This window comes from Bombina bombina, chromosome 3 (assembly GCF_027579735.1).
Source record: "Bombina bombina isolate aBomBom1 chromosome 3, aBomBom1.pri, whole genome shotgun sequence".
Taxonomy (NCBI): domain Eukaryota; kingdom Metazoa; phylum Chordata; class Amphibia; order Anura; family Bombinatoridae; genus Bombina; species Bombina bombina.
This window is the reverse complement of record NC_069501.1, coordinates 247,934,712-248,078,890: the sequence shown is the minus strand read 5'-3', so window position 1 is coordinate 248,078,890 and position 144,179 is coordinate 247,934,712. Positions and strand designations below refer to the sequence as shown.

The 144,179-nt window shown below is 38.1% G+C and overlaps 1 protein-coding gene across 3 annotated transcripts; it reads right to left on the bottom strand.

The window, feature by feature from the left end:
- Positions 1 to 36,844: 36,844 nt before the first annotated feature.
- Positions 36,845 to 133,002, bottom strand: INPP5K (inositol polyphosphate-5-phosphatase K). Of its 3 annotated transcripts, XM_053706242.1 has the most exons (14): positions 132,907 to 133,002; positions 94,752 to 94,821; positions 83,809 to 83,916; positions 78,890 to 78,998; positions 77,875 to 77,991; positions 63,877 to 64,052; positions 62,306 to 62,417; positions 57,243 to 57,352; positions 57,124 to 57,150; positions 54,066 to 54,258; positions 53,240 to 53,377; positions 47,313 to 47,396; positions 43,735 to 43,839; positions 36,845 to 39,377 (listed from the first exon to the last, which is right to left on the bottom strand). In XM_053706242.1, exons 2-14 carry the CDS (start codon positions 94,817 to 94,819, stop codon positions 39,282 to 39,284), a joined length of 1,443 nt encoding a protein of 480 aa, XP_053562217.1. In that variant the 5' UTR covers positions 94,820 to 94,821; positions 132,907 to 133,002; the 3' UTR covers positions 36,845 to 39,281. The 3 variants fall into 3 exon arrangements, with proteins under 3 accessions (XP_053562217.1, XP_053562218.1, XP_053562219.1); XM_053706243.1 differs by lacking the exon at positions 57,124 to 57,150; XM_053706244.1 differs by lacking the exons at positions 94,752 to 94,821; positions 132,907 to 133,002 and adding an exon at positions 85,479 to 85,680.
- Between the last annotated feature and the right edge of the window lie 11,177 nt (positions 133,003 to 144,179).

Sequence of the window (144,179 nt, the reverse complement as noted above, 5' to 3'; positions counted from 1 at the left end):
ATAATATGCCTTCTGAGGTTCTCCACTCAGAAATGGCACAAGGAGGCTTGCCCATTCAGATGCAGGCCACTCTTCTCTTTCGGCTGTCCTTTCAAAAGCCATCAGGTAAGCCTCCACATTATCTGTAGCCACCATCTTTTGCAAATAATTACTCACTCTCAGAGTCTTAGAACTGTGTGGTATTTCTGCAGAACACCTGCCCAGTCTTTCAGATAGGCCTCGAATCTCCTGCTGCATGGTACGTGTGATATTCTGCTGTTCCTCTCTTTGTGTTAACACCAGTTGTTGTAGTACTGCAATATTTTCTTGCTGGCTGGCAGTAGCTTGCTGCTGTGTGGCAGTGGCCTGTTGCTGTAAGGCCGTAGCCTGTAGTAAAGCCTTTACAACTTCCTCTATTTTAAGTGTGGTATTGTTCCCTTAACAGACTATCAGTGTGTTTGCCCGCATTCTCCACCATATGTGACCTGGGATCTTGGAAACACACAGTCCTCAAAGCTGGAAACACCACACAAGGCTGTGGCTTTATAAAATACAGTCTGTTTATTATCAGGTTTGGCAAATACAGGCAAAATAAACATAAACAAAACAAAAGAGGCTTGCTCTACTGAGCACTTACTAACAAGTACAACTGTGTGCACTAAGTAGATGTTCACAAAAGTAATAATGCACAGACCTTTCAAACTTTGACTGGGGATTTTATTAGCACCTGCTGTCAATTACCACATGCAGGTGAGTAGCTAGCTGAGTCACACAGAATTCCTGGAGTGGACTTTATGACATGATGTGCTACCCGCAAACTGCGGTTGGAGCACTGGCCAGCCCTACTCTCCAAATGCTCCACCCCAGGGACCCAGAAATAAATAACATATTTTCTCTATGTGGTAAACAAACATAACAATTCTCCCTGGGGTTGTCAGACCATACCCAGCACTGCAGCACTTTTGAGGGAATATAGACACCTTGCATTACTATGCATTGGGCTCTGTCACAATATATATGTGTGTATATATATATATATATATATATGTGTATATATACATATATATATGTGTGTGTAAATATATATATATGTATATATATATATATATATATATAAATATATATATGTATATACAGGGAGTGCAGAATTATTAGGCAAATTAGTATTTTGACCACATCATCCTCTTTATGCATGTTGTCTTACTCGAAGCTGTATAGGCTCGAAAGCCTACTACCAATTAAGCATATTAGGTGATGTGCATCTCTGTAATGAGAAGGGGTGTGGTCTAATGACATCAACACCCTATATCAGGTGTGCATAATTATTAGGCAACTTCCTTTCCTTTGGCAAAATGGGTCAAAAGAAGAACTTGACAGGCTCAGAAAAGTAAAAAATAGTGAGATATCTTGCAGAGGGATGCAGCACTCTTAAATTTGCAAAGCTTCTGAAGCGTGAACATCGAACAATCAAGCGTTTCATTCAAAATAGTCAACAGGGTCGCAAGAAGCGTGTGGAAAAACCAAGGCGCAAAATAACTGCCCATGAACTGAGAAAAGTCAAGCGTGCAGCTGCCAAGATGCCACTTGACACCAGTTTGGCCATATTTCAGAGCTGCAACATCACTGGAGTGCCCAAAAGCACAAGGTGTGCAATACTCAGAGACATGGCCAAGGTAAGAAAGGCTGAAAGACGACCACCACTGAACAAGACACACAAGCTGAAACGTCAAGACTGGGCCAAGAAATATCTCAAGACTGATTTTTCTAAGGTTTTATGGACTGATGAAATGAGAGTGAGTCTTGATGGGCCAGATGGATGGGCCCGTGGCTGGATTGGTAAAGGGCAGAGAGCTCCAGTCCGACTCAGACGCCAGCAAGGTGCAGGTGGAGTACTGGTTTGGGCTGGTATCATCAAAGATGAGCTTGTGGGGCCTTTTCGGGTTGAGGATGGAGTCAAGCTCAGCTCCCAGTCCTACTGCCAGTTTCTGGAAGACACCTTCTTCAAGCAGTGGTACAGGAAGAAGTCTGCATCCTTCAAGAAAAACATGATTTTCATGCAGGACAATGCTCCATCACACGCGTCCAAGTACTCCACAGCGTGGCTGGCAAGAAAGGGTATAAAAGAAGAAAATCTAATGACATGGCCTCCTTGTTCACCTGATCTGAACCCCATTGAGAACCTGTGGTCCATCATCAAATGTGAGATTTACAAGGAGGGAAAACAGTACACCTCTCTGAACAGTGTCTGGGAGGCTGTGGTTGCTGCTGCACGCAATGTTGATGGTGAACAGATCAAAACACTGACAGAATCCATGGATGGCAGGCTTTTGAGTGTCCTTGCAAAGAAAGGTGGCTATATTGGTCACTGATTTGTTTTTGTTTTGTTTTTGAATGTCAGAAATGTATATTTGTGAATGTTGAGATGTTATATTGGTTTCACTGGTAAAAATAAATAATTGAAATGGGTATATATTTGTTTTTTATTAAGTTGCCTAATAATTATGCAAAGTAATAGTCACCTGCACACACAGATATCCCCCTAAAATAGTTATAACTAAAAACAAACTAAAAACTACTTTCAAAACTATTCAGCTTTGATATTAATAAGTTTTTTGGGTTCATTGAGAACATGGTTGTTGTTCAATAATAAAATTAATCCTCAAAAATACAACTTGCCTAATAATTCTGCACTCCCTGTATATATATGTGTGTATATATATATATATATATATATATATATATATATATATATAGTATAACCAGGGAACAGTATAGCACTCCAAGGGTCTTATCACCAAATGGTCACTTTACGCCGAGGCATATCTGGGGATAATTTCCACTACTATAGCTCCATTATATTTGTACACAATATTTTTTATGTTGGAGGCCGTGACCTCTTATTTATAGTGCAGTCCCACAGAACGGTGCTTACCTTTGCTCAAGCATTGCATTTGTTAGCATAATTTGTGGCGAGGTCAATCCTCCTTTTTCAGTTTATTTAATATGCAATACGTGAGCGTTCGTTTGGTTTGCACTGAGCTGTGTGCTTTACTCAAATATTTAGTGTGTACCACACATCAAGTGAATATTATTACCCTATGTACATATATTTAATCTAAGTTTTAATAGATCTACACTCATATATATCATTATTTTTTAATACATTTATATTAAATGTTAAGTTTTATTAGATCCCTGGTTTCAGGTGATCTCCCTTGTCACAATAACAGTACACATTTTTTAGTGCTTTCTGAGTGCTGTCAAACTGTCAACTCTTTCTCTTTGTTTTGCTTACAATTATTATTGACAGTCAGCACCCCCCTTTACTCAAGCAATATTGAACCTTATTTTGATAACACATATTATATAATGTATGTGTGTTTGCACACAATATAATACAAGTGATTAGCTTTATAATAGCAGACATTATAAATAAGGGGTCCCTTTTCACTTATTCTGAATTTCCCTCACCATTAACTTGACATACAACATTAGCTAGTAAGAAGCACAAATGTACTCACAAGGGTAACCTCAATTTATATGAGGTATCAATGATGTTGAATCTCCTTGTAATAGTTTGCCTCTAGGATAACACTGGTTATGTGTCTGCTCCAACTCTGTAGGATTTCAATACACCGTCAGATGCACATGTGGAAAGAATTAGAGCAAAGTGGACATAGCGTGACTCTGTATCAACTAAATGTCGCTTTATTTTGTAAACAAAGGTACTCACAAAGGGAACCTCAATATGTATGAGGTATCATTAGTACATGGTATGAATACTTAACTGTATCTACACATAGTTAATGCTGTTATCATATATGGTATAATGAATCATGTATACAAAAATAATGTTGTTGTTAAAATCTAAATAAAAAGTACTGATCAGTAGATTGAATTAAAAAGCAGCGGAAACAACACCACAAGATTACCTGATGCGTTTCAAAGCTAAAAAAGCTTTTTCATCAGAGGCGGATGGTATATATCGCAATACACACTTCTTATGTATGTAGACACTCTGAGCAAACTACTTTCATCCAATTTAGATACAATTTAACTACCTGGAAAATAAGCAGCATAGTAGTGTATATCACTCCAAGTAATATAATACAATAGATTAATGCCCAGTTTTTGCGATATTTAAAAACAAACAGATGAACCTTCTCTAGCAAACCGCTTTGAATATAGGATACATCTGTGATTGTCTCCCTCATTCTCCTAATGCTTGTGTGGTCACCTATGTATATATAGAAATGATTGTAACTGCAACGAAAATATCACAAATTACCATTAGGTAAATCTTACTGTACTATATCAATGTAATATTACGTGAGGACCATAAAAAAGAATATTGTATACTAGGCGCTGAACAATATTATGTCAATAAAACCTATATAGGTATTGTTCAACACATATACTACATATACATATATCTCCCTACAACATCAACAAAAATACAATAGCCAAACTATGAATAATCAAATATTCTGTTAAGCTCCACTTAAGAATATTCAAGTGCGTTCTTACAGTTCCCAAACTGATCCAATTATTTCAGTCTAGGAGAGTACAGGGAGATAGTCCAATAGTGTAGATAATATATCCTTGTGGCTGTTCCTTTAAAAGAGTCCCATCACAAACTCTGCATAAAAAGCTGAAAAACAGGAGAAAAAACAAGAGCGCACAACCGCATCTAAGTGCAGATAAAAATGACACCTTTAATAGTATGTAACCCTTTAAAAGAATCACACTCACACTTTAAAACAATATATAAGTAGTGTAACAATTATATTGACTGCAAACCGGCTCCGGCGTCTTCACTCAAACACAGGGAGCTCCAAGAAGGCGTATTGACTGCAAACCGGCTCTGAGGTCTTCACTAAAAAAAAGGAACCTCCAAGACGCCATCTTGGAGCTCCCTGTGTTTGAGTGAAGACGCTGGAGCCGGTTTGCAGTCAATATAATTCTTACACTGCTTATATATTGTTTTAAAGTGTGAGTGTGATTATTTTAAAGGGTTACATACTATTAAAGGTGTCATTTTTATCTGCACTTAGATGTGGTTGTGCGCTCTTGTTTTTTCTCCTGTTTTTCAATATTACGTGAGGCCCCGCTGTATTTTACGTATAAATATATATACTCATATCTTTTTACTAGTATGGGGAGTGTGCCATTGACTTTATTACCATCTATTTGAAGCAGTATTATAGATGTGTTTAATCCTGTTGATTTGAAGATGGCACTATATATTTTAGGTACAACAATATATTTATACATATTTTAGATATTTATATCGACCAATCGTATCAGGGATTGACTCTTTAACAGCGAGACTCTCTGAATTTGTAGATTTTCATATAAAACCGTTAGTACCTAAATTACAATCCTATCTAAAAGATACTATTGATACAGTTAAAAAAAAAATAACAAGTAAAATGGAATGAAGAATACAAATGGGTCACCATAGATGTGGCAGCACTAAATACAAACATTCCTCATAACAAAGGTATTGAAGTACTAAAAACTGTGTTAAAAGATAACACCAATCTACCAGAAGATCTCAGACAGTTTATAGAACAAAGTGCTAGGTTTGTTCTAGAAAAAAAATACTTTCAATTTGAAGGACATTTTTATTTACAAACTAGTGGCACAGCTATGGGTACTATTATGGCCCCTAGCTATGGCAATATTTATATGGGGTTCTGGGAAAAACTTTACATTTACAACAACGTTTTCAGAGACAATATAGTGTGGTGGGGGAGATTCATTGACAATATTGTATTAATATGGAAGGGGAATGAAGATTCCCTAAACAAACTCACGCAATACGTCAATTCCAATGAAATGAACCTCTCCTTCACACATAAAATGGATAACAACGAAATTGAGTTCTTAGATCTCATATTGTACCATGATAAAGAACAAATTCTAACAAAATTATTTAGAAAATCTACTGATAGCAACGGATACCTCCCCGCTAAAAGTGGACACCATAAATCATCGATAAATAACATTCCCTTTGGACAATTCCAGAGGATTAGAAGGAATTGTTCAAAATTAGAGGACTATGATAGGGAAGCTAACGTTCTTAAGAATCAACTTCTAAGTAAAAAATATAACAAAAAAATAGTTGAGTCAGCTTACACTAAAGCAAGAAATGCAGATAGGGATATACTGCTAGGAAGAAACAAACAAACAGATGTTTTCAAGGAAGCTCAAAGCAAGAAGGATATAACATTGAAGCCAAATAAACAAAATAGAAATGCAGGATTCATTACAACATATAATGAAGCAGCATCTGAGATCAAGTCTATACTACACAAATATTGTCCCATTCTTAAACAAGACAAATTTCTAAAAGACAAGATAGGAGATGGTCCTGTCATAACATTCATTTTAAAGTGAATGTCCTTAAAAAATATGTTAGCGCCCAGTAAATTAACCCCTTAATGACCGGACCATTTTTCAATTTTCTTACCCTTAATGACAATGGCTATTTTTACATTTCTGCAGTGTTTGTGTTTAGCTGTAATTTCCCTCTTACTCATTTACTGTACCCACACATATTATATACCGTTTTTCTCGCCATTAAATGGACTTTCTAAAGATACCATTATTTTCATCATATCTTATAATTTACTAAAAAAAAAAATAATAAAATATGAGGAAAAAATGGAAAAAAACACACTTTTTCTAACTTTGACCCCCAAAATCTGTTACACATTTACAACCACCAAAAAACACCCATGCTAAATAGTTTCTAAATTTTGTCCTGAGTTTAGAAATACCCAATGTTTACACGTTCTTTGCTTTTTTTGCAAGTTATGGGGCAATAAATACAAGTAGCACTTCGCTATTTCCAAACCACTTTTTTTCAAAATTAGCGCTAGTTACATTGGAACCCTGATATCTGTCAGGAATACCTGAATATCCCTTGACATGTATATATTTTTTTTTAGAAGACATCCCAAAGTATTGATCTAGGCCCATTTTGGTATATTTCATGCCACCATTTCACCGACAAATGCGATCAAAAAAAAAAAAGTTCACTTTTTCACAAAATTTGTCACAAACTTTAGGTTTCCCACTGAAATTATTTACAAACAGCTTCTGCAATTATGGCACAAATGGTTGTAAATGCTTTTCTGGGATCCCCTTTTTTCAGAAATAGCAGACTTATATGGCTTTGGGGTTGCTTTTTGGTAATTAGAAGGCCGCTAAATGCCGCTGCGCACCACACGTGTTTTATGCCCAGGAGTGAAGGGGTTAATTAGGGAGCTTGTAGGGAGCTTGTAGGGTTAATTTTAGCTTTAGTGTAGTGTAGTAGACAACCCCAAGTATTGATCTAGGCCCATTTTGGTATATTTTATGCCACCATTTCACCGCCAAATGCGAGCAAATAAAAAAAAAACCTTAACATTTTTCACAATTTTAGGTTTCTCACTGAAATTATTTACAAACAGCTTGTGCAATTATGGCAGAAATTGTTGTAAAAGCTTCTCTGGGATCCCCTTTGTTCAGAAATAGCAGACTTATATGGCTTTGGTGTTGCTTTTTGGTAATTAGAAGGCCGCTAAATGCTGCTGCGCACCACACGTTAATTATGCCCAGCGGTGAAGGGGTTAAATTAGGTAGCTTGTAGGGAGCTTGCAGGGTTAATTTTAGAGATCAGCCTCCCACCTGACACATCCCACCCCCTGATCCCTCCCAAACAGCTCTCTTCCCTCCCCCACCCCACAATTGTTCCCGCCATCTTAAGTACTGGCAGAAAGTCTGCCAGTACTAAATAAAAGAGGTTTTGTTTTTTTTAAATAAAAATAATAAAGTATTTTAGCTGTGATGGACCCCTGCCTTAGCCCCAACCTCCCTGATCCCCCCTCCAGCTCTCTAACCCTCTCCCCTACCTAATTACAGCCATCTTGGGTACTGGCAGCTGTCTGCCAGTACCCAGTTTGGCCCCAAAAACCCCCCAAAAAGTATTTTTATTTTATTTTTTACTTAAAAAACTATTTCTGTAGTGTAGCAGCCCCCCACAATACCCCCACCCCCACCCCCTCCCAGATCCTTTTATATTTTTTTTTTAAAAAATTACCTTTTTTTTCCCCTTTCTGCCCTCATTCATTGGTGTCAGTGTGGCTAATGGGTGCACGTGCATGCGCGCCCCGTGCACACGCACGCGCACGTGCACGCGCATCGTGCACCCGGCGGACACTGGCACTATCGCTACCGGTGCAGAGAGGGCCACAGAGTGGCTCTCTCTGCATCGGAGGCTTGTAAAGTGGTATTGCAGGATGCCTCCATATCGAGGCATCACTGCAATACCCTCAGAGCTGCTGGAAGCATTTGTGATCGCTTCCAGCACTCTGTTTGACAACTGACGTACCAGGTACGTCCATTGTCATTAACTGCTTGTTAATGCATGACGTACCTGGTACGTCAGTTGTCATTAAGGGGTTAAAGAACAGTAATAAAAATCATAAGACTTGGCTTGACAATCAAAGTCAGGGATTTTATAAATGTAATAGGAAAAATTGTGAGGGATGTTCACACACTTACAATAATAATAAACCAACACATATAGTCAAATCAAAATCGAACAATAAGGAATGTAAAATCAATTCATTAGCCAATTGTAAGAGTGACTTCATAGTGTACCTATTAGAATGTAGCTGTGGCCTTCAATATATAGTAGATCTAAAGGGATTTATAAGACAAGGCTTTTAGAACAAATAAAAAAGATTGAAAATGGCCTTAAGGGCCATAACCTGTCTGACCACTGCAGCAGATACCATAACAAGGATCCTAAAAGTCTAAAAGGGATGATCTTGGAACATACAGGTAGCCCTCAGTTTACGCCGGGGTTAGGTTCCAGGAGGAAATTGAAACCCAGTTTATAATGTAAGTCAATGGGAAGTGAGGGAGTTAGGTTTCAGGCCCCTCTCAAAACTGACATAAGTAACACCTAATACATTATTATTATTATTAATAATTATTATTTAATATTATTATTAAAGCTTTGAAATGAAGACTTTAAATACTAAACAGCATTATAAACCTAATAATATAGATTGTATCATCATCAAACTAAGTTTAATGAACAAAAACATTTGCTAACAGCACCTAATAAAATAATCACACAACAGACTGCATCATCATCAAACTAAGTTTAATGAAGAGAAACGTTTTTTTACTTGCATTTTTCTGCAATCAGTTCTCTGCATTGTTAGCATGTTAGATAATATTGGATCTGCACCTATTCTATACATTTCAATCTGCAGTGATTAATAGGCAGTTAGGAACCTTCACCTCAAGCAGCTGGACAGGAAGATAATAGGGAAGTGGCTGCTTGATAGCAAATGTCTGCTCTGTGTACACAGATCAATTTCAGACCTGTTAAGTTGCATAACTTTGCTGCAAAACAAGCGGACAGCTCCACCTACTGGATATTTTAATTGCTGCACATGACTGAAAAAAAAAGTTGTTATTCTGAAACAGCGCAAATTGAACCAGCGTAAACAGAGGGCCACCTGTATTCCCTTAGATAAAAATGGGGGAGATAGAGTAAAAAACTCAAAGAGAGACCTTTTGGATCCACTATTTGAACACTTTAGTTCCGGCTGGCCTTAATAAGGATATTGATATAGTGGCCTTTTTATGAGGATCTTTTTTAAAATTCTTAAATTTTCAAATATTTTAAGTATTCAAACAGTGGATTGTACACAAATCTTAATCTAGGCTTCTGCGTACCTCAATCACATATAGTATAGCATATTGGATTTCCTAGAGATCCATTAGAAACAATAATAAATATCTAAAATATGTATAAATATATTGTTGTACCTAAAATATATAGTGCCGTCTTCAAATCAACAGGATTAAACACATCTATAGTACCGCTTCAAATAGTAATAAAGTCAATGGCACCCTCCCCATACTAGTAAAAAGATATGAGTATATATATTTATATGTAAAATACAGCGGGGCCTCATGTAATATTACATCAATATAGTACAGTAAGATTTACCTAATGGTAATTTGTGATATTTTCGTTGCAGTTACAAAAAGTTCTATATATACATAGGTGACCACACAAGCATTAGGAGAATGAGGGAGAAAATCACAGATGTATCCTATATTCAAAGCGGTTTGCTAGAGAAGCTTCATCTGTTTGTTTTTAAATATCGCAAAAACTGGGCATTAATCTATCGTATTATATTACTTGGAGTGATATACACTACTATGCTGCTTATTTTCCAGGTAGTTAAATTGTATCTGAATTCGATGCAAGTAGTTTGCTCAGAGTGTCTACATACATAAGAAGTGTGCGTTGCGATATATACCAAACGAGACATGTTGCAATCGCTCCTACGAGATCTACCACACCCTCCAATTTTGACCAACCATAGGGCAGACCAGAAACACACACCCTCAACGCAATCGGCGAGAGGTATAATTAAGGAGCCGATAAACTAACACAACATCTGCCTCTGATGAAAAAGCTTTTTTAGCTTTGAAACGCATCAGGCAATCTTGTGGTGTTGTTTCGGCTGCTGATCAGTACTTTTTATTTAGATTTTAACAACAACATTATTTTTCTGTACAGGATTCATTATACCATATATGAATAACAGTATTAACTATGTGTAGATACAGTTAAGCTGATTTTTCCTTTTGAAAACCTTGTACTTCATTATTTATACCATGTACTAATGATACCTCATACATATTAAGGTTCCCTTTGTGAGTACCTTTGTTTACAAAATAAAGCGACATTTAGTTGATACAGAGTCATGCTATGTCCACTTTGCTCTAATTCTTTCTACATGTGCATCTGACGGTGTATTGAAATCCTACGGAGTTGGAGCAGACACATAACCAGTGCTATCCTAGAGGCGAACTATTACAAGGAGATTCAACATTATTGATACCTCATATAAATTGAGGTTACCCTTGTGAGTACATTCATGCTTCTTACTAGCTAATATTGTACCCTAATAGGATTACACTATGTCTACATTTCTCTTATACCATTTTATGTGAATCACATGAGGAGAAAGTCAACGTGGGAGGAACTGACAATCAACCTGACACGCATTCTTCAGCGCTCAGTGTTGTGTCTTGAAAGAGAAATCAGTTGAAACACTCCACCCTTACCTCATACAATTGATGGTTCCAATTGTAACTAGCTAAGATAAGCCGCAAACGAGGAACACCTAATCAACTTAAAAGCGGGACTTTTCGACTTTTTATCTGCGTATCATCATTATATCATTTACTGTTCATTTTTCATGTATACTAGTGCACTGATCAGGTGATGCATTCCATTTCTTTTGCATTGAGATCTCGGTATTATGTTGTCATTAGAATATTAACTGTACTAATTAGATGCTCATTACTGAATTACATATTTTATAAATTACTCGCATCTATAGATTTAAGCCTCTGTAGAGACTTACAGTTTATCAGAAATAGTATTTTTATTCCACACGCTATTATATTGGCTTTCATTTAAGCATAGTAGATCATCTGAAGGTTTAGAGCAATTGAATAGCGAGTTTGAAATCTATGTATTATATATTAGTTTAGCGCTGTGGAAATTGTATATCCTTTTGCATATATATATATATTTTAGGGATGCACCGAAATTTCTGCAGCAGAATCATTTCAGCCGAAAGTGCCATTTTTGGTTATTTCCAGTAACATTATTGTGTAGCATATTTCAAATTTGATGCTAGCCTAGAGCTGCTGTTTAAGTTTATTACTTGACTTACTGTTTTGCATATAATAATAGTTTTCTATGACTATACTTACTTGGATAATTGGTAAAAAAAATACTGTTAAATCTGATTCTGTTACACAGAACTGAATAAAGAATAATATAGTATATTGATATTTAATATTGTTTTAAGTAGGGATGCACCAAAATTTAGTTTGCAGAAACATTTTGGCCGAAAATGGCATTATCTTTTTTTTTTCGGTTTAGTTTTTTTTGCCTATTTTTCCTATTTATTTTTATTTTTATTATTAAAATTATTGTATAGCATATTATTATTTGAAGATATTTTATTTCCAATTTTAGTGTGTTACTTTCAATAAAAGTGTGGTTATTTTATTTTCAGTTCAGATTCATTCATTAAATAGTCTAATTATACAAAGATTTTGGGGTTCGGTTTCAGTCAAGAATTTCCATTTTGGTGCATCACTAATATATATATATTATTGAATGGGTTCACATATTATTTGCCTGCCTAATTTTGATGCTGTGTTGTAACAATACCCATATGCCCAGAATGTGTTCCAAAGACTGGTATTGTATGGGGTAGGTATAAAAGCTTGGTTCTGTAATCTGTATAATAAGCTATGAATACTACTGCTATAAAATGGTTGTCAATACTCCATTAACCTGCTTGCTTGCTCTGCTGCAAAGTGTCCCTGGAAATTTGTATTAAATGTTTACAACTATGCAATAGCTAGATGAATAGAAACGCCGCACCTGCTTCCCCGGCATCAGCGTCCTGGGCCAAGCTCCTGCTACTGCTGACTTCAGCTAGGCACGCATGGCCACACGCTGCCTAGATATAAAGGGGTTGTGCTCTAAGTGCTGCAACTCCCACCTGGAGGTTGCAGGTGTAGGAGTCCCTATAAAAGCTCACTCAGCCCATTTCTCTGGTTGTGTTATTGTGGTACAACCTTGTTCTTGAGTTTGGTGAAGCTCCTTGTTCCTAAAAGCCAAGCATACTTACCCTCAACCTGCGTATGCTCGACTTGTTCCTGAAACCTAGCACTCTTACCTTGTATCCTATGCCCGATGAGTCTCCCCTGTCTGCTATACCAGTGACTGCTTTCCTCAAACCAGCTGTAGCTACCTGGTATCCTATGACAGTCTCACCAACAATACCCACTAGGTCTCCTGTGTCTGATATACCAGTGACTTGCTGTTTCTGTTTATACTACTGATTCTCTTTTCGCTAATCATTTTAGTAAAGTTTTTTTTAAAAGACTTCAGTTTTTAAGTGTATATATTTCTGCATTGTGAGTTCCACTCACCCTAACCTCCTCACAGATAGATAGATAGGACATAGATATGACAGAATGATCCAGAAAGTACAAAAATGCAAGTAATTTTATACCCTATCTTAAACCAGTGTTTGTCAACCACGGTCCCCAAGCACCATTAATAGGCCATGTTTTGATTATAGCTGAACTAGAACACAGGTGATGGGTGAGAGCAGGTAAGTTACCATGGTTACTGATCAGCTGATTATTTCACCTGTGCTCTAGTTCAGCTATAATGAAAACCTGGACTGTTGGGGGTACTTGAGGACCACGGTTGAGAAACACTGTCTTAAACCATCACAGTCTAAATAGACTTTTTACTCAAAAATTGCAATAAAGTAAAGATCCTGAGGGAAATGTAAGGATAATCGAGGAGACAAAATCATTTCAAAACTGACGTATTTAGAGTCATGTATTATACATTTGGCTACAAATCTATACAGAAAAAGTTGTAAAAAGTCACTGAAAGGATTATTAAACAAAAATTTAATTTATTAAATTAAAAAAACCATTGTAAATGATATCCATGATTTATCATCTCATTTTGATGTAAAATACCTCTACTAGGCTTTTCAATAGGTGTATTCTTGGACTGCTTTTTATTTAAAAAACCTTGTAAATGGTGCTAACAAAATGTTGTTCTAAAAGATTTAATTTGCGATGCAGTGTTTATTGCTAATACATGCTATGATTTTAAAGAGCTGGCTAAAACTACAGTGGCATAGTTACTAGTCACCATGCTATATTTTATCTTCTGTACCTACAGCTCTCATCAAAGCTAATCTCATATTTTAGTCTTTAAAAAGTGCTGGTTAAAAAAACTCTTCCTCTTCACACTGGGCACCGCCATCTTGCAATCTACATATTCTTGTATCATGTGACAGAAGTGGTCCACATGCACAGATCAGTGATATTGTTGTCTACTTGACAAGCCATTTTGTGCACTTCACCTTAGCGTGCACAATGAGCTGGAACGGTATATTTTTGTATTGCTGCATTGCTCTATATTATTCCTAAGGGCTTTTTTATACTTATATAACTTTTAAACTGTGTAAAAAACCTGCAATAATGTAACTCTTCTTTCTGTTGCGTGAGCTAATGCAAGGTACAGCTGTCAAAAAGTCAGCAACATCACTGATCTGTGAAAGCGAACTGCTTCTGTTACTGCATAGGCAATAATACGTGTATGCCAAGATGGGTGCGCCCAGTATAAAGAGGCAGAACTTTACCAACTGGGTTTTATAATGGGTTAAATTACGAGCTTGTCTTTAAAAAGAGTTGCAGGAGGAAAAATAATAGCATGGTGAGTACTAATCCACTGTAGTTGTACTCAGCAGTTAAATGTCCCTTTAATGTTATAAGCAAAAAGTTTATTTGCTTGCCAAATGCTGAATTAATTGCAAGTTTGCCATTTTGATTATTGTTAATGGCATTTTACAGTGAAGATTAATATACTGTATAACAAATATATAACAGTGAAAAACATTGTAGAACTGAAAAGTTATTCCTATTTGGACAAAGCCCCTAAATAGCCAGGAAATGTACAGTGTTGCCTCTAAGGCCACATTTTGTGAGCAGCCCAGCAGTGAAACAGTTAATTAGTGACCCGCACCCTGCAGTTAGCAAACAATACACAATGCAGGCTGCAAGGTATGGGCCCCTTATTAACTGTTTCAGTGCTGGTTCACTCACAAAATGTGGCCTTAGAGCACGGAATATGGATAACCATTGCTTATTCTACCTTGATTTATTCATAATAGTGTTACCTTAGTATTTTCCATACATGATGAAATTCTGACGTTATAAGCATTTCTTAAAAAGTGTAAAATCAGCCAATTTGTAGGTAATAAAAGCTTTCATCTTAATCAGCTCCAGTAGTGATTGTTATCTGGCAATATAAGGAATGTTTATTAAAGCTATTTATTGTAACCTGTGACAATTTGTTCTTTTATTTTTGTCTACATTTTGCTTTTCCCTGTTCATCTCTCTATTTTTTCAACTTACTATTTCAACTTTTTATACAGTTATTTTATTTCAGAGGTAACATTCTACAGCAGCTGTCAGAAATGATTCACAAAATGCAGATATGTGTTAGTGTTGCTGAGATGAGTAAGCATTGAGCAATCTGACCCCTGTGTCCACTGCATTCCTCTCAGTGAACAAAGTACAATATAGGTTACCCTGATATTATTACAAATAAGGCACAACATTTAGTTTGTACTATATAAAATGGGAGCAGGCAGAATTTCTATAAAGAGCATTTAATGTTTACTTACATACTGTATATTGCATGGACTTACATTCTGTATATGGAAAGCATAAAATTCAGATACATAATACATCAGTTTTGTATATACAAATGTGAAATATGGTGGAAGCTTTACTTATAAACAATTATGTAAAATGCATTTCTTGTATTACATGATGAAAATATCAGTTGGATGAGAAGACTGTTTTGGATAAAGTGATTTTAAAGGGACACTGTACCCAATTTTTTTCTTTTGTAATTCAGAAAGAGCATGCAATTTTAAGTAACTTTCTAATTTACTCCTATTATCATTTTTTCTTCGTTCTCTTGCTATCATTATTTGAAAAAGAAGGCATCTAAGCTTTTTTTTGGTTTCAGTACTCTGGACAGCACTTTTTTATTGGTGGATGAATTTATCCACCAATCAGCAAGGACAACCCAGGTTGTTCACCAAAAATGGGCCGGCATCTAAACTTACATTCTTGCATTTCAAATAAAGATACCAAGAGAATGAAGAAAATTTGATTCTAAGAGTAAATTAGAAAGTTGCTTAAAATTTCATGCTCAATCTGAATCACAAAAGAAAATTTTTGGGTACAGTGTCCCTTTAAGTTGAATACATTTTTTATACAACATGTAAACTATTCCAATATCTGGAAAAGCCATATAAGTCTTATGGCTATCACCTACTATCTAGATACCCCTTTTTCATATCATGTTTTTTTTTGTAGAGTCTTATGTTGTATTCGTTGTATTTAGAGGATAGGGCCTTTATGTAGATTATGTAAAGGCTATGCCTGCTATGAAACAGACAACTAAAACATTAATTAAAGGGACACTGAACCCATATTTTTTCTTTAATGATTCAGATAGAGCATGCAATTTTAAGAAACTTTCTAATTTACTCCTATTAATTTTTCATCGTTCTCTTGCTATCTTTATTTAAAAAGTATGAATGTGATGCATAGGAGCCGGCCCGTTTTTGGTTGAGAACCTGGGTTATGCTTGCTTATTGGTGGGTAAATGTCAGCCTCCAATAAGAAAGCGCTATCCATGGTGCTGAACCTTAAATGGGCTGGCTGCTAAGATTTACATTCATGATTTTCAAATAAAGATAGCAAGAGAATGAAGAAAAATTGATAATAGGAGTAAATTAGAAAGTTGCTTAAAATTGCATGCTCTATCTGAATCATGAAGGAAAAGATTTGGGTTCAGTGTCCCTTTAAAGGGACATAAAACCCAAAATCTTTAAGGACAGAGGGTTTTCCCAGTTTCCGTTCTTAAATGACACACGCCATTTTGGCATTTTTGTTCAGTATTGGTTTCCCCATGGTTATCTGCTCTCTTGTTAAGTGCACCCTTACATATTATATACCATTTTTTTAACAAACAGGTCTTTTTTGTGATACCCTATATGGGTACATAAAATATCAAGAAATAGGAATTTAACTCTCAAAATGGGAAAAACATAAGACCGTTTTATTATAACCATTTTTACATAACTAGTAAAAAAATTAGGAATACTCTATGAGGCCTAGTTATCAACGTGTCTACTTTATCTGCCTTCGCCGGTCCAATACGCCCGCCTAAGCTTGCCTACCTTCGCCGCCGCGGACCTGCAAAATTTCGCCTAAGTTATCAATAAAGCTGTCAAAAAGCCGCGCACCAAGTACGGGGTACTCATCCGATCTCGCTGCTCTTCGGCTTTTTCACAGCTTTATTGCTAGCTTGTCACTAAGCACCCACACTAAACTACACTGTTCTACCCCCTATACCGGCGCCCCCGGAGCCTCCCGCAACTAAATAAAGTTAGTAACCCCTAAACCGCCGCTCCTAGACCCCGCCGCAACTCTTATAAATGTATTAACCCCTAAACCGCTGCTCCCGGACACCGCCGCAACCTACATTATACCTAGTAACCCCTATCCTGCCCCCCCTATACCGTCGCCCTCTATAATAAAGTTATTAACCCCTATCCTGCTGATCCCGCACCTCGCCGCAACTAAATAGTGTAACCCCTAAACCGCCGCTCCCGGACCCCGCCGCAACCTATATTAAACTTATTAACCCCTAATCTGCCCCCTCTACACCGTCGCCACCTATATTAAACTTATTAACCCCTAATCTGCCCCCCCTACACCGTCGCCACCTATAATACATTTATTAACCCCTATCCTGCCCCCCACTACACCGCCGCCACTGTAATAAATTTATTAACCCCTAAACCTAAGTCTAACACTAACCCTAAAAAACCCCTAACTTAAATATTAATTAAATAAATCTAAATAATATTTCTATTATTAACTAAATTAATCCTATTTAAAACTAAATACTTGCCTTTAAAATAAACCCTAATATAGCTACAATATAAATAATAATTATATTGTAGCTATCTTAGGATTTATTTTTATTTTACAGGCAAATTTCAATTTATTTTAACTAGGTACAATAGCTATTAAATAGTTATTAAATATTTAATAGCTTACCTAGCTAAAATAAAGAGAAATTTACCTGTAAAATAAAAACTAACCTAAGTTACAATTACACCTAACACTACACTATACTTTAATAAATTATTTCTATTTAAAACTAAATAGTTACCGGTAAAATAAACCCTAAGATAGCTACAATGTAATTAATAATTACATTGTAGCTATTTTAGGATTTATATTTATTTTACAGGTAACTTTGTATTTATTTTAGCTAGTTAGAATAGTTATTAAATAGTTATTAACTATTTAATAACTACCTAGCTAAAAGAAATACAAAATTACCTGTAAAATAAATCCTAACCTAAGTTACAATTAAAACTAACACTACACTATCATTAAATTAATTAAATAAATTAACTACAAATAACTACAATTAAATACAATTAAATAAACTAACTAAAGTACAAAAAATAAAAAAAGCTAAGTTACAAAAAATAAAAAAATAAGTTACAAACATTAAAAAAATATTACAACAATTTTAAACTACTTACACCTAATCTAAGCCCCCTAATAAAATAACAAAGCCCCCCAAAATAAAAAAAATTCCCTACCCTATTCTAAATTAAAAAAGTTCAAAGCTCTTTTACCTTACCAGCCCTTAAAAAGGCCTTTTTGCGGGGCATGCCCCAAAGAAAACTGCTCTTTTGCCTGTAAAAGAAAAATACAACCCCCCCAACATTAAAACCCACCACCCACATACCCCTAATCTAACCCAAACCCCCCTTAAATAAACCTAACACTACCCCCCTGAAGATCATCCTACCTTGAGTTGTCTTCAGCCAGCCGACCCACCGATGGAACCGAAGAGGAGATCCGGAGCGGCAGAAGTGATCCTCCACAGGCAGAATAAGTCTTCCATCCGGGCGATGTCATCTTCCAAGCGGCGCTGAAGAAGTCTTCCATCCGGGCGATGTCATCTTCCAAGCAGGGTCTTCAATCTTCTTTCTTCAGGATCCATCTTCATCCCGCCGACGCGGAACATCCTTCTTTCCCGACGGACTACCGACGAATGAAGGCTCCTTTAAGGGACGTCATCCAAGATGGCGTCCCTTCAATTCCGATTGGCTTATAGGATTCTATCAGCCAATCGGAATTAAGGTAGGAAAAATCTGAATGGCTGATTGAATCAGCCAATCAGATTGAAGTTCAATCCGATTGGCTGATCCAATCAGCCAATCAGATTGAGCTCGCATTCTATTGGCTGTTCCTTCATTCGTCGGTAGTCCATCGGGAAAGAAGGATGTTCCGCGTCGGCGGGATGAAGATGGATCCTGAAGAAAGAAGATTGAAGACCCCGCTTGGAAGATGACATCGCCCGGATGGAAGACTTCTTCAGCGCCGCTTGGAAGATGACATCGCCCGGATGGAAGACTTCTTCAGCGCCGCCTGGAGGATCACTTCATCGGATGGAAGACTTCTTCAGCGCCCCTTGGAGGATCACTTCTGCCACTCCGGATCTCCTCTTCGGTTCCATCGGTGGGTCAGCTGGCTGAAGACAACTCAAGGTAGGATGATCTTCAGAGGGGGTAGTGTTAGGTTTATTTAAGGGGGGTTTGGGTTAGATTAGGGGTATGTGGGTGGTGGGTTTTAATGTTGGGGGGGTTGTATTTTTCTTTTACAGGCAAAAGAGCAGTTTTCTTTGGGGCATGCCCTGCAAAAGGCCCTTTTAAGGGCTGGTAAGGTAATAGAGCTTTGAACTTTTTTAATTTAGAATAGGGTAGGGAATTTTTTTATTTTGGGGGGCTTTGTTATTTTATTAGGGGGCTTAGATTAGGTGTAAATAGCTTAAAATTGTTTTAATATTTTTTAATGTTTGTAACTTATTTTTTTTATTTTTTGTAACTTAGCTTTTTTTATTTTTTGTACTTTAGTTAGTTTATGTAATTGTATTTAATTGTAGTTATTTGTAGTTAATTTATTTAATTAATGTAATGATAGTGTAGTGTTAGTTTTAATTGTAACTTAGGTTAGGATTTATTTTACAGGTAATTTTGTATTTCTTTTAACTAGGTAGTTATTAAATAGTTAATAACTATTTAATAACTATTCTAACTAGCTAAAATAAATACAAAGTTACCTGTAAAATAAATATAAATCCTAAAATAGCTACAATGTAATTATTAATTACATTGTAGCTATCTTAGGGTTTATTTTACAGGTAAGTATTTAGTTTTAAATAGGAATAATTTATTAAAGTATAGTGTAGTGTTAGGTGTAATTGTAACTTAGGATAGTTTTTATTTTACAAGTAAATTTCTCTTTATTTTAGCTAGGTAAACTATTAAATAGTTAATAACTATTTAATAGCTATTGTACCTAGTTAAAATAAATTGAAAGTTACCTGTAAAATAAAAATAAATCCTAAGATAGCTACAATATAATTATTATTTATATTGTAGCTATATTAGGGTTTATTTTAAAGGTAAGTATTTAGTTTTAAATAGGATTAATTTAGTTAATAATAGAAATATTATTTAGATTTATTTAATTAATATTTAAGTTAGGGGGGTGTTAGGGTTAGACTTAGGTTTAGGGGTTAATAATTTTATTACAGTGGCGGCGGTGTAGGGGGGGCAGGATAGGGGTTAATAAATGTATTATAGGTGTAGGGGGGGAGGATTAGGGGTTAATAAGTTTAATATAGGTTGCGGCGGGGTCCTGGAGCGGCGGTTTAGGGGTTAAACTATTTATTTAGTTGCGGCGAGGTGCGGGATCAGCAGGATAGGTGTTAATAGGTATCATGTAGGTGGTAGCGGGGTCTGGGAGCGGCGGTTTAGGGGTTAATATGTATAGAGTAGTTTGCGGTGGGCTCCGGGAGCGGCAGTTTAGGGGGTAATAACTTTATTTAGTTGCGGCGGTGTAGGGGGGACAGATTAGGGGTGTTTAGACTCGGGGTACATGTTAGGGTGTTAGGTGCAGACATCTCCCATAGAAATCAATGGGATGTCTGGCAGCAGCGAACTTGTACTTTCGCTATGGTCAGACTCCCATTGATTCCTATGGGATCCGCCGCTTCCAGGGCGGCGGATTGAAAACCAGGTACGCTGGGCCGGAAAAGTGCCGAGCGTACCTGCTAGTTTTTTGATAACTAGCAAAAGTAGTCAAATTGTGCCGCACTTGTGTGCGGAACATCTGGAGTGACGTAAGAATCGATCTGTGTCGGACTGAGTCCGGCGGATCGAAGCTTACGTCACAAAATTCTACTTTTGCCGGTCTCTAGCCTTTGTTTACTAAGGCGAATCAGCTTCGCCACAAATACGCTGCGGAATTCCTGCGTATTTGAGGTTGACGGCTTGATAACTAGGCCCCTATATGTCTAGGTTACCAATAATTTATAGCAAACATAGGCCAAATACTACAAAGATGTGTAGAATTTAGACACCACCCCAGGGTATTTATCTAGAGATATGTTGACACTATGTTTAACTATTTAATTGCCAAGGGCAGGAAATAAAATGTAGGAATTTTTCAAAATTTTATTGGAGGTATTATCAAACAGAATAATACCCGGAAATTGTATAAACAAAATAAATCATATCATGAGTATAAACATGTCAGCTATTCACTTGTTAAAGTAACAACTTTAAAAATAATTATTAAAATGTGTTTCTAAAAGAAAAACAATTTGCTTAAAGGGTGGATTATCAATAAAACCATAGAGTTGGGAGGAGTGTTGTTCTGTAAGTCCAGTGGGCGTAATGCTTGAGGGAGATTCCTCTATCAGAGCAAATTGGCCAGTAGTCTTCTTATCCCGGCCTCAATTGGAATGATAGGAAATATCCCAGAGCAGAGAGAGTTTGTAAAATGAGGTAAGCAGTACTCACAGTAGGCAGGGTAGTCCTTGGCGGCAACAGGAAGACAATCCAGCAGTATAGCAATTCAGGGGTAAACCAATAGAAAGACCAGGAACAGGCAGAAGTCAGCAACAAAAGGAAATCCAGCAGTATAACAGTTCAGGGGTAAACCAATAGAAGGACCAGACAGGCAGAGTTCAGTAACAGTATAGCAATCCAACAGTTCAGGGGTTAAGCAGGCAGAGTGGTCAGACAGGCAGAGTTCAGCAACAGTATATCAATCCAGCAGTTCAGGGGTTAAGCAGGCAGAGTGGTCAGGCAAGCAGAGTTCAGCAACAGTATAGCAATCCAGCAGTTCAGGGGTTAAGCAGGCCGAATGGTCCGTAAAAAACTAGGTTGTGATATCACCATTGTTTTAGATTTGTCCCTCACTATTTTACTAGGGGCCAAAGAAGTCTTGAGCGTGGGTGCTCGTCTATAAACCATTTTCGGTTTGTCCCCAATGATTGTCTTAAAGGGACAGTCTACACCAGAATTTTTATTGTTTTAAAAGATAGATAATCCCTTTATTACCCATTCCCCAGTTTTGCATAACCAACGCAGTTATATTAATATACTTTTAACCTCTGTGATTATCTTGTATCTAAGCCTCTGCAAACTGCCCATTTATTTCAGTTCTTTTGACAGACTTGCAGTTTAGCCAATCAGTGCCTGCTCTTAGATAACTTCACGTGCACAAGCACAGTGTTATCTATATGAAACACATGAACTAACACCCTCTAGTGGTGAAAAACTGTTAAAATGCATTCTGAAAAGAGGTGGCCTTCAAGGTCTAAGAAATTAGCATATGAACCTCCTAGGTTAAGCTTTCAACAAGAATACCAAGAGAACAAAGCAAAATTGGTGATTAAAGTAAATCGGAAAATTGTTTAAAATTACATGCTCTACCTGAATCATAAAAGTTTATTTTGGCCTAGACTGTCCCTTTAAGTGTAGGATCATTGGTCAAAATTGGCCAATGTTTCAGTAGAATTCTATTTATTTCACAATAATTGGAATTATATCTACTAATAAAAAGGGGGGGGGGATTGTTTTCCTTAAATTCTTCCTTGGCTTTATTGGTCCTACAAAAATATTGTGTTCTATCCTCCTCCCTGACCCTAACTAGTTCATTGTTAATCAGTTCCTGAGGATATCCCTTCTCCAAAAAGCGATCCCCAAGCACCCTAGCCTGCTCATCATAATCAGCTAAGGTGGAGCAGTTTCTTCTAATTCTCTTAAATTGGACATACAGCACATTATTTTTCCAACTATGATAGTGGTTACTATCATGCTGAAGGAAACTGTTGCAGTCCACTGTTTTAAAAAAAGTTTTGGAAGAAACTGCACCACCAGGGCCTTTGGCCAAAATCAGATCAAGGAATTCAATATTATCTTTTTGAATATTGTGAGTGAATGAAATTACAAAAGCATTCTTATTAAGATGATCAATGAAGTCCAAAATAAGTGTATGTGACCCTCTGACTATGAATAATAGGTCATCTATGTAACGGCCATAGAACACCAGGTTCGCCGCAAATTGGGATTCGTAAATGTCTGTTTTTTCAAATTGTCCCATAAACATATTCGCGAAACTAGGGGCAAACCTGGTGCCTATGGCCGTCCCTTTAACCTGCAAATAATATGTGCTTTGATATAAAAAATAATTGTGTTGTACAATGAAATTAATCATTTGGATGATGAAGTCAACCTGTGTGTCCCACAAGATGTCCATCATTGTCTTTTATCACTTAATTATACAACTCATACTATTTTATTTATATCTTTTCTATATATATCTCTCATGTGAACATTTTGTAATGTAGAGGATTTTTATTTACATATAAGCTAACAAGATATTTACTTTGTAGGTATATTATCATCAAAAATCAGTTGTTACACTAATTATAATATGTCCTGCAATAGACTAGGACTAGAGTAACATAAATTACTCATTATACCTTTTTCACACCTGGTGACTATTTAAAAAAAAAAAAAAATGTTTTCATATCCTAATATCCCACTAAGGTATATTATATTATAGACCATTGTGGTCTCTCACGTATATATCACTACCTACTAGCAGAAAATTATTTTATTATATAGATTGCGACATTGGTCACTCACTAGAGGGATAATAGGTTGATTTTTTGTTTGTTTGTTTTTTGGTACTGTTTATCTCTCTATATATTTAACATATTGTATAATTTGGCTTAGCAGACATATTTTTGGATTATCACAGATTCACTGTATCTAGTAGGTTTTTATACCTATTGGGAGATATTTATATGAATTGAGAATAGGTGCTTCTTGCAGAAATAGTGGCCTTACAGGGAGTGCAGAATTATTAGGCAAATGAGTATTTTGACCACATCATCCTCTTTATGCATGTTGTCTTACTCCAAGCTGTATAGGCTCGAAAGCCTACTACCAATTAAGCATATTAGGTGATGTGCATCTCTGTAATGAGAAGGGGTGTGGTCTAATGACATCAACACCCTATATCAGGTGTGCATAATTATTAGGCAACTTCCTTTCCTTTGGCAAAATGGGTCAAAAGAAGGACTTGACAGGCTCAGAAAAGTCAAAAATAGTGAGATATCTTGCAGAGGGATGCAGCACTCTTAAAATTGCAAAGCTTCTGAAGCGTGATCATCGAACAATCAAGCGTTTCATTCAAAATAGTCAACAGGGTCGCAAGAAGCGTGTGGAAAAACCAAGGTGCAAAATAACTGCCCATGAACTGAGAAAAGTCAAGCGTGCAGCTGCCAAGATGCCACTTGCCACCAGTTTGGCCATATTTCAGAGCTGCAACATCACTGGAGTGCCCAAAAGCACAAGGTGTGCAATACTCAGAGACATGGCCAAGGTAAGAAAGGCTGAAAGACGACCACCACTGAACAAGACACACAAGCTGAAACGTCAAGACTGGGCCAAGAAATATCTCAAGACTGATTTTTCTAAGGTTTTATGGACTGATGAAATGAGAGTGAGTCTTGATGGGCCAGATGGATGGGCCTGTGGCTGGATTGGTAAAGGGCAGAGAGCTCCAGTCCGACTCAGATGCCAGCAAGGTGGAGGTGGAGTACTGGTTTGGACTGGTATCATCAAAGATGAGCTTGTGGGGCCTTTTCGGGTTGAGGATGGAGTCAAGCTCAACTCTCAGTCCTACTGCCAGTTTCTGGAAGACACCTTCTTCAAGCAGTAGTACAGGAAGAAGTCTGCATCCTTCAAGAAAAACATGATTTTCATGCAGGACAATGCTCCATCACACGCGTCGAAGTACTCCACAGCGTGGCTGGCAAGAAAGGGTATAAAAGAAGAAAATCTAATGACATGGCCTCCTTGTTCACCTGATCTGAACCCCATTGAGAACCTGTGGTCCATCATCAAATGTGAGATTTACAAGGAGGGAAAACAGTACACCTCTCTGAACAGTGTCTGGGAGGCTGTGGTTGCTGCTGCACGCAATGTTGATGGTGAACAGATCAAAACACTGACAGAATCCATGGATGGCAGGCTTTTGAGTGTCCTTGAAAAAAAAGGTGGCTATATTGGTCACTGATTTGTTTTTGTTTTGTTTTTGAATGTCAGAAATGTATATTTGTGAATGTTGAGATGTTATATTGGTTTCACTGGTAAAAATAAATAATTGAAATGGGTATATATTTGTTTTTTGTTAAGTTGCCTAATAATTATGCACAGTAATAGTCACCTGCACACACAGATATCCCCCTAAAATAGCTATAACTGAAAACAAACTAAAAACTACTTCCAAAACTATTCAGCTTTGATATTAATGAGTTTTTTTGGGTTCATTGAGAACATGGGTTGTTGTTCAATAATAAAATTAATCCTCAAAAATACAACTTGCCTGGGGGCGGAGTCTAGCCACGCTAGAAGATGGCTGCTTTTTAGGAAGACTCCTATCTCCTACTCTGTCAAAAAGCTCTTAAAAGCTGGCAAAACCTAATTTTTCCCTTCCCCTTTCCCACCTGAGGGTCTGACCATATACCCGGCACGGAGCGAGACAAAACTTGCTCAGCTTTCACTTACCCCCTGTGATATTGTTTACTGCGGCCTTCTGACACGTAGCCCACTTGGCGGCAAAGGACCCGGACTGTTCAGGGCTGTTGGAGGGCCCAGAAAGGATATTTGGCCTATTGGTCTGATGACCCGGAGGATCATCGTTGCAGCACTTGCGGGGCACAGAGGCTGAATGCGGGTGCTGATCGCATTGTCCCCGAACCATCATCCAGCACGTAAGTCGAGAGCGGCCTAACCACATCATCATATCACTCCGCCTTACCTCACAGATACAAGCGGATCTCCGGTGGCAGCACGGACACCTTAACTGTTATAAGCCACCTCACAATATAATACTGCATAGCCGCTGACACGGAGCTGACCCCACATTTAACTCCACTGGCTGCCTGATAAGATACTCTGAATAATAAAAGCCCCGATTGTTAAAACTTGTGGAACTCTGTCAATCACAGGGCTGGGAGTAACAGCAGGAGACTCCATTAACGCTTAGCATATTTTTGGGGCGCAAAACACAATCTCAGACAGGAATACAATAATTAAAAGATATACACTCCTTTTTCCTTCTATCTATATTATCTCCTTCTTTTCCAAGAAGACAGAGGAGACATTCTAAACACACAATTACATAGTGTGAACTGTTTTTTGCTTCATTCAAAACCCAGGCTGCACAGGTTGTATGTGAGGGGGATGCCTTGCAAAAAAAACATAAAAAGTGATAAAATCTCCACATCCAAATCACTGAGTCATTATCTAAAACCTAAAGACCCAATTCCCTCCTCAGATACAGAGGAAGCCAGAGAGATGCAGTCCCCCATGACACCCCTTCCTCAGACAGCGGATCAAGATCCAAGCTCTTTCATTACAAAAAGAGACATAATAAACCTATCTTCTAAGGATGATATAAAGGTGGTCCTCCATGAAATGAGGACCCTTTTTGGTGATTTGAGGAAAGATCTGGGGGCCATGGAAAAAAGAGTGGTCACCTTGGAAAAACATCAAGAAGCCCTCGCTGAAGAAGCTCGCTCCAATTCCTCCAGCTTACAAGATCATGAAGCCAAACTACACACCCTCTCAGACAAATTGGAAGACCTGGAAAACAGGACACGGCGCAATAACTTGCGCATAAGGGGTGTCTCCGAATCTATCTTTCCTCCTGCGATTGAGGGCTACCTTCAAGCCCTATTCAGAGTTATCAGAGACGACCCATCTGCAGAAGAAATTCATATAGAGCGTGCCCACAGAGCTCTACGTCCTAAACCTCCCCCTAAAGCCCCGCCGAGGGACATAATTGTCAAATTTTTAAAATACAAGGATAAGGAAGATCTGCTCAGAAAAGCGAGAGAAAAACACCCAATTTTTCATGCCGGAGAAGAAATCCAACTATTCACAGACCTCTCTTCTACTACACTTCAGAAGAGAAGAGAACTTTCTCATGTCACCTCTACCTTGAAGAAACACGGTGTCCCCTACAGATGGGGATTTCCTGTCTCCCTAATCTCCACATCCAACAATAAAACCGCCATCTTCAGGCCTGGTTCGGATCCAAATGTCTTTTACAGGGAACTGTCACTACCCACGAACCCGGACGATGAAGAAGGCCATAGACCCCTTGTGTCACACCAGATAGCAGGAAATACAGCAAGCTCTAGTCTTACTCAACGCTGAAAGATGTCACCTACTTTCCTTACAGACCACTGGATTTTAACACCTTAAATCTCAAAAGCCAAGTAAGGTTTTGTCATCAGTGGCTCCTGAGAAACAGACGGTGAGTGCTGTAAGAAAATGTTTGCTCCGTAAAAATATACACAGACTTTCATTAACAAGGCACACCAAAGATCACTTGAACTGTCATCTTTTATACTGTCTCTGTTCCCAGACGACAGGAACTTAGCCTTTTTGGAGAAAGTATATAGCACGAATGTGTGATCATTCTGAGTTTCTCTACTTTATTTTTACATATTTGATATTTTCAAATGACCTAGTATGTTTATAGAGCCTAATCACACTGTTGTTTAAGGTTAATTGAAATCATATACGAGAGTTCTCAAAAAAAAAAAAAAAAACATTTATAACCTTAAGATTTTCAAATATGTGAGACTGGGTAAAATGTTTTTCAATGCTATAGAGATTTAATATCTATTATTAGTTCATTCACTGATATACATATTCTAAGGTTTGTAACTGTGTCCTTGTTTGAATGAATCTTGAAACTCCTGTACGACCTCACATATTTTTGTTTCTTTTTTGTATTTATTTCTCTTTTAATAACTCTAGATTACGGCTTGTATCAGGAGGTCATTTCAGCTCCCAGAACTATAGGACCCTTCCTCACCCCTTCCCAGTATCACCCCTCCCATTACGTCCCACTATATCTTCCCACCTGAACCCCTTACCCCCCCATTACAACTCTTCCCCCCTCCCTCCTCTACCAACCCTTTTGCCAGCTTATATTTCTATTTTCAGATATACATCCCACTTAGTCAGAGATGGAGATACTTCCCCTGTCTAAAGCCTTCAAAGTTTTTCTAATTTTTCTCTTCTTTCTCTACTCCTTGATTCCTTTCCCTCGCTCTCTCTAGCTACTCTTCTCCCTTACTACCTTCTTCTCTTCCCTTCTCCCCCCCCTTTTTTTTTTTTTTTTTTTTTTTTTTTTTTTTTTCTTCTTCTCCTTCACCATGCCAGCTCACCATAGTAGATTTGGAGAGCATTCTTTCCAAATCACGTCCATCAACGCCAAGGGGTTGAATAACCCAGGCAAGCGGTCTATTGCTATTAGGGAACTGAATAAACTTAAAAGCCAAATTATTTTATTACAAGAGACCCATTTTCAAAAAGGTAGAGAACCGCGCTGGAATCTACCCCACTTCCCCATAAAGCATTTTGCTTCTGGCCCAAACAAAAAAGGAGGAGTGGGAATACTCATACACAAGTCCCTTCCCGTACATGTAAACCATATGGTTAAAGATACAGAGGGGAGGTACATTCTACTAACAGGCTCTCTCTATGGCCAACAATTTACTATTCTAAATATATACGCCCCCAATCAAGCCCAAACCAAATTTTTTAAAAAAATCACGAATCTGCTGCTAGACCAAGCTAAGGGAGTGATCTTCCTGGCGGGTGATTTCAACATCATCTTTGACCCAAGCTTAGACTCCTCACGAGGAGTATCTACGGTTCCAAAATCTACCCTAAAAACAGTTAAAAACTCATTAACTAACCTAGACCTTCATGATTTGTGGAGATCCCTACACACAACCGAAAAAGACTACACTTTTTATTCTCCTCCGCATAAATGCTATACAAGAATTGACCATATTATGATAGACTCTCACGGCCTCTCCCTTGCCGCACAGTGCAGCATTGGAAACATTACCTGGTCTGACCATGCCCCTATCTCTTGCTCCATTCTCTGGCCAGATTTACCAATTACCAACAGAACATGGAAATTAGATGACACATTACTGGACAACCCTATATTTTTAAAAGACATAGAGAGATCTCTAATAGAATATTTCTCGCTAAACGAAAACACAGCCACGTCTCCTACAATTGAATGGGAGGCTCATAAATCTGTTATTCGGGGTCTCTTTATCAAACAAAGCTCGAAAATAGCTAGGGAGTCCAGGGTTTATCATTCGTCCCTCTTAGAAAGAATTCATACCCTAGAAAAAGCACACAAACAAAACCCTTCTGTTAATTCGGTACTCCAGGATCTAATCTTAGCTAGATCAGAACTTAAAGAACTCTTAAACAAAACATATCAACGTACTGCTCTTCATCTAAAACAGTATTATTATGAAGGGGGAAATAAACCGGGAAAAATTCTAGCAAGAACCCTCCGCAGGAAACAATTATCCTCTTACATACACTCCATCAAATCAAAAAATGGCACCCTAGTCACTAGTAGTAAACTCATTGCATCAACCTTTAGGGATTATTATAAATCGTTGTATAATTTAACAGACACTTTAGCTGTCCCGCTCGCAGAGTCAGAACTGGAATCTTTTGAGGAACAAGCGAAAGACTATCTTACAGATATTTCCCTCCCCTCTCTGTCTGAGGAGGAAAAACTGGATCTAGCTTCTCCTTTTTCAGCTGACGAATTACAAAGAGCAATAAAAGATATGCCGACAGGTAAAAGTCCGGGCCCAGATGGCTATACCCCTAAATACTACAAATTGCTTAGTAAAACATTATCTCCCCATATGCTTAAACTTTTTAATTCCCTAAGAGACAGACCCACACTCTCTAAATCACTGCTCGAAGCGCATATAACAGTTATTCCTAAACCAGGGAAACCTGCCAACTGCCCAGAGAATTTTAGACCCATTTCACTTATAAATTCGGACATGAAACTTCTTGCTAAGGTTCTTGCAAATAGATTGAATAAATATTTACCAAAATTGATCTCTCCAGACCAATCTGGCTTTATTCCCGGCCGAGAGGCCCGCGACAATACCATTAAGATACTGAATTTAATTAACTATGCTAAAACGTCGCGGACTCCAATGGTCCTTTTTGCAACTGACGCAGAAAAGGCCTTTGATAGAGTGTGCTGGCCTTTCCTGAGCAAATCAATGACTATGATGGGAATTCCTGAACCCTTCCTAAATTCGGCTATGGCTTTATATTCCTCCCCAAACGCAAAAATTAGAATAAACGGCACTCTCTCTGAGTCCTTTGATATAAAAAACGGCACAAGGCAAGGCTGCCCCTTATCCCCCCTTCTCTTTGCCATATCCATTGAAATACTAGCCCAAAAAGTCAGAGAAAATAAGGGGATCACGGGATTGGTGGTAGGCGAGAGGGAACATAAACAAGCACTATATGCTGACGATGCACTATTTACACTAACTAACGCGGAAACATCCATCCCTGCACTACTCACCGAGATAAAAAATTATAGCAAGATTTCCAATTTTCACCTCAATGTGACTAAATCAGAAATTCTTAACATTAACTATAACCCAACTCAGGTACAACACTTAAGCAATTATTACAACATTCCCGTGGCCCAACATAAGTTGAAATACTTAGGGATTAATCTCACCACCTCCAATCAAGACCTATTCAAACTAAACTATGGCACAATAAAGAACGAAATAATTAGAGACCTCTCAGTTTGGAAAAATAAAAAGCTCTCATGGTTAGGGAGAGTAGGAGTTTTAAAAATGAATATTCTCCCCCGCCTTTTATATCTATTCCAAACTCTTCCAATACAACTCCCGACAGGTTACATAAATTTATTACAAAAAGCCTTTGAACAGTTTATCTGGGATGGGGCTAGGCCTAGAATCCCTAGGAGGACCATGTATCTCTCGAGGGACAATGGGGGCCTAGGTGTTCCCTGTTTGCAAGCATATAAAACTGCAGTATCTCTTCAACACATAATAGAGTGGGGGCACAATTTGCAAGATAAAGCATGGATACATATAGACAGACAAATTCTCAAAATTAACAATGTAGCAACACTAGCCTGGACACCTCACCAACAAAGACCTAAATTAATCGAAAATTATAACATCACAGCAGGGGTGTTATCGGACTGGGATAAACTTTTATCTACAAGCACACACGTCTCCTCGAGAGATGGCCCTTTAACACCGATCCTGGAACATACTGAACTTCCATACTATCGACTAGGCTTCACCAAACTACAACCATACAGTCTTAGAGTGGGATCGGTTCACTTTCTCTCAGAGAGCGGTAAAATCAAGACTCATGCCGAAATGGCAGAGTCCCATGGAGGGATATTCTCTTCATGGCTGCATTATCATCAATTGATTCACTACGTCTCCCATCATAGATGCAAAGAGAAGCTCGGCAGGGGACTCACACCCTTTGAGACGCTGTGTATCTCCATAACAACCCCAACACACTTAATTTCTAAACTATATAAGATAATTACCAGCGCGGAGGCAGCAAACCTCCCCTCATACACATACTCTTGGAACAGAGACCTAGATAGTAACATAGATGCTGACACCTGGCATAGAGCTTTTAAAATAATTAAAAAATCCTCAGTCTCGGCAACAATTCAAGAAACTAACCTAAAACTTCTGTGTAGGTGGTACTTTACCCCAGTAAGACTCCACAAGATATTCCCTGGCCTTAGGGACACATGCTGGAGGGGCTGTGGGGAGGTGGGCTCTATCCTTCACATCTGGTGGTCATGCCCTCGGCTACTCAAATACTGGGCAGACACCCTGACAGAAATGTCGGAGATTCTTGGAATCACAATCCCTCTTGACCCAAAAACTATTTTGTTCCTTGACCTTCCCAAGACAGAAGGAGTGGGCAAACGCCCACTTCTTTTAATCATGCTCTCGGCAGCAAAAAAACTCATCCCAAAGTATTGGAAGTCCCAGACAGTCCCCACTGTAGAGGCTTGGAGAACCGCTGTCTCCGAAGTTCTCTTGCTGGAGAGATACCATTACCTAAAAACGCACCAATTGGAAACACATGAACTAATGCTGGCAACGTGGCAAAGGAAAATATAATCTTTTAATTTATTGGATATTTTTTTTTTTTTTTTTTTTTTTTTTTTTTTTTTCTCTCCCCTTCCCCAATTTCCTCCCTATTCCCCCCCTAATTCACCTGTCTCTTCTCCTTTCTTTCTATCGAAATTAACATCTTCTTTTCTTCTTTCTTCTTTAGATTTGTATGAAGTTTGACAAACTGGTGTTGTCAAATATCTAAAAACTATAAAATCTGTTTACGCTATGTGAGAAAAATTTAGACAAGTTTTAATTACTGTATTCATACAATTTGAATTCTCATACCTTTATAATCCAGAATGGACTAGACATTCTTGGTTTGTAGAATCTATAACATGGCCTCGATAACTCCTTTATTTCGTATAAGTTTCAATTCATGTTGTGCATTATATTTATCAAGAAATGTTAACCTGATGTCTTTTTCAATGACTTAATAAAGATTTAAATAAAAAAAAAAAAAAAAAAATACAACTTGCCTAATAATTCTGCACTCCCTGTATTATGAGAGTACTTTTAGTGGTTTTCATTCCAGCTAGGAGGTTTGTGCACCTCTGGGGGCGGGACTTGTAGCAGATCCCTCGTGAGTCATAGTTGATACTATCTTAATAATAGAGAAAGAAACCGCCGCATTTATATGTCACAATAATGATAATTAATGATCATTGTGACATGTACAGATGATGCAATCTCACATCATCTGTTTGCTCAATGCCGACAAGCGGCTGACAGTGGGAGGTGACGTTTTGTCGTCATACCTCTTGCACGCCCATATAGTCACTTTGGATAGAATAGGAACATACACACCCTCGTGACATACCTGTTAAGCTACTCGGAGCCATAAATGCTTGACATACATAACCACTTAAAGTGGATCAAAAAGGTTTTAGACGCTCTATATCCCAAATTGGTATGTTTGCATATCAATTTATATTTTATGGGATTCACTTGTTAATTAAGATATCTGTTATTACACTTATATATATATATATATATACACGAGATAGACCCAGTTGTTCATTGTTCTACTTAAAAAGTTTGTCATTTTTACAGAGGGAGCTCCTCTGATGCATTACATATATATTGCCCCAAGCACATATTTCTTTTTCACCATATTGTAGTGATTTTTACAATGGGATTTAGGAATGGCCTTAGATACACACCGCAGACAGGTTCATGCATTGCCTGTGTTTATATGAGACAGGGTGATCTTATCACTATGGTGATACTATTAGTAAAATTAACTTGCAGCTGAGCAGAGGTCAGGTGCTGTTCTTCTATCAGTGGATATTTGCACACAGACCATAGGAGGATTAGGGGGTGGGTTTGTACCTATTAACCTATTGTAGGACCAGGAAGGTTTTAAATAGCAAGTGTATCCATTTTTTAAATCATTGTATAGCCTGAGGAAACAGCCTTTGAAGGGCTGAGAAACGCGTTGCTGTGTTTTTAATAAAATGATATGTTTTTTGATACACTTGCTGTCGTCTGGGATTTATCTGGACCCTTATATTGTATGGTGCTGAGAGGATCCTGTCAAACGCCTAAGCACAGTCTACTGGGCGACTGAGAGGTCCCAGCTTGTCTTTACTGCACCTGGAGGTGCGCTACATCTTGTAAGTGCAATCACTAAGTGTTATTTTATTGCCTATCCCCACTGTACTAGGCTATGGTAGCTATTTTTTTTATCACTGACCGGTATAAATGCCCTGCCTGCTGACTATTTGATCGAGTGCTTGTATGCTGGCACACAGTGAGCTGGGCCACTGCTATTGATCCAGTCTGTTCCATCTGCACCATTGGGTGCTTCTCTTTTGTGAGTACCATCTTGTACCATACTGAATAACCCTTTATACAGACGTTACTAGGCCATATTGGCGCCTCTTTGTTCTTTCCTTTTTCTGGTGAAAAGTCTAGACACAGTATGCAATGTAGAGGATAGTGGGGGGAGAAGAAGGTAATGTCTCAATAAGGCTACCTAGTAATATTTTAAGATGCCCCATCGACTGATCAGTTTTGGAATACTGCGGGTAGACGAGCATAAGAATAGTGCATAGAAACTATTGGCTGTTTGCCAGAGGCTGTTGCCAATAAAAATGTAACATCTAGGAAGTATAAGTGTTTATTACCCTTCAAGAAGCCATATTCCTATAGGGACAGTCATTTGGTGGTCGTGTCCAGCCACATCTGTTTGGTTGGAATGAATGGGGTTTTCCAGTGACTTTGAAATGTTAATACCAATTTATAATAAATGTGTCGTTAGTTTACAGGATTTTTTGGGGAGGTCGTTTAAAAGGGCAATCTGTGGAGTTAGTGTGAAAGGTTCTTAAAATATAAATTTAAAAATGCCCTTTTACTCCATTACATAAAGGAGAAAATTATCTTACAGTACCACCAAATGTGTGAAAGTGAGCCGTGATCTCCACACCCCCTACAACAGCTCATTGAGGCTAAAAATATTAATTTTATTTAAATAAAATGTATTAAAATATATTTTATTAAAATAACTTTTTTTCAACTATGTGTTCAAAGGGAGAGGTGAAGTCAAGGCATGATTAACAAAAAATGGCACTTGTTTGGGCATCACTGGACTGCCTCACTCCTGAGGCATTAAGTGATTGCCCAGTGAGCCTGATACCAGCATGCTACTATGCAATCTCCATTTTCAGTGTACAATAGCTGACTATATAGACAATAACAGTCATATTTGACTGTTACTGGATAGCCTCCCATGCAGGCATCCAGAAACAGTATGAAATACATGCTGGTTGCAGTGTCCACCTCCTGGAATGGAGTTACCCGTTATCCTGCTCACAGACAAGTATGCGATCAAAGGGACATGTCCCTACGATTACTGGCCTGGGTTGACATCCATTATAGTATTTCTGCACTAGTAAAGTGTGCATAAATAGTGTAGTCTCATCACTGTAGGCAAGACCCACTCTCTGACTACCCAAGATACACAGCCGCAGTACAGGGTACGACGTATGTCCTTAATTCTGACTCTACAATATTCTAAACTGTGGTTGCTTGATCTGAATTAAAGGGACAGTCAACACCAGAATGGTTGTTGCTTAAAAGGATAAATAATCCCTTTATTACCTATTCCCCAGTTTTGCATAACCAACACAGTTATAATAATACACGTTTTACCTCTGTAAACCTCAGCAGTATGCCCCCTTATTTCAGTTGTTTTGACAGACTTGTATTTTAGCCAATCAGTGCTCACTCATTGGTAAATTCACGCACGTGAGCTCAATGTTATCTATATGAAACACATGATCTAACGCCCTCTAGTGGTGAAAAATTGTCAAAATGCATTTAGATTAGAGGCGGCCTTCAAGGTCTAAGAAACTAGCATATGAACCTCCTAGGTTTAGCTTTCAACTAAGAATACTAAGAGAACAAAGCAAAATTGGTGATAAAAGTAAATTGGAATGTTGTTTAAAATTGAATACCCTAATTGAATCATGAAAGTTTTTTTTGGACTTGACTGTCCCTTTAAGGTTCAGTGGTTATTTGGTGCATGAAATGATATGAGACTGTTTTCCACTGCTGCGATTAGATGTGGTACTGCCATAGCCATTCCGCTTAAATTTTCTAGCTCGCCAACGGAAGCAGGGTTCTTAACATCAAGGCAAAGTCCCTTATCTGTATTGTCCATACTTAGGATCTTTTCAGTTAGCTCTCGGTACTGCTCTGTTAGTGATTCAAAAACTCCTCTTTCTAGTATCAATGCTATCTTCTGCTCAAATCTGTTGTATATGTCATCTAGATGGTGCGCCATAGGAAGATTTGTTTTTTTTTTTATAGTCGTCGCTGATGTAATAATGTTGATCTTGTAGTTGCAAGTAACCCGTGTTAACGGGGGGGGGGGGGGATGGGGTTCTAGCCTAATAAGAAGCCACTGCTATAGGCCTTCGGGGTCCAGTCAGCCGATCCAGATTCACAAATACAGCAGAATATTAGAGATAGGGAATCTTCAGTATATCGTGATTCTATAATGCAATTTATCTTGAGTAGATGCTGTAGAAGGTACTTAATAATCAGCAGATTATTGTAGATCATCAGGAGCTCCTGAGAAAGTGACCGCTGCGTGGATACGCCCCATCTATCTTTTTAAACAACAAAAATTCTGGTGTTGACAGTCTCTTTAAATACTGAGTTTCCCATTTAAAGGGACATTATACACTAGATTTTTCTTTGCATAAATGTTTTGTAGTAGATCCATTTATATAGCCTATACAGTTTTTTGTTTTTTTTTTAAATGTAGTTTTGCTTTTTTTTAAATAACATTGCGCTGATTTTCAGACTTCTAACCAAGTCCTGAAGTTTTATGAGAATACTACTCCGGCTTGCTCCTGTTTGTGTAAAGAGTCTTTTCATATGCAGAGGAAGGGGGAGGGGTCTTAATATTTCCCACTTTCAGTGGGTGTTCTAGCTAATCCTTTTAACAGAGCTAAACTGGGAGCTTCTAAGTAAGTTTTTAAACCGTTTTATCTGTGCATATTATTCTTTAAAGTAGTGTCTATTACATGCAGGAAAATTAAAATTGGTGTATACTGTCCCTTTAAGATAAGTATAGATTTTTTTAGTGATAATAATCTAATTTTAAACCCACACATGGGTTTCAAACACCTTTTTTGTGTCATTGAAAAGAAAAAAATTTTTAGGAAATAACACACAAAAAAGAAATCATTCAGAAGTGTAGTTTTATTTCTGAGTATCAATAAATCCAACAACATATTTCTAAATTTGGTAGAATATGTAAATACAGAATCTTTTTTTTCCTAGGTAACAAAATTTCATTATTTTTTTCACAAGTAATGATAGGATCATGTATCAATTAGAATATTTACTGATTATGATTGCACCGTTGATTAAATGACCACCTGTTTGGTTATAGGGTGATACTTGCATGGCGTCTGTAGCCATGTCATAATGTATCTGTGATGGTTGTACACAAGGATTTATTATGTATTTCCTACCAAAAACAAGATGCTATTAAACAATCTTACTTTTTCATGATTAGAATTTTAATTACACAAAGGACCTTTAATGAGTCGCTTTCCCTTGTTTGTATAAAACATCTGATTTTCTTGTAGCTTAACTTCAATTTCTGAGGTTACAGTTCCTTCAGCTTTAGTAACCAAAGTCATTAGTCATAAATATAGATATGATTAGCATAACTTCTTATTCTTTTGTACTCCCCCCATTCTGTTTATACATAATTTATATAAATGTGTAATCTGTTTAGAGAATGATTTCTTAATGTAATTTTAATGCCCCAAATAAAACAAAATATGCAAAAGCATTTAAGGCCTATATTTAGCTCAAGTAAGTTGTATTAATACTTCTATAAACAACAACAAAAACTCACTAACAGGTAAACCAGCAAAGTCAAATTAAAAAAACAATTATAATTGTTCTTATTCAAAAACATATTATGAGTATAACGTCTAAAAATCAATGTTTTACAATGAAAAAGATTAAAAAAAGGAATTTAGCAATAAAGTACAAGGAATGCTCACAATACAAATTATAATTACATACTGCATATTGGATAAATGCAAATTTCTGTTCATTCTATATATTAGACAGACGATACACTACTTTTATTTATTCTTTTAAACACAGCAAAGGTTTGTGCGTCATACCAATGTGTTATTTTGTGATTGCCAAATGCAAGTAGAAACAAGGCACTATCAACCTTTGGTTCTTTTATAGCATGGAAAAAGAATGCAAACACATTCACCTGCCAATTATTAGCTCTGATATGATCTAATAACATTAAAACATGATTTGCGTTAGATATGTCCATTTGGTTCCTTCGTGAGGATCTGAACGTGGAAGTAGGCGGCTGCTCCTGCCATTCGGATTTATTTCTGTATCTATGCAAATCCAGATCTTAATGTGGTGATCTTTCACTAGAATAAATACGGCTCCGAAAAGAGGCGGATGCCTACTTCCGCATTAGGATCCTCAAAAAGATCCGAATCCACATACTCAATCTGTGTATACTCCATTTTTAAATGTATCCACAGAGTAAAAAGAGAAAGCTCCTATCTACAGCATGCGTAAAATAGGAAGTACCCAAATGTTTCCAACTGTAGGATTTTAAAAAATAAATAAACAAAACAAAATCCTTGAAAATCTTTTCCAAATCAATTTAAAAAAATTCAGCAGGTGTTTAAGTCCAGCTGTATAACTGCAGCAATTATTTTCATATGTACCGTATTAATATACCAATATTTCAAAAGGCATAAATCAAAAATATATATTACACAGTAAATTTGTCATTTTTACATGACGTACAAACCTAACACAATATGAATACAGGATAAGAAAAGCACATTAACTGTATTACCTTTTGAGAAGGCATTTTAAGAACGTCCTTTAAAGAAGGCTTTTAAGAACGGTTATTCAGCTATGTAATCTCATAGCAATGATATCATTTAAAAGCAATGTGCTTAACTTTTTAAAATCAGGAATGTAAATAAATGGATGTTTATAAAATATTTTATCAAGTTTGTAAACATATTTTGCACATAATCGGCCTTTCAATGCACTGGAAAAGGTCACTGGACACAATGAAAAACCACAGGGTCAGATGTCATTGAAACTAATGAGCAGCAATATGTAAATATTTCAAAAGCGGTCTGAACCAGACTCGTAGCTCATGGGCCACACAGAACATGCTTTACACGGAACTAAGCAGCAGCTGATACTGGACTGAAATTAACTTGACCAATGTACAATAATGACTAATAAATAAAGGGTTAAGTAAACATGCTAGGTATCCACAAACCTATGGAACTAATCATTTATACACAATGCTCCAATCTACAAAGCTAAGTAACTAAGGTGCATTTTGCTTAGTTCTTTTAACAATACATCTATCACATGGCAGCCATTATAATAAGTTAAAACAATATGATTCATTCAAATAAATATTTCCTATGATGTCCAGTGTAAGAGGAATGCGCACAAAATGGATATAAATTGCCAATTGTGAAGAAGTGCTGTAAAAAGGGTCAGAGCAGTGCTTATGCCCTTTCCTGCATCTGCTCATAACCATCACTAATAAGGAGGAGTTAGCACAAAGAAGGCATCACTTGAAGCACAGCCTAGTTTAAAAGCCAGGGCCCATAAAACTCTCCGTCTTGGTTAAGTCATCTACTATTCCTTGTGCTCCTTCTTTTACTTCCAAAATTCGACCTGGTCGTATCTAGATAAAGAACAGAAATCAAAGTTAAAAAATGTCCACTCAATATGATCTTAAAACTAAATTCAAACTTGATCATTGACCAGAAATAAAAAATACAATGCAAAACAGGAAATGCATTTTTGTGCACAGTTGAGGGGCGACAATTGGACGAGGTACACTTACTGACACTAACCATAAGGTTAATTTCAAGATTGTTTTAATGTTAATGCAACACAAATAAGGAAATTAAATCATACCTACCGTAAACCATATATTGGCTCAGTTTTTTAAGCAACATTCACTAAAGAAACAGACAACTTTTACTGGGTAGCTGCATAAAAAAAACACTTTTAATTAACTTTGCTTTAAAACTCCTCCCTTTCCTGCAACACAACACCTTAGATAAAAAGCAGTATCAAATGGAAGAAAAGCTTGGTTAATGTAGCCATGGTATGCACCTTACAGGAAGTATAATTTAATATCTGTTTATCTTGGCTCACCCTTGTAAAACCTACCAATGACAATTTGTAAAGAAGTAAAATACAAGGACAAACTACCCAGGCTAGACATGGTTGGTAAGTTAAAGGGACATTATACACTAGATTTTTCTTTGCATAAATGTCTTGTAGATGATCCATTTATATAGCCTATACAGCTTTTTTTTAAATAAATGTATTGTTTTGCTTATTTTTAAATAACATTGTTCTGATTTTCAGACTCCTAACCAAGCATACTGATGTATACCTATTCCAGCGTGCTCCTGTTTGTGTAAAGGGTCTTTTCATATGCAGAGGAATGGGGAGGGGGAGTGTTTTTTTTTGCTATACACCCACTTTTAGTGGGTTTTACAGCTAACCTATTCAACAGAGCTAAACTTGGAGCTTCTGAGTAAGTTTTTAAACAGTTTTATACTGGATTTTTATATCAGTATCTGCACATATTTTTTGTAGTAGTGTCTATTACATGCAGTTATATGAAAATGAGTGTATACAGTCCCTTTAAATTAAACAAAGCAATAATTAAATGTTCTTCCTTTGAAGTCTATCAGGATAGTCATTTTACTCACTACACATGCAAACACTCATGCTAAATCTTTCTCCCAGAAGCTCTAGCTGACATCTTGTGTGTAAATTCCAAACCTGAAGAATCATTTGCTTACGTCCACAGAGCAGAACATTCACAAATATATTTGCTTTGACAGATACAGGAAAATAAATATAAAAAAACAAACAAAGTTAATTAACAGCAATTTAGTGTATGCAAATTACAAAACACTTTAGAAATACAATTAGAACACATTCTATTCCCTTTGTTCATCATCAAGCCTGATTTCTATAAATAAACATTTGCTTATTAAATTTGAATTTCTGTTTCACAGAAGGAGGTTATCAGACTCAAAATTAAATTGCTTTTCCATGGATTCATAATCCACGAATATTGTCTCAAATATCTTTCTCTGCTTGCTTGCTGGGAGAACATTGTCACACTCAGAATGCTGTACAGTTAATGGAAGATATGCATTCTTATATCTGTCACCAGAGTGACAAACAACTTAATGAAGATTTATGCCAATATCAGCATACAGGGGACAGATACACTTAAAGGGACATTAAACACTTTGAAGTGGTAATATACAATGATAAATGGTATATATATATATATATATATATATATATATATATATATATATATATATATATATATATATATATATATATATATAAACAATATAAACAATTCTGCCATATACTTTCAGTTTTTCAGTTCCTGTTAGAAATGGAAGTGCAGAACACTGTTATATTCCACACAGCCATTGGCTGCACACTCTAGTGACCTATTAATAACTGTCCCTAATTGCCCACAGCAGCAAAAGTAACTTAAGTTACAACATGGCTGCTCCCATTGTTTTATAGACACTAAAACTTTACACCTATTTTGTCACTATTTAAACTAATGAAACTTAAAAAAAAACAAAAAAAAAAAACATGTTCTTCTCAGACGAATCTTTTCTTTGACTTCATCATTCAATCTAGCATTTATTTAGTGTTTAATGTCTCTTTAAGTATGTGGACACACTAATTATTGAGTCAAAGTGTTTCAGCCACACCCACTGCTAACAAGTGCATATCCAGCTCATAACCATAAAATCTCCTTAGACAAAAATTGGAAGTACAATATGTCATTCTGAAGGGAACAGTGACTTAAAGGGACAGTCTACACCAGCATTTTTATTGTTTAAAAAGATAGATAATCCCTTTATAACCAACACAGTTATATTAATATATGTTTTACCTCTGTGATTACCTTGTATCTAAGACTCTGCAGACTGCCCCTTTATCTCAGTGCTTTTGCCAGACATGCAGTTTAGCTAATCAGTGCAGACTCCTAAATAAGTTCACAGGAGTGAGCACAATGTTATCTATACGACACATATGAACTAGTACTGTCTATCTGTGAAAAACTTTCAAAATGCTCTGAGCTAAGAGGCAGTTTTCAACTGTTTAGAAATCAGTTTGAGTCTAGCTAGGTTTAGCTTTTCAAAAATACCACCAAGGGAACAAAGCAAATTAAATAATAAAAGTTAATTGGAAAGTTGTTTAAAATTGCATGCCCTATCTGAATCATTAAAGTTTAATTTTGACTAGACTGTCCCTTTAACTTTGCACTGTCTTAGGATGCCACAAGTCAATTTGTGAAATTTCTGTCCTACTACATCTGCCCCCGGGAACAGCAAGTCCTATTATTGAGAAGTGGAAGTGTCTAGAATCAACAACTGCCCAGACATGAAGTGGTAGACCAGGCACAACAGTAGGGCTGAAGCATGTAACAATCCCCTATCATCTATTGCAGTGTTTTTCAACCAGTGTGCCGTGGCACACTAGTGTGCCGTGAGAGATCCTCAGGTGTGCCACGGCAGACTGACAACAGTGTGACATATTTTTTAAACTTTGCTTGTTTTTTACTCCCAGTGCAGGGGTAGTTTGTAGGAGGCATGGCATAACAGCACAATACATACAGTATGTGTGTGTTTGTGTGTATGTGTATATATATATATGCTGTATTAGGCTACAATGTGTGATTTTTTTACATTTTGGGATGGTGGTGTGCCACAGGATTTTTTAATGTAAAAAAGTGTGCCACGGCAAAAAAAAGGTTAAAAATCACTGATCTATTGCATCACTGACTACAGAGTTCCAAACTGCCTCTGGAAGCAACATCAGCACAAGAACTGTGTGTCAGGAACTTAAAAAAATGGGCTGTCATGGCAAAGTAGTTGTACACAAGTTTCACATCAACATGCGCAATACCAAGCATTGGCTGGAGTGGTGTAAAGCCTGTCCCCATTAGACTCTGGAGCAGTGTAAAAATGTTCTCTGGAGTGACAAATCACTCTTCAGTATTGGCAGCCTGATGGAATAATCTGGGTGAGGCTCTGGTGTTTGATGGATAATGGTCTTGGGCTTTTTTTTAGGGTTTGAGCTGGGCCCCTTAGTTCCATTGAAAGGTCATCTTAATGCTACAGGATAAAAAGACATTTTATACAATTGTGTGCTTCCAAAGCAAGGTCCATATTGACATGGTTTGACGAGTTTAGTGTGAAGGAAGGTGACATGCACACAGCCCTGACCCCTAACCCCACTGAACACCTTTGGGATGAACTGGAATGATGACTGAGCCACACCTTCTTGTTCAATATCAGAGACTGACCTCACAAATACTCATTGAGGGAATGGTTGCCCATTCAGCCAAAACACACTCCAAAATCTTGTCAAAAACCTGCAAAGAGTTGCAGCTGTTATAGCCTGAAAGGGGGACAACGCCATATGAATGCACATGGGATGCAATAATATGATATGATCTGCATAGCTGACATTATAACTTAACTTCTATCATCACATTATTTTTAAAGCAGAAGCCCCTTGCTGAGCATGACTGGAGCTACAAGTGTCTCCTAGCAACCACTTCAAAGGCAAAGGTACTCATTTGCCCTCTTGTGGACCACAGACCCTTGTAGGGCTGTGACAGGAAGTAATGGATCCTGCACCAATAAAAGTAAAAAAAAAAAAGAAAAATAGATTTAAAATGATTAATAATACATATTGCATAATTTTCTATGATAGCACTTTCTTTTTTTTATTACAACAATAAAACAGCCTGTTTTATCAGGGAACAGTACACTAGCAAAGAAAGGAGTAGAACAACATATTGTAGGCAAGCAGATAAAGCTAGGGGAAGACAGACTGATACAATAATCTAAAAGTTATAATACTAGAAAAGTGAAGACTAGAAGTGAAAGAGAGTGTCAAACCATAGACAAGAAGAAATAAGGTACCAAATAGAGAATTAGAGATGACATTTCCCCACATTCACTACATACCTGGAAAGGTTCACTAATACCAGCCAAGCACTGCAAATTGTGACAGAAATAGCAAAGAAGAAATTCTCCTCCATTGAGTGGAATCTCGTCAGCACTAATATAAACCTAAAATACAATTTAATACACTTATTAATATCATTTGTGAACTGATACATTGGTTTTTAATAGATGCACAACAGAAACAAAATGTAATTTTGACTTTACTGTCCCTTTAATATAAACTGTTTGTGATTAATTTGTTTGTGGATATCTCAAAATCCAGTGTGCATTTCTTTTTGTCAAAAGAATCCTATTATATAAAAGGCCAAGTGTGTGTTGTCCGAAGCTGTCATGCGCAGTAGAGACAGCACGAGGACAAACACACCTGGCCTTACCTGACAATCCATGCTGTTTGCTGCGAAAGTGGGCGTGGCCGGACGGGAGTGTGGGCGTGGCCGGTGGGACTGGGCATGGTCGGGGGCATGGCCGGGTGCGGTCGACGCGATAGAGAGGGGAGAGAAGTAGAAAGAGAGGGGGAAAGACAAAAAGAGATAGGAAGGAGTTAAAGAGAGGGGGAAGAGCAGAAGAGAGGGGGAAGAGCAGAAGAGAGGGGGAAGAGCAGAAGAGAGGGGGAAGAGCAGAAGAGAGGGGGAAGTGCAGAAGAGAGGGGGAAGTGCAGAAGAGAGGGGGAAGTGCAGAAGAGAGGGGGAAGTGCAGAAGAGAGGGGGAAGTGCAGAAGAGAGGGGGAAGAGCAGAAGAGAGGGGGAAGAGCAGAAGAGAGGGGGAAGAGCAGAAGAGAGGGGGAAGAGCAGAAGAGAGGGGGAAGAGCAGAAGAGAGGGGGAAGAGCAGAAGAGAGGGGGAAGTGCAGAAGAGAGGGGGAAGTGCAGAAGAGAGGGGGAAGTGCAGAAGAGAGGGGGAAGTGCAGAAGAAAGGGGGAAGAGCAGAAGAGAGGGGGAAGAGCAGAAGAGAGGGGGAAGAGCAGAAGAGAGGGGGAAGAGCAGAAGAGAGGGGGAAGTGCAGAAGAGAGGGGGAAGTGCAGAAGAGAGGGGGAAGTGCAGAAGAGAGGGGGAAGAGCAGAAGAGAGGGGGAAGAGCAGAAGAGAGGGGGAAGTGCAGAAGAGAGGGGGAAGTGCAGAAGAGAGGGGGAAGAGCAGAAGAGAGGGGGAAGAGCAGAAGAGAGGGGGAAGAGCAGAAGAGAGGGGGAAGTGCAGAAGAGAGGGGGAAGTGCAGAAGAGAGGGGGAAGAGCAGAAGAGAGGGGGAAGTGCAGAAGAGAGGGGGAAGAGCAGAAGAGAGGGGGAAGTGCAGAAGAGAGGGGGAAGTGCAGAAGAGAGGGGGAAGTGCAGAAGAGAGGGGGAGAGAGAGCAAAATAGAGGGGAGAGAGACAGAGCAAAAGAGATGGGGGAGAGAGAGAGCAAAAGAGAGGGGGAGAGAGAGAGCAAAAGAGAGGGGGGAGAGAGAGCAAAAGAGAGGGATGGAGAGAAAGAGCAAAATAGAGGGATGGAGAGAAAGAGCAAAAAAAAGGAGAGAGACAGAGCAAAAAAAAGGAGAGAGACAGAGCAAAATAGAGGGGGGAGAGAGAGAGCGCAAAAGAGAGGGGGAGAGAGAGAGCGCAAAAGAGAGGGATGGAGAGACAGAGCAAAAGAGAGGGGGGAGAGAGAACGCAAAAGAGAGGGGGGAGAGAGAACGCAAAAGAGAGGGGGAGAGAGAGAGCGCAAAAGAGAGGGGGGAGAGAGAGAGCGCAAAAGAGAGGGGGGAGAGAGAGAGCGCAAAAGAGAGGGGGGAGAGAGAGAGCGCAAAAGAGAGGGGGAGAGGGAGCTTAAAAGAGAGGGGGAGAGAGCGCAAAAGAGAAGGGGAGAGAGGGGGAGAGAGCACAAAAGAGAGGGGGAGAGAGAGAGCTAGACGTGGGACCGCTGTACTGCAAAAAATGGCCCGTGTGACCGGGCTTTAGGACTAGTAAAAAATAAAAGAAATAAGAGGGGAATATTCCTGTACAACAGTATCCCTGATACTACACTTCCATACCATATTGTAAAGACCTGTGCAACCGCTCTGCTTACAATCACCCTCTATTCACTTCAACAGAGTCAACATGTATAAAAGGGATGTGAAACACTGACCGTGTATAAAATGTATACAAAACCCCCACAGTTTTGCAATAAACTTTCATTATATATACTGCTCTATTTTTTTGTAATTAGAATTGACAGTTTATCCAAAAGTTTTCTCCCCTTTAAATTGTTCCCAATTATCCATTTTACCTGCTGAAATGTATTACATTTTTACAAGTAGCTCCTTTACCCTTATTTCGGCATTTGAAATAGCCGATTTAGCCTGTGGTATCCCCACCTATACTGAAAGTTTCTATACTGGAGTCTAGGCTATTGACAAGCCTAAATAAACACAGCCAGCAGATGAAATTACACTCCCAGTGGGGTACAGGATATTTCAGTAATAAAATGTTTATTTTCCATTGTTCTCTCTAAGTATTTAGCTTTGGTTTACAGACAGATATAAGATAAGGAAGCAAGTCTGTGTACATAAAGTGATAACATAATGAGATCTGATATCTGTACGCTCAACCAATTTTAATAGGCTGTGGTTTAAAAGCACAAAGCTAGCTAAATATTATACACAAATAAACCTGAAAATGCAATTTCTCATACATTGTATACTCTGCAGGTGGTATAACAAGTCATTGAAAATACATTAAAGGGACACTTCACCCAAAAACTTTCTCCCCTTTAAATGATTCCCAATGATCCTTTTTACCTGCTAGAGTGTATTAAATTGGTTGCAAGTAGCTCCTTTACTCATATTTCAGCATTTGAAATAGCCGATTTAGCTTGTGGTTTCCCAACCTATACTGAAAGTTTTGATACTGGCGTATACCCTATTGACAAGCCTAAGTAAACACAGCCAGCAGAAGAGATTACACCCACAGTGGGGGCATGATAGTTAAGTAATAAAATGATAATTTTCCATTGTTCTCTCTATGTATTGAGCTTTGGTGTTCCAGACATATATAAGATAAGGAAGCAAGTCTGTGTACATGAAAGTGATAACATAATGAGATCTGATATTACCTGAAGCTCAACCCATTGTAATAGGCTGTGGTTTCAAAGCACAAAACCAGCTACTTCAGATACACAAATAAACCCGAAAATGCAATTTCTCAAATATTTTATACTCTGCAGTTGGTATAACAAGTCATTTAAAATACATTTATGGAAAAACAATTTTACAGTGTACTGTCCCTTTAAGAAAAAAACTAATTTTACAGTATACTGTCCCTTTAACTCTGAAAATTGTGTAGCTGGAGCAGCCATGCTAGTCCAATAAAGCAGATAGAAAAAATCTATAGTATTGGAATAATTTTTCTGTGTTGTAATTATTATATGGTACATGCGATTCCTCTGTAGAACCTTTTGTTAAACGTTTCCCTTGTCTAAGGAATTCTTTCTTCACTGAAAAACTAGTCTAGATTTAAAGTACCAATGATTGTTTGTTTGACTTTGTAGGATGTTTTGTTAAAACAAGGTGGTTTTAGATTTTAAAATAATGCAGAAAAAAATATTAAGTTTTTGAAGAAATTGCTGACCTGGCTACAGTCTTTACTAAAAGAAATTTCATCATCTTTAACCCAGGCGTAGGTTACATAATCATTTGTATGTCTGAAGCCAACCTAGAAAACAAGATAAGGACAAAAAAGAAGCACATTTCACATTATTCATTTACATTACTCATTTTAACCAATAATGGCTGAATCATTTGTTAAAATATCATGACATAAAAAACAGTAATATGAGGAGGGTTCCTATAAATGATGGGAAGAGTAATAAATGACACAAACAACTCCCTTTTTGAATTAATGGAAGGATTTAAAATTCAATATCTTTATAAACTCAGTCTTCATTTCTTAAACCCTAAACTTGAGATATATTAAAGGAATAGTTAAAGGGACAGTCTACACCAGAATTTTTATTGTTTTAAAAGATAGATAATCCCTTTATTACCCAGTCCCCAGTTTTGCATAACAAACACAGTTATAATAATGTACTTTTAACCTCTGTGATTATCTTGTATCTAAGCCTCTGCAAACTGCCCCTTTTTTCAGTTCTTTTGACAGACTTGCAGTCTAGCCAATCAGTGATGGCTCCCAGATAACTTCACGTGCACGAGCACAGTGTTATCTATATGAAATACGTGAACTAACACCCTCTAGTGGTGAAAAACTGTTAAAATGCAATCTGAAAGAGGTGGGCTTCAAGGTCTAAGAAATTAGCATATGAACCTCCTAGATTAAGCTTTCAACTAAGAATACCAAAAGAACAAAGCAAAATTGGTGATAAAAATAAATTTGAAAATTCTTTAAAATTACATGCTCTATCTGAATCATGAAAGTTTATTTTGGCCTAGACTGTCCCTTTAAGTCAAAAATTAAACTTTCATGATTCAAACAGAACAATTCAGAAAGAGCTGATTTGCATTGTTCTCTGTTTTTAGGTAGGCTCGTGAGCAGCTCGCTGTTACATGTATAGCTTGTCATTGGTTCCCCCAAAGTGTTCAGCTCCCAGTAGTGCATTGCAGCTCTTTCAATAAAGGATACCAAGAGAATGAATTGGAACGTTTTTTAAAATGAAATGTCTGAATCTTGAAAGAATAATTTTGGGTTTCATGCCCTTTAATATATATTATTTTTTTAAATGTTCTATTAATAAAAACGGTGCGTGTTCTTACTTAAAGGAATATGAAACCCAACATGTATCTTTCATGATTCAAATAGATCAATTTTAAAACATCTTTTTAAGTGACTTGTATTAGCACATTTTCTTCATTCACTTGGCATACTTTGTTGAAAAGCTGGGACATAATCTCAGGAGCGTGCACGTGTCTGGAACACTATATGGCAGCAGTTTTTCATGAAGGTTATCAATTTGCAAGAGCACTAGAGACAGCACTATTCCCTGTCATGTAGTGCTCTAGGTACTTACCTAGGTAGCTCTTCAGCAAAGGAGAACATGGGAACAAAGCACATTTGATAATAGAGGTAAATTGGAAACAAATTAAAAAATGATACGCCCTGTCTGAATCACAAAATCATTTTTTGGGGTTTCATACCCCTTTAAAAAGGGCCATGAAACCCATTTTGTTTCTTTCAGGATTCAAATAGAACAACTTTTCAATTTGCTTCTATTGTCAAATCTGCTTAGTTCTCTTGATATCCTTTGCTGAAGGAGCAGTAATACACTGAGAGCTAGCTTAACAAATCTAGTCAGCCCATAACAAGAGACAAATGTGAGCAGGCACTAAAATCACAAGCTAGCTCCCACTAGTGTAGGATGTGCACATATTCTTTTTCAACAATGGATACCAAGAGAACAAAGTACATAGAAAACAGAAGTAAAATTAAAAGTGTTAAAATAACATGCTATAGCTGAATAATGCAAGTTTATTTTTGCCTTTCCTATCCCTTTAAAGAGACCATATGTTTACAGTGAAAAACATTTATGCTACCAATTCTACAATAAGAATAAATAAAGGATGTACTTTTTTACATATTTAAGAAATTGTAACAGGTAAAGAAATGTCTGTACAGGTACAAATCCCCAAATCCTGAATTCCAAAATCCAAACATTCTGAAATCCAAACTTTTTCATTGATATTTTTTTTTTTATTAAAATGATCCAAAATTACTATTTTTTCCCAGTCTGTAGGTCAAAATCTTCTCTGCCAGTTTCTTTTGTTTCCTAAAATGCAAATAGTAGTCTATATTTATTTAAAACAAATATTACCTTTCTGATTACAGTACTATCTTTCTGAGGGTACTTTGTATACTAAAGGTATAAAAAGGATATAAAACTGCCTTTAGCTTGCACGTATAAGCTGTATAATGTCATGTAAATGTTGCTTAAATGACAGAAGATATTGTTGTTTTCACTTAGTTCCATCCCCTCCCCAAACTGTCCCATTTTACAGATGCAAATATTCCAACATCCAAACTATTCCGAAATCCAAACCTATTCCGGTCACAAGCCGTTTGGACAGTATTTTCTACCTGTATCAGTATCTATTATATTTTTTGCCTCTAAATTACCAACAGCTAGATGGTCTGTTTACTTAAAGGGACATAATACTCATACGCTAAATCACTTGAAACTGATGCAGTATAACTGTAAAAAGCTGACAGGAAAATATCACCTGAACATCTCTATGTAAAAAAGGAAGATATTTTAACTCACAATTTCCTCAGCTCAGCAGTTAGGTCTGTGTAAAAAAATATACTTCAGTTGTTGCTCAGCTGCAGGTAAAAAAAAAAAAAAAAAATGAAGAAATAAACAGCAGCCAATCAGCATCAGCAGTGCTGAGGTCATTAACTCTTTTACTGTGATCTCATGAGATTTCATAGTAAACTTCCTTAAACTGAATAGGGAAATAAGATGAGTGTGCACGTAAGCTTACTCCCTTAGCTGTCCCGGGACAGACATACTGATTTGCTGCTAAGAAGTCCTTTACAATTGGATGTGGCTACTGAGGAACTTTTGAGGTAAAATATCTTTCTTTTTTACATAGAGATGTTCAGGTGATATTTTCTAGTCAGCTTTTTACAGCTATGCTGCATCACTTTCAAGTGTTTCAACATTTGGGTATCATGGCCCTTTAACCCCTTAATGACCAAGGACGTACGCCACACGTCCTCAAAAAAAATACAGTTAATGACCGAGGACGTGTGGCGTACGTCCTTGGTCTGGAAAGCAGCTGGAAGCGATCCTGCTCGCTTCCAGCTGCTTTCCGGTTATTGCAGTGATGCCTCGATATGGAGGCATCCTGCAATAACCCCCCTTGGCCATCCGATGCAGAGAGAGCCACTCTGTGGCCCTCTCTGCACCGGACATCGGTGGCCGGTATTGTTGGTGGGTGGGAGCAAGTCTGGGAGGCGGGTGGGCGGCCATCGATGTGATCGATGAAGAGAAGGGGGCGGGATCGGGGGCGGAAGCATCGGGAGCGCGCACGGGAGCGCACGCGTGCACGGGGGGCGGCGCGTGCACGGGGCGGGAGCGGGAGGGAACCGCTACACTACGGAAAAGTTGTGTGTGAAAAGTTAAAATAAAAAATCTTAAAATGTTACAAATCAACAGCTAAGGGATCTGGAAGGGATGGGGGGATGGTCTTGGGGGGGGGGGGGGGAAGCTACACTACAGAAAGGGATTTTTTTTTTTTTTTAAAAAAAAGGCACATTTGTTACTAAACTGGGTACTGGCAGACAGCTGCCAGTACCCAAGATGGCGCCCATTAAGGCAGAGGGGGAGGGTTAGGGAGCTGTTTGGTGGGGGATCAGTGAGGTTGGGGACTAAGGGGGGATCCTACACAGCAGCATATGTAAATATGCCAAAAAAAACAAAAACAAAAAAAAAGCCCAAGTATAGCTTTTATTTTATTACTAGCAGAGTTTCTGCCAGTACTTAAGATGGCGGGGACAATTGTGGGGTGGGGGAGGGAAGAGAGCTGTTTGGGAGGGATCAGGGGGTCTCATGTTTCAGGTGGGAGGCTGAGCTCTACACTAAAGCTAAAATTAACCCTGCAAGCTACATAATTAACCCCTTCACTGCTAGCCATAATACACGTGTGAAATGCAGCGGCATTTGGCGGCCTTCTAATTACCAAAAAGCAACGCCAAAGCCATATATGTCTGCTATTTCTGAACAAAGGGGATCCCAGAGAAGCATTTACAACCATTTGTGCCATAATTGCACAAGCTGTTTGTAAATGATTTCAGTGAGAAACCTAAAATTGTGAAAAATTTAACGTTTTTTTTAATTTGATCGCATTTGGCGGTGAAATGGTGGCATGAAATATACCAAAATTGGCCTAGATCAATACTTGGGGTTGTCTACTACACTACACTAAAGCTAAAAGTATCCATAAAAGCTCCCTACATGCTCCATAATTAACCCCTTCACTGCTGGGCATGATACACGTGTAGTGCGCAGTGGCATTTAGCAGCCTTCTAATTACTAAAAAGCAACGCCAAAGCCATAAATGTCTGCTATTTCTGAACAAAGGGGATCCCAGAGAAGCATTTACAACCATTTAAGCCATAATTGCACAAGCTGTTTGTAAATAATTTCAGTGAGAAACCAAAAGTTTGTGAAAAAATTAGTAAAAAAGTGAACGATTTTTTGTATTTAATCGCATTTGGCGGTGAAATGGTGGCATGAAATATACCAAAATGGGCCTAGATTAATACTTTGGGATGTCTACTAAAAAAAAATATATACATGTCAATGGATATTCAGAGATTCTTGAAAGATATTAGTGTTCTAATGTAACTAGCGCTAATTTTGAAAAATAATGGTTTGGAAATAGCAAACTTACAAATGGCCCTATAACTTACAAAAAAAGCAAAGAACATGTAAACATTGGGTATTTCTAAACTCAGGACAAAATGTAGAAACTATTTAGCATGGGTGTTTTTTGGTGGTTGTAGATGTGTAACAGATTTTGGGGGTCAAAGTTAGAAAAAGTGTGTTTTTTTCAATTTTTTCCTCATATTTTATAATTTTTTTTATAGTAAATTATAAGATATGATGAAAATAATGGTATCTTTAGAAAGTCCATTTAATGGCGAGAAAAACGGTATATAATATGTGTGGGTACAGTAAATGAGTAAGAGTAAAATTACAGCTAAACACAAACACCGCAGAAATGTAAAAATAGCCTTGGTCCCAAACGGACAGAAAATGGAAAAGTGCTGTGGTCATTAAGGGGTTAAGGTGGAATTATATTTTAGAAACTGAGATTTTAATTACACAGTAAATTTCCATGGGAAGGGAATAATACCAATTATAATAAATAAAGAATAATAATATATAAATATATGCTTTTGTCAACGATATAATAGACAGATTATAAATAAAATATCTATTGCAGATGGCCTCTGCATCTATCTTTGTTCTAATCCGTAGGAGAGAACTTTTTGTTTGGAGATTTGCAAATGACAATTTTTCATTACTTTAGTTACTGTGGGACACCCAGGTTTAGTTTTATTTTATCACACTTGCACCCTAGGAACTTACTAATCAAGTAACATTTTATTAACATAATTATTTCTTTTTAAAGTATGTTACTGCACTTTATCTAAGCACTATTTACTTGGGTTTATTTGATACCTATACCCTTTCCCAGTAAAAAGCTGCTGATAACCTCTATAACAAGTCCCTGTAAATCCATCAATCTCTAAATTAGACAGTCCATTTTCTTCTCTGGTTTTTGACCTACAGGTGTCCCCCTATAACCCTTGCTCTTTGCATCCTGCCATTGTTACCACTGATCAACCTGCAGTTTAGCAATGTGTCCCTATGTTTTAATACATCTTTATCTCAAGGGATAACAGGAAGTGATCCATTTATTTTCTATGAAGAAATAGTTTAAATTATCTGTATGTTTTAGAAAAATGTAAGGGACAAAGATAAGTTAAGGCAATTCTGAGGCGGCATATAAGTGAGTGTCAAAGATAAAAAAACATACCCTATAAAGCCCAATCCAGTCCCAGGTACTGCTGGGAAAATCATCCGATACTGAATAGCTGATCAGAGAATCATGGTCAGCGTTCCACTCGCCTTCGGGCTTTAGTAACACTGAAGGTGTGAGAATTAGAGGTTTCATCTAAAGAGAAAGATACATTATAATTTGCCTTTTAATTCTTGGATAAACCAAATAAAAATGGAAAGACATGCATATTAATACAACAAAATCTGTGGACTTAAACCCTGTATGTTCAGTTATCAAGAAGTACTGCGTTCACACTTGCCATTACATGCTCTCTTACTCAGCAATATGCACTAACATGCACACACCAATGCATAAAGTCTACATATTTTCTCACTAAAGATGAATGTAAGGCAAAGGTTGAGAATCATTCACTTGGAAGACGAAATATTACTGCAGTGTGTCTTTCATGATTCAGATAGTGCATGCAATTTGATAAAACTTTCTAATTTACAAATGTAGCCCCCAATCAGCAAACACTACCCAGGGTCCTGAACCAAAAATGGGCTGGCTCCTAAGCTTACATTCATGCTTTTTCAAATAAAGATACCAAGAGAACGAAGACAAATTGAAAATAGGAGTAAATTAGAAAGTTGCTTAAAATTGCATGCTCTATCTGAATCATGACATAAAAATGCTGGGTTTCATAACCCTTTAATGTATTGAAGTACATGTAAACAATTGCTAATGTATATTATTTTGGGGCTTTCCAAACTATAGCATTTTGTGCAAATTCTTCTAATTTGAAAAACTTGCTAAAACAGAGCATTGCGAATTCTATATGTACAGTATGCAGATACAATACCTGTACAGTGAAGGTGCCTATTACAGGTTTGTGATCACTGATACCATAGCTCATATTACTGGTGTACTTTTCCAGATTCACTTTTAATATTTTCTCAAATTCTGAGCCAACAGAATCTTCCTGCTCACTTTCTGAAGTATTTTTTAATTTCCAAAGAATGCGATCTGTCCAGGCTGGTTTACGCTTCTTTCCACTAAAATGTGTTTGGACAAAACAAAAAAATGAAACACAATAAAGTCAGTTGTAATCAAACACCTTATAAATTGTATACTCTTATCAAATTTATATCTTTTTCTTGGTATCCTTTGTTTGAACAAAGGTCCTTTCATTAGAACTTACTAAGGTAGGCTCTGGAGCATAATTTTGACTTCTGTGTATTTTTTACAGTTTGGGGACGGAGCCAAAATGTAAGAGTTCTTCTTTGGGAATTTACTAATACAACACATTACTATTTACTAGTAAAGCCCACTAGAATAAGAGAGAAACCCTCATGTACCAGCAAGACGGGCTTAACAGACAAATACTCCACTCTCTTTGTAGACCCCCATCCTCCTTTAAAATTATGTATTTTGGAAGTAGTATTATTACTAATTTACACTTAAACTAAATAAAGATAATGCAATATTAGTTACACTACAAAAAAAAAGTTACATTTGCACACATTTTAGTAAATACTTAAATGAAAAAGTCTGGTGTGACTGAAACAATATAAAAAAAATAGCTTTTACATTTTGTATTTCTTATTGTGAGCAGAAAAGAAGTTAAAAAGGACTGAACATGTGTTTCACTGTAGAGTATTCGGTCACACTAGCAGCCAGAATATAGTGTAGTGAGTGACAGTCTTTTAAGAACAGTCATGCAAGGCTTTGTAATGTAGGACTAGATTTAGTACACTAAAACTTTAGAAATTATATCAAAGGAATAAAATGGAATTTAGCAGGAACATTAGTTAAAAACCTACTGATTTGTTTATAAAGCAGACGCACTGATACAACAGACAAATAGGAATGAACAAGCAGTTATGAGGGGACATGCAACATTCTACTTTCTACCAGACAAAATGATAAGAAAAAAACTACATGAGAACAGATTCTTTTTTTAGTGGCTTGAAAACATCTGTGCATTTTGAAACAAATTGGCAATCCCCTTGCATGTTCACTTGCAAAAATGTCAACGGGACACTTAGACAAGATATTAACCCTTTCACACCCCAGTGCTAAGCCATTTTTTTATTACTATATTTAAATGCTATTGTAAGACAAAATTCAGTGAGTGACCCACACAAATTATATATTGTTTTTTTCAGCAGGACCAGCAGATTCAGAATATACCATTATTATATTCATATTTCATGGAATACGGAATAGCTGCAGCAAAAACTGTAAAAAAACAAACAAAAAAAACAATTTTTGGTAGGATTTTAATAAATGATATTGATAATGACCATGTGACCACTGCTGTTACTGTAGTTATCTTACTAAATTGTCCAGATACCTTACCTGTCTGTCATACTGCGGCCTGCCCCCTCTGTAATGTCACCATGCACATTTGTGGTGACATCACCGGCACTCTGATGTAGCTCTGTGAGTGGCGCCCCCTATGCCACTACAGTGTGGGGGAATCGCCAATCTGATACTGTAATTGGCGATTCCCCTTCATGACAAATGGGTTGTCGTGCACTCACAGGCAGCAATTTACACGACGACCTGTTCTCGTCATGTGCAGCTAAAAGGTTAAAATAATTAGATTTGTGAGGTCCAAATTAATAATGACGTGAATAGTGCTCAGAAATTCTAAGAACATTTATGTTCATGTTATTTGTATCTCCACCTATTTTACATAGAGTCTTTTAATCTGAGGCTTGTGCAAAGAGAAACTGTTAATATTTTAACTCTATTACTGCACCACTCTCTAGGAATATTATTTTAAGTCTCTGCTTCTTTTGAAACTCTCTGAAGGACCTACAGACTGTCTCCCCTGCATGCCGACAGGCTGAGATTGAGGTGGACTTGTACTTTAATTGACTTCTCTATTCAGCCATCAAATGACTGCTAAACTGGTATTATTTGTATACAAGCCTTAAAGGCACAGTAAACAACTTGCGATTTTTATATAAAAAGTTTTTATAATATGTTTAGTAATGCAAAGTAAAACAACTTTCAGTAATCATTTGCCTCCTTTTCATGTAATATAGCTGTGCACATTATGCATTTTCTAATTCTCAGAGCTGGGAATGCAAAGTAGACTTCTCAAGACTAACCCTGCTACATATCTTTCCCCAACTGGTGTTAGCAGATAACTGCAAAGAATGCACTTTATACTAAACACAAATTCATGGCTAGCTATGCTGTCTGCACTTGAGCAGTCAAGCTCCACCCTCCAAATAAGGCAACTGGAGGGTGGAGCTTAACTACTCTTTAGCAATTGAAGTAGACAAGATGTTAATTTGTTTTAAAAATGTTTATAGATGGCTGATATGTTATTCTGAAGCAAGACAACAAGTTTATAACAAAGTGTTTACTGTCCATTTAAATAACTGCAACTGGCAAACTAAGGGCTGCATGCAACTTTCATACTACACTACTAATGCTGTGCTTGAACTTCAGAATTCACTGCCTCTATTCCTTTTTACCCTACACACACACCGATCACAATATCGTAAAAAGAAATGAAACACTTTGATACAATAATATAAAATAATTATGTGTTGCTAAACAACTTTGCTATAAACTTATTTATCTTGCCCACTTTTGCTGTAATTTCACTCTAAGGAGATTACAAGTGGCGCGCTGTTTCAACACCAAATATTTTCTCTTTTTAAAACCCCCCATCAATAAAGCCAATGTTTCAAAGCCACAGATATTTTGCAAGCTGCAGAGTTGTGCTATTAGTACATTATCATTTGAGAACTGAAACTAAAGATTTCAGGTTATTGATATGAATGTTTGTATCATGATTTTAGGGGAAAAGATATATTTTAGCTTTTGTAAGTATGCCTAGAAATCTACAATAAACTACTATTTAGTCTGGGATACTAGAGGAATGGTTTTAATCTTACTTAAATCCAATCAGAGATTTCTTCCATCTGAAAATAAAACAAACAGCAATGTGTATCGAATTGGAAGTTATATGTTATTATTGTATTACATATTACCAGTACGTTTCCTTTTCCTTTACCTGGTGTCATAAACGTCAGAATTCAGATCAAATTTGTATGTAGGCTTAAATTTCAGAGGGCCTTCTAAAAATCCTTGAAGAAATGTTTCTTTCTTCTTGGCAATATTTAACTAGAAACAAAATAAAACATTATTTATCTCCCTCTCTCTATTCTCCCCCCTCCCCCCATTATTCACTGAAACAAATCAAAGATGCCCGTTACCCTTAAAGAGACATGATTACAAAGTGTTTCATTACTTGAAAGTGATGCAGCATAACTGAAAAAAAATCTAGATTAGTAAATATCACCTTAACACATTTATGTAAAAAAATGAAGATATTTTACCTTAAAATTCCCTCAGTAGCCACATCCTTTCGTAAATGAACCTTAAGAAGCCAATCAAGATGCTAGTCCTAGGACTTGCAAGGTCGCGTGCATCTGATATCGGCAGGCACAGTCACCTTATTTTCCTCCTCAGTTTGAGGTAGTTTACTATTAAATCTCAAGAAATATCAGTAAAATCCCAGGAGATCACAGTAAAGCAAATGTGAACTCAGCACCAATGAAGCAGATTGGCTCTTGTGAGACATTTAAAGTTAAATATCTTCCTTTTTTACATAGAGATGTTCATATGATATAAGGTAACTTTTGTGTCCAGTTATCTTTGTAGAGCAAGGAGAGGAGTAAAGGAAGGAGAAGGGTAAAATAAAGAACTATAAAAGAATAAAGTAGCAGAAGATGAGATTCCCTACAAGCACCAGCTGTATCCTTGATGGGGTCTACTCTATGGGGTCTAGAAAGAGCCTTCATTATCAGTGGGATAGATGCAAGCAACATGTAAAAAAATCACAATTTAACTCAGATTTACAAACCAACATGTAAGCAGTGATATAGAGGGAATGGACATAGCATTTATGTAACATAGATCTGCTTCTAACAAATAACTTGTTATTTTAGACAGAGCATACAATTTAAAAATAAATAAAAAAGCAATTTGTACTTCTATTATCAAAATTGCTTTGTTCCCATTGTATTTTTTGTTGAAGAGATACCTAGGTAGGTGTCTGGAGCACTATAATGGCAATAAATAGTGCTGCCATCTAGTGCTCTTCCAAATGGATAACAACCGTGCAAACAGTTGCCATATATAGTGTTCCAGACATATGCACACTCCTAAGCTTACATCACTGTTTTTCAACAAAAGATACCAAAGAACAAAGGCATACATGTCAAAACTGCTCTAGTGGAATGAGCTCAAATAGATTTAAGGGGGAAAAGTCTGCAGTAACTGAAACCCTTGCAAGGTCCAGAGAAATAAACAAACAAGGTAAAGAAGTCTGAAGGCTTAGTAAGTTCAACAGAGAAAGAGAGCTCTAAACACATCAAAGATGCGCAGAGTGGCTCCTCAGAGTTCTCACAAATCAGGTACAAGAGAGGATCCCCATGTTATGGTTAATAGCATCTGTAGATACTCTCTTAGGCCCTGATGATCAAAAGTGCTGCAAGGTGGTAAGATATTCAAAAGGGATCTGTCGCCATGTTGAGAAAGTTGGCGAACAATTCAAAAGGGCTGACATTACTGTTTAAAGGCAGCATCACCAAGAGGTGTTTTACCATATGGCTGGCGATGCTTCTCTGATACTAGCGATATATTCAAAGCAGCATTGCTACCTACATCTAAGGTGTAATGTACATGATCCCTTTACACTGTTAAATCCCATGTGTCAATCCCTGTTCTTACATTACAATAGTGAATTAAGCATATCAATAATACACCTATAGGAGCTGGGGAATTGTGGGTATATGATATATCCATTGTTTAATGCATATGTATTGTATAGTGTTAGATGAAATAGAACATGTATGTAAACGTTAGGCGTGTTTTTTTTTTTTTTACTTCTTTTGGGAACGCAACTGCACATTCACAATATTCATATTTCCACAATATTGAGAACGCGCAATTGAATTTAATATAGAACACGTTTGCTACAGTGCGATCGCAATATTATAAGTAAAGCATGACTGTGCAATTGCAATATTACGAAACATGCAACCGTGTTCTCAAAATAAGTAAAAAAAAAACACGCCTAAGGACGCAATGCAAGTTTTTTTACAATCACTCCTACAATTTACATACATATTCTAATAATATGCTATAAAATATATGTACATTAAACAATGCATAAAAGCATGAATGACTAAGGTTAAGACTACTAGGGCACTTGAGGATCCGGAGTACTGGTGCCAAATACAGAAAAGCTTGTAAAATCAAGCAAAGCCATCAGATCCATCTCTGGTAGGCCCCAGTGTTTCACTTTCTGGTTGTACATCTCCTGATGCATTGGCCACTTCTCTGGGTGTAGGTGCTGGCAAATGAGAAAAACTATCTCTCAATGTTTACTACCAGTATGTGGATATGTGGAAAATCAATTTGATGGCATTCTGCCTTTATGATTATGTGACAGATATGTGAGACTGCCACCAAAACAGCAACTGTCTTGTCTTCTAATCATCCAGAAGGATCTGCTGAGACAGGTTCCAAAAATCTTGGGTCCCCTACCAAAGAAGAGACAGCTGTAGAGGCCTTAAATAAAACCTGGAAAGGGAACAGTATCTGAAACAGCCACCATCAGACCCAAAACTTCCATGCATCAAAAGCAGGAGGAATGTGCTGAAATTGGGCAAAAGAAGCGTGAAACTTGGTCCTAATTGATCTATCAAAAACAGCCTTATAGTAACTTAGTCCATGATTGACACCAAAAGGAAAATTTGAGTTTGAAAAACAGGTAAGAACTTTGGAAAAGTATACACCAACTGTGATTGTGGGGCATGTGAAGCACTGCCTTTGAATGATTTGCAGCCTGTTGAAGAGAGGGAGTCTGGACTAGAATTTTTTAAGTAAGGTGCTAATAAGATGCTCTGGATTGAGCTACCATCAGAAAGTCCCCCAGAAACTTTATACATACCTTGGGAGCTGTGACAAGGATAAATAACAGAGCTACAAACTGGCAATGCCTGATTAGAAAAGCAACCCTAAACAATTTCACATGGTCTATGGGAATTAGGATATTTACAAGACATCTTTTAGTTGTAAGGTAGACAAACTTTTTGCACTAAAGTGAAAATAGTGTGAAGGAACATTGTCTTTAAGGTGGAATCCTTCAGGAATTTGGTTAGAAAGTGGAGCTCCAGAATAGGAAAAATTGTTCCCTCCTTTGGGACTGTAAAGATGTTGAAGAAGAACAAACCTTAGCCGTGTTCTAATATTAGACCTGGGCAAAAACTTTTTTTTTTTTATAAGTCCATGAAGTAAGATAGCAAAACCCTGGCCTTATAATTTCCCAGGGGACCAGGGAAATACCTACCTCAAATCAAGCTGGATCAATTTTTCTCTTTTCCAGAGGTAAAATCTCCAACACTAAAGGGTCTGTTATAAATCTTTCCCACGCCTCTCTAAATTCTCAATCTGCCCCAAAACAGAACTTGGTTGGTGCATCCTTGGAGGCAAGAATAAAAATCCTGGCCTATTTGGTTTTGGACCAGAGTGAGGTAGGCATCTAGGTGTAAGGTGAGCTAAATCTTTAGCACCTAGTCCTGAGCTGAAACAGGGTTAAACCCTTAAGAGAGGCAACAACAGTCTGCTCTTAGAAACTATACATATAAAGACCATGACTTAAGCCATAAGGCATTTTTGGCCAGCACAGTCGTAGTGGCGCTTTTAGCAGTAATGCTCACAAATTGCACAGCCGAATCACAATGGAGCTGTTAACGGTCTTAAGTACTTAAACATGATCCCAGATCTCTTCCAAGGTTGCATCTCTATATACAAGCTCCTAGAGGACCACAGCTGCCGCCATGCAAGCTACACTAACACCTTGTTGAAAAGAAACCCATTATCTGAAAATGGGAACCTTCATGGGGTCCTGAGTCTGAGAAAATAAATACTCAGAAGAGGAATAGTCTGGCGTCAATGCACCCCTTATAAATGACACTCAGTAGGGAAGCCCCTAATGAGCTAAGGGCCTGCAACAGGTGAATATACTTGTTTAATATTTGAAGATAGTTCAGTAGAACTCCCAGGGGTACATGTTTGGTGTGACCCCTGATCACTCTGACCCAAAAACAGCGCAGCAAATTCCTGTCTAGGATTTTATAATGAATAGGAGATATACAGCTTAGCAGGGAGACCTACAGAAATATATTTACAAAGCAAACAGTAATATTAGGGGCTTACATGATCAGTAGATCTGCCTTCCAATTCTCAGGATGATGGTCCAGAAACCTGAGCTGCTCCCTTTTAGTAGCATTAGGGTAAAAGGAAGGAATCATAGCAAGTAAGGATAGTCATGGTGATTACCTCAACAAAACATTAACAGATAGAAGCGAAAAGGCACACGCCAAAACTGAATAACTCCAACTTAATCATACTAGACCTTTATATAAACTGCTTAATGAGTATTACCTGGCAATGAAACTCAGACTAGCAGCCAGAAATCAAGTAAAAATAACATCTTGATAAAGCAAGAGTCTAAACTGTAAAAAGGTTTTCTCCCCTTTACATGCCCAGGTAACTTCTTCCACTATGACAAGATGGCACACTGTAGACCAGGGGATTGGCAGATAAATCTGCATCTCCTAGGAGGCCACACAGAGAAGATTACACTGCCTGAAAATGTGATCAGTTAGAGAACCCCTATCAACAACGTATAGATTAGAACTTCAGAATTCACTTTACGTCATCTTGGTGTCAAAAAAAAAAAAGAAAGAAAAAAATGACTGAGGGATTCTGGAACATGTGGGAGTGGTTAAAGCTCTTGTATGTAGGGGTGTTTTTGTCCCCTCCTAGTGGACTGGAGTGTAATCCCACTTATGAAAGTTTTTAGCATGTTTGAATGAAAGTCAGATTGAGGACAGTCTCACCCAGAAATTCAGAAAAACTAGTACATTTTAGTATTTTAAAGTATGCTATAAACATTGATTAGATTTAATAGATTACTAAGCAAGTGAAATAAATCTTGCTTAGAATTAGCAGAAAATTGTTACGTGCTTAATTAAAATAAATTAAAAAAGTATGTTACTATACCTGATCCTTTTCCCAAAGCAGATGGTATCTGTTGCTGTTTATCATTTCTCTAATAAAGTGAATCCCAAAGTCCGAAATTCGGAAATTCAGGTCTCCGAACCAGAAAACAAGACTACAGCACCATAAACAAAACAGGATTATTTTTTTAATATAATCTGTATATAATTCCACCACAGAAATTATTAACAAATTTAAAAACAAAATATATATGCATTTATTCATACTCAAAGTAAAGTCACATTTAGATACTAGTGGATATATTTTAAGATTTCAGTGTTGCCTCCCTTATTGCAAATACTATCCCCTTTTCACGCATTATTGCATACACAAGCTAGAACCCTTTTGAAGAGTTACAAGAGAAAGGTTGTTCATGATCATAAATCTGAAGAAACACACCAGGAAAGTGTCACATGCAGAAAAATACAGGGTGGGCCTCCATATGACAATTTCTTCAAGTGTGAATAAATGGAGATTTAAAAGTATAATCTAATTAGTGAAGAAAGACCAAGAAGCCATTTTGTGCAAGATCTCCACAGAAGCTTCATGATGTCAAGTTCCTAGAGAAACAACTGCCCTGGTGACATTCAATCAAAAGGCTTGATTAGGTATTTCTTTGTGGATTCAAAAGCCATAAGTATTGCAAATACATTCAGTCCTTAAAGGGACATGAAACACAAAATTTTTCTTTGATGATTCAGATAGCGAATACAATTTTAAACAACTTTCCAATTTGCTTCTATTAAACAATTTGCTTCATTCTCTTGATAACCTTTGTTGAAAAGCATATCTAGATAGGCTTAGTAGCTGCTGATTGGTGGCTGCACATAGATGCCTCATGTGATTAGCTCACCCATGTGCATTGCTATTTCTTTTATAGTAAATATTGTAAATTTGCATAATCAACAAATACACAATAACAAGACAAAGCAATAGCACTTAGTCTGAACTTAAAATAAGTACTGTAGTAGATTTTTTTCTGACACATTTCAAAGTTATGTCCATTTCCACTACCCCTGTATCATGTGACAGCCATCAGCCAATCACAAATGCATATATTTATATTCTGTGAATTCTTGCACATGCTCAGTAAGTGCTGGTGACTCAAAAAGTGTAAATATAGAAAGACTGCACATTTTGTTAATGGAAGTAAATTGGAAAGTTGTTTAAAAAACGCATGCTCTATCTGAATTATGAAAGTTGAATTTTGACTTGAGTGTCCCTTTAAGACAAAATAATGTACTTTCTCATGTATGATACACATAAATTAACAATATTAGTCATGAATTATTCATAATGTAACAAGAGCAAGACACCATTCTTGGCCTGTAAAAGAAGTATATAGCTTAATTAGCCGCGTGAAGTACAGAAATAACTGAGCTGTAAATAAATATGTTATTCTGGCTTGACCTTTAATATTCTTAAACTATGATATATAAAGCATTTTATCAAAGAAGAATAAAATAACCTAACTGCCTACAAATAATGTCTAGAAACACGCTTATTATGATTGTCTAATTGGCAAATAAACCTAATAAATAATAACAATACAAATATATTTACAGGGTACATACTCATGATCCAGAACACTCCCCACACTTTCTCCATCAAACTGCTGGGCTTCCAGCATCCTTTCAAAATCATCAAGCCTCTGATTAGCATTCTCCATATGGGCAGGCAAATGGCAGTTCATAAAGCAAAACATGTGCCCATATACAGACATGCGCACAGCGACGCCTCCTTTGTTACCCTGTTAGAATATACCCAGAGCAAAGAGATTTTATTAAAGCATTACCATAAAAAGGTATACTGTATGCTCACATGCATTCACATAGCTGTCTTTAGATACTAAATAAAACACTATAAAACCCACTAAATATAGGCATGTTCTGGGAGTATGTTTGTCAGTGCTATTCTGTATGATGTTATAAGCAGATTTATTTTATTTTAATTCCAATAATACAAGGTGCAAATAACTCTTGCATGTTTTTCTTCCATATAATGCTAGAAGCCAAAGGCTGGGGCGCCACAAGGCAAGTGCTTGTACCTGGCTTTCACTACTGCAGCCCCTCCGTTTATTTACAACACATACACATAATGGTCCACCTTCTGCAAATGGCTAAGTCTTGTCCACTTGTGTAAAGCCAGTGTTTTTCAGTGAGTCTATTTAAGTTTTGATATTTGCTCTGGGAAATCAGATCGGCCCTGGAAGTTTTTGAAGACTGGCCCAGCCCCCGTACCCCCAGTGCAGCCAACCCCGATATAGTGAAGTTGTAGTAAAAAATTATACTAAAATGTTTCATACTACAGTATTTTCCCCCAATACATTTCTAAACGCATTAAACATAGTTTAACATAGTCTAAGGTTAACTTCTAACTGTAAGATTTTTTATTTCCAACCTACTTCACACAGACACTTGTGCATTTATAGTTCTGCTTGGCATTTTTAGGGGGGAAAAAAGTATTGCAAAAGCTTTCTCTATATTTTGCTTTGCATAATCCAAGTATGCGATACTGAGTTATTGATGTATTAGGAAATAGGTTTGCTTAATTTATTGTCACACTTGCAACACTTATCACATAGCATACATTTACTAAACAGTTCATTTGTCATTATGTTTTTATTATTGCTGATTGCATTTTCGGATGCTCTTTATAACAGGTTCACTATTGTTAATAAATTGCATTTTCAATATCAATGTATGCCTGGCATTGTCTTATCCTAATTATACTTTGGGAGCACATGAAAGAAAGTTCCGGAAAATTCTTATTTAGGGTTCTGTTTTACAATTATCCAGAATGCTAAAATATATATTTATTTTAAATTGTGGTACATATAAGACTATTACATACACATTCTGTAGGGACAAATATCCTAACAATACTTTAATCATTTGCAGTTTGATTACATAGAAGTATTTATTTCATTTCCAAACTTTATTTGCTGGTCAGATAGGTGGGTGCAAATTCTCATATAAAAAAAAAAAATTAAAAAAAACATAAGGACTAGCTGGGGCCATGCAGGAATTACATTCCTGCTTTTTAAATAAAGATAGCAAGAGAACGAAGAAAAAAGTAAATTTTTCCTTACCTGATAAATTAATTTCTTCTATGGTACGACGAGTCCACGGATTCATCCTTTACTTGTGGGATTTTATCCTCCTGCTAACAGGAAGTGGCAAAGAGCACCACAGCAGAGCTGTTTATATAGCTCCTCCCTTAGCTCCACGCCCCAGTCATTCGACCGAAGGTACAGGAAGAAAAAGGAGAAACTAAAAGGTGCAGAGGTGACTGAAGTTTAAAATAAAAAAAATATAATCCGTCTTAAAATGACAGGGCGGGCCGTGGACTCGTTGTACCATAGAAGAAATTAATTTATCAGGTAAGCATAAATTTACTTTTCTTCTATAAGGTACGACGAGTCCACGGATTCATCCTTTACTTGTGGGATACAATACCAAAGCTATAGGACACGGATGAACGGGAGGGACAAGACAGATGTTTAAACAGAAGGCACCACTGCTTGAAGAACTTTTCTCCCAAAAATAGCCTCCGAAGAAGCAAAAGTATCAATTTGTAAAATTTGGAAAAGGCATGAAATGAAGACCAAGTCGCAGCCTTACAAATCTGTTCAACAGAAGCATCATTTTTAAAAGCCCATGTGGAAGCCACCGCTCTAGTAAAGTGAGCTGTAATTCTTTCAGGATGATGCTTTTCAGCCAAAAAGAAAGAAAGGTAGCCGTAGCTTTTTGACCTCTACGCTTTCCAGAATAGACAACAAACAGAGAAGATGTTCAACGGAAATCTTTGGTCGCTTGCAAGTAAAATTTCAAAGCACGAACCACGTCCAAGTTGTGCAACAGACGCTCCTTCTTAGAGGAAGGATTAGGACACAGAGAAGGAACAACAATTTCCTGATTAATATTCTTATTAGTAACAATCTTAGGCCTAGATTTAGAGTTTGGCGTTAGCCGTGAAAACCAGCGTTAGAGGCTCCTAACGCTGGTTTTAGGCTACCTCCGGTATTTGGAGTCACTCAAAAAAGGGTCTAACGCTCACTTTTCAGCCGCGACTTTTCCATACCGCAGATCCCCTTACGTAAATTGCGTATCCTATCTTTTCAATGGGATTTTTCTAACTCCGGTATTTAGAGTCATGTCTGAAGTGAGCGTTAGAATTCGAACGACAAAACTCCAGCCGCAGAAAAAAGTCAGTAGTTAAGAGCTTTCTGGGCTAACGCCGGTTCATAAAGCTCTTAACTACTGTGCTCTAAAGTACACTAACACCCATAAACTACCTATGTACCCCTAAACCGAGGTCCCCCCACATCGCCGCAACTCGATTAAATTTTTTTAACCCCTAATCTGCCGACCGCCAACTACGTTATCCTTATGTACCCCTAATCTGCTGCCCCTAACAACGCCGACCCCTATATTATATTTATTAACCCCTAATCTGCCCCCCACAACGTCGCCGCCAGCTACCTACAATAATTAACCCCTAATCTGCCGACCGCAAAGAGCCACCAGCTACATTATAGCTATGTACCCCTAATATGCTGCCCCTAACACTGCCGACCCCTATATTATATTTATTAACCCCTAATCTGCCCCCTCAACGTCGCCTCCACTTATTAACCCCTAATCTGCCGAGCGGACCGCACCGCTATTATTATAAAGTTATTAACCCCTAATCCGCCTCACTAACCCTATAATAAATAGTATTAACCCCTAATCTGCCCTCCCTAACATCGCCGACACCTAACTTCAATTATTAACCCCTAATCTGCCGACTGGAGCTCACCACTATTCTAATAAATGTATTAACTCCTAAAGCTAAGTCTAACCCTAACACTAACACCCCCCTAAGTTAAATATAATTTACATCTAACGAAATTAATTATCTCTTATTAAATAAATTATATCTATTTAAAGCTAAATACTTACCTGTAAAATAAATCCTAATATAGCTACACTATAAATTATAATTATATTATAGCTATTTTAGGATTAATATTTATTTTACAGGTAACTTTGTAATTATTTTAACCAGGTACAATAGCTATTAAATAGTTAAGAACTATTTAATTGCTAAAATAGTTAAAATAATTACAAATTTACCTGTAAAATAAATCCTAACCTAAACTAAAGTACAAAAAATAAAAAAGAACTAAGTTACAAAAAATAAAAAAATATTTACAAACATAAGAAAAATATTACAACAATTTTAAACTAATTACACCAATCAGATTGAGTTCGCATTCTATTGGCTGATCGGAACAGCCAATAAAATGCGAGCTCAATCTGATTGGCTGATTGGATCAGCCAATCGGATTGAACTTGATTCTGATTGGTTGATTCCATCAGCCAATCAGAATATTCCTACCTTAATTCCGATTGGCTGATAGAATCCTATCAGCCAATCGGAATTCGAGGGACGCCATCTTGGATCACGTCCCTTAAAGGAACCGTCATTCTTCAGTTGGACGTCGCCGGATGAAGATGGGTCCGCGGTGGAGGTCTTCAGGATGGAGCCGGTCCTCATCGGATGAAGATAGAAGATGCCGCTTGGAAGATGATGGTTGCCGGTCCGGATCTACTCTTCTTCCCGGATAGGATAAAGACTTTGGACCCTCTTCTGGACTTCTTCAGTGGATGTCTAGCCCCCGCTTGGGTTGGATGAAGATATCGGAGCCAGGACGGATCGGTGTGATACCCGGTGAGGTGAAGACAAGGTAGGATGATCTTCAGGGGCTTAGATAAGGCGAGTTGCATTGCAATGCAGATAGTTCAGAAACTCTTCGAGCCGAAGAGATAGCAACTAAAAACAGAACTTTCCAAGATAGAAGCTTAATATCTATGGAATGCATAGGTTGAAACGGAACCCCTTGAAGAACTTTAAGAACTAAATTCAAACTCCATGGCGGAGTAACAGGTTTAAACACAGGCTTGATTCTAACTAAAGCCTGACAAAACGACTGAACGTCTGGAACATCTGCCAGACGCTTGTGCAGTAAAATTGACAAAGCAGATATCTGTCCTTTTAGGGAACTAGCTGATAACCCCTTCTCCAATCCTTCTTGGAGAAAGGACAAAATCCTAGGAATCCTGCTATCTTATGATAAATCTTCCTAGTGACAGCCTTTCGAGCCTGAATCAAGGTATCTATGACCGACTCAGAGAATCCCCGCTTGGATAAAATTAAGCGTTCAATCTCCAGGCAGTCAGCCACAGAGAAATTAGATTTGGATGCTGGAACGGACCTTGAATGAGAAGGTCCCGTCTCAGTGGTAGTGTCTATGGTGGTAGAGATGACATGTCCACCAGGTCTGCATACCAAGTCCTGCGTGGCCACGCAGGTGCTATCAAAATCACAGAAGCCCTCTCCTGTTTGATTCTGGCAATCAGACGAGGGAGGAGAGGAAATGGTGGAAACACATAAGCCAGGTTGAACAACCAAGGTACTGCTAGAGCATCTATCAGTACTGCTTGAGGATCCCTTGATCTGGACCCATAACAAGGAAGTTTGGCGTTCTGACGAGACGCCATCAGATCCAATTCTGGTGTGCCCCATTGATGAATCAATTGTGCAAACACCTCCGGATGGAGTTCCCACTCCCCCGGATGAAAAGTCTGACGACTTAGAAAATCCGCTTCCCAGTTCTCCACTCCTGGGATATAGATTGCTGATAGATGGCAAGAGTGAGTCTCTGCCCATCAAATTATTTTGGAAACCGGGGGGGTGGAGCCAGCTACAGAAGGAGCAGGACGTACATTTCATGGCCTCCTAAAAAACAATTTAATTTGGAGGTATAAATAACAAATTATGGCAAAGGGTCTGATCTTAATCTTCACCTAGATAAAGAAAGACATATAAAAACTTGTTTGACGGGACTTTTAATATCTATTACGGCATCTATTTGGATTTCAACTGCTTGCAGTGCCCACGAGGTAGCTGAGATTGCTAGCCTTACAGCCGTCGCCTAATGCAGAGTGAGTTCTGAACTACACGTCTAACTATGGAGATATTTTACCAGCAGGTTATGGTGCTTCTTAATGACTTCGCAGAAAGAATGCACAATAGCCTGGATAGCCTGCTCCCTATATGCAACACTGAGAACATTGGAGAAACTGATATGACGGGAACAATGGCGCATACCATGAACCCTGCAGTGAACAAGGACATTGCTGATGTTGCTGGCAGTATACAGGAGGCTACTGAGGAGAGCGAGAATATGTTGGAGCCGCCACATATTGCATCTACCCATGAGAGTGAACAACATGCAATGAAAACTTTGCTTAAACCCCGTTTTGCTCGTGGAGCGGAAGCAAATAGCGCAGGACCTAACCATGCCAGCTTATTCCCGTGCGGCCCTAGACTTGGAAACAGAGATAGCTCTGACCTCTCTAACGCTAAGCAAGCAAAGGGTATGCGCTCCACCAAGTTGCTAACCGCCCAGACTTTGCAACGCATCAACACCCAAAAATCCTGGGGCAGCTTAATCTATCAAGCGCTGTGGATGCAGTGGCAATGTAGAAAAGACTCTCATGCGCTTTTGACCGTTAAGAGGGGCGTTGGATAATTTTCCAGGATCTTCTGCAAGGTTGCAGCTCCACTTCGCCTACTTAATACACCTTGGATCGAACAGGCTGAAAGTCGGAGTAAGTTGGTAATGTCTGTGATACCTAATTGCATTCTCAACACCTTGCTGGATTCCAAATTTAGTCACACACTTTCACATAATCTATTGCACATCAGTGAAATCTCCCAACTTGACCTGCGGAGCGGCCCCCAGTTGCGGTGCGCTTACACTTCAAAAATTATTTTTGTGCGAGCCCCAGGACACTCGCTGTGATGAAGCGGCCTTTCTTTTGATCGCACCCTTAAACTTGTTTAGATGGCTAGTGCAGCGCACCGGACAAGAACACATGGGCTTACTGATCTGATGGATGGGATAGAAACACCTAGAGAAGCCAGCCAAGGCAGACCAGTTGCAACCATTCTGATTGACCGGACAATTAGGGGATTTCTGCCTGCTTCCCAGATTTAGCATTGGGTAGCGTTGCCCTAAAGACCCCATATGTTAAAATTGTTGTCAAGTCTTAATATCGCTACTCACAGGTTACCAAGTTAATCATGCTGGTTTATACGGTTGGTTAAAATAGTTTATAATGTATGTATAAATGTTTTTTGCAATTGTTTAGATTCCCCATGTTTGAGGATTCACCCTTACATTTTATCTCTAGGATGGGTTTATAAATAGATCTGCTATTAGATAATGGACAGTATTGCATCTTGCCCCCTGGCCTGCCTTAAACTAATGCTATCATAGCTGACTGTATCATCTCACGTTTATAATGTGGCTTTACAATCTTAGTTCAACTATGATGCTGCTGCTCACCCCTAATTGAATAGGAAATGTCTCAGATTAATATCTATAATATGTTCTATTCTATGTATGAAATGATATTTTGCTTTTTATGGATATGCTCAACGTTTGGGAGTGACACTCACTACTCTACGTATATGCATTTATCATGATTCAATTGGGGGCTTTACACTCTGAGTGCTGAGTTTTATTTTCCTACAGCGCAGGCGAAGCCAGCGGCCGAGGCTCCGCCTAAATCAGTACTTAGTAAGCACAGTGTTATAGCTGCCCTACAAGGTACAATTGTTTGTCCCCATTATTCTTCCTACATTAGTGTCCCTTCTCTTGCTATTAGCTAATTTTTACTGAGAGTGCCGTTAGTTTCCACCATAACCCGAGTCATAGGGCCCAGGTAGCAACCTAGGTGTAGTCTCTCACAGTTGGATATATTTGTACTGTAAAAATCCCAACCTTGCTCTTATATTCTACTTTTGTTTATACCCATGGTTCGCATGGTTAGGATAATTTGCCATATTTCAATATTATTGGACCAATTGAGTGGCTTGTGTAACTCATCTAGCGACAAAGCAGTGGGTTTATTATATCCTTAGCTACTTGGTTTAGGTACCTTGCTGAGGGTCTTGCAATCCTATTATGAGATACAGTGTGCTAATTCATAATTTACTAGGGATGACATAGATATTTTGAGATGCATAACTCCATTTTACGATACGGGCTGGACCGGTATTACCACACTTAATTGTGATCTTATTTTGCACAATATTTTGAATGAGTTCCTTAAATCATACCATTTTTGTGAGTATTGATCTTGAGGCTCCCTAGCTTTAGATATAACATCAACATAACATATTATTAGCCTATAAACTACCTACTATGCTTTTTCAATCATCTCTCCTCCTCCACAATAATAATAATATAACTATGCGGCTCAGCTAGCCTATACTACGCCTCCTACACTTTCCTACACTAGACAAGCTACTGGTTCCATATGCCATCCACTCTTTCCTAGCATTTCCCAAAGGTTCCATATACCCATGTGCTATTATATACAGTAATACTGTTCATGCATCCTGCTACACACATATACTCATCCCCCCCCCAACCTCTAACGTGTCCCCTTGTTAAGGAGAACTAAATACGCGGCTTTTCTTGCTTATGCCGCAACCCTTAGTATAACTTTCAACATTACATATAAATTGCGAATACTAACATAATTTTTCTTTCCTACCTTGAGTTTCTATTTCAGTTTGGTCCAACAGCGGCCTATTGAGTTATAGAAAAATGATCTAAGTTTATTTGTTGTGCATGATATAAAGCATTGTAAAACTGAGGTTTATCATTTGAGATCCATAAGGGATCTCTCAGGTGTGCAATCACCTTCTTTTACCCAAATATTTTTGTTTATATTAGAAGGCCCATGAGGGACCTATTGTTTCATTAAGAAGGTCTCTAGGTGACAGGCACTCTATCTACATAATTTTAACATGGTGCATATATTTTGTATTGTTAGTATTCCTTGCAAAACTATTATTTTTTTTTATCTCATGTGACATAAGAATCTACTTAAGCAATGTTATATGCCTTTAAATGAACCTCAAATAAAAATTTAATATAAAAAAAATAAAATATTTTGGAAACCTCTATCATCGCTAGAGAACTCTTTGTTCCCCCCTGATGATTGATATATGCTACAGTCGTGATATTGTCCGACTGGAATCTTATGAATCTGGCCGAAGCCAGCTGAGGCCACACCTGAAGTGCGTTGAATATCGCTCTCAGTTCTAGAATATTTATTGGGAGGAGAGCCTCCTCCTGAGTCCACACTCCCTGTGCTTTCAGGGAATTCCAGACTGCACCCCAGCCCAATAGGCTGGCGTCCGTCGTCACTATGACCCATGCTGGCCTGCGGAAACGCATTCCCTGGGACAGATGATCCTGTGACAACCACCAAAGAAGAGAGTCTCTGGTCTCATGATCCAGGTTTATCTGAGGAGATAAATTTGCATAATCCCCATTCCACTGCTTGAGCATGCATAGTTGCAGTGGTCTGAGATGCAAGCTAGCAAACGGAACTATGTCCATTGCCGCTACCATTAGTCCAATTACCTCCATACACTGAGCCACTGACGGCCGAGGAATGGAATGAAGTGCTCGGCAGGTGGTTAAGATCTTTGATTTTCTGACCTCCGTCAGAAAAATTTTCATGTCTACCGAGTCTATCAGAGTTCCCAGGAATGGAACTCTTGTGAGAGGGACAAGTAATCTCTTTTTTATGTTCACCTTCCACCTGTGAGATCTTAGAAAAGCAAACACGATGTCCGTGTGAGATTTGGCTAGTTGATAAGTTGACGCCTGAATCAAGATATCGTCCAGATAGGGCGCCACTGCTATGCCCCGCGGCCTTAGAACCCGCCAGAAGGGACCCTAGCACCTTTGTGAAAAATCTGGGAGCTGTGGCCCACCCGAAAGGAAGAGCCACAAACTGGTAATGGAAGGCAAACCTGAGGAACTGGTGATGATCTTTGTGGATAGGAATGTGAACATACGCATCCTTCAAATCCACGGTGGCCTTATATTGACCCTCCTGGATCAATGGTAAAATTTTCCGAATGGTCACCATCTTGAAGGATGGGACTCTAAGAAATTTGTTTAGGATCTTGAGATCTAAAATCGGTCTGAAGGTTCCTTCTTTTTGGGAACCACAAACAGATTGGAGTAAAACCCCTGCCCCTGTTCTGCTTTTGGAACTGGGCAGATTACCCCCATAGTATATAGGTCTTCTACACAGCGTAAGAACGCCTCTCTTTTTGTCTGGTTTACAGACAACCGTGAAAGATGAAATCTCCCCCTTGGAGGAGAATCTTTGAATTCTAGAATATACCCCTGGGTCACAATTTCTAATGCCCAGGAATCCTGAATGTCTCTTGCCCAAGCCTGAGCGAAGAGAGAAAGTCTGCCCCCCACTAGATCCGGTCCCGGATCCGGGGCTGCCCCTTTATGCTGTCTTGGTAGCAGCAGCGGGTTTCTTGGCCTGTTTACCTTTATTCCAGGTCTGGTTAGGTCTCCAGACAGACTTGGATTGAGCAAAATTACCCTCCTGCTTTGTGGCAGGGGAGGAGGTATCTGGACCACCTTTGAAGTTTTGAAAGGAACAAAAATTATTTTGTTTGGCCCTCATTCTATTTGTCTTATCCTGAGGAAGGGCATGGCCTTTTCCTCCAGTGATGTCGGAAATGATCTCCTTCAGTTCAGGCACGAATAGGGTCTTACCCTTGAAAGGAATAGCTAATAGCTTAGATTTTGATGACACATCAGCAGACCAGGACTTAAGCCATAACGCTCTACGCGCTAAAATGGCAAAACTTTAATTCTTTGCCGCTAATTTAGCCAGTTGAAAAGCGGCATCTGTAATAAAAGAATTAGCTAGCTTGAGAGCCTTAATTCTATATAAAATATCATCCAATGGGGTCTCAACCTTAAGATCCTCCTCAAAAGCCTCTTACCAAAAAGCAACTGCAGTAGTTACAGGAACAATGCACACTATAGGTTGCAGAAGAAAACCCTGATGAATAAAGATTTTCTTTAGAAGACCCTCTAATTTTTTATCCATAGGATCTTTAAAAGCACAACTGTCCTCAATAGGTATAGTTGTACGCTTAGCTAGGGTAGAAATAGCTCCCTCCACCTTAGGGACCGTCTGCCACGAATCCCGAATGGTGTCAGATATGGGAAACATTTTCTTAAAAGTAGGAGGGGGAGAGAACGGAATGCCTGGTCTATCCCATTCCTTAGTAACAATGTCCGAAATCCTCTTAGGGACCGGAAAAACATTAGTGTAAGTAGGAACCTCTAGATATCTATCCATTTTACACAATTTCTCTGGAGGAATTACAATAGGGTCACAATCATCCAGAGTCGCTAAAACCTCCCTAAGTAACAAGCGGAGGTGTTCAAGCTTAAACTTAAAAGTCCTTATATCCGAGTCTGTTTGAGGGAACATCTTTCCTGAATCAGAAAGCTCTCCCTCAGACAGCAATTCCCCTACCCCCAATTCAGAACATTGTGAGGATACATCGGAGATGGCTAATAAAGCGTCAGAGGGCTCAGAATTTACTCTCATACCGGACCTACTGCGCTTCCCCTGCAAACCAGGCAGTTTAGATAATACCTCTGTCAGGGTAGTAGACATAACTGCGGCCATATCTTGCAGGGTGAAAGAATTAGACGCACTAGAAGTACTTGGCGTCGCTTGTGCAGGCGTTAAAGGTTGTGACACTTGGGGAGAAGTAGATGGCATAACCTGCTTCTCTTCTGACTGAGAATCATCCTGAGACATACTTTTATCAGCTAAAATATGTTCTTTGCAATGTAAGGCCCTTTCAGTACATGAGGGACACATTTTAAGTGGGAGTTCCACAATGGCTTCTAAACACATGGAAAATTGGCTTTCCTCAATGTCAGACAGGTTAAACAGGCTAGTAATGACCACAAACAGGCTTGAAAACACTTTATTTAGTGAAAAAATAACAATCAGAAAAAACGGTACTGCGCCTTTAAGAGAAAAAAAAAGCATACAATTTTTCCAAAACTGCTTGAAAACAATAAAATTATCCCAATTTTATGATAGAAGCATCCCAACTTTGCAGCTAAGTTTGCCCCACAAGGAAAGGAATACTTAACCCTTACCAGAAAAAAACTGAAAATTATAAGCACGTTTATTTCAATAAAAAGCACCCCTTGCACCTCGCCACAACCCTGCTGTGGCGCATCCTACCTGCCCTCAGGGGTCTGTAAAACCGGGTTAAACCTTCGATTTGGCCCAATACTGCTCACAAAGGCCCACCAGAGTTGGAGCTTGCTGCTTGCCTGAGAAAAACAACTGAGCAACTGAGACGTGAAAATAGGCCCCGCCCATCTCACTCGATGTCTCACAGCCTAAATTAACCGCACCAGAGCCGTCTAAAACCTAGCCATGTGGGTTCATATACCCATGAATGAAGCCATGTGTACCCTTTTCAATAAAGCATAAAAACGTCTCTCATAAAAAACGTTATCTGCACTCCCTGTAAACGTTTGCCCACAAACATTCTAACATCAGTGTTAACCATTTTTTTTTTATAGCCCATATATGCAAGCTCAGTAATACCCCTCTGTATACTTTCGGATTACTGCTTACTCTCTCCCTCATGGGGATACTGTCAGCCAATTCTGAAATAACAGTCTCTCCAGAAAAAAAATGACTGAACATACCTCACTGCTTATAGCATGAAAAACGTTCCTCACACTGAAGTTTCTTAAGTACTCCTCAGCCATTCTGTGGGAACTGCTCTGGATCTTAGTAACAACTGCTAAGATCATCAGCCTCCAGGCAGAAGTCTTCATCCATCTGCTGCCTGAGGGAAAATAGTACACACCGGTACCATTTAAAATAAAAAAACTCTTGCTTGAAGAAAATAAAAACTAACATTTTATCACCTCTTTCACTTTACCCTTCCTATTACATAGAGTAGGTGAAGAGAATGACTGGGGGGTGGAGTCAAAGGAGGAGCTATATAGACAGCTCTGCTGTGGTGCTCTTTGCCACTTCCTGTTAGCAGGAGGATAATATCCCACAAGTAAATGATGAATCAGTGGACTCGTCGCATCTTATAGAAGAAATGCTTTTAGTCCAAACAAATACACTTCTGAGTATTTTAAATTATGTTTTGTCCCTATAAATTGATCAAGCCTCTGCTTTTCCATAAATAAAGGACCAGTCAATAGTATAGGATATGCACATAAATAGGTGTATTATAAACAGTCAATCATTTTGAGACCTACTTGGTGAGACCGACTCAGACAACTAAGGACAGGTAGTAGGTAGGTGGGGGTCACACCGGGTCAGTATTCAGTGGGTGGGATTGACAGGCACAAGGGGTCACCGTCAATAGCGGCATTATAGATAGTCTCTGGGCTGCCTGTCTCTGGGGTCTCTCACTCTGGGGTCAGACCGTTAGTGGGTGGAGTTTTGGAACCGTGGGATTTATAACAGCGGCAAATTTCGACAATGAAAGCTTGAAGCGGGGGTGATACGGCCAAGGTCACAAGCACGTCCATTGTTTATATGAGTGCGCATGGAGCAGTGACGTGTACATGCACGCATGCGCAAAAGATAAATAATTATTCAAATTTACACATCTATGTACAGACTACTCAGGACAGGGGTGGTCAGAATATGGCGCTATAATTGAACATGCAGAGAATAAAAGTAAGGTTTTATAAATATTTACATTGACTTGTCCAAATTTTATGCTGCAGATACTTTATATTTCGCATTTACTACGCACCTTTACTGATATTTCAGTTTACCATTTTGATACTATTGACTGATCCTTTAAGATAAAATTGCTCTAGGACTCACTTGGTATTCTAAAGCAAACCACTTTTTATTCTTCTTAAGTTTGTGTAAAGGTATTAAAATACCATATGTGCAATGAGCCCATGTATATGTAGATGCTTTAAGAAATTCTGGAAATTTTGTTATAAGTTATCTGCTCAACAAATCCTTTAAAAATTAGGAGCCAATAAGAATATTTAGGTGCCAGACAGTGGTATTTGTACATAGATATATGAATAATAACCCAAAATAGTTAGGAGCTGGGGTAGAATTCTAGGAGCCAGTGGCTCCTTGGCTCCTGGGTTTGTCAACACCTGGTTTAGCAAATGTCTAAATGTTTTTTTTAATTACTTAATTTCAGATTTTCATATTAAAGTGATGGTAAACCCTAGCGTTTGGGAAACGCTAGGATTTACAATCATAACAAATAAAGGGGACTTTCATTCATGAAGTATAAAATACTTCATTCTGAAAGCCCCTTTATTTGTTAGCAGCGTTTGCTGCGCTGAGCTGCTAAAGGCAGCCCACGGCAGAACGCAATTTGGCTGAGAGGTGACGTTTCCACCTCTTAGCCAATAGCCGTGCTAAATGCAGCTTGGCGCCAGGTTTTGTGGCGCCAAGCTGTATTTCCCGCACGGCTATTGGCTAAGAGGTGGAAACGTCACCTCTTAGCCAAATTGCGTTCGCTAGGGTTTACCATCACTTTAAAGGCTAGTATAAATAATTTTAAATTAAACGTTTCCAGGGCTCATTGTACTGTGCAGGAAATCGTCAGAAAGAACTGAACTGATGAATAGAGTTCCTTACCCAGTAGCCATAGAGGCCAGTGCGCATGTAATTGGTCCGAATGTCCTGTATGAAGGGAATATGCTTGTGCTTTACAAAAATCAGGAGGAGAAGACCCTGCATCCGAATAGAAGAAATCTGGAATAGAAGTTAATAAGAGTCAAACAAATGTAGATAATCATTTGAAGGAAGAGCATGCAATTTTAAGCAACCTTCTAATTTACTCCTATTATCAAATTGTCTTTGTTCTCTTGGTATCTTTATTTGAATGTAAGCTTAGAACCCAGCCCATTTTTGATTCAGCAATTGGGTAACCCTTGCTGATTGGTGGCTACATTTAGACACCAATCAGAAAGTGCTACCCAGGTTCTGAACCAAAAATGGGTCGGCTCCTATGCTTACTTTTTCAAATAAAGATACCAAAAGAACGAAGAAAAATTGATAATAGGAGTAAATTATAAAGTTGCTTAAAATTGCATGTCCTATCTGAATCATGAAATTTTAATTTTGACTAGACTATTCATTTAATACAACATACTGAGATTTTTTTACACTGATTTTCAATACATCAAGGGATATTATCTAGCACTTTAACATTTTTTTATTTAATGAACCCCATTTGCATTATGAAAGTGTTCTAGATCTATCTACACTAAAATTTGAACAGGTTTAAAAGGTATCAGCCTTTGGTTTTGTTTATGGATGTTTCTGTGCTGAATAAGCCAACATTTTCTTGCCAGGCTTGTAAAGGCATATTCTTAACAACCAATAGAACTGTAGGATTTGTATCTTTTAGCCCCTGAGCATAAATTAGTATTACTTGCTCGCAAACATGCATTTACAGTAGTTTCAATTAAAGCTACTTTTACTTATGTTTTTTAGAAAAACTGTTTCCCTGATGCTCATTCAAAAGCATGTTGTTGTATTTTTACATTTGCAAAAAATAAATGAATGAAAAATAAAGGACAATTACCATAAAACAATGCATGAGACTGTTTATTAACATTCGCTGTGAATAAAAGAAAAACCATGGTACCTTGACATAGCCAAGAGGAGCCAAAAAATCCATGAGGAACAGACTCCATGGGTCGTCAAATGCCAAATCTGACAGAAAATTTAGAACCTTGGCATTAACTTCCTGCAAGCTGAAAAAAAGACGTTGAAAGGATGTCATTATATAAATAATACGTTATCAATCTCTATACCACTATATATTTATTTTTTGCAGGAACATATTACTTTGAAACTTCGCAGGTTTGTGGGTACCGTTAGTGAGCGTGATTAGCCAAACGAACAATACAAACTACTGCACCAATCTTCAAGAAATTTGTGCCAATAGATTTTTTTTGTCTAGCATGCACATTTTGATGAAAAATAAGCAGTGCTTCCTGAGATATAAAGGTTAAAAAAATTAAATTAATATAGGCTCAGAATATGGCAGCAGAGCACTGTGGGAGTTACAAACAAATATCTTGGACAGTATGTTTTTGTGGGCCTCGTCAGAGAAATGCATGAATCTCCCTTAGGGACACTGGTCCCTAATGATAAAAATTTACATAAAAGAATGTGTACACACTATGTATGATAGCACATACACACAAACTCGCACATAGAGACACTCACACTCTCACAAAGACAATAATGCTCTCTCACATACACAAGTACACTCATTCTTTCAAAAAGACACACACTCGGAAAGTCACTGACAAAAAGACACACACAGAGAGACATACTCCTACACTTAGCAAAAACACACACACACACAAGGGAAATAACTGTAGGCATGTGCGTATGTTGTAAATGCACATCACTTTTTTGTCTGTGGCTGTTTTCTACCAAACATATGGGCAAAAAAGTGCATTCTGAAGTTTTCACATGTGGAACCTACTTTATTTTTGTTAAAGTAGTTGGTATTAAAGAAAATAGAAGTACTTTTGGGTACTAGGAAGTTTAAAAAAAAAAACATATAATGCTGGACTGGTCCTTAACCCTTTGAGTGCTAAGCTGAATTTTTTTTTATTTTTTATGTTTTTACATAAAACATTTTTTTACTTTTATTTTTTTTTACAGATCCCCAAGACTTACCGTTGGAAAGGTTAGGCGATTACCTTTCTAACGGTGGGTCTTGGGGGTCTGTAGCTGCTTAGATGCCTGAGATACCGGCTTCTAAGCAGCATGCCCCCTTTCCCTATACTTTGCATTGTCCATTTTAAATAAAGTTGCGCAGTGAGTTATCACGTCATTGTGCGGGACGTCATCGCGCAAAACGTGAAGCCCTGGCGATGCCTGTCACTATACAGGCCCGATCACCGGGGTATGAGCGGGTGCCAGCCTCCAGATCTCCCTTAAGGTCGGAGAGTGGTAGCGACGGCTCTGGGCCGTCTTTAGCACCTGAGTGAGACAATTTGCGATGGCTCAGAGCCGTCGTTAGCACTGAAAGGGTTAAAATCACATGTACATCTGCACTGCACTTTTTAATACCTCACAAACAGAAATGAATATCACAAACTCAGCAGTCATTAGGCCTCAGCCTTTTACTATTATACAATGCTCTTTGGCTTTGGGAGTTGTTGCTGGGTAACACAGTTCATTCTGTATAAGAGAGGACAATGATATGCCAATATTATAATTCTGTTACTGTGCCAGCACCAATGCCAGTAATACTTGTGGTGCTTTTGTTAACACCATAAAAATATAACCATTAAACAAAATCTAAAAAAAAAAAAAACACACAAAATTGTTATTTTATTTAAGTCACTAAATGATTTGTGATTCTTATTTCTGTAAAAAGAGAGAATTGCTGTTCTATTGTATTGGTATGAATGTATATACATCATATTTCACATTAGGATTATAGGATACAGTAATAATCCAACTGCAGCATCTGAAACTGCCCAGTGTTCTGTAAATGTCACACATGTGACACTTACAGGTGTTTGACAGGATATTTATGTAATGTGAAATGAGTCACCATTACTTCCTGTTACATTCATGCTGCTACTCTCCAGAGCATCTATTTCTCATTTCTAATTTGTGAGTGTACAACTTGATTCTCTGTTCTCTCTCAGTCCTTTTCATGCCAGTAGTTATAATACAAGTAGAAGTAGATGTTGAGCAACAAGGAGCCAGCTCGCTCAGACAGTGACAAAACAGCACTTGGCTCTGACAGATTCTGGGACTGTTAATTCAATGAATTACAAAAGGGGACAACATATGTATAATTCCGTCTCGAATACTGAGAAGCCAGTCACATCATTTTTATTGAATCAATGAAGGATTTACATATAGGTATCTGTAGAATTAAAGGGTCACTAAAGTCAAAATTAAAGTTTCATAAATCAGATAAATCATGCAATTAAAAATTTTTTTTTTGAAGTTTGAATATATTTTCATTATGAAAACTTGCACAATCTTTTTATATGCACAGCTTTTGAGGTTCCAGCTCCTAATGAGCATTTGCAAAAGTGCACAGTATATATGTATATGAATTCTGTGATTGGCTGACGGCTGTCACATGTTACGGGGGTGGGGGGGGGGGGGGTTGATTGGATTAACTTTGAAATTTGCCAGAGAATATGCTACTGCTCATTAACAAATTTTAAATTAAAGGGATAGGTAAGTCAAAATTGCATGATTCAGATAGAACATGTAATTTTAAGACACTTTTAAATTCACTTCTATTTTCAAATGTGTTTTGTTCTCTTGGTACTTCTTGCTGAAAATGAATATGCACATTTCATACACTAGTGGGAGCTAGCTGCTGATTGGTGCCTGCACACATTTATCTCTTGTGATTGGCTAACTAAATGTGTTTAGCTAGCTGCCAGTAGTGCAATGAGGGAGAGATAGAGAGAGATAGAGAGAGAGAGAGAAAGAGAGAGATAGAGAGAGATAGATAGAGATAATAATGGTATCTTTAGAAAGTCCATTTAATGGTGAGAAAAACGGTATATAATATGTGTGGGTACAGTAAATGAGTAAGAGGAAAATTACAGCTAAACACAAACACCGCAAAAATGTAAAAATAGCCTTAGTCCCAAATAGACAGAAAATGGAAAAGTGCTGTGGTCATTAAGGGGTTAAAGGGACAGTTAGATACAAATAAAACTTTCATGATTCAGATAGGGCATGTAATTTTAAACAACTTTCCAATTTACTTATTTTGCTTTGTTCTCTTGGTATTCTTAATTGAAAGCTAAACCTTGAATGTTCATATTCTAATTTCCTGAAGGCCGCCTCTAATTTAAATGCATTTTGACAGTTTTTCACCACTAGAGGGCGTTATTTTCATGTGTTTCATACAGATAACATTGAGCTCATGCACGTGAGTGAGCACTGATTGGCTAAAATGCAAGTCTGTCAAAAGAACTGAAATAAGGGGACAGTCTGCAGACTGTCCCCTTATTTTAACTGTGTTTGTTATGCAAAACTGCGCGTTCACGTATTTCCACATAGAATGCAATGGAGATAAAAACAAAAAATACACCCTACTCCAGCGCAAACCTAATCGCATATTCTCATCTGTGCTAACCCGACATAAAAATATTAATATTTCACATATTTATTTTGCCCCCTTTTCACAGGAATTAAACTGCACCCGGCTGACGTTTCAAGGCTAATCCTGTTATATATATCTCCTTAATTGGATTTAGATAATAATAACAACTGCAAAACAATGCACTCTATACTAACATTATAGTCGGGACTAACTTTGTTGTCTGAGGACTAAAGCCCAGATTGGTTCCTCCAAATAGGGCAAATTGTGGGTGTAGCTTGGCTTTAGATAAATAATTGTAGTAATAAAGGATGTCAATTTGTTTAAAAAAAAGACTTTGCTAATATGATGTTCTATTGCGACACAACAGAAATGTACTTACAAGGAGTTTACTGTCCCTATAATGGAGAAAAGATAACAGAGTTGAATGATTAGTAAAGAGACAGATTTGTATAAAGGCATTTTGCTATTAAGTACTTAATTGCCTGATATAAAGTATGAATATGTATAAAAATAGTTTATCGACCTTTAAATAAAGAGCACATTGTATAACAATCTAAATACAGTTCAGCCATTTAGTGCCACGCACAAGCACAGAACAGCAATGTATGATTCAATCTACTAAGAATGTATAAGTGAGTATAACAGCGAAGTGTACAAATCTGGATTACCCAAAGCTACTTAGCTGTGATTAGTTTAAGCACAGAGCACTCTATCTGATTCATTTGTGGATTTTAATTTATTTTTACAGTTACTTTCATGGGAAAGTCATTTTCAGAGTTAGTTTTCACACACTTTTTTTTTATGTTACAATGTCCTGAAGCTAAATTACTGTCTAAACTTAGATTAAAGGACCACTCAATGCAGTAGAATTACATAATGCAATAGCACTTACTCTGAATTTCAAATAAGCAGTAGATTTTTTTCTAACAAATTAATGTTTTCTCCCATTTCCGACGCCCTGTATCATGTGACAGACATCAGCCAATCACAGACTAGTATACATTTACCCTGTGAGCTTGTGCACATGGTTAGTAGGAACTTGTTACCCAGAAAGTGTGAATATAAAAAGACTGTGCAAAAATTGATAACGGAAGTAAAATTGTAAAAAGTGTCTTAAAACTGGATGCTTTATCTGAATCATAAAAGTTTATTTTGAATTGAGTGTCCCTTTAATAGTCAAATCAACCACTTACACATTGTCTATTAGGGAATATTCTCATATCTGTAACTTTGAATTGTTTTCTTTCATTTTTCAGTGATTAGGAATATACATAAAAATTATTTTATTAAAAAGAAAAACTATTAGCAGATTGTACGACACCTGAAAATATCTTATAGGTTTTCTCTCTCGTATAACTCTTGCAAATTATTTGTAATAGAGCGGTTACAGATTTTTTTTCTCTCCAAATAATAAAAAAGTTAAATGGCAATGAGAAAACAGATGTATGTACACCTACCCGATGATATACATATCAATATCTGGGCATGCAGTATCAAGCAGAAGAAGAGAGCTGACATCCTGAGGAGGGGGTGCTGTTCCAATATTCCATGTAACCAAGTGCAGTCTGAAAGGAAGCAGTCATTTAGGGAAGAGATTATTGTAAAAAATATCAAATTTACTGGATTAACTGTGACAGAGAACAGAACGTGAAGAGCAAATTTATTTCAAGACATCTAAATACAGCGCTACCCCTCAATAAGATTGTACAGAATACTAAACAGATGTAGCTCAGTGTTTGCAACATAAAATGTTGTCAGCCAGGTGGTATTATGAAGTAACAAGGTGGGGGCCGTGCAATACAAAGCACAAATTAATTGCATAATTTAACACAAATTGATTTCATGATAATCTGTAAAACAATGAAAAATATAGTATTAGATCATTTTAGTTTAAAGGGATATCTTACTGTAAATGTTTCTCTGCTTTAATGCGTTCCCAATTATTGGTTTTGCATGCTGGAGTGTATCAAATTGTTTAATAGATAATTTAGCTTTATTTTGTTGTTTAAAATATCTGGTTTTGCCTATTGAAACCACCACCACCTTTACGGAAAAAATGAATAATTTAGTATTATCTATAGATAAGCTATATAAACAAGAGTATTCAAGTTTCCAGTAGGGGGTGGGAGAGATAGTCAATAACATTTCCATTTCCCTTGCTCTAAGTATTAGCAATTGCGTAGAGACAGAGCAATAAGATAAGAAGGCCTTAAAGTACAGAGAGACAGATAAGAAAATTACATCTTATTTCTACAGGCTCAGTCCATTTATATGGGCATATTCTTGAGAACAATGGATTTAGGTTTCAATCAGCAAAACATAGACAAAACCAAAAATAACAGGGCAATTTTCCATACATTTTATACTCTGTGGCTACTATAACAAGTCATTGGGAACAAATTAATGGGAAACCAAATTTTACAGAACAATGTCCCTTTAATATTGGACTAAATTTTAGCTGGGGTTTCAGTAAAATCAGTCTAGTGGTTCGCCTGTTAAATAGGTCCTGGACCGAACACTGTAGCTGGTAAATTCAACAAAAAAGTATAGTCTACAACAAGTGGTAAGTTATTCGTCAAACTTCATGGTTTTATAATTCTAGATAGTGCTGGCTTCTTATACAATTGCCCAATAGCTTTACAGAAAAATGAATGCAGACATTAAGCAAATTCCAAGTTTAGTCTCTCACATGCATATTGGTATTACAATATAACATCACAGTTATCCATCCAACACAATGCTGCATCCTCACATTCACAGAAGGCTAAGTAATAACTATGCAAGAAGAAGTAACAGCTATTTTTTCCCTTTAAAAGGTGAGATTATAAAAAAATGAAACATATCAAGAGGAAACGTTACCTATTTTAACATCAAAAAGATATATATATATATATATATATATATAAAGTGAAAACTAGCGCTAACATACTCTGACTAGCAATACTTTTACAGGCATGAACATACTTGCATTCTAGAAAACAGTAAAACTATGATAAAATTCCATTCTACACGAGCATAAAATGTGCTAAGGTGTACCGTTAATAAAAACAAAAACTATGTATTAACAATATAGATTTTCATATTACAATACAGGAAGGCAAATATGATTTTAATTTTTTTTTTCAACCTGAACTGTTGAGTCTTAGGAGCCATTTTTTTTCCGCAGATCAGAAAAGCAGTATCTAGTGAGCGGGAGAGTTCTTCATGAATGTCGTCATCAGAACTGACATCTTCCACACAGGTCAGAAGTTGAGCCACTCTCTGACGCAGCACGAACCTGCCATAGGAACCAGTGCTACTGAAGCTATCAGAGCGCCCACGATCTATATGAAGACCGTCTAGACTAGAAAGTGTAAAGCACGAGGTATCCAGCTCTGAGTACTCAAGGCTGTGTGTTTCCATTCTCACACAAATGAACCAATAGCAAAACTTCTGGGACTCTGGTGAACTAATCTACAAAGGAAGACTTCTCAGAATGTACAAAAGATTCCTTTAATCTCAACACAAATGGTCTCATTGTTTATCAGGCTAAAACATCATTTAGTTTTACGCTCTTTGCTGTAATCTGATTACTTTTTTTTAGATGATGTGGTTTAACCTTTTGTGAGGCAGTCAAAAGTTTTGTTTTTAATGTTTTATCACAATTTAAATCACTACACTACAATGCTCAGTTTCCAACCTCATAAAAATTACAGTCAGAAGAGTGGCAACATCTTTTAAATAGGCATAAAGTTAAAGCAATTACAATCATACTATGCAGCAGCATTGCTGGTTTGCCAGTTATCTGCAGGAAGAATGATTCTGCAGACCAATCTAGAGTACTTCTGTACTAGTGATTGGTAAACATTTATTCTATGACATTGAATGCCTTGGCATATTACCCTAGCAAAGATTATATGAACTTAAAAACACACCAACATAACTTTGGGTGACAATGATCAGTACACAGAATGGACTTAAAGAGACATTGTACACTAGATTTTTCTTTGCATAAATATTTAGTAGATGATCCATTTATATATTGCTTATTTTTAAATTACATTGTGCTGATTTTTAGACTCCTAACCAAGCCCCAAAGTTTTAGATGTATACTGATGTATACAGACTTCAGAATGTTTCTGTTTGTATAATGGGTCTATTCATATGCAGGGGAGGGTCTGCTCTCAGCCACTTTTAGTGGGTGTCCCTGCCTAACCTCATTAACAGTGCTAAATTGGGAGCTTCTAAGTAAGTTTTTAAAAGTTTTTTTAACTGGATTTTTTTATATCAGTATCTGTGCATATTCTTATTTATAGTAGAAATTGGTGTGTACTGTCCCTTTAACCCTTTGAGTGCTAATGACGGCTCTGAGCCGTCACAGAGTTTCCCACTCTGGTGCTAATGACGACTCAGAGCCGTCACTAGCACTCTCCTACCTTGAGGGAGATCTGGGGGCTCCCACCCGCTCCTAGCCCGGCGATGGTGTCAGTAGAGTGACAGGCATCGCCGGGGCTTCCCGTTTTGCGTGGTGACGTCACGCGCAATAACGTGATGATGTCATTGTGCAACTTTATTTATACTTAACAATGTTAAGTATAGGAGCAGGGGGCATGCTGCTTAGAAGCCTGTATCTCAGGCATCTAAGCAGCTACAGACCCCCAGGACTATTGGAAAGGTAATCGCCTAACCTTTCCAACAGTGTAAGTCTAGGTAGTTACTTTCTCCTTCTGTATGCCTCATATGACATTTTCCTTCCTTATGCATCATGTGACAGTCAATCAGAAAATGCACATATGTATATTCTGTGATTCTTGCACATGCTCAGTAGGAGCTGGTGCCTCAGAAAGTGTGCATATAAGGAGATTGTGCACATTTAGCTGATGGAAGTGAATTGGAAAGTTGTTTAAAATTGTGTGCTCTATCTGAATTATGAAAGTTTAATTTTGACTTGAGTGTTCTTTTAACTATTTCTTTTTCCCTCATGATTTAGACACAGCATACAATTTGAAGCAACATTTTAATTTCCTTCTATTATGAAATTTACGTTATTTTCTTGGTATCCTTTGTTGAAGGAGCAACAATGCAGCCATCAATCAGCAGCTAGCTCCCAGCAGTGCATTTCTGCTCCTGAGCCTACCTATGTATGTTTTTCAACAAAGGATACCAAAAGGACATAGAAAAAATGATAACAGAAGTAAATAGGAAAGCTGTTTATAATTGCATGCTCTATCCGAATCATTAAAGTTTAAATGTAGACTTTACTGTCCCTTTAATTAGAGAGTATAATATCATGTCATTGTATATTTAAAGGGATTGTAAAGTTTAATGAATAAGTGCCTTGTATATAAAAATAATTTAAAAAAACAGGTGCACTTTCATTCATTAAACAAACACTCTTATTGTTTTAAAATACTTACCTTTGCATTATGGTAACCATAACGCTGATCCTCCACCCGCAGCTCCTGCTTTCTTTAGCAGATCGATGATTAATCCGGCTTTCTCCAATCATTGCGTGCCCCCTTTGCGCGCCTCACAAGCTGGATACCAAAGGGGGCACGCAACGATTGGAGGAAGCCGGATTAATCATCGATCTGCTAAAGAAAGCAGGAGCTGCGGGCGGAGGATCAGCGTTATGGTTACCATAACGCAAAGGTAAGTATTTTAAAACAATAACACCTAGATTACGAGTTTTGCGTTAGAGGGTATGCGGTGCTAATGAGCAGTTTATGCTCACCGCTCACTTACATACAGCGCTGGTATTACGGGTTTTTACAAACCCGGCGTTAACAGACAAAAAGTGAGCGTTGAGCAAAATTTTGCTCCACATCTCCCTCCAATACCAGCGCTGCTTACGTTAGCGGTGAGCTGGTGTAACGTGCTCATGCACAATTTCCCCATAGGAATAAACGGGGAGAGCCGGCTGAAAAAAAGTCTAACATCTGCAAAAAAAACAGCGTTTAGCTCCTAACGCAGCCGCATTGATTCCTATGGGGAAATAAAATTTATGTTTACACCTAACACCCTAACATGAACCCCGAGTCTAAACACCCCTAATCTTACACTTATTAACCCCTAATCTGCCACCCCCGACATCGTCGACACCTACATTATAACTATTAACCCCTAATCTGCCACTCCGGACATCGCCGTCACCTACATTATACTTAGTAACCCCTAATCTGCTGCCCCCAACATCGCAGACACCTACATTATATTTATTAACCCCTAATCTGCTGCCCCCAACGTCACCACCACTATTCTAAATGTATTAACCCCTAAACCTAAGTTTAACCCTAACCCCTCCTAACTTAAATATAATTTAAATAAATCTAAATAAAATTCATATCATTAACTAAATTATTCCTATTTAAAACTAAATACTTACCTATAAAATAAACCCTAAGATAGCTACAATATAACTAATAGTTACATTGTAGCTATCTTAGGGTTTATTTTTTATTTTACAGGCAAGTTTGTATTTATTTTAACTAGGTAGAATAGTTACTAAATAGTTATTAACTATTTAATAACTACCTAGCTAAAATAAAGACAAATTGACCTGTAAAATAAAACCTAACCTAAGTTACAATTACACCTAATACTACACTACAATTAAATAAATTACCTAAATTAAATACAATTAAATAAAATTATCTAAAGTACAAAAAAACAAACACTAAATTAAAGAATATAATAAACAAATTACAAGATTTTAAAACTAATTACACCTAATCTAATCCCCCCTAACAAAATAAAAAAGCCCCCCCAAAATAAAAAAAAAGCCCTACCCTACACTAAATTACAAATAGCCCTTAAAAGGGCCTTTTGCGGGGCATTGCCCCAAAGTAATCAGCTCTTTTACCTGTAAAAAATATTACAAATCCCCCCCAACATTAAAACCCACCACCCACACAACCAACCCTACTCTAAAACCCACCCAATACCCCCTTAATCCAATCAGCCAATAGGATTGAGCTGGCATTCTATTGGCTGATTGGAACAGCCAATAGAATGCCAGCTCAATCCTATTGGCTGATTGGATCAGCCAATAGGATTTTTTCTACCTTAAATCCGATTGGCTGATAGAATTCTATCAGCCAATCGGAATTGAAGGGACGCCATCTTGGATGACGTCATTTAAAGGAACCTTCATTCAGTGTTAGTCGTCGGAAGAAGAGGATGCTCCGCGTCGGATGTCTTGAAGATGGACGAAGATAGAAGATGCTGTCTGGATGAAGACTTCTGCCCGTCTGGAGGACCACTTCGCCCGGCTTGGATGAAGACTTCTCCCGGCTTCGTTGAGGACTTCGGCCCTGTTGGATGAAGACTTCTCCCGGTAAGGTGATCTTCAAGGGGTTAGTGTTAGGTTTTTTTAAGGGGGTATTGGGTGGGTTTTAGAGTAGGGTTGGTTGTGTGGGTGGTGGGATTTGTAATTTTTTTTACCGGTAAAAAACTTTTTAACAGGTAGAAGAGCTTTTTAACCAGCGGGCGTTAAATAGCAGCGTTAGGACCGGCCAACGCTGCTTTTTAAGCCTAACGCACAACTCATAATCTAGCCGTTAGAGTCTTTGTTTAATGAAAGAAAGTGCCCCTGTTTTTCAAATTATTTTTAGATACTGGGCACTTATTCATTAAAAGGGACAGTCTAGGCCAAAATAAACTTTCATGTTTCAGATAGGGCATGTAATTTTAAACAATTTTCCAATTTATTTTTATCACCAATTTTGCTTTGTTCTCTTGCTATTGTTAGTTGAAAGCTTAACCTAGGAGGTTCATATGCTAATTTCTTAGACCTTGAAGGCCACCTCTTTTCAGAATGCATTTTAACAGTTTTTCACCACTAGAGGGTGTTAGTTCATGTTTTTCATATAGATAACACTGTGCTCGTGCACGTGAAGTTATCTGGGAGCAGGCACTGATTGGCTAAACTGCAAGTCTGTCAAAAGAACTAAAATAAAGGGGCAGTTTGCAGAGGCTTAGATACAAGATGATCACAGAGTTTAAAAGTATATTAATATAACTGTGTTGGTTATGCAAAACTGTGGAATGGGTAATAAAGGGATTATCTATCTTTTAAAACAATAAAAATTCTGGTGTAGACTGTCCCTTTAAGTCTAGGATTGGTTTCAACGTTCCTTCTTTTTTGGGAACAATAAAAAGAATGGAGTAAAAGTTCCCCCATTTTTCCTGAACACATTGAAGGAAAGCATGAGCTTTCATTATATTCTTGGAAATATGGGACAGAAGAAATCTTCCTCTCGGAGGCCTGGATTTTAATTTTATCCAAGATCCCCGAGAAACTATGTTGAGGACCCAAGGATCCTGACAGATTGAGACCAGGCCTTCTGAAAAAGGTGTAATCTGCCCCCTACCAGAAGTGAATCTGGCTTTGAGGACGATCCTTCATTGTGACTTAGGGGTGGAAAAGGATTTCTTGGGCTGCTTATACTTGTTCCAAGATTATCCTGATTTCCAGGAATGTCTAGTTAATTCCTGTTTTAGAACAGAGGAAGAGGATTGTTGGTTCTTAGACTGACGAAATGAACAAAAACGTTTAGAAGCTTTGCCTTTTCTTGTCCTGAGGAAATAAGTCTTTCTAAAATCCTTTACCTCCTGTAACAGTAGAAATAATAGCATCTAATTATTGCCCAAACAGAAAGCCCCAAAATATGAATTGCAGTGAAAGATTATAAAAATGTAACCACACAGAAATATGTAAAAATTCTCAACCCCCTGCAGCTCTAGTAGTTTGAGAAAACTCACCCCCTCCTCAATGGTGGGCAGCGTTAAAACTAATCTACGTTTTTTAATTTTTTTAAGGTATCATGATTATCACTTTTGAATCCAAATAGATGTTTTAACAATATTTAACAATGTAGTTTCAATTACAAACCTAAATAGTTTGTCAATACTGTGTTTCCTTTCCTTTCTCTCCATATGAATATTTAGTTCTCTGGTCTGGTTTAATTAATTGAAAGGTATAGATCTGATCATACAGAGAACATACTTTTGCCTGTTTCAATTTTCTGCATTATGAAAAGAACATAATAGTAAAATACTCTAAGGCAGTAGAGGATTTTACTAATCACTTAGATGTTCTAAGCTTACAAGATAGCTAAAATGTATCCCTTCATCACAATGTTTATTATAATATTAAACAAACAATTTGGTTAAATATATTTTAAACATATCCTTTATTAAACCCTATTATTAAAGTAAAATGTATATTTACAAAGCCCAGCTGCATTCTATTAAAAGCACTTAAACTGAACATTTAAATGGCTAGAGGGACATTTACACTAGATTTTTTATTTGCCTAAATGTTTTGTAGAAGATCCATTTATATAGCCCATCTCGGAGTGTTTTTGTAACAATGTATAGTTTTGCTTATTTTTCAGACACCTAACCAAGCCCCACAATATCAGATGTAGACCCAGGTCTACAGAGTCCTGCTGCTCTTGTTTGTGTAATAGGTCTTTTCATATGCAGGGGAGGGGAGAGTGCCTCCTCTTCCTAATTTTCCAGCATCTTTCACTGGGTGTCCCAGCCTAATCTCATCAACAGCGCTAAACTGGGAGCTTTTAAGTAAGTTTTTAAAATATCTTATACTGGATTTTTACATCTGTATCTGTGCATATTCTTCTAGCATTGTCTTTTACATTCAGTTATATGAAAATTGGTGTACACTGTAACTTTAACTGGGAAAGGGCGAAAGGTGGGACTATTGTTTGCACTTGTATTAAATTAGTTGGTGAGAGGATCAAATCCGAGGCTGTACACTTTTGTGATGAGAGACATCAAATGCTTTGTAAATATTATAAATAGGTAATAATGGTCCATATATTTCACCTATTCCACTTCCCTTTTACTCATGTACAAGTAAGTCTATTAACGTTCGGCAAGCAGAGAAATGGAATGGGTGAGATATATGGGTAATTTTACTGATGTAGTTGTTGACTGTAAATGTTAAAAGGGCAATTACAAATAAATAGTCACTTTAAAAACGGTTATAAATCTTTGCAAGCTGTTATGAATAAAAACACATTTATTAGAAACATCTATATATACACACTTCTAAATCCACTTACTTTGATGTGAAACCGAAGTTTCTACAGATATATATCATTTATATTTAGTTTTGCAAAAATGCACTCCAACAACCGCCCAGAAAAGTAGGCAAAACATTCCCCAATTTCATAATAGCACTTCCTCCAAAAGCACTACAGTTGGCAAACTCCATTTGTAATATTCATGATCTGATCTTGCTCTACAAACCACAAGCACACTAATGTTTATGAAGTATCGCATGCGCAATAGATCTAAAACGGCAGGTCCGCCATCTTTGTATATCTCTTCTGCACTCTGGTGCTCTACTCCCTTAGCAACACAACAAGCCTGTTGCTCTGTAAACAGTGCTTGATGGGTGATGCACCTAAAGCACAGCACAAACTTAAAGGGACATTAAACCCTTTTTTTTCTTTCATAATTCAGATAAAGAATACCATTTTAAACAACTTTCTAATTTACTTCTATTATCTAATTTGCTTCATTCTCTTAATATTCTTTCCTGAAAAGCATATCTAGATAGGCTCAGAAGCTTCTGATTGGTGGCTGCAAATAGATGCCTCATGTGATTGGCTCACCAATGTGCATTGCTATTTCTTTAACAAAGGATATCTAAAGATTGCAGCAAATTAGATAATAGAAGTAAATTGGAATGTTGTTTAAAATTGTATTCTCTATCTGAATCATGAAAGAAAAATTTGGGGTTCACTGTCCCTTTAATACATGGAGTAAGGCATTTTATTATTTATAGTGTTTAAACAGGAGTGAAACTACAAGCAAATTAAAGGGATTGAAAGGTCAAAATCGAATTGTGCTTGAATAGATTTCCATTTCAAACAGAAGCATTTTTCCAATATACTTTAAATTAGCAAAAATACTAATAGTAAAAGTTGCTACTGTTTTTCCGGCTGCATACGCACATATGCTGTGACTGTGCAAAAGCATTTAAAGCCACCTCTTCTCAGAAAGTGGACTGTGGTATGTATTGCATCAGTGACATACAAGCGGCTGCTGACTCTGAGAATGTGTTGTGTTTGATTACTGGCGCACAGGACGTTTAGAGAATATGTAGATATGCCACTGAAAAAGGGATTAGTTTTTACTAAAAGGATGTTTGCTAATGGAAGTATAATGCATGTATTAAGTTTGAGCTTTTTATCCCTTAAACATATTGGTGTTGATTAACTAGGCCCTCTACTGAGGTAAATAATGCACCTTTTGTGGAGGGAACTATAGAAAACGATATATCTCAGATTACTGTTATTTTTCCATTAGAATAATAGCTGCCCTTTCTTTGTTCAGTTTCATTTACTGGTTACAGATTCTAGAATGAGAGAGTAAGCGAATGAGTGAAAGTGCTGATGTGGGTTTGTGATTTAACAAAAGGGGCTTAAAAAGTATCTAAATATCTCAACTCCAATAATTATAACAATTAGGGCAGTTGATTTAAATCTCTTCTTGTGATTGGAGCAACTCCCCTCCCTCATTTTGAGAGCTCATTAACAGGGAGCTGGATACCCACGGTATTAGGATAGAAGCCTTAATCACATGCTTCAGTTAATATCAGAATTAATTATGAATAGAGGCCATAGAATTGGGCCGGTCACCCATGAGATCTGACTTTTTAAACTGCTCTGGGATGGGGGTGTAGGTTTTTTTTTTTGTTTTTTTTTAAACTTACTATATTTGCATTAATGTTTAATTAACAAACAGCTACACTATGGGAAAAATGAGGGAGAGGGGATAAAAAAAAGTTTTACGTGATTAGGCCTCTAAAATGCTAAAATCTAGGAAAACAGATAGTAAAGTTTTTTTTTTTTTCCATTAAAGAGTGTGAACGATTTATAGTGTGCTCAATAAAATCATTTTGTAGGGTCACATGTACATTTAACATTTTCCTTGCTGTTACAAATTTTTATATATATATATATATATATATATATATATATATATATATATATATATATATATAATTCTTCGTCTTATTTCAGAAAATGCCTTTGAAATTTTGCTTTTTAAAAAAAACAAAACAATGTGGGTGCACAGTGCATATGTAAATATATTCTCCACGTGTGATCTAAACATTTTTTTTTGCTGTAATGTGTGTACCACAACAATGCATCTATTGAAAATTACAACGTCCCTTTAACTGGTATGTATACAGCAGATAGGCTTGTGCACAGTCACTAAACACTAATCTGAGACTGCATATGTTTCAAGATTAGCACCAAAGCAGGTGTATAACATGTACCTAACAGCCTACCTTTTTTATTGCTTTACATTACAAGGAAACAATTTGCTGGGGCGTATAACTCTATTTTACTGTTCATTACTACAACTGAAAAAAAGAACAAACCGGAGTTTCAGCTCTCCTGGATCCAGCGTCAGTGAATCAAGATCTAGATCGCTGGGGTCCATTTCCATCCCTTAGAGAGATAAAAAAAAAAAACAAACAACAAAAAACACTTTAGTAAAATATATTGTGGAGAGAATAATGTAAATACAAACACTGATAGAAATAACTGCAACCTAAAAGGAAAGCTGACAAGTTAGGCTTACATCCAGTCCAATGGCAAACAGCTTACCCAGTTTATTCTTGATTACACATAATGGATATAATATTATTTAGCTCTATTCCCTGCACACTATAGCATTCTTACTGTACATTTTAGACTCTGGGGAGTAGTAAGCATGGGTGATAATAAAACACATTCCAGGTAAATTACAGGAAAAGCAAGTAAAATAAATAACATATACATTATTTTCCCCCCCATTATGCTTAAAATGGAAATAATTTTCATTTACGCATGGTATATGTGTTCCCATTAATCCATGGTCCCAAATTGAAATACTAAAACGCTGGGAAGTATGTTAAGTACATTTGTTCCCATTGATTACATATATAAAGCTTGGTATTAGAAAAACAATATTAAAAAACATAATTTATGCTTACCTGATAAATTCCTTTCTTCTGTAGTGTGATCAGTCCACGGGTCATCATTACTTCTGGGATATTACTCCTCCCCAACAGGAAGTGCAAGAGGATTCACCCAGCAGAGCTGCATATAGCTCCTCCCCTCTACGTCACTCCCAGTCATTCGACCAAGGACCAACGAGAAAGGAGAAGCCAAGGGTGTAGTGGTGACTGGAGTATAACTTAAAAAATATTTACCTGCCTTAAAAACAGAATTTATGTTTACCTGATAAATTACTTTCTCCAACGGTGTGTCCGGTCCACGGCGTCATCCTTACTTGTGGGATATTCTCTTCCCCAACAGGAAATGGCAAAGAGCCCAGCAAAGCTGGTCACATGATCCCTCCTAGGCTCCGCCTTCCCCAGTCAATCGACCGACGTAAAGGAGGAATATTTGCATAGGAGAAACCATATGATACCGTGGTGACTGTAGTTAAAGAAAATAAACTATCAGACCTGATTAAAAAACCAGGGCGGGCCGTGGACCGGACACACCGTTGGAGAAAGTAATTTATCAGGTAAACATAAATTCTGTTTTCTCCAACATAGGTGTGTCCGGTCCACGGCGTCATCCTTACTTGTGGGAACCAATACCAAAGCTTTAGGACACGGATGAAGGGAGGGAGCAAATCAGGTCACCTAGATGGAAGGCACCACGGCTTGCAAAACCTTTCTCCCAAAAATAGCCTCAGAAGAAGCAAAAGTATCAAACTTGTAAAATTTAGTAAAAGTGTGCAGTGAAGACCAAGTCGCTGCCTTACATATCTGATCAACAGAAGCCTCGTTCTTGAAGGCCCATGTGGAAGCCACAGCCCTAGTGGAATGAGCTGTGATTCTGTCAGGAGGCTGCCGTCCGGCAGTCTCGTAAGCCAATCTGATGATGCTTTTAATCCAAAAAGAGAGAGAGGTAGAAGTTGCTTTTTGACCTCTCCTTTTACCAGAATAAACAACAAACAAGGAAGATGTTTGTCTAAAATCCTTTGTAGCATCTAAATAGAATTTTAGAGCACGAACAACATCCAAATTGTGCAACAAACGTTCCTTCTTTGAAACTGGATTCGGACACAAAGAAGGCACGACTATCTCCTGGTTAATGTTTTTGTTAGAAACAACTTTCGGAAGAAAACCAGGTTTAGTACGTAAAACCACCTTATCTGCATGGAACACCAGATAAGGAGGAGAACACTGCAGAGCAGATAATTCTGAAACTCTTCTAGCAGAAGAAATTGCAACCAAAAACAAAACTTTCCAAGATAATAACTTAATATCAACGGAATGTAAGGGTTCAAACGGAACCCCCTGAAGAACTGAAAGAACTAAATTGAGACTCCAAGGAGGAGTCAAAGGTTTGTAAACAGGCTTGATTCTAACCAGAGCCTGAACAAAGGCTTGAACATCTGGCACAGCTGCCAGCTTTTTGTGAAGTAACACAGACAAGGCAGAAATCTGTCCCTTCAAGGAACTTGCAGATAATCCTTTCTCCAAACCTTCTTGAAGAAAGGATAGAATCTTAGGAATCTTTACCTTGTCCCAAGGGAATCCTTTAGATTCACACCAACAGATATATTTTTTCCATATTTTGTGGTAAATTTTTCTAGTTACAGGCTTTCTGGCCTGAACAAGAGTATCAATGACAGAATCTGAGAATCCTCGCTTTGATAAGATCAAGTGTTCAATCTCCAAGCAGTCAGTTGGAGTGAGACCAGATTCGGATGTTCGAACGGACCTTGAACAAGAAGGTCTCGTCTCAAAGGTAGCTTCCATGGTGGAGCCGATGACATATTCACCAGGTCTGCATACCAAGTCCTGCGTGGCCACGCAGGAGCTATCAAGATCACCGATGCCCTCTCCTGATTGATCCTGGCTACCAGCCTGGGGATGAGAGGAAACGGCGGGAATACATAAGCTAGTTTGAAGGTCCAAGGTGCTACTAGTGCATCTACTAGAGTCGCCTTGGGATCACTGGATCTGGACCAGTAGCAAGGAACCTTGAAGTTCTGACGAGAGGCCATCAGATCCATGTCTGGAATGCCCCACAGTTGAGTAATTTGGGCAAAGATTTCCGGATGGAGTTCCCACTCCCCCGGATGAAAAGTCTGACGACTCAGAAAATCCGCTTCCCAATTTTCCACTCCTGGGATGTGGATTGCAGACAAGTGGCAGGAGTGAGTCTCCGCCCATTGAATGATTTTGGTCACTTCTTCCATCACCAGGGAACTCCTTGTTCCCCCCTGATGGTTGATGTACGCAACAGTTGTCATGTTGTCTGATTGAAACCGTATGAACTTGGCCTTTACTAGCTGAGGCCAAGCCTTGAGAGCATTGAATATCGCTCTCAGTTCCATAATATTTATCGGTAGAAGAGATTCTTCCCGAGACCAAAGACCCTGAGCTTTCAGGGGTCCCCAGACCGCGCCCCAGCCCACCAGACTGGCGTCGGTCGTGACAATGACCCACTCTGGTCTGCGGAAGCTCATCCCCTGTGACAGGTTGTCCAGGGACAGCCACCAACGGAGTGAATCTCTGGTCCTCTGATTTACTTGTATCGTCGGAGACAAGTCTGTATAGTCCCCATTCCACTGACTGAGCATGCACAGTTGTAATGGTCTTAGATGAATGCGCGCAAAAGGAACTATGTCCATTGCCGCTACCATCAAACCTATTACTTCCATGCACTGCGCTATGGAAGGAAGAGGAACAGAATGAAGTATTTGACAAGAGTTCAGAAGTTTTGTTTTTCTGGCCTCTGTCAGAAAAATCCTCATTTCTAAGGAGTCTATTATTGTTCCCAAGAAGGGAACCCTTGTTGACGGAGATAGAGAACTCTTTTCTACGTTCACTTTCCATCCGTGAGATCTGAGAAAGGCCAGGACAATGTCCGTGTGAGCCTTTGCTTGAGGAAGGGACGACGCTTGAATCAGAATGTCGTCCAAGTAAGGTACTACTGCAATGCCCCTTGGTCTTAGCACCGCTAGAAGGGACCCTAGTACCTTTGTGAAAATCCTTGGAGCAGTGGCTAATCCGAACGGAAGTGCCACAAACTGGTAATGCTTGTCCAGGAATGCGAACCTTAGGAACCGATGATGTTCCTTGTGGATAGGAATATGTAGATACGCATCCTTTAAATCCACCGTGGTCATGAATTGACCTTCCTGGATGGAAGGAAGAATTGTTCGAATGGTTTCCATTTTGAACGATGGAACCTTGAGAAACTTGTTTAGGATCTTGAGATCTAAGATTGGTCTGAACGTTCCCTCTTTTTTGGGAACTACGAACAGATTGGAGTAGAACCCCATCCCTTGTTCTCCTAATGGAACAGGATGAATCACTCCCATTTTTAACAGGTCTTCTACACAATGCAAGAATGCCTGTTTTTTTATGTGGTCTGAAGACAATTGAGACCTGTGGAACCTCCCCCTTGGGGGAAGCCCCTTGAATTCCAGAAGATAACCTTGGGAGACTATTTCTAGCGCCCAAGGATCCAGAACATCTCTTGCCCAAGCCTGAGCAAAGAGAGAGAGTCTGCCCCCCACCAGATCCGGTCCCGGATCGGGGGCCAACATCTCATGCTGTCTTGGTAGCAGTGGCAGGTTTCTTGGCCTGCTTTCCTTTGTTCCAGCCTTGCATTGGTCTCCAGGCTGGTTTGGCTTGAGAAGTGTTACCCTCCTGCTTAGAGGACGTAGCACTTGGGGCTGGTCCGTTTCTGCGAAAGGGACGAAAATTAGGTTTATTTTTGGCCTTGAAAGACCTATCCTGAGGAAGGGCGTGGCCCTTGCCCCCAGTGATATCAGAGATAATCTCTTTCAAGTCAGGGCCAAACAGCGTTTTCCCCTTGAAAGGAATGTTAAGCAATTTGTTCTTGGAAGACGCATCCGCTGACCAAGATTTTAACCAAAGCGCTCTGCGCGCCACAATAGCAAACCCAGAATTTTTCGCCGCTAACCTAGCCAATTGCAAAGTGGCGTCTAGGGTGAAAGAATTAGCCAATTTGAGAGCACGAATTCTGTCCATAATCTCCTCATAAGAAGAAGAATTATTAATGATCGCCTTTTCTAGCTCATCGAACCAGAAACACGCGGCTGTAGTGACAGGGACAATGCATGAAATTGGTTGTAGAAGGTAACCTTGCTGAACAAACATCTTTTTAAGCAAACCTTCTAATTTTTTATCCATAGGATCTTTGAAAGCACAACTATCTTCTATGGGTATAGTGGTGCGTTTGTTTAGAGTAGAAACCGCCCCCTCGACCTTGGGGACTGTCTGCCATAAGTCCTTTCTGGGGTCGACCATAGGAAACAATTTTTTAAATATGGGGGGAGGGACGAAAGGTATACCGGGCCTTTCCCATTCTTTATTTACAATGTCCGCCACCCGCTTGGGTATAGGAAAAGCTTCGGGGGGCCCCGGGACCTCTAGGAACTTGTCCATTTTACATAGTTTCTCTGGAATGACCAAGTTCTCACAATCATCCAGAGTGGATAACACCTCCTTAAGCAGAGCGCGGAGATGTTCCAACTTAAATTTAAATGTAATCACATCAGGTTCAGCTTGTTGAGAAATTTTCCCTGAATCTGAAATTTCTCCCTCAGACAAAACCTCCCTGGCCCCCTCAGACTGGTGTAGGGGCACTTCAGAAACAATATCATCAGCGTCCTCATGCTCTTCAGTATTTTCTAAAACAGAGCAGTCGCGCTTTCGCTGATAAGTGGGCATTTTGGCTAAAATGTTTTTGATAGAATTATCCATTACAGCCGTTAATTGTTGCATAGTAAGGAGTATTGGCGCGCTAGATGTACTAGGGGCCTCCTGTGTGGGCAAGACTGGTGTAGACGAAGGAGGTGATGATGCAGTACCATGCTTACTCCCCTCACTTGAGGAATCATCTTGGGCATCATTTTCTCTAAATTTTGTGTCACATAAATCACATCTATTTAAATGAGAAGGAACCTTGGCTTCCCCACATTCAGAACACAGTCTATCTGGTAGTTCAGACATGTTAAACAGGCATAAACTTGATAACAAAGTACAAAAAACGTTTTAAAATAAAACCGTTACTGTCACTTTAAATTTTAAACTGAACACACTTTATTACTGCAATTGCTAAAAAGTATGAAGGAATTGTTCAAAATTCACCAAAATTTCACCACAGTGTCTTAAAGCCTTAAAAGTATAGCACACCAAATTTGGAAGCTTTAACCCTTAAAATAATATATTTAACCCCTTTACAGTCCCTGGTATCTGCTTTGCTGAGACCCAACCAAGCCCAAAGGGGAATACGATACCAAATGACGCCTTCAGAAAGTCTTTTCTATGTATCAGAGCTCCTCACACATGCATCTGCATGTCATGCTTCTCAAAAACAAGTGCGCAATACAGGCGCGAAAATGAGACTCTGCCTATGATTAGGGAAAGCCCCTAAAGAATAAGGTGTCCAATACAGTGCCTGCCGGTTATTTTACAAAATTCCCAAGATTAAAATAATTCCTCAAGGCTATGGAGTATAAAATATGTTTATATATAAATCGATTTAGCCCAGAAAATGTCTACAGTCTTAAAAAGCCCTTGTGAAGCCCTTTTTTTCTGTCTGTAATAAAAATGGCTTACCGGATCCCATAGGGAAAATGACAGCTTCCAGCATTACATCGTCTTGTTAGAATGTGTCATACCTCAAGCAGCAAAAGTCTGCTCACTGTTCCCCCAACTGAAGTTAATTCCTCTCAACAGTCTTGTGTGGAAACAGCCATCGATTTTAGTAACGGTTGCTAAAATCATTTTCCTCTTACAAACAGAAATCTTCATCTCTTTTCTGTTTCAGAGTAAATAGTACATACCAGCACTATTTTAAAATAACAAACTCTTGATTGAATAATAAAAACTACAGTTAAACACTAAAAAACTCTAAGCCATCTCCGTGGAGATGTTGCCTGTACAACGGCAAAGAGAATGACTGGGGAAGGCGGAGCCTAGGAGGGATCATGTGACCAGCTTTGCTGGGCTCTTTGCCATTTCCTGTTGGGGAAGAGAATATCCCACAAGTAAGGATGACGCCGTGGACCGGACACACCTATGTTGGAGAAAAACAGGGCGGGCCGTGGACTGATCACACTACAGAAGAAAGGAATTTATCAGGTAAGCATAAATTATGTTTTCTTCTGTTAAGTGTGATCAGTCCACGGGTCATCATTACTTCTGGGATACCAATACCAAAGCAAAAGTACACGGATGACGGGAGGGATAGGCAGGCTCTTTATACAGAAGGAACCACTGCCTGAAGAACCTTTCTCCCAAAAACAGCCTCCGAGGAAGCAAAAGTGTCAAATTTGTAAAATTTGGAAAAAGTATGAAGCGAAGACCAAGTTGCAGCCTTGCAAATCTGTTCAACAGAGGCCTCATTCTTGAAGGCCCAAGTGGAAGCCACAGCTCTAGTAGAATGAGCTGTAATTCTTTCAGGAGGCTGCTGTCCAGCAGTCTCATAAGCTAAACGAATTATGCTACGAAGCCAAAAAGAAAGAGAGGTAGCAGAAGCCTTTTGACCTCTCCTCTGACCAGAGTAAACGACAAACAGAGAAGACGTTTGTCGAAATTCCTTAGTTGCCTGTAAGTAAAATTTTAGGGCACGAACTACGTCCAGATTGTGCAGTAGACGTTCCTTCTTCGAAGAAGGATTTGGGCACAAAGAAGGAACAACAATCTCTTGATTGATATTCCTGTTAGTGACTACCTTAGGTAAAAACCCAGGTTTAGTACGCAGAACTACCTTATCCGAATGAAAAATCAAATAAGGAGAATCACAATGTAAGGCTGATAACTCAGAGACTCTTGGAGCCGAGGAAATAGCCATTAAAAATAGAACTTTCCAAGATAACAACTTTATATCAATGGAATGAAGGGGTTCAAACGGAACGCCCTGTAAAACATTAAGAACAAGGTTTAAACTCCATGGTGGAGCAACGGTTTTAAACACAGGCTTAATCCTGGCCAAAGCCTGACAAAAAGCCTGAACGTCTGGAACTTCTGACAGACGTTTGTGTAACAGAATGGACAGAGCTGAGATCTGTCCCTTTAATGAACTAGCAGATAAACCCTTTTCTAAACCTTCTTGTAGAAAAGACAATATCCTAGGAATCCTAACCTTACTCCAAGAGTAACCTTTGGATTCACACCAATATAGGTATTTACGCCATATCTTATGGTAAATTCTTCTGGTAACAGGCTTCCTAGCCTGTATTAAGGTATCAATAACTGACTCAGAAAACCCACGTCTTGATAAAATCAAGCGTTCAATTTCCAAGCAGTCAGCTTCAGAGAAGTTAGATTTTGATGTTTGAAAGGACCCTGTATCAGAAGGTCCTGTTTCAGAGGTAGAGACCAAGGTGGACAGAATGACATGTCCACCAGGTCTGCATACCAAGTCCTGCGTGGCCATGCAGGTGCTATTAGAATCACTGATGCTCTCTCCTGTTTGATTCTGGCAATCAATCGAGGAAGCATCGGGAAGGGTGGAAACACGTAAGCCATCCTGAAGTCCCAAGGTGCTGTCAGGGCATCTATCAGGACTGCTCCTGGATCCCTGGACCCGTAACGAGGAAGCTTGGCGTTCTGTCGAGACGCCATGAGATCTATCTCTGGTTTGCCCCAACGTCGAAGTATTTGGGCAAAGACCTCCGGATGAAGTTCCCACTCCCCCGGATGAAAAGTCTGACGACTTAAGAAATCCGCCTCCCAGTTCTCCACTCCCGGGATGTGGATTGCTGACAGGTGGCAAGAGTGAAACTCTGCCCAGCGAATTATCTTTGATACTTCCATCATTGCTAGGGAGCTTCTTGTCCCTCCCTGATGGTTGATGTAAGCTACAGTCGTGATGTTGTCCGACTGAAACCTGATGAACCCCCGAGTTGTCAACTGGGGCCAAGCTAGGAGGGCATTGAGAACTGCTCTCAATTCCAGAATGTTTATTGGCAGGAGACTCTCCTCCTGACTCCATTGTCCCTGAGCCTTCAGAGAATTCCAGACGGCACCCCAACCTAGAAGGCTGGCGTCTGTTGTTACAATTGTCCAGTCTGGTCTGCTGAATGGCATCCCCCTGGACAGATGTGGCCGAGAAAGCCACCATAGAAGAGAATTTCTGGTCTCTTGATCCAGATTCAGAGAAGGGGACAAGTCTGAGTAATCCCCATTCCACTGACTTAGCATGCACAGTTGCAGTGGTCTGAGGTGTAAGCGTGCAAAGGGTACTATGTCCATTGCCGCTACCATTAAGCCTATTACCTCCATGCATTGAGCCACTGACGGGTGTTGAATGGAATGAAGGATGCGGCAAGCACTTTGAAGTCTTGTTAACCTGTCCTCTGTCAGGTAAATCTTCATTTCTACAGAATCTATAAGAGTCCCCAGGAAGGGAACTCTTGTGAGTGGAACGAGTGAACTTTTCTTTTCGTTCACCTTCCATCCATGTGACCTTAGAAAAGCCAGTACTAACTCTGTATGAGACTTGGCAGTTTGAAAGCTTGAAGCTTGTATCAGAATGTCGTCTAGGTACGGAGCTACCGAGATTCCCCGCGGTCTTAGTACCGCCAGAAGAGCACCCAGAACCTTTGTGAAGATTCTTGGAGCTGTAGCCAATCCGAATGGAAGAGCTACAAACTGGTAATGCCTGTCTAGGAAGGCAAACCTTAGGTACCGGTAATGATCTTTGTGAATCGGTATGTGAAGGTAAGCATCCTTTAAATCCACTGTGGTCATGTACTGACCCTTTTGGATCATGGGTAAAATTGTCCGAATAGTCTCCATTTTGAACGATGGAACTCTTAGGAATTTGTTTAGGATCTTTAAATCCAAGATTGGCCTGAAAGTTCCCTCTTTTTTGGGAACCACAAACAGATTTGAGTAAAACCCTTGTCCCTGTTCCGACCGTGGAACTGGATGGATTACTCCCATTAACAAAAGTTCTTGTACGCAGCGTAGAAACGCCTCTTTCTTTGTTTGATTTGTTGACAACCTTGACAGATGAAATCTCTCTCTTGGAGGAGAGTATTTGAAGTCCAGAAGGTATCCCTGAGATATTATCTCTAGCGCCCAGGGGTCCTGGACATCTCTTGCCCAAGCCTGGGCGAAGAGAGAAAGTCTGCCCCCCACTAGATCCGATCCCGGATCGGGGGCCCTCAATTCATGCTGTTTTAGGGGCAGCAGCAGGTTTCCTGGCCTGCTTGCCCTTGTTCCAAGACTGGTTAGGTCTCCAGCCTTGTCTGTAGCGAGCAACAGATCCTTCTTGTTTTGGAGCAGTGGAAGTTGATGTTGCCCCTGCTTTGAAATTCCGAAAGGAACGAAAATTAGACTGTCTAGCCTTAGGTTTGGCTCTGTCTTGAGGCAGGGCGTGGCCTTTCCCTCCTGTAATGTCAGCAATAATTTCTTTCAAACCGGGCCCAAATAAGGTCTGCCCTTTGAAAGGTATATTAAGTAATTTGGACTTAGAAGTTACATCAGCTGACCAGGATTTTAGCCACAGTGCTCTGCGCGCCTGAATGGCGAATCCGGAATTCTTAGCCGTAAGTTTAGTTAAATGTACTACGGCTTCCGAAATGAAAGAATTAGCTAGCTTAAGGATTCTAAGCCTGTCCGTAATGTCGTCCAGAGTAACTGAACTAATGTTCTCTTCCAGAGACTCAATCCAGAATGCCGCTGCAGCCGTGACCGGCGCAATGCATGCAAGGGGTTGCAATATAAAACCTTGTTGAACAAACATTTTCTTAAGGAAACCCTCTAACTTTTTATCCATTGGATCTGAAAAGGCACAGCTATCCTCCACCGGGATAGTGGTACGCTTAGCTAAAGTAGAAACTGCTCCCTCCACCTTAGGGACCGTTTGCCATAAGTCCCGTGTGGTGGTGTCTATTGGAAACATCTTTCTAAATATCGGAGGGGGTGAGAACGGCACACCGGGTCTATCCCACTCCTTAGTAATAATTTCAGTTAGTCTCTTAGGTATAGGAAAAACGTCAGTACTTGTTGGTACAGCAAAATATTTATCCAACCTACACATTTTCTCTGGTATTGCAACTGTGTTACAATCATTCAGAGCCGCTAACACCTCCCCTAGTAATACACGGAGGTTTTCCAGCTTAAATTTAAAATTTGAAATATCTGAATCCAATCTGTTTGGATCAGAACCGTCAGCCGCAGAATGAAGCTCTCCGTCCTCATGTTCTGCAAGTTGTGACGCAGTATCTGACATGGCCCTAGCATTATCAGCGCACTCTGTTCTCACCCCAGAGTGATCACGCTTGCCTCTTAGCTCTGGTAATTTAGCCAAAACCTCAGTCATAACAGTAGCCATATCTTGTAATGTTATTTGTAATGGCCGCCCAGATGTACTGGGCGCCACAATATCGCGCACCTCCCGAGCGGGAGATGCAGGTACTGTCACGTGAGGCGAGTTAGTCGGCATAACTCTCCCCTCGTTGTTTGGTGAAATTTGTTCAATTTGTACAGATTGACTTTTATTTAAAGTAGCATCAATACAGTTAGTACATAAATTTCTATTGGGCTCCACTTTGGCATTAGCACAAATAGTACAGGTCTCTTCCTCTGAATCAGACATGTTTAACACACTAGCAACTAAACTTGCAACTTGGAAATATTATTCAAGTAAAATACAATGAAAAACGTACTGTGCCTAAGAAGCACAGAAAGATATATGACAGTTGAAATCAATAAACTGAAAAGGTTACAGCATCAATCTTTGTAAAACAAAACACAATTTTAGCAAAGGCTTGTTCCCATTAGCACAGAATAACTAACCCTGATGGCAGAAAAAAAAGTTAAAGAATAAACGTTTTTTATCACAGTCAACTACAATCTCACAGCTCTGTTGTGAAGATTACTTCCCTCAAACAAGTTTTGAAGACCCCTGAGTTCTGTAGAGATGAACCGGAACATGCAGGAAAAACAATGAGCTTCTGACTGAAATTTTTGATGCGTAGCAAAAGCGCCAAAAAAGGCCCCTCCCCCTCACACACAACAGTGAGAGAGATCAGTAAACTGTCAGAATTAGATCAAGCAACTGCCAAGTGGAAAAATAGTGCCCAAACATTTTATTCACCCAGTACCTCAGAAAATGAAAACGATTTTACATTCTAGCAAAAACGTTTAACATAAATTAAGAGTTATTAAAAAGCCTGTTGCTTGCAAATAGGCTAAAGTCTTATATACACAGTGTAATTCCAGTGAAGTACCATTCCCCAGAATACTCAAATGTAAAATATACATACATGATAATATATCGGTATGGCAGGATTTTCTCATCAATTCCATTGTCAGAAAATAAAAGCTGCTACATACCTCTTTGCAGATTAATCTGCCCGCTGTCCCCTGATCTGAAGTTTACCTCTCCTCAGATGGCCGAGAAACAGCAATATGATCTTAACTACTCCGGCTAAAATCATAGTAAAAACTCTGGTAGATTCTTCTTCAAAGTCTACCAGAGAAGGAATAACACACTCCGGTGCTATTAAAAAATAACAAACTTTTGATTGAAGAAATAAAACTAAATAAAATCACCATAGTCCTCTCACACATCCTATCTAGTCGTTGGGTGCAAGAGAATGACTGGGAGTGACGTAGAGGGGAGGAGCTATATGCAGCTCTGCTGGGTGAATCCTCTTGCACTTCCTGTTGGGGAGGAGTAATATCCCAGAAGTAATGATGACCCGTGGACTGATCACACTTAACAGAAGAAAAATATATATCCATTGGTATTGCAGAGCTCACAATCATGCTGCACATCGTCATGGTTTTAAACAACTTTCTCCTCCGCCCTCCCCCACTTCCTAATACAACTTCTCTGTCAGCCCACGACTTGGCCAGTCACTTCATTAACAAAATTGACTCCATCAGACATAAAATCAGCTCCCAACACAATTCCATTCTCTCCCCCCCCTCAAATACTCCCACTCACCCACAACCCTCATAATCTGAAACTTAGTTCATTCTCCCCTGTTACTGAGGACGAAGTTTCAGCACTTATACTACGCTCTCACCTCACTACCTGTCCCCTTGACCCTATCCCCTCACAGCTGCTCCCCTCTCTCTCTGCTACCCTTACCCCTATACTAACACACACTTTCAACCTCTCCCTCAGCACTGGTACATTTCCCTCATCAATGAAACATGCGCTGGTCACACCTATCCTCAAAAAACCTTCCCTTGATCCTACCTCCCCATCCAACTACCGCCCAATTTCCCTCCTCCCTCTTGCTTCTAAGCTTCTCGAAAAACTAGTATATGCACGCCTATCCCATTTCCTTATGTTAAACTCCCTTCTTGACCCGCTGCAATCTGGATTTCGTCCCTATCACTCCACAGAGACAGCTATTGTTAAGGTCACCAACGACCTACTTACAGCTAAATCAAAAGGCCACTTCTCTCTGCTTATCCTCCTTGATCTGTCCGCAGCCTTTGACACTGTCGACCATCCTCTTCTGCTCCAAACCCTCCAATCCTTCGACATCTGTGACACAGCCCTTTCGTGGCTCTCTTCCTATCTGTCAAACCGTACCTTCAGTGTAGCCTTCACTGGGGCCTCCTCCGCCCCGTCACCACTTTCTGTCGGAGTACCACAAGGCTCCGTCCTCGGTCCCCTTCTCTTCTCAATCTACACATCATCACTAGGTTCCCTAATTAAGTCCCACGGTTTCCAATATCATTTGTACGCCGATGACACCCAAATCTACTTCTCTGCACCAGAACTATCTCCTTCCTTGCTAACCGGTGTCACTAACTGTCTTTCTCACATCTCTTCCTGGATGTCCTCTCACTACCTCAAGCTAAATCTCTCCAAAACTGAACTCCTCATTTTACCCCCTTCTTCCAAAATCTCCACCCCCAATATCTCTATAACTGTTGACAACTCCATCATTACCCCTACCCCGCACGCCCAATGTCTCGGGATCACATTCGACTCAGATCTTTCCTTCACTCCTCACATTCAGTCATTGGCTAAAGCCTGCCGCTTCCACCTTAAAAACATCTCTAAAATTAGACACTTCCTTACACAAGACACAACTAAGATTTTAATCCACTCTCTCATTCTTTCCCGCCTTGATTACTGCAATTCTGTCCTCTCTGGTCTCCCCACCTGCCGCCTAGCTCCTTTACAAGCCATAATGAATGCCTCTGCCAGACTCATCTTCCTTACACGTCGCTCTTCATCTGCTGCGCCTCTCTGCCAATCCCTTCACTGGCTTCCTCTTGCCTCCAGAATAAAACACACAATTCTCACTCTGACATACAAAGCCCTCAACTGCACTGCTCCCCCCTACATCTCCGACCTTGTCTCCAGATACTCTCCCTCCCGTCCCCTTTGCTCTGCTCATGACCTCCTACTCTCCTCCTCTCTTGTCACCTCATCACACTCCCGTATACAGGACTTCTCCAGACTGGCTCCCATCTTATGGAACTCTCTGCCTCGCTCCACAAGACTCTCTTCTAGTTTTAAAAGCTTCAAGTGCTCCCTAAAGACTCTACTGTTCAGGGACGCATACAACCTACGCTAACCTTTCCTAATACCAGTTCCTCTCCTCCACTGCAATCCCCTGAACCCTCTTAGCATGTAAGCCTAATAGTCCAGCTGTTAGTAGATCACCTTCTTAAGAGCTGACTACAACAGTGCAACCCTTGGCAGGGCCCTCTACCCTATAATTGTTTTGTTGTACTCTCCCTTTGTTTATAGCGCTGCGGAATCTGTTGGCGCTCTACAAATAACCGATAATAATAATAAAAATAATAATAATTGACTTATCAAAGTTGCAGTGTTCTCTTTGTGAAAATGTAGGTAGCCTCACAGGAGCTCAGGAGTGTTCAGGAGTCTTTAGCACTCTATGGCAGAAGTGTCTGCAGCAGTGTGTAGTAATACTACAACTATTAAAAAGGATATGAAACCCAAATATTTTCTATAAATTCTGGTCTATGGGACTAAAGCTCACTGGCAAATAATCAATAAAAGGTGTTTTCTGTCTTAGTACAGTAACATCTGTTTTACAATGGCAGAAGTTAGGGTTCAGGCCAGACCCAAACACTCTTGTGCCATGCACACACACTATGTATAATAGCACATAAACACAAACACACTCATTCTCACACGTATAAAGACCATGACAAACACAAAGACACACACACGCAAGAGAGAAATAACTGTAGGCATGTGCAGAAAGTTGTAAATGCACAAAGGCACCTTTTTTGTCTGTATCCGTTTCCCACCATATATATATCTGACCTGAAATGGTAACCCGACTGTGGGAATCAGACATCATCTTCTGTATTGTTATGTTTGTATATTGTGGTATAGACGTCTCCTGCATCTTCTGTATTGTTATGTTTGTATATTGTGGTATAGACGTCTCCTGCACCTTCTGTATTGTTATGTTTGTATATTGTGCTATAGACGTCTCCTGCATCTTCTGTATTGTTATGTTTGTATATTGTGGTATAGACGTCTCCTGCATCTTCTGTATTGCTATGTTTGTATATTGTGGTATAGACGTCTCCTGCATCTTCTGTATTGTTATGTTTGTATATTGTGGTATAGACGTCTCCTGCATCTTCTGTATTGTTATGTTTGTATATTGTGGTATAGACGTCTCCTGCATCTTCTGTATTGTTATGTTTGTATATTGTGGTATAGACGTCTCCTGCACCTTCTGTATTGTTATGTTTGTATATTGTGGTATAGACGTCTCCTGCACCTTCTGTATTGTTATGTTTGTATATTGTGGTATAGACGTCTCCTGCATCTTCTGTATGGTTATGTTCAGTGTAGCCTTCACTGGGGCCTATGGGGGGTTATGTTTGCATATTGTGGTATAGATCTCTCCTGCATCTTCTGTATTGTTATGTTTGTATATTGTGGTATAGACGTCTCCTGCATCTTCTGTATTGCTATGTTTGTATATTGTGGTATAGACGTCTCTTGCACCTTCTGTATGGTTATGTATGTATTGTTATGTTTGTATATTGTGGTATAGACGTCTCCTGCACCTTCTGTATTGTTATGTTTGTATATTGTGGTATAGACGTCTCCTGCATCTTCTGTATGGTTATGTTTGTATATTGTGGTATAGACGTCTCCTGCATCTTCTGTATGGTTATGTTTGTATATTGTGGTATAGTGACACGTCTCCTGCATCTTCTGTATTATGTTTGTATATTGTGGACGGTATAGACATCTCCTGCATCTTCTGTATGGTTATGTTTGTATATTGTGGTATAGACGTCTCCTGCATCTTCTGTATTGTTATGTTTGTATATTGTGATATAGACGTCTCCTGCACCTTCTGTATGTTTATGTTTGTATATTGTGGTATAGAAATCTCCTGCATCTTCTGCATTGTTATGTTTGTATATTGTGGTATAGACGTCTACTGCACCTTCTGTATTGTTATGTTTGTATATTGTGGTATAGACGTCTCCTGCATCTTCTGTATTGCTATGTTTGTATATTGTGGTATAGACGTCTCCTGCACCTTCTGTATTGTTATGTTTGTATATTGTGGTATAGACGTCTCCTGCACCTTCTGTATTGTTATGTTTGTATATTGTGGTATAGACGTCTCCTGCACCTTCTGTATTGTTATGTTTGTATATTGTGCTATAGACGTCTCCTGCATCTTCTGTATTGCTATGTTTGTATATTGTGGTATAGACGTCTCCTGCACCTTCTGTATGGTTATGTTTGTATATTGTGGTATAGACGTCTCCTGCATCTTCTGTATTGTTATGTTTGTATATTGTGGTATAGACGTCTCCTGCACCTTCTGTATTGTTATGTTTGTATATTGTGGTATAGACGTCTCCTGCATCTTCTGTATTGTTATGTTTGTATATTGTGGTATAGACGTCTCCTGCACCTTCTGTATTGTTATGTTTGTATATTGTGGTATAGACGTCTCCTGCATCTTCTGTATTGTTATGTTTGTATATTGTGGTATAGACGTCTCCTGCATCTTCTGTATTGCTATGTTTGTATATTGTGGTATAGACGTCTCCTGCATCTTCTGTATTATGTTTTTATATTGTGGTATAGACATCTCCTGCATCTTCTGTATTGTTATGTTTGTATATTGTGGTATAGATCTCTCCTGCATCTTCTGTATTGCTATGTTTGTATATTGTGGTATAGATCTCTCCTGCATCTTCTGTATGGTTATGTTTGCATATTGTGGTATAGATCTCTCCTGCATCTTCTGTATTGTTATGTTTGTATATTGTGGTATAGACGTCTCCTGCATCTTCTGTATTGCTATGTTTGTATATTGTGGTATAGACGTCTCTTGCACCTTCTGTATGGTTATGTTTGTATATTGTGGTATAGACGTCTCCTGCATCTTCTGTATGGTTATGTTTGTATATTGTGGTATAGACGTCTCCTGCATCTTCTGTATTATGTTTGTATATTGTGGTATAGACATCTCCTGCATCTTCTGTATTGTTATGTTTGTATATTGTGGTATAGACGTCTCCTGCACCTTCTGTATTTCTATGTTTGTATATTGTGGTATAGATCTCTCCTGCATCTTCTGTATGGTTATGTTTGCATATTGTGGTATAGACGTCTCCTGCATCTTCTGTATTGTTATGTTTGTATATTGTGGTATAGATCTCTCCTGCATCTTCTGTATTGTTATGTTTGTATATTGTGGTATAGACGTCTCCTGCACCTTCTGTATTGCTATGTTTGTATATTGTGGTATAGACATCTCCTGCATCTTCTGTATGGTTATGTTTGCATATTGTGGTATAGACGTCTCCTGCATCTTCTGTATTGTTATGTTTGTATATTGTGGTATAGATCTCTCCTGCATCTTCTGTATTGTTATGTTTGTATATTGTGGTATAGATCTCTCCTGCATCTTCTGTATGGTTATGTTTGTATATTGTGCTATAGACGTCTCCTGCACCTTCTGTATTGTTATGTTTGTATATTGTGGTATAGATCTCTCCTGCATCTTCTGTATGGTTATGTTTGTATATTGTGGTATAGATCTCTCCTGCATCTTCTGTATGGTTATGTTTGTATATTGTGGTATAGACGTCTCCTGCATCTTCTGTATTGTTATGTTTGTATATTGTGGTATAGATCTCTCCTGCATCTTCTGTATGGTTATGTTTGCATATTGTGGTATCGATGTCTTTTGCAGTTTACATTAAAACATCAGAATAATAATATATCTAACTTAGTGTACTGTCATCACTGTGATACTCATACAGTTTACAAATTGGAAAAAAATAATACAATATTTCATATTTTGTGCAAATTGTTTGTGATTTACATTGGGTGTTTTGGAAGTGGAAAATGTTGGTAGTAATGGTCAATACTGCTGTAACCCCATTATTTTGCTGTGCTGCAAAGTGCCCCTTGAAATTTTATTCAAATGTTGGCAACTATATAAAACTAAAGACAGGCACATCCCCACTCATAAAATGTTAAACCACTCACAGTGCTATTCAAACTCAGCAGCAGGAAATCGCATTCCTTTGCAATAAGCTACTTTTCACTAACAAAGGGATCCTTTAGGAAGTGTCATTTTAGTTGCAATTCCGTTAAAGGGACATGAAATCCCAATTTTTTTTCTTTCACGATTCAGAAAGAGAATGCAATTTTAAACATCGTTCCAATTTTTTTTCTATTATCTAATTTGCTTCATTCTTTTGATATCCTTTGTTGGAAAGCATATCTAAATATGCTCAGTATCTGCTAATTGATGGCTGCACATAGATGCCTTGTGTGATTGGTTCAACCATGTGCATTGCTATTTCTTCAACAAATTATATGTAAAGAATGAAGCAAATTAGACAATAGAAGTAAATTGGAATGTTGTTTAACATTGTATTCTCTATCTAAAACCATGAAAGAATAATTTTGGGTCTTTATGCCAGAACCTTCAGAAGTGACAGGTTCATATAAAACTGACAAAGGTCAAGAAACACCAAGAAAAAGAAAATGCAGTCCCTTGTACAATGACACATCTTAAATGTGAGATATCTAACAGCTTGAGAAGTTTTGGTAATCTGGGGGGAAGAAAACCTTGAGTTGATTGCATCTAGGATAAAAAAAAATCCTGCTTGATATAACTAGTTTTTGACCAGACTAATCTGCCACACAAAAAACTTTGAAGATCTTACATCAACAGGGAAATCAGATAGGCCTTTATTCTTTTCTGCTGAGCTGTTTTGTAGGTTTTAGCTGCTGTTCACATTTAATCCTTACTGTATGCCATTTTTTAGTGATAAACCCGCACATATTATATATTGTTTTTTTTCCCCATTAGGCTCTAGAGATTCATGTTACATGTTATGTACATATTGTGACGTGAGAATTCTATAACAAAATGTATGAACAAATGAATATGTTTTTACAATTTTAAAGGGACAGTAAATGTTACGAATAAGATTACAAAATTTAGCACTAAGTTCAGAATTATGAAACATGATGATCGCCATTTGTTTGATTTTTATTTTTTAAAAGCCTAAATTTGTCACCTAAAAGTATACTTACCTCCAGCAAGAAGCCGTCCTCTTCTGAGCTGATGTTTTTTCAAATAGCGCATCACGTCTCACTAAACACAGAGAGCTCTGTGGCTCCACTGAACTAAATGTAGCGTGCTCATACACAAAGGTAAAGCAGCCGACAGCTTTCCTGTTACATTACATTATTATTCTCAATGTTTACTGTCCCTTTAATGAACATTTTAACAAACAATAGTGTGTGAGTGTGTGTTTTCTAGACTCTATTAATCAAAAGAAAGAAGGGGTTATCCTCATATAATTTAGGGCCTTTTGGTATATTTATATAAGTTTTATTTGCACATAGTAGCTGTTTTGAGCATCTGCGCAAATAAATAAACAATTATTCACATTAGGTAATCACCATCACCACAGTGATCACCTGGCTATTACAATTTACATATGGGGCTTTACAACAAAGGGGTATCACGTTACAGGCACTTAGAGACCCTCTTCCTACAATTTTTTATTAAATGTTTTATACATTTTATGCTCCCAAGACATACACCATTGGGAAGGGCGATTACCTTCCCAATGGTATGTCTTGGGGGATTGTAGGAGTTAAAGGGACAGTCTAATCCAAATTAAACTTACATGATTCAGATAGGGCATGTCATTTTATACAAACTTTCCAATTTACTTTTATCATCAAATTTGCTTTGTTCTCTTGGTGTTCTTTGTTGAAAGCTAAACCTAGGTAGGCTCATATGCCAATTTCTAAGCCCTTGAAAGTTGCCTCTTATCTCAGTGCATTTTGAAAGTTTTTTACAGCAAGATAGCGCTAATTCAGGTGTGTCATATAGATCATGTGCTCACTGCTGTGGAGTCATTTATGAGTCAGCACTGATTGGCTAAAATGCAAGTCTGTCAAAAGAACTGAAATAAGGGGCAGTCTGCAGAGGCTTAGATACAAGATAAAGTTGAACTCAAGGAAAAAACATACTGAGGGCTGCTAAAGGGTAATAGGGCAATGAAAGAAGAGGAATTTTAACTGAATCATGCTAAATACAGCCATCGCTATTTAAATCTAACTGCAGAGATTGCTGCGCTTAAAAAAAAAAAAAAAAAAAAAAAAAAAAAAAAAAAAAAAAAGAGGATTCCAGTAAAAAAAGGTTACTTAAAGGGACATTATACACTCATTTTTTCTTTACATATATGTTTTGTAGATGATCTATTTATATAGCCCATAAAGTTTTTTGTTTTTTTAAAATGTATAGTTTTGTTTATTTTTAAATAACATTGCTCTGATTTTCAGACTCCTAACTAAGCCCCAAAGTTTTATGTGAATACCGTCAGCTACCTACTCCAGCTTGCTTTTGTTTGTGTAAAGGGTCTTTTCATATGCAAATGAAGGGGGAGGGGGGAGAGTCTTATTTCCCACTTGCAGTGGGCTTTCCAGCTCCCTTTTCAACAGAGCTAGACTGAGAGCTTCTAAATAGGTTTTTAAACAGTTTTATACTGGATTTTTATATCAGTATCTGTGCATCTTATTCTTTATAGTCGTGTCTATTACATGCAGTTATATGAAAATTAGTGTATACTGTCCCTTTAAAGTGAAGGTCCATTTTGATGAATTAGTGCCCGGTTATTAATAAACCTATTAAAAACAAGGGCACTTTAATTCATCAAAATTGACATTTCACTGTTTTCTTCAAAAATGTACCTTTTAATTCTGAATGCCGCTCCAGCGAGTAAATTGTCCTGTAAAGCAGTCAATGACACTCAGCATAATATCACGCTATGCGCCCACAAACCCTAGATCAGTGTTACCTTAAAGGGACAGTATACTGTAAAATAGTTTTTCCTTTAATGTGTTTACAATTGCTTTTTTTACCAACGGCAGAGTAAAAAATGTATGAAAATTAGCTTTTTAAGGTTTATTTCTGTATATTATATTAAAGCTCTGATTTTGTGTTTTGAAGCCACAACCTAATAAAATGGGTTGAGCTTGTAGGTATAATCAGATCTCATTACTATATCACATTGTGCACATATACCTGCTTCTTTATCTTATATCTGTCCTTAAAACAATCACCAGTACTTTGAGAGAGAACAATGGAAAATCAACATTGTATTACCTTATCTCTACTATATCCCACTGGGAGTGTAATTTCTTCTGCTGGCTGTGTTTACAAAGCTTATCTATAGCTGGTACGTGCGGCCACAAACTTTCAGAATAGGTGGGGATACCACATGCTAAATCAACAATTTCAAATGCCAATATAAAGGTAAAGGGGCTACTTGTAAACAATTTAATACACTCCAGCAGGTAAAGTGGATCATTGGGAACAAATTAAAGGGGAGAAAAATTTTGAGTAAACTGTCCCTTTAATAGTGTCCTTTGGCTATTATATACATAAGCCTATGCACCTACTGATAGCATGTGGGCTGTGTAAGTAAAAAAGGTACTTAACCAGTAGAACACCCACTCCACTGTGCTTACCCAGCTGCAATGCTTGTGTACAGTAGAGAGTCGATCCAGTACTGTATGGAACAGCAGAGGATTTACTGACTGAGTAAACCACTGTACATGGCCAAACAGGAGGAGGCTTTAGGACCAGTCCCAGCGATACCTGTGGCAGACTTGTGAACAAAAACTCACAGGAGGATTAAATTACACAGCCAAATACTCTCCTATGCTCTTCTCTTCAAATTTTCACCTTATGAGGGGCACCACGAGATCAAAGATCTCCATTTTCAGAAAAGAATATTGAGCACCTTAAATCTTCACCTTCTCTTGGAGAGGCAAAGAAAAAAACTGTGGGGGGATTAAAAACTCTTGTTGTAGGGTTTCTTTGTGAAGGGTGTCTGCCTCCTTCTGGTGGCAGAATTCCCAACAGTAAGGACTTATGGACTCTCACCACCTTAAGAATAAAATAAGCAAATCCGCTTTAAAGAGAGCTGCAGACACAGGATAAATAGTAGCATGGCGAGTAGTAGCAACCCTGTGACTATAGTTGTCCCCAGCAGTTTAATGTCACATTCATTCTTGACATCTGAAATTACCTCCAAGTAGACATGTGCAATTCGTTTTGGCCGAATTTTGGCCGATTCGGAGATTCAAATTAATTCGAATTGGCACCATGACTAAAATCCAAAAGATAAATAAATCAGTTTCCGAATTTTCGGGCATTCTTTATTCATATTCGGAATTTTTCATTGTTCTAATCTAAACTGCAGTTCCCCGACATCACCGACACTAACTAAATCACTAAATAAACCTATTAACCCCTAAACCACAGTTCACCAACTCTAACTAAACCTATTAACCCCTAAACCGCCGTTCCCAAACATCGTCAACACTAAACCTATTAACCCGTAAAACCGCAGTTCCCCAACATCGCCGACACTAACTAAACCTATTAACCTCTAAACTACAGTTCCGACATGGCTGACACTAACTAAACAGACAATAGGATTTAAGCAGCTCTCATTCCTATTGGCCGATTTTAATTTTTCATCCAATAGGAATTCAACGGTACCCCAATATAAAAGGGGTACCTTGCATTCAATGTTCCATGTGCGGCGATTGCATGAAGAGGACCTCCACGTCGGACCAATGGAACTTCGCCTGGACCTCCGCCTCTACACATCCACGACCTCTCCGCCTCCGCTGGGATGAAGATAGAAGATGCCGGTCCCGCGATGGATACAGATGGAGCCGCCTGGATGAAGATGCTTCGCCGGTCTTCAGCAACTGTGAGTACCGATTTTGGGGTTAGTGTTAGGTATTTTTTTAAAAATTTTTGGGGTGTTTTTTTTAGATTAGGGCTTTTTTTTTTTTAATGGGCCGAAAAATAGCTGAATGCCCTTTTAAGGGCAATGCCTATACATATGCCCTTTTTAGGGCAATGGGTAGATTAGTTTTTTTTTTAGTTAGGTTTTTTTTTTATTTTGTGGGTTGGGGGGGTGGCAGTTTGTAATGTTAGGGGGTGATTGTTGTAATTTGTTTTTAGCAAAAGAGCTGTTATATTGCCCTTTTAAGGGCTATTGGTAGTTTATTATAGATTAGGGTTCTTTTTATTGTGGGGTGGGTTCTTAGAATAATAGGAATCATTTTTATTATTTTGGATAAGTTTGTCTGTTATTTTTTGTAATGGGATTTTTTAAATTTTTTTGGGTGTTTTTTTTTTTTTAGATTAGGCATTTTTAATGGGCCGAAAAAGAGCTGAATGCCAATACAAACGCCCTTTTCGGGGCAATGGGCAGATTCGGTTTATTTTTATTTTGTTGGTTTGGGGGGGGGGTTGTAATGTTAGGGGGTGTGTGTTTTTATTTTTATTCAAAAGAGCTGTTAACTTTAGGGCAATGCCCTACAAAAGGCCCTTTTAAGGGCCCTTGGTAGTTTATTATAGATTATGGGTTTTTTTTAAACGGGGTATTAGAATAGGAATAGTTTTTATTGTTTTGGATAAATTCATTATTTTTTGTAATCGTAGTTTTTTTTATTTTTTGTAATTTTAGTGTTTATTATTTTTTGTAATTGTAGTTTTCATTTTTTTAGTAATCTTAGGTTTTTATTTTTAGTAATGTTAGGTTTTATTAGTGTAAGCTTAGGTTTTATTTTTATTTCACAGGTAAGTTTGTATTTCTTTTTAAATAGGTAGTTAGTTAATAATTGTAACTTTAATTTAGGTCTATTTTAATTATGTTAAAGTTAGGGGGTGTTAGGTTTAGGGGTTATTATAGTTTAATTTAGGCTGTTGCGATGTGGGGGGTGATTTAACTTAACTAATTTGTCGAAACAATTTTTTTTTTTTTTTTAACTTAACTAAACTAATTTGCCGAAACGAAATTATTTATTTAACTAATGAAAACGAAACAAAATTTTTAGTGTTGCACATGTTACCTTTAAAGGGGCAGTCTAGTCCAAAATAAACTTTCATGATTCAGATAGAGAATATAATTTTAAACAATTTTCCAATTTACTTTTATCAGAAATGTTGCATTGTTGTCTTGGTATTCTTAGTTGAAAGCTAAACCTAGGAGGTTCATAGGCTAATTTCTAAGCCTTTGAAGGCCGCCTCTTCTCTCAGGGCATTTTGCCAGTTTTTCACCACTAGAGGGTGTTTGTTCATGTGTGTCATATAGATAACACTGTGCTCACGCACATGGAGTTCTAGTGAGCTAGCTCTGATTGGCTAAAATGGATGTCTGTCAAAAGAACTGAAATAAGGGGGCTGTTTGCAGAGGCTTAGATACAAAGTAATTACAGAGGTAAAAAGTGTATTTATATAACTGTGTTGGTTATGCAAAACTAGGGAATGGGTAATAAAGAGATTATCTATCTTTTTAAACAATAACAATTCTGGTGTAGAATGTCCCTTTAAGCTCATGAAGTTTACTTACAAAAGGAAGGGCACTTGTTGTAAGAGTTCTTTAGTATGATCTAACACTGAACAACCTTAGAATTAACTACCTACAATACATTGTACAATTCATTCCAGGTTAAGATAAAAAATACTTTTACTTTCTTTTAATTTGGATTGCTTTAAAGGACTGTGACCCTAAAGCAATTGTCTCAGCAGCTCAGTAGCTTGTTCTATGGCGAGTTATCACCTGGGAGCAGCCTATTTTAGTCCAATTGTGCTTTTCACAGATAAAAACTTTCCTGAAATATATCAGTCTGATCCCGCCTAAAAAGGTCAGTCCAGCCCCGAAATACAAGGCAATTCTCTTCTGAACAAGGAACATGGCAACCCCAGACAATTGTTTTGGCCTTCTGTGGGCCTTGCTCAGTCCCATGCACATCTACTGGGTGCTTAGCAAGTGCCCAGCACTATGTGCCATGTGTACCCTGCCAGCTAGGTTTTGTGCACAACTGTGTTCCGCCGATTGTAGATCATCTTGGTGCTATGTGTATTCTGCAAACTGCCAGCATGCATCCTGCTTCCAGGCAAATACAACCTGCTATGACTACTCAGCCTAGCTGCACCGATTGTATTCAGCCGCTTGATCACCAATAGTTGCATTCCAGAAAGAAAGCCTTAAAGATCCAGGAGAGTTGTGCCTGCGCCCATTGTCTTCAGCTTATCAGTGCCCTGTGCCCACTGTCACCCTAATCCCCTCGAGCATGGACTGACACTTTCTGTGCATTAGTTTCCTAGAAGATGGTAGGATGGTGCTAAACCATTCCATATTCAGTTTATCGAGATATCTGTATCTAGATTCTAATAGAGCTATACAGGCTCTGTGCCTCCCCTGGGTCACAGGCTGCTAGGTGCAAGAAGCAGCGCATTTGCCCACTGGGATGACTCTCTCTATGCACAGCAGGAGAGAACAAACTGACACTGTTTCTGTACCTTCTGCCCAGCACCTTGCCCCACTGTACATGTGTCAGAGAGTCCTAAAGTTATATCAGATGACATTGAAAGTGACAAGATTGTGACAGTAATGAGCCCATGTGGCAGCCAGATGGTTAAATCAGCACCTATTATACAATTCAGTGATAGAAGTATTCAGTGTGTGCACAATGCAGGGGGTGCACAGGAGAAGGTGAGAGCGTGCATGGAGCAGTAAGTGTTACTAATAAATACGTGGCTGGGGGAATAAAACAGGTTTGAAATATTTTAAAAATATGTACTCTAATGGCAAAAATTATCAGGGTAGAATATAATAATTATGGATGTGGAACGGATTAAAAAAAATAATTTGAGTGTACACTGTTCCTTTAAAGTTATTGTACTTAAAGGGATACTAAACCCAAATTTTTTATTTCATGATTCGGATGCAGCATGCAATTGTAAGCAGCTTTCTAATTTACTTCTATTATCAATTTTACTTCCTTCTCTTGCTATCTTTATTTGAAAAAGCAGGAATAAAAGCTTTGGAGACGGACCAATCAGCAAGCCCTATCCAGGGTACTGAACAGAAAATAGGCCAGCTCCAAAGCTTTCATTCCTGCCTTTTCAAATAAAGATAGCATGAGAAAGAAGAAAAATTGATAATAGGAGTAAATTAGAAAGTTGCTTAAAATTGCATGCTTTATCCGAATCATGAAAGAAAACATTTGGGCTTACTATCCCTTTAACTATTCAAATGCCATATATTTACTCTTTGCAATTCAAAAAGTATATGTGTACTTTTTTTTGTTTTTAATCCATCTGTGAAAGGGTTAACTTAGTGTATATAGTAATGCTTTTATGCCACAATGAACTGTGTTTTTTTTTTTTATGTCAATTCCAGTGAACATCCAAATCAACACGTGTGTCATATGACAATCTTGAAGTCCAGCCCCTTTAAAGCCCTTAGAAAGCTTATGTAGAGGGTGAATGTGACAGCTCTATACATCATAGCCCAGCCAAAAGAGGAAATGAAGGGGGCGGAGGAACAGACAATATCAATTAGGATTACAAACTTTTTATACACACACACTTTAAAAAAAATTTAAATAATTAAAGCTGTTTTACTTGCAAACTAATATATTTTTCATTGCAGCTTTTTTATAGTCTGAAATTCATTATTAACACACATTGTTTTAATGATAATTTATGCAAGAAACATTAAAAAAAAAATGTAATATTTAATGTGACGGGTGGTAAATAAATCCTGGCAATAACTAATAATAATCATAATCTGAGTATTAACATAAACTGTGTTGTATACAGCAGTTTGCCTAAGCATAGAATACTCTTAGCATGTGATTAAAGAAGCTTTTTGGTACAGAGATTAGACAGGGTAACACCAGATTAAAATTCCCTGCTAAGATTTCTTCCCTGATAAACAATCCATCCATCTGTGATCAAAACTAAGTACCATACAAGATGCTACAAGAACAAGCAGCCATACAAAGGAATTATTATTGTGAGTGAAAGAGGATTCTGCATCTTACAATTTGTTACACACAAGTATTTTATTGATTTTCGCCTACAAGTAGTTACACTATTAATTATTTTGCCCTATTTTCATGTTATTTAGGTCTGGAAATTGAGGATTTTATAATTTTCAGTATTCAAAATGCACCCTGCTGCTTTCTAATTGCTAACCATGCTACATATCTTTCCCTAATTTTGCTTTAGCAGATTACTATTAATCAATGTACTTTATGCTAATATTATAGCAATGGCAGACTAAAGCTTGTATGGACTCCTCCAAATAAGGTTAATCGTGGGTGTAGTTTGGTCATTGAAAATCAATTGCCATTAAAAAAGAAATAAAAATAGTTATATAAATGTTAATTTATAGCAACACAACAGAAATGTTTTGTCATAACAAGATATTTACTGTCCATTTAAAAAGGGACACAAAAGTCAAACTTAAACTCATGATTTAAAGGGGCAGTAAAGTCAAAATTTAAATTTCATGATTCAGAATGAGCATACAATTTTAAACAATTTTCCAAATGTACTTCTATTATCAAAATTGCTTAGTTGTTAAGTGGTATTGTTTGTTGAAAAGTAGGTTCAGGTGCAGCAATGCACTAAAAGGAGCTAGTGGGGAGCCAATGACAAGAGGCACATATGCAGCAATCACTAGCTCTTCAACAAAAGATATTAAGAGAACAACAGCTAATTTAAGAATAGAAGTAAACTGGGAAGGTGTTTAAAATTGTTCTAACAAAATCATGAATGTTTAATATTGACTCTAATGTCCCTTTAGACCAGAGCTTTCCAAACTTTTCATGTTGGTGACACACTTTTTAGACCTACATCATTTCGCGACACAGTAATTAAATCAGTTGTACTAGCAAGCAGGAGGTTAAACTAACTTGTTTTAAGAGATACAGACACATACATAAATGATATAATAATGAAAATGTATGTGCAAGAATTAAAAAAAAGTTTAATAACACCAATAGCTACTTACTATTTTAATGGGATGTATGAGGTTAATGGGATGAACACAATTTCTGAATATTTAGTGGAATATTAGATAAAGACACTCGCATTTCATCATCAAGCATTTTTAAGTTTCCACTTCCTATCCATATATCAAGAGCAGGAGCAGCAATGCACTACTGGGAGCTAGTTGCAAAAAAAACCCTCTGACTTCTGACTTCAGCTCAGCGTTTAAGCTGCCGTCCTCAGAGCTCGGTGAGTCCGATTGACTACTGCCCGCGCTGCATACACACTGCTGTCCCGCTCAATGACTACACATGCAGTCACGAGCCAATTAAGGAGACTAAACGTGCAGTCAGGAGCCAATGTGCCGCTAAAGCCGCCAATAGGAATAGTTTCAGTTCCCACTGAGCTGTGCCAATTGGTTAGGATGATCTGTGACCCACAAGGTATCAATCACGCGTCAACCATGTGATATGCGTAGCAGGCAGGCAGAAAGTCAGAAACTCAAAAAATAAATAAATGTAAAAACATTTGTGCTGAAGCAGGGACACACCAACACACTCCTGCCGACACACTAGTGTGTCCCGACACACAGTTTGGAAAGCACTGCTTTAGACAGCAATTTAAAAAAATAAAAATAATTCCAATGTATTTCCATTATCAAACTTTTCTTGGTATACTTTGTAATATAACACTTTTAAAAACATTGTGGAAAAACCCTGCTGTATAGTAAGTGTTCAACACACACTATATGGCCAAAAGTGTGTAGACACCTCACCATCACAGCTATATGAGCTTGTTGGACATCCTATTCTACAACCTTGGGCGGTAATATGCAGTTGCCCTTCCAACTTTACCGCTGTAACAGACACCCACACTTCTGGGAAGTTTGCCCACAAGGTTTTGAAATTTGTCCGTGGGAACTTGTGCTCATTCAGCCAAAATAGCATTTACGTGGCACTGATGTTGGAGGAGAAGGCCTAATCACAATCAGTGTTCCAATTCATCCCAAATATGCTCAATAAAGGATAAGGCAGGGACTTATCCTTTATTACCTATAGCATGGAAGTTGTGAATATCATGGTGGCCATATAGAATATGTGCACTCTCTTGAAACTATTGCAGTATGCTTTCATGGAAAGGAGCTAAGATTCAACAAATGGTTAGCAAGAAAAATAAAATATATTTGATAATGGAAGTAAAGTTTTTATTTATTAATTGCCTGTTCATTTTGAGTTTGGGAATGTGGATGTGTGTGCGCGCGTCTATATGTGTTACTGATTTAAAAATCACCTTTCAAAAAGGTTCATCTTGAAAATACATTCTTAGTCCAGTACAAAGTATTACGGTACTACATACAGCAATAGTCTTGTATTTTGAGACTAAAACCAGTATATGCCCATAACAAGCCCAATGCAATTTATAAACCTCAAATACACAATAAATTCAAGATCTTGAAACATTGCATAAAATAGCCCTTCCATAACTGTATGAATTATACAGAAGATTACATTGCATGTATTATTAATGTAATATATACAAGATTGTGCTATTCATTACAGCTAACTTTATATTACATTCTATCAATCTCATTACAATTTGGATTATTTTACACAATCTGTATACAAAACACTTATCAGTGGGAGACCAGTGCACATTACCTCTCAGCAATTTCTACAAAGCACCTGGTACCAATCTCCAGCTCACATTGGTGCTATCAGGTAGGTGCACTGCGTGCTCTGTATTTAAGGCTAAAGCAGACATTTGTGGTGGTGTTGTTTTTAAACACAATTTGCATTGCAAAGCATCTCAAGGGATGTCCAGAGCCAGTGTACTATTAGCTCTCATGTCACTTGAGTTTCCAACCATATAAGGGTTTCTAAAAAGACTACAGGATGATATTCATAGGTGGCCTAGTTTATTTGTATGCCCCCTTATTTAATTTGCATGGCCCCTGAAGCCTAAGCAACCCATCAATCCCCTCTGGTGGCTGGATCCTAACCAGAGTCATGCAAGCTCTTGTGTAGAACCCTTTAAAATGTCTTATTTCTATTTAATACTATTGTCATATAAAATTATCCCCAGCAGAGTGCCTATTCCATTGAACCCCTTCTCTACAGGCAGCCCTTAAAGGGACAGTCTACACTAAAATTCTTATTGTTTACAAAGATAGATAATGCCTTTACTACCCATTCCCCAGCTTTGCACAACCAACATTGATATATTAATATACTTCATAAAACATTTAAACCTCTAAATTTCTGCCTGTTTCTAAGCCAGGCAGCCTCTTAATCACATGCTTTTTTATTTGTTTTCACAACAGGAGACTGCTAGTTCATGTGGGCCATATAGATAACAATGTGATCACACACAAGGAGTTATTTAAGATTTAGCACAACACAGTACTAAATGCAAGTCAATAGATACTAAATATAAAGTCATGTGACCAGGGGGCTGTCTGCACAGGCTTAGATACAAGGTAATCACAGAGGTAAAAAGTGTATTAACCCTTTCGTGCCGGGGTTAACTTGTCTACATCGGAACATTTGTTCCGATGTAAACAAAGTGAAATCTCGCGACCGTGCACGTGATCACGAGATTTCAATGATGGGATTGTGTCAGGGGGCGTCCCTATGATGCTAGGCACGCCCTCCAGACCGCGATCCCACCAGGGAAGGGCCAGTGGCTTCAGGAAAGCCAAGTGGTTAGGACGTTGTATTTCGTCCTTCGGCGCTAAAGCCCAGCAAAATTCGGACGAAATACAACGTCCTAACGGCGTTAAAGGGTTAATATAACCATGTTGGTTATCGTCCTAACGGCGTTAAAGGGTTAATATAACCATGTTGGTTATGCAAATCTGGGGAATGGGTAATAAAGGGATTATCTATCTTTTAAAACAATAACAATTATATTGTAGACTAACCCTTTAACTCACTTGCTGAGGTGAAAGTTAGTAAAACTAGACATGTGCACAGACAAAAATGTTTAGGACAAATTGCTCCTCACAGAAAAAATATATATATCTTGTTTTGTCAAGATTAGTTAATAAGGTCACTCAGTTCAGCCAAATTTGACGTTATTTGTTCATTAACATATGGGGAACATCTTTAGACATAGCTTGACATTATCTCTTTTTTGTTCTCTTAACATCATTTATTGAAAAGCATACATGGGTAAGTTTAGGAGCTGTATTTAAAATGTCTAGCTTTAAGTACATAAATTGCACCCAGGTAGACCAAATAGAGTGGCGTCTAAAGAGACTGAATATATAGTTATAGGCTGACAAATAACCAAATGTGATTCAAAAGAAAATACTGGCTAAAAAGGAGGCTAAAAGGGCAGTATCAGATAAAATAAGAAGCTGTATTAATTACATATAAAATGCATAGCAAATTTATAAAAAAAAAATCCACATTTAATCTCAACAAAATAGAAATAAAAACATATAAATAGTACAAAAACTCTTATACCATTGGTGACCACAATGTAACAAACAGTTCATAAAAACCTATAAAAGATATATCAAAAAGTCTGTAGATTCTTGTAAGATATTTAAGACAGGTTCAAATGTTTCCTGCAGTGAAAAAAGAGCGACAAGGGGATCTTGTCAAAAGTATGCCAAAGTTAATACTTTAAGGTGCTCACTTTTACTTACACCATAAAGTTTTGGGAGTCCTTTGAGGAGAACTCCTTTATATTGTAGTATTGTATAGGTTTAAACCTAGCGCCTCGTTCACTCATACCCTTGTTTCACTAAGTTTAGGAGCTGCAACGCATCACTGGGAGCAGCCTGGTAATTGGTGGCTTCACATATATGCCACTTGTCATTGGCTCACCCTATGTGTTTAGCTACATCCCAGTAGTGCATTGCTGATCATTCAACAAAGGATACCAAGAGCAAATTTGATAACAGAAGTATATTAAAATGTTGTTTAAACTTGTATGCTCTATCTGAATCAGGAAAGATAAATTGTGTATTTGCACAGATAGTAGTGTGTTTTCTGGCACTCACATTCTGCTATTGTTTTACTAATGAGTAAAAACAGTATTGCACATCACTTCTTGCTGGAAACAGCCACTAACTCTCTGCTGAAGTATTATTGTCCCTCTGTCACATAGTGCTGCCTGAGTACATTATTCCAGTGACTCCTGATCCCATTGTCATCCATAAAACATAACATTTGTAAACTCAGGTTTTTAACAACCCTTTCACTACCACAGCTACTCTTAATGACTCCCATTAGCAGTGTCAGTCTGTGGGTTAACACCTTGACTACCGCTGCCAGCTGTGGTCATTTCATTGATACCTTCATAGCCACACATAGCCCATTTCATATTTAGGCATCAGGAGATGATAGATAGATAGATAGATAGATAGATACTAGTAAGAATTGCAGTGGACAAGTAAGACTTTAGGTTTCTTCAAATATTTAAATGGACAACAAAGTCAAAGTTAATGTGCGACGATTCAATCTGTATAACCCTCAAACATATGAGGTATGTTGTAGCAGTTCCTTTGTGAGTGCATATACATAGGTCTTTTATGTGATGAAATAAAATGTACTTTTAACTCTGCACTTAGACCTTCTTGTGCGCTCCATTTACTCTGTTATACAGATTGAAGCGTCACACATATTTTTTGAGCCTGGGAGGAAACACCAGAGGGCTGGGAAGGAGCAGCATTTGAGGATCAAGATCTTCTCTTTTATTTGAGGATCAAGATCTTCTCTTTTATTTGAGGATCAAGATCTTCTCTTTTATTTGAGGATCAAGATCTTCTCTTTTATTTGAGGATCAAGATCTTCTCTTTTATTTGAGGATCAAGATTGGCCCAGTTGGGACTAAGTATCATATTATATATATATATATATATATATATATATATATATATATATTGTCTGTTTATTACAAATGTACATTTAAACAAGGTTAGTATATACATATATATGTACACGAAGTTTATTTTATTTATTTATTTAATAGATCTAAATGAATTTATGTGGCGCTTATCACATGTTCTTTATTAAAGTCAAAGTTAAACTGTCATGATTCAGATAGAACATGAAATGCTAAACAAGTTCCAATTTACTTCTATTATCCCATTTGTTCTTTTGGTATCCTTTGTTGAAGAATAGTTAAGTTATAATTCATTGTTGATATGATAATGTATTATGCAACTGATTATCACATTTAAAGTGAATGTAAATTTTCCTGTTGTTAGTAATAAATATTGATTCATCCTAGCTGTATTAGCAAAATCGCATTGTTTTTTTATTAAAAAGTTGAATATCAACGATTATATGAGACTTTTTTACTTATCTCCGTTTGTGCTTTCAGCTCCTCCCATCCATTACTTCCCTGTTTCCTTCCTCATAACGTCTAGAGCGGTCCCACCCGCTCTATGACGTTTCGCAATGCTCGTTCACGGTGTCTTAATTTTGTGCGCATGCGTTTAACTTTTAGTGACTGATTTGCGCATGCATTAGTGAACCGCATTGCGATCGCGATCATAATAATCTAACTAATATGCGCAAGCGTCATGAGCGGTGATGTTCTCTAAGCTACATAGTATTCAATGAATGTTTCATTCATTGAATACTTTTCCAGCAAGCAACAGCTATTTTGAATTGCGAATGAATACATCGGTCCTTGCTCAAAGTTTACTGCTGTATTATAAAAGCAGGTTTTATTACATTTGTCATCACAATTTATTACATTCGTTTGTACATTTATTATTTTTTTTTCTATTTGCAACTACATTTGGATTGCCTAGTTTTACAATCGTTGCTACGTCCGAGTCAATAGAATACTGTTGTGGCTCCTGGCTTTATATGCGCATGCGAACAGCGTGAACGCGCAGCACTTCGATATCCAGCTGTTTGTTTTACGCATGCGCATAGAAAATACGCATGCGCATAAAGAGAAAATGACGTTTGGGAAAAGGGGCTGGACGCCACGGGGTAATAATGATTATTAGTTGTGTGAAATGTCAATCAAATTACAAAAAGCGGAACAAAATGGCGGGCGGAGGGAGAGAGAGAGTTGAAGATAACTAGATAAGTATAAAAATAGATCTAATGTTATTTATTTATAAAAACGATGACTTAAACTTATGCTATTTTTGGTTGCTCAAGCTTTTCGCGTTGTGTACTATCGGTGACTTTACATCCACTTTAAGTCACTTTAAAGACATTTAAATCATTCAAAGAAAAACAAAACACACAAAAAAGTTTAAAATTTCCACAAACTGTTCAAGGCATTGCCATAAAATGACTTACTCTACAGAAAATAATATAGTTACAGCTTAAAGGGACAGTTTACTCAAATATTTTCTCCCCTTTAATTTGTTCCCAATGATCCACTTTACCTGCTGGAGTGTATTAAATTGTTTACAAGTAGCTCCTTTACCCTTATATTGGCATTTGAAATTGTTAATTTAGCATGTGGTATCCCCACCTATTCTGAAAGTTTGTGGCCGCGCGTACCAGCTATAGATAAGCTTTGTAAACACAGCCAGCAGAAGAAATTACACTCCCAGTGCGATATAGCAGAGATAAGGTAATAAAATGTTGATTTTCCATTGTTCTCTCAAAGTATTGGTGATTGTTTTAAGGACAGATATAAGATAAAGAAGCAGGTATATGTGCACAATGTGATACAGTAATGAGATCTGATTATACCTACAAGCTCAACCTATTTTATTAGGCTGTGGCTTCAAAACACAAAATCAGAGCTTTAATATATACAAATAAACCTTAAAAAGCTAATTTTCATAAATTTTTTACTCTGCAGTTGGTAAAAAAAGCAATTGTAAACACATTGAGGGAAAAACTATTTTACAGTATACTGTCCCTTTAATTACATGCCTGTAAACCAGACGACAAGACAGATTTGATTTTTAATTCTGATTCTTTTTCTATCACTACCAGGCAAAAAAAAAAAATCAGCTTTGCAAAAAGACAAAGGAATAAAAAGAGAATTCACAACAAATGGGAAATCTGGCTAGTCATAATAAGCAAAGCATGAAATGTTGATGACATAAAGCTACATCATTATTTATCTCTCTGTCATTGATTAAAAGAATGTAAAACATTATTGCCATGTGTCTTGTTTACAGATATAATGAAGATGACAAACTGGATTGCAAAACACATAACACAAGATTGTACATAGGAATTGCGCTAAACATTCAAAACACTAAAACCAGAAACTAAAGCTGTGGTGGCGAAACAAGGGCAGTTCATTGGTTATTTGCAGCACAGGACAATCCAGAGAGGTGTTAGCCTAGAGGTAGCGTCAAGGAAGCTCATGAACATGGCCAGTGTTGGAGGTCAGGGGGAAAAGGTACAATTGTGAGGGCAGAGTCTGGCAAGCATTTAAATGTCAACAAAGAGAGGGACAATCAACAAAGTGCAGGAAGGTTGGGAGCTCTGCATATGGATCTGAGTGTGTAGAATTTCCAGAATCAAAGTAAGTAACAACAGAAAGGCTAAGTTGTGACCCAAAAAGTACAGAAATGCTTCACTGATAGCAAACAATATTTGCCTCACCGGTCAGAAAAGACCCAACACGGCCAATGGGCAATAGGGAGACCCAATGCCTCACAAGGTCCTTACTTATCCTGCAATCCCAACCAGCCCTGTGGGGTAAAACTGAATCTCTCATTTTTCTCACAAGAACAAGCACCTCTGCCCATTTCCACACAAAAATAAAATACCCCCCCCCCCCCAGAGGATACAACACAAAGTTGGTGCTGGTGGCAACACAATACAGAAGCAGGCAAATAAGAAACCTGACCCATATAAAAGGATATACATTTGTTAGCATAGACACCCCATTACCCTATTGTGGCCAATCTAACTTTCCTTGTTATTACTTCCTTGTATATGCTCAATTGGAGGGACTACTTTACCTAGATTATGTTTAATTTATCAACTATTTGATTTAGAACAAGAAATCACTTTATTTTCATCAGAGAGGGAGAAAAACATTAACTGAACCAGGACACGATTTGCTTTGCAAAGATTTGTGTTGCTTGAAAACTTTTGGAATATTTCTACTACCGTATGGGACTTAGAACTATTTGATAATAAGAAAAACAGGACAATACACAGTTTGTTTGACAGTTTGAGTTTCTCTAACTACATTTTACCTGGCATATCCATCAATCCACTGCATTTTATGTATAGTTCACTATACAGAATCTGATATTAAAAAGCCTTATTAGATAGAAAGAATGATCTCTCATATCCGGTATGTCTGATCAAAATTATCTTGAGTTGCAGGAAGGATGCCAACATTTTATCTCATGAGTCATTGAAATTAGATGTTTAACACTCACACTTACAACATAACTCAAGCTAACTTACATATAACCAGAACTCATAGCATTATTCATGTGTGGTCTCCAGCTTTATAGATCGAGTTTAGTTAAACATGGGTTAACAAAAGTGCAAGCATACAATAATTCTTGTTTCAAACAATTTTCATATTATTTTTTTAATTGTCTTATTTTAGCATAGATGCTTAATGGGTTAATATCTGTCTTGTAAAACATTGGCTTGGCTTAGTAAGGAGATCATTTTTACATCCACCAGTAATCACTGTTAAGGGTTAAACAAAAATATTAACTGGCTACTTAATCTAAACTTAAAGGGACAGTCTACACCAGAAATGTTATTGTTTAAAAAGATAGATAATCCCTTTATTACCCATTCCCCAGTTTTGCATAATCAACACAGTTATAATAATATACGTTTTACCTCTGTGATTACCTTGTATCTAAGCCTCTGCAGACTGCCCCCTTAACTCAGTGCTTTTGACAGACATGCAGATTAGCCAAACCATGCAGACTCCTAAATAACTCCACGGGAGTGAGCACAATGTTATCTATATGAAACACATGAACTAGTACTGTCTAACTGTGAAAAACCTTCAAAATGCTCTGAGCCAAGAGCCGGTTTTCAACGGTTTAGAAATCAGTTTGAGCCTACCTAGGTTTAGCTTTTCAAAAATACCACCAAGGGAACAAAGCAAATTTTATAATAAAAGTAAATTTGAAAGTTGTTTATAATTGCATGCCCTATCTGAATCATGAAAGTTTAATTTTGACTAGACTGTCACTTTAAAGGGATACTAAATCCAATTTGTTTCTTTCATGGTTCGGAAAAAGCATGCAATGTTAAGTTTCTAATTTACTAATATTATAAATATTTATTCGTTCTCTTGGTATCTTAATTTGAAAAAGCAGGAATTAAAGCTTTGGAGCTGGCCCTTTTTTGGTTCAGAACCGTGGATATTGCTTGCTGATTGGTGGCTACATTTACATTCACTGGACAGGCGATTGAAATACCTGACTGCATGACAGTCCAGTTAAATACTGGAATCATGGCAACCATGGCTATATAGTAAAAACTACCAATGACAAAAATCAATCAAGCAGGTATGTTTACAGAAAATGGCTGCAGTATTTAAAGATACTCTTATTTTTACACACTTTGAAAAAGAATTGTATTCTGCTTCTCCAAAACCAATTATTCTATATGAAAAATAAATAAAATCATAAACGAGGCTGCTATTCTTCACTATTCTGCTTCACCTGGATGTGTCTGTAAATTAAGCTAGAACAGTGTATATAATATATAATATTATTGTCACTCAAATATTTATATAAAGTTGCAAGAAACTCAGTGTATATCTTACATATCAAACTGAAAAAACATAACAAAAAAAACATTAAATAATCATAATTCCAGAGAAATGAAATGCAGTCAAAATTAAAATAACACTGGTAATAGATGGGATTACATTATTTTTAAAAAGTCACTACTACAGTATGAATACTTTCCTGGGATGAATAAAAAGTAGCTTATAGAGAAAAGTGTCAGATTGCAACAATATCAGATGAGATTACATGAAACAGCTTGGTCTTTATAACAACACAGTTCAAAAATTATGTTTTGAATTAAGAGATAATCAGTCGATTCCCAAAACACTTCGGCTTTCTAAATAAAGTATGTAATGGAAGGTATTGCTGTCCAGTGAAAGCTGCCCCTCTGGTACCCTGCTCTACTACTAGAACACAGCATCTTGTGGGTATAAACGACAGGTAAACGCTTGCTACAACAAAGCACCATCACCCTTAGTACATTAATGTTATACACCAAATGGGATAAAGCAGAGATGAACCAATGTGACATTACCAGTCTCCTCGCGCTCCGTGACAGCTGAGAGCAACACTAACCAGACCTTCCAACGCCTTCTCTCTACACTGTTTTGTTTTGGTTGGGGCTAGTTCCTATCTTGCTAAAAGACCAATGATGTCATAACAGTCACGTGACTTCGACGAATCTTCTATACGGAACTACAGAAAGCAGAGTAAGGCTAGTTACCAACTCGCTAAAGTACCGGTGATGACAGTTGCCACGCGACTGTGTAATCACATGGTACAGGAAGCAGCATGATCACATTTTTAGGTATGTGATGCGTTTTCGCTCATGTCTGTTTATGTATGGAGCAGCATTACTGTCTAAAAGAGTTTTTAAAAAACAAAAAAACACATTTCTGTGGCAGTTATCTATGTCAGCCAGTGAGTAGTAGAGTCCTAGGACTTATCTGTACATACTTTTGCACTTCCTGTTAGTTTTACCCTAAATTTAAAAACTTTTACTTAAAATGACATAAAAGTGCAAGAAGAAAATGTAACGTGTTAAAATATTTTATTTTGACATTATTGTTGAAAAGTCTCAAAATTGATAGTCCTATCTCAACCATGAAACATAATTTTTTACTTTTATGACCTTTTTTTCAAGTAAAACAAAATGTTAAACTGCTGCTCTTATTTATAAGTAACAGAACATGTTTAAAGGGCCGTTATAGTGTTAAAATTATATGATGTAATCCGTTAAGAGCATGTCATTTTAACACTTATGGCGCTGTAATGCTATGTGATTAACCTCTTCAAAGGGGTTCATTAAATAGTTAAATTCCCACTTGGGACCCACAGAGCACTGCTGGCCTCTGCTAAACTGAAGCTGATTCAACCAGGAGCTGTATTCGCACAACCCATTAATACTATGCAATATTACATTTTATGTTATGCACAAATTAATTGCATAATTTAACATAAACTGATTTAATCATAATTTGTGCAACAAATATTGAAAAAATGTTAACATTAATTATGGCTTAGAATTTAGTTGGGTGATCAGTAAAATCAGCTGGGTGGTGTGCCCATTAAATAAGTCCTGGGATAAAACAGTGAATAAGATATCAATGGAAATGTGCTATGAGTTGAAAGATTTTGTGCAAAGTCCTCCTGCTCACACATTATAATGTATTTTTTTAAACTTTTGCTATTAGCGCTAAAAGGTTTAATTACATTTTCTTAATTTTTTTCAGATAATGATAGTATAACATAAGGCTATATGACAGATCAAATAAAATGCACAAGAAAACCCAATTATATGCTCCTATTTTTACTTATATCCTGTCAATGCCTTTTAAGTCTGCCCCGTGTTCAATTTAGTCAGTCTTTAGTTTAGTACTCCCAGCACAGAGGTTGCTCTGGCTTTTAATTTTACTCTATTGTCATTATTATTCTTACTATATGTGACAGACTGCCGAATGAGTACCTCCGTCAGAACACTTCCCTTGTCCTGGATATCCCTTTATCTAGAGCAATAGCTCCTGGTATCTCCCTTTGACCGCAGTCTAAAGTTATGGAAGGGAACAGAACTGAGGCAACACTCAGTTGTCTGAACACAAAATGAACACTTTATTTAAAAGCAGCACACATATTTATACACCCTGGCATTCCAGAGTCACAGAGCTTCAGGTTACAGAGGGAATTGGTTAAACAGTAAAGCAAACATATGAACAATACATCAAACCTCTAACTATTGTCTATTCACAGGTAAACAGATTAGCATATCAAGTTAATTAACTGGGGAGGAAAGTTTACTCAGACAATCTGATTTTGGGCAGTCTAGTTAACATAATCACACAGGAACACGATCAGTTTACCCAGACAGACTCCTGAGACGCAATCAGATCAGAAACGTAAATAAAATACATCTTAAAATATAAAAACAGCTCTTATTAACTATTAAGTCCTTTATGCCCACTTGGGCAGGGTGGCTGGGCTCACTCCAACATGCTGTTCTGGATCTGGGCCAACTGCCCTGCATCCCTGGAGAATACAGTTGGAGACTGTAGTCCCATCCACTTGTACTGGATAGGAATCTCCCATTGCTTGCGAAGAGAGGCCGACATCTCTCGTTCCCAATTCCAGCTCCTCTGCTGGGATTGCTGCATGCTCCTCCGGTCCCTCTGCCAGCGTGAGGCTGTCATTCCTGTTTTCTGGAATTCCAGTTAGGGGTGGGCAGAGGCCAAAAACACTCTGCCCTGTTGCCTGCTCTTCTGTTGGGTAATCCACATCTGACACCTCAGAGGAAAAGTCAATTAGATCCACAATTTCTGGGTCCAGCTGGGGATATAACAGGGTGATTAGGGTCCCCATGCCAGGGGTTTGGGGATCTGGGCCGACTTCCCCGTATCCCTGCACTCCACGTGTGGAGACCACTGTCTTATCCACACATCCCGGACCAATATCTGTGGATATGAAGTCCACTAGATCCGTTGCCTCTGAAGTAAGTAAAGGACCACTTTCCAGCAGTTCTAGGTAATCCACCTCAAGGTACAATTCCTGATAGATAAGCCATGTCAGGTCAAGCTCTAAGGCAAGTGCTTCCGATGGCTGTAACAGCTCCTGCCTCTTGCTTTGAATGTTCCAGAATCGATATCCCTTGGGACTGCCAAAGTCACCTTTCTCCTCAAATGCTTCTCATAATAAGCCGGGGCCACCAAAGTCAACACCTTCCGGGGAATAGTGCGTTTCTGCCCTCGACTGCCACCTGTCTGCAAACCAATGTAACGCTCTGTGCCGATCCTCGAGCTCAACCTCTCTTTGCACCAGACACTTCAGTTTGGCTATCCCCTCACCTGTGGGTTGTCCTCTCAGTAAGCAGAGCCGCAAGTTCACCTGGTCCCCGAAGCGCCGTTCTGGGGAGGCCAGGACTTTGCCTCTACAGCCATACCAATTCTCCAGTGCATCTTCCCACATCTCTAGCCGAATCAGGGCTCTCCATTCAAGGCACATCTCCTATGGAACTGGCCCTCCTAAAACAGCAAGGGTGACTTTGACCTACAGCTCGAAGTCCCATATCGGAACTTCCCATTTAGAGGTATCTGATCCCAGCATCTTAGCTGTCCAAATATTCCAATACCTGGTGATCTGCTTCACCACTTCAGCGTTCGTTACCCGCACTACTGCTTCGGATGGGTTGGCTCTGTAGATTGACAACCTTCTCCGCACTCTGCTGTGGAATTTTTCCTCTGCATCATCTATAATCGTCTGTCTGCGATCCTTCACTGGCTGCCATTGGCACATCTTTGTAGTGCTGCTTAGGGACTGATATCTAGGCAGCACATCCCTCCAACCCAGCTTGTCCTGTGCAGAAACAGGTTCGTCAAGGTGGGTCAGCACTTGCTGCATTCGCCATAGGATCTCCGCTTCCATAGCTGCGGGTGACAGTGCCGCTCCTCCTCTGTCAGCAGGACAAGAAATCAATCTCAGCGCTTGCCACCAAATGTGACGGACCGCCTGCTACCCCGAATGAGTATTTGCGTCAGAACACTTCCCTTGTTCTAGACATCCCTTTATTCAGAGCAATAGCTACTGGTATCTCCCTTTGACCGCAGTTTAAAGTTATGGAGGGGAACAGAACTGAGGCAACACTCAGTTGTCTGAACACAAAATGAACACTTTATTTAAAAGCAGCACACATATTTATACACCCTGGCATTCCAGAGTCACAGAGCTTCAGGTTACAGAGGGAATTGGTTAAACAGTAAAGCAAACATATGAACAATACATCAAACCTCTAACAATTGTCTATTCACAGGTAAAACAGATTAACATATCAAGTTAATTAACTGGGGAGGAAAGTTTACTCAGACAATCTGATTTTGGGCAGTCTAGTTAACATAATCAAACAGGAACACAATCAGTTTACCCAGACAGACTCCTGAGACACAATCAGTAAATAAAATACATCTTAAAATATAAAAACAGCTCTTAAGCTCTATTAAGTCCTTTATGCCCACTTGGTTTATAGAGTCAAAATTGCTCCCACAAGGGGCACTCACACCCTGTACCCATCCTGTATTTATGGATACAGGGTTACATGGACATAAGACAGAGTTATGAAAGTACATGGTGTCTAGCATATACAATTCCACATTTCCATGCAGTCTCTGGGTATCCTTAAGCCCATGTACCTCCTGCCCAAAGAATGTTCCATAATCCAACAAAAGTCCAGCACTGGGGGTACTGTATGCAGGCCACAGGGGCACCAGAAACCCCTTCAAATATGCAAAAAAAATCCAAGAGTGTGGCAGCACAACAAATTTTATTTGGAACACACAAGGAAAAACAGCAGAGCAACGTTTCGGGAGTGTTTCCCTGTTCCATAACAGGCTCTCAGATCTTGGTGACTCACGTCACACTATAGGGTTACAACCTGTACAAGACTGATCTAGACAGTCCAGGTGTCAAAGTGTGTGTCTGGGTTTATAAATGAGTCAGGACCAAACATGCAAATGTCTGGGTGTTGGTGATGGCAGCGCTAAACTTCTTATCATTGGCTAACCTGCTAATATTGTTCTTTGCTCAAGTTGCGACTGCCAGGGTTCTATCAGATTTTGCTCTTTTGTAACGTTTATTTTCTCCCATTTATATTATAAGGCTTTGCTTAGCAAGGACTTCAGACATCATGATCTTTAGGTGCTGGGACAGGAATTCAGAGTACATACAAACAATCAACAATTACTGGGGTATTTCTGTGTATATTACCCTACTGCCAGAAATCACTAAATCAGCAAAGATAAATATTAATCCTTGCCTCATTAAATACCATCTATTTGTAAAACGTTCAATAGTGCTTTAGCCAAAAAACAAATCCTCAATATATCTAAAAACATTTTTCTCGATTTCAGTAGTCCAAAGACAGAAGATAGCAGGTTAAACATATTAAGGTAATATCACTGTTTAATTTCAGGCTGCGTAACATCTACAGTCATGTGAAAAAAAGTACACCCGCTTTTAATTCTATAGTTTTACGTATCAGGGCATAATAAAAATCATCTGATCCTTAGCAGGTCTTAAAATTAGGTAAATACAACCTTAGAAGAACAACAACACATGACATATTACAACATGTTATGATTTATTTTAAAATCTTTTTTTTTTATTAGAAATTTTGATATTAGAAAATATTGCAAAATACGGAGGCGGAGCTTGGTCGTGCTAGAACATGGCCGCATAGTTTAGGAGCTCCGGAACAACTCTTCCCCATTAGCCGGTCTATGAGCCCTCACCTTTACAAGACAGCACTTACAATGTGCCCTAAGAACCCCAGCACATCATGATACCCCTGAAGAGCAACGGACCCACTGGGGAATACCGGCGTCGGGGCCTGACTGAAGAGCCTATTAGATTCCTTGTACAGTGAAGCCAATGCATGTCTTATAATAAGACAATACACTAATTACCTGCGAGAGCCGTAGCGGTTGACAGCCTTTAAAAAAGAACCGCATTAAGAGACCGAGCGAACACAGAAGAGAAGGGAGGTCTGCCATGCGGTAAAGACCAGGTCGCCATTTTTTACCCGGACATACTACACTAGAGGTCCCTCACGGCACCACTTCATAGAACACCAGGATAGGTGAAAAGAAGAATGGTGAGAACAGCTGTATTATAAACATACATGTCAAATGTAATACTTAGCTAAAAAATGTGAGATGTGAGGTCCGCATACCCATATGCAATACCCAGATTATCTATAATTAATATTACTAAGGAAGGAGGGGAGGAGGAAAAATAAACTAAGTAAGGAAAGAGGATTGACCTCACTACATGCCATACTTTGAACAGTTGGAATAATAACCTAAGCGCTTCTGTTTTTAAAAATGTGCTGCCTTTAAAATTTCTCACAAAAGGGAATCATTATGCATGTACAGTATTCTCTGGCCTCAGGGGAGAAAATCTAAGCACTAGCAAAGAACACACCCTCTGTGGAAAAAAGTATTGAAAGTAATTAAAATATACAAATAGTAAAGTTCACGGTTTTCAGCTGTAACATATATTGGGAATACTGGCACAATTTGTATCTAATTGAAAAATCATGTCGTCCAGAAGACCTGCAAAACCTGATAAAAATGGGAAAACTACATCCCAAGCAGCATCTGTGTCTGCCTTTTTCTCTCCCTCAGAACATAGCAAAGTAGATACATATTCTCTGACAAAAGAACATTTACCAGCCGTTTCACCCCAAGCACCAGATCAAGCATCAAATTACTCAATCACACAACAGCAGCTTATAACATTGCAAGCCACTATAGATAAGTTGCCATCCAAGTCTGATATAGCGGACCTCAAATCATTCATATAGTCCGAAATTTCCACTGTCAAAAAAGAAATTAACACTCTGGGTGCTAGACTGGAAAATTTGGAAGACAGTCAAAAAGTTATTAACTCCATGTTAAACACAACAGAATTAGGGTTATTACAGCAAGCCACCATGATCCATACACTACAAGATAAAGTGGAGGATTTAGAAAATAGGAGTAGGAGAAATAACTTGAGGATTCGTGGAATCCCAGAAGACATCTCCACTGAAGATCTCCATTCCTACTTGACACGGTTCTTTAATCATATCACCAAATCTACCTCTTTTACAGAAACTGCTATAGAGAGAGCCCATAAGGCACTAAGACTTCGCCCTAACCCTTCTGCTCCACCTAGAGATGTAGTCATCAGACTACTCCACTTCAAAGATAGAGAAACCATTTGGGCAGCAGCAAGGAACACTCATCCCCTATCATTCCAAGATAAAGACCTACAAGTATATCACGACTTATGCCCAGCCACCATCTGAAATTCCTAACTTCAGTTCTTCAGGAACACAAGATAAGATATCGCTGGGGATTTCCTTTTAGCCTAATTATACCACATGCTGGCAGAATGCTGGTATATAGAGAGTCTTCGGACTTGGACACTCTCTCAAAAGCACTAGGCATTAACTTTGTCATTCCACCCTCTCCAACAGATGAAGATGATTCTTCTACCGATCAATCCAGGAGCAAAATATATACAGGCTCACGCTCTAGCTGGACCACAGCGTCCAAAAAAACCAAGAAACAAAACTCTTCCACTCACCAAAGCTTTCCACCTTAAGACCTTGCACATGGTACATGTGCAATTTCATCTCTACGACAAATAAGTAACACTCTATGTAATTGTGTAAGATTCAAGCCTGCTTAGTATGGATGAATGTGATATAGGTTTGTAGCACAGTATCAAATGAGAATACTATTACTTGGTAAACCCATATAGATATATGTGCAGTTAATCTAAGAATAATGATTCCCTGCATAAAATACACACTCTAGTATAATCTGCAATATTAGGAATAATATCAAAGTAATTCTTGGAATAAACAGGCTTGTAAAATATAAGAGGTTATGGAATAGGTGAAACTTTCCAAATGAATAAGTAAGGAGTATTTAATAATTGAATGAGTAATATGAAGAAATTGAATACACAGCAAGTAAGTCTTATCCAAGGTAATTTAGATAGAATCACATAATGGAGAAATTCTGCAAATAAAGTTATAATGCAAACGAGGTATTGTACCTTGCAAACTGTGAGTGCGGTAGGTAGAGACAAACACTTCCGGGTTCTGTACGCTGCGAGTGCAGCAGGAGTTGAGACACGCTGAAGCCGGCTAACTGACAGCGTGTGACGTCACGATTCTCCGGTGCAGCCGAAAACAAGATAAAGTTAATGAAACGGAACAGATAAGTTATAACTGTTTAGAACTTCAATAACCGGTTATTCTTAATGGGAGCCACAAGCTTGTTTAAAAAAAACATATGAGCGCATAAGATGGTACAGGTAGCGTAAGTCCACAATTAACAGACAGTCTTGAATAAATGTAAGTACTTGCCCAAACTTAGATTTCCAATGTTGAAGAAGTTGTAACAGGCTGGAATACACTGGGAGATTCGTAGTAAAATGTTCTTGAATGAAATAACTCCAGTTGTAGATGAGATAAGAATCAATTTAGAAACTTACAGAGAACTGAGAGGCTCAGTGTTACTCTGAGGAGAATAACAAAATACTAAGCAAGGTGTGCTTAGTGATCAGGTGTTTTATGGGAGTGAGTAGGTTATGATTGGTTGATCTCTAATTAAGGAAACAGTGCACCCTAAACCCTGACATGACTCCCCCCTCAAACAAGCTGATCCTCAGCTTGAAGTCTGGGGCGATCTGGATATCTCCTGTGAAATTGGGTAACAAGTCGAGGTGCATTAAGATTAGATGCGGGTTCCCAGGTGTCATCATCCTCTGAATATCCCTTCCACCTAATTAAATATTCCAGAATTCCCTTGGAAAACCTTGAATCGAGTACTTCTTTCACCTCATAGACTTCTGAGTCTTGGATGGAACTGGTCGGCAGTAATTGGGGTGTATTGTTTCTTGTAGGAATGTATGGTTTGAGGAGGGAAACATGGAAAGTTGGATGTATTCTCATAGATGATGGTAAATCTAAAGTAACTGCGTTCTGATTTATTACCCTAGTAATGGGGAAAGGTCCGCAGAATTTTTGCGTCATTTTTCTACTCGGGAGATGTAGCTTTAGGTTTTTCGTTGACAACCATACCTGGTCTCCAATTTGGTATGAAGGTGGTTGTCTGTGCCGCAAATCATAATAGTGCTTTTGGGAGTTCTGAGCTTTTGAAATGTTTTCTTTGATAACCCGAAAATTGTCTAGGAGTGCATTATTCCATTCATCAACCAGAGGAGAATTGGAAGGAGTAGTACTAACTGAAGTGATGGTTGGATGGTACCCATAATTTGCAAAGAACGGAGATAATTTTGTGGATGAGTTGGTTAGGTTATTGTAGGAAAATTCAGCGAAGGGTAGGTATGTTATCCAGTTGTCTTGCTGATAGGAACAGAAACATCGTAAGTACTCATCTAACCATTGGTTGATTCTTTCAACCTGTCCGTTTGCTTGTGGATGGAATGCAGTTGTGTATTGATGAGTTATGTTAAGAGATTGACAGAGACTTTTCCAAAATTTAGATGTGAACTGAGATCCCCTGTCAGATATCAGAACTGTTGGTACTCCATGAAGCCGAATCACATGTTGTATGAATAGTTTAGCTGTTTCCGCTGAAGTGGGAAGCTTATGAAATGGGATAAAATGCGACATTTTGGTGAAACTGTCAACAACTACCATGATAGTGGTATAATTTTTTGATGGAGGTAGATCCACAATAAAGTCAACTCCTACTTGTTTCCAGGGTCTGTCGGAAGTTGGAATGGATATTAAAAGCCCGTACGGTAATTTCCGCTCTGTTTTGCATACTTGACAAGTAACACAACTCTTTATGTAACTTGAGACAGTTTCCCTCAATTGAGGCCACCAATATGACCTTGTTATAAGTTCGATGGTGCGTGATTCCCCTGGATGACCAGCTAAGGGTGAATCATGGTGGTGTTGTAGGATTTGTTGTCTCAAATCTTTAGAAATATAGATCATATTCTTGTAGTAGTATAATCCGTCTTTCAGTTCCAAAGGAACCTTAGTGTCAGTGGGTGAATTTTTCGAAGAGTTCTTTATATCAGTAAGAAAGTCTGAAGTTAATCCGATGAAGCGTTCAGAAGGAATTATAGATCTAGGATTTTCATTAGGAATAGGTTCGGATAATTGTCGAGAGAGTGCATCCGCTTTTCCATTTTTGTTTGCAGGGCGGTATAGGATTTGGAAGTCGAATCTTGCAAAGTAGAGACTCCACCGTACCTGTCTAGCTGATAGAGTTTTGTTATTTTGCAGGTATTGGAGATTTTTGTGGTCCGTGTAAATTATGAAGGGCATTTTTGCACCTTCTAGTAAGTGTCTCCAGAATTCTAATGATTTGCGGATGGCGAGTAATTCTTTGTCTCCTATTGCGTAATTCCTCTCTGCTGATGTCATACTTTTTGAGAAATAGGAGATTGGATGTAAAGGATCTTTGGATGTTTTCTGTTGTGAAAGTACTGCACCAATCGCAAAGTCTGAGGAATCAACTTCCAGTACATATTGTAAATCAACATTCGGAAATTTAAGTATGGGTGCTTCTGTGAAAGTTTGTTTCAGGAAGTCAAATACTTTGGAATGAGTTTGATTCCAATGGAATTGTTGAGTTGAACCAGTAAGTTGTGTGAGTGGTCTCACTATTGAAGAAAAATTCTTTATAAATTTTCTGTAATAATTGGCAAACCCTAAAAACCTTTGGAGAGACTTTTTGTCTTTAGGAGTTGGCCAATTTTTCACTGAATCAACCTTCTCGGTTTGCATTTGGATACCGTCAGGAGATATAGTGTAGCCTAAGAATGAGATAGTGGTATTGTGGAATGAACACTTTTCTAATTTGGCATATAGTTTATGCGTTTGTAAACGGGCTAATACCCAACGGACATGTTTTATATGTTCTGACAAGTTGTTGGAGTAGATTAAAATGTCGTCTAAGTATACTACTAGACATATGTCTAATAAATCCCGGAAAATATCATTAATGAAGTGTTGGAACGTTGCGGGGGCATTACAAAGACCGAATGGCATCACTAGGTACTCATAGAGTCCATACCGAGTTCTGAATGCTGTGAGCCATTCGTCTCCTTCCCTTATACGTATGAGATTGTATGCCCCGCGCAAGTCCAACTTAGTAAAGATGGTAGCATTACTTAATCTTTCAATTAATTCCGGGATGAGAGGTAACGGATAACGGTTTTTTACCGTCCGTTTATTAAGCTCTCGATAATCTATTATCGGCCTAAGGGATGTGTCTTTGTTGGTTACAAAGAACATTCCGGCTGCTGTGGGTGAAGAAGAGGGTCTGATAAAACCCTTCCGTAGATTATCTTGTAAGTATTGTTTTAGATGTATCAACTCTGGGTGACTCAATGGATACAAATGACCAACCGGTAATGTTGCACCTGGAATTAATTCAATTGGGCAATCATATACTCGATGGGGTGGAAGAGTTTCTGCCTCAACTTTGCTAAAGACCTCTATGAAGTCCTGGTATGGTTCCGGTATTTGTATCTGTTCTAATTCTGTGTGAAGTATTTTATGATGTGGAAAGCAAGTGTTTTCACAAAATTTTGATTGGAAGGCAACAGTTAAAGTAGTCCAATCAATATGGGGATTGTGTGTCTGTAGCCAGTATAAACCTAAAACTATAGGAAAATGGGGTGATGGAATTACATCGAATGTTATATATTCGGTGTGTCCATCTTCAGTAATGACTAATATAGGTATTGTGTTGTGTGTTATAGGACTATTTGCAATCACAGAGCCATCAA

Bases quoted from the DNA above. Each gene is read 5' to 3' on its own strand.
- INPP5K (XM_053706242.1), bottom strand. From the start codon at position 94,819: ATGGAAATGGACCCCAGCGATCTAGATCTTGATTCACTGACGCTGGAT. The intron at 57,151-57,242 runs GTAAAGGAAAAG...TTTTATTTTCAG, and splicing joins TCTGACGTTTATGACACCAG to ATGGAAGAAATCTCTGATTG. The intron at 53,378-54,065 runs GTATTGTATCTG...CTTTCTCTTTAG, and splicing joins TAGGCACCTTCACTGTACAG to ATGAAACCTCTAATTCTCAC.